Below are 144179 nucleotides of genomic sequence, written 5' to 3' on the forward strand. Positions count from 1 at the left end.
GAAAAAAATAATGAAACTTCCATTTGCTGTGTTAGAAATCATGTTCTTAAAAATGTGATTTATCAAAAATATGATTATGAGAACTTTTAAAATGTTTAGATTTTTTTAAATTAGTTATTCTCCATAACCCCTTTCTAATCACGTTAGTCCTGAATTTTTAGAGCACAGTAGTATAGTACATATTTTTGAAAATGTTCCTTTATTGCCAAAATATACTGGACAATGGAGTTTTCTTCATGCTGTAATATTAATACCTTAATATATATAGAAAATTTGAAAAACTTAATTGAAACCTGAAATGAAAAATTCTCACATCATGTATCAGGTAGTATTCACATAGTTTGTGTTTTGACTCTGGGAGGGAAAAGAAAAGAATGATTCTCTGGGTGTGGAAACAGAATTGAAAATAAGACTGTTCCTAGTTTCAGCTGGAATAGAGTTCATTTCTTCCCAAGAGCTGTTCCAGGCATGTTTGGATTTTGGAATGAGAATAGTGTTGATAACACTTTGATGGTTTGGGTTTTCACTCAGTTGTGTTTATGGGAAGAGGGATGTGGCATCAGTCAGCAGGTGATGAGCAATTGCATTGTGCATCACTGATTTCTCCTCTTTTATCATCTTTATCATTATAATTATTACTGTGTTTTTGTTTTTATTTGCAATTATTAAACTGTTATCTCGTCATACCAGTTCTACTTTGATTCTCCCCCCCATTCCACTAGGATGGGCTGAAAAGAAAGGGTGAGTTGAGCAATTGGCTGTGTGATGTTTTGTCTCCAGCTGAGCTTAAAACCACAACAAACGTTAGAAACATTTTAGAAACTACCCACTAGGAGAATTGCATTACTGTCTCTCCACATTCCCACTGTCGTGGTGCAAAAGAAACCCTGGCTTCCCAAATACCTGGGTTTTTTGGATTGTGGTATAATTCCTTCTCTGTTTTTGAAATGTGTTCATCTCCAACGACCTGGTGATGATGGCATGTATACAGAACCAAAGCTGCCTCCAAAACAATTGTATTGGTGATACCTGTTTCTTCAGCTTTCACTGTCTCTGGAAGATAATACCTGTCATCATCTCTGCAATACCTTACTTCTTCAAGTGTTTTTAATCTGCATTTTAATTGGCAGTGCCACTGCTTCAGACACCACAGAGGCTCACATGCTTCCAGCTCATGGAATCACAGAATCCTGAGGGGTGGAAAGGACCTTTAAGATCCCTGAGTCCAGCTGCTAACCCAGCACTTATTCACTAAGTTCCTAAGCTCAGCATGCAAAGTTTTAGCACGAGAGCTTTGGACAACAACCACCTAATCTAAGTGAAGGACTGTGAAAACTGCCCTGGGTGACAACCTTTTGTCATTAGCCTGAGCAGAGCTCCCCTTGAAGATGACAAACGAATATCTTGGCTGTCAAACCAACCCAATTGTTATGCAAAAGGCATTGGATGGCACTTTAAGGTAAGCATAACACAGAAAATACAGTGTGTAAATGCCCTGCTATCTTTCCCAAAGCTCCGTGAGACTCTCACGTCCTTTAGGGATGTCATTGCGTGTTGGTGATAAAACACCTTCTGCTTCAGAAGGTTGGAGCAGGCTTTGAACACATACAAAATTAAACAAGCAGCTTCTGAGAGCATGACTTACATTGCAGACCATCTGTCTGTCCTGTCCTGCTTTTCCACACGTCCAGTTGTTCCCTCAGCCATTCAATTTAGATTTCACAGCACCACCAGCCCAGGGGAGGTGAGATGGGAATGAACCTCTCTGTTATAAATGTATAATTTGATTATCATATATTATTTTTGGGTTAAAAGTTACAGACCAGCTTTCATTCTAACTCTGCATGCTATTGCTTTAGACTATATTTTTCTTTCCATGTCAAAAAGCAGAGTTGAGACAAAATTTCAAGTATTTAAAAAATTCACCAACCTTCACCAGAGAGATTAAAAATCTATAGAATCTCTGATCATGAGATGATGGAGAAATTAGAATAGACATACAGGACGTCATATGAACATTAACATATTTATCATATTTTACTACTGATAGTTTCTAATTTATGGAACATTGCACTTAAAATTGATGCCACAAACTTAAATAAAATTAATTATTTTTATTTAAAAGCCATGAAAAATATTTCAGTAAAGGACTTCAGTACTTAAACACTTCCAATTACTAAGAAAAAAAGTGTTTGGGAAATATTTTCTCTCCTACCACTACTCTGGAACATTTGAAAATATTACTCTGGATAAAGATGGGGTTTTTTCCACTCCTGTGTGCCAACATGAAGATAAGTGCCATCTGTGAAAGGGATCACTTTATCAGGCTTCAACAGTTGTAGAGAAATGCTAACAGAAGTCATTGTTGCAAGGAATGGGAAATATATCCTAGGGGAAATGGACACTTCAAAAGCACTGAGCACTGGGACACGCAGAAAAGTTCTGTTTCAGTTTATAAAAGTTTCCAAAGGTCACACTCCACTCCCTCCTGTGGCTTTGGCCCAAAACAAGAGTGTCAGAAACATTCACTTCAAAGCTGTAAATGTTTTATTGCTCTCATTTAATTCCAGAAGAAAGCAAGAATGTAGGGAGAGTTTCTGACCATTTTGAAATTGAAGACTGTAAGGAGTGATATGTTTATTTAGATATTATGCATACAGATTTTTTTTTCTTAAATTGGAAAATATGACAAAATTTAAGTGTCTCTCAAAAGGAAATGAAATAACTTGGCACAAAGAAATTGATAATGCCCCTGTAAATTAAAAATAAGGCCCCAAAAGAGCATTTCTGGATGAAACAATTTTTCTTTTTTTTTGAAGAAACACAATTGCAGTCACACAGGGGTCCCTTCTAGATAGCACTAGTTTTATGGTTATAATTTTAAGGTAGCATGGTGTTGATTAATAAATAAAAGAAGTTTTGAAACTTTTCTATACTAAGTGGAGTGATTTGATGCTTATTCATACATAAAATGTGGAGTCCACATGTGACATTTAAATAGGTTAATATTCATCAAGAGCAAATAATCAAATAGGAAAATTGTGAAACTGAAGGAAAAAATCATGAGATGAAAAGAATAATCCTTTACCTTCCTCCTTAATCACTTGAATGCGCCCTGAATAAACCTATTAGCTTTCAACATTATATCTCAGAGAATTTTTGGTCAGATCTGGAGAGCTTCAGACTACTGACCTGCAGATGAATGGCCCAGTGCCCCGAGTGGGTCATGTCCTCTGGAGCATAGGTTTTGGTCATTGTTATACACTAAATATTTGTCTGAAAACATTCATACATTTATGCATTGACATTCCTTGTTTATGCATAAAACAAGAAAATTATTTATTTTTTGTTAAAGCAAGAAGCATTTTAATATAAGAGCAGATAACCCCATTCTGCTTGCATTAATCTTGTGGCTCATATAATTGAGAAAATGGGAAATGCTTGAAAAGAGAATATTTTTTACAAATAGAAAAAAAAACAAAACAAAACAAACAAAAAAAGTGCAGAAATTTGTACAGCGTAAAGATCTTATCTGCAAATTTTAACACTGAAAAAAAATGTAAAAATTAGGATGACGGACTTTTTGGCTAAAATGTGCTACTAATAATTGTGGTTAACATCAAAGCGAAGCAGTCAGTATGTCTATATGCAAAGTTCAATATTGACAAGAGAAAAAAATTATATGTTTTCAGAATATGAACTTCTTCAATATATGCATGAATTTTACCACAAGATTACCACAGAAGAAAGCAGTTTCAGTGGCATAATTGTAAATTCATTTTCTCATAAGGTACTTCAAAGACCTCTACTGCAGTGATATTTGGATGTCTGTCTGAGGAAAATAGTCTCAAAATGTTTTAGAGTCTGTGGTTTAGTAGGTCTGAACATATATTCACCCCAAATGATTTAATAAAGCCATATTTGATACTAATTATTTGTTTATAAGTACAGCTGTTGTATTTAGACATTGGTGCAATATGTCTTGGCTGCTGATGTAGATGATAAAATTCAGTGGAAGACAGTTTTGACAGATAAATAGGAAAATGACTTACTAGAAAGGGAAATGTTCTTGTTAAATGATGCAATATTATATTTCCAGTGGTCAATATAGCATAGAAAATTACACCGGTGTTAGTAGAGGTATTTCTGCATATCTTTGAAACAAAGCTTTTCACTGTCATGGTAAAGAATGAGTAAAAGCAATTTGGAGACTATTGGATGGAAGATGGTGTCCATTATTCTTCCACTTTAACCAGCATGAATCTCTGATGAGTCTTTGGGATCAAAGCTCCAGAAACATGAACACCTCTAGAATCAGAGATTTGAGAGTTGGGATTGTTCAGCCCAGAAAACAGAAGCTTTGGGCTGAGCTCAGGGTGGCGTCGCAGGGCCCGAAGGGGCTGCAGGAAAGATGGACACAGACAATTGCCAAGGCCTGCAGGGACAGCACACAGGGAATGGCTCCCACTGCCAGAGGGCAGCCATGGCTGGGAGCTTGGGAATGGGGAATTGTTCCCTGGCAGGGTGGGCAGGCCCTGGCACAGGGTGCCCAGAGCAGCTGGGGCTGCCCCTGGATCCCTGGCAGTGCCCAAGGCCAGGCTGGACACTGGGGCTGGAGCAGCCTGGGACAGTGGGAGGTGGCACTGGATGGGCTTTAAGGTCCCACCCAGACTTTTTTGTGATTCTATATAAGAAGGTGCTTACAAAAGTATTCCTTGCTGATGACACTGGAAGAGAAACTGCCACTGTAAATGGGTTTTCTGACACATTCCCCCAAGTGTGATCTTTGTCTGAGTGGTCTGCACTGAAATTCTGACTGTGGCCGTGTCAGGGCAGAAGTGATTCAGCTGGATAAAGAAGAGACCTTTCTGAATTGCAAGGTGTTTGGGTTTGTTTATTTCGTTACCTGTGTCATTTGAAAGCATCTGTGACTGTGTTGTCTGTTTTGGATGTTGCAAATTTTCTGTTTGCATTCCTCCAGACAAAACTCAGTGTGATTGCAGATAATTGCAAAAGAACAGCAAAACTACAAAAAGCACGGGGATGCCTAACAAGTGCAGTAAGCAGAGTTACCTATCAGTTTATTTCCTCTCCTTAACTATGTGGCCTGGTTTAGAGGTAAAATGAGGAATGTTAGGAGAGGCAGAAAGAGCTACCTGTCACCAGCTGTGATCACAAAGGCATTTCTGCTGTGCAGAAAGATGATGAGCACGGCCAAGGCCAGGGCGTGGCACAGAAAGTGGTCAGCCCAGAGCAAATCCAAGGATTCAAAGACCTTGCCAGAGAGTTGAAATGTGACTGAGGAAAAAAATCTGAGCTTGGAGGCCATTGCTCCCTGTTCCCATGAAAGGTAGGCGCTTGTAATCACAAGATTAATAGTCTCTCAAATCCATCCTGCTGTTAGACTTCAGTGTTGTAACAGCAACAGCTGAACCTGTGCACTGTAACAGGAAAAACTAATTCTGGGAGATAGATTTCCCCCAACTGCCCCAGATCATTTGTGTGGGAAGCATGTTTATTAGTAAGACAACAGGTTGAACCCTGATCTGTTGATTATAGTTGCAAAATTTTAACACAATATCATAACAAAATTCTCCAAGTTTAGAGGCAAGGATATACCCAAATCAGTCTGGGGTCTCAGTAACCAAATTACCTAGACTGACTAGACAGCAGGGGCTTTTTTTCTCCCCTCTTCCTAAGTTGTTCTTGTTTTAGATTTGACAGAAATTGAGAGCAATAATTAGCTGAAATAGGATTTTTTGAGCTTTGCTGCAAACCTGTGTATATAAAACACATTTAAAGCTGTTGGCAGATAAGCAATACAGATAGCCAAACTTAGATTCACATAAAACTCCATCATATATCCACAAAGTCACCTGAGTGATACTTTCAGTATGCTGGGTACTGATATAGCTGAGGCTGAGTTGGAATCTCTACATCTCAGCTGTCCATTTACTAATGTAGAGAACAGGAGTGCAACTCTATCTAGCAGCGAAGTAGTATGGGATAGATACATTAACAGGGAAAAAAAAGAATAACAGAAGCCATTCCAGTGTGAGATGTGATGGAGCACAGCTCGGCCATATCACCTCTCTCTGTCTCTCTTGGGAAGAGGGCAAGCACAGAGAAATATCCAGACCAGATCAGCAATGCACAACAGCTTCTCCACATACCAAGGGAGTGCTCTACCAGGCACAGGCTGCCAATTTATTGCTCTTTTTGTACTGGATGAAAGATGTGGAAGATAAAATAAATAAATCCACCTGAGAATCTGGCCCTGGAGTATTTAGGGGTTATATCGTGTGCTTGGGATTTTTCATACCTCCGTTGACTTCACAAAGCCAATAGAAAATATATAGAGAGGAAAAAGGAAGTAGAACCTGTCTCTCAGGTCTGGTGTGATATCCTTCATTTTGTCTTTTCAATGCTTTTTCATCTGTCAACAGGAGTTGTAAGTGTATATTAGGGTCTCTGCTTTGCAGTCTAAGTGCAAGTAAAGGCTCCAGTCTGTACATGTCTGGAAAAAAGAGTATTACAGGCTTTTTCTCTACAATTCAATTTTTACTCCAGGTGTTTCTCTAAGAGAGATCATTCACTGTTGCGTAGGCAAAATGCCATATGAAGCAACTCAGGAGGGATCTTTCTTTTTTAATGCCCTCTGTTTCATTACACTCTGGCAAGCAAAGCATGTTTTATGGCTTTTATTTTATTTCCTGCACCATTGTACTGATAGACGTGAGAAAAAACTCACCAGATAAGGAACAATGAATGAAAAAATAAAAAGCAAAGTGACAGTAACTTTTCCACAGGAATAAGAGAAGCAGATACTAAGTTCACAGATAATACTGGTGGGAGCTGTCCCCCTCGAGGGCAGGGAGGCCCTGCGGAGAGGCCGTGGCAAATGAGAGGCCTGGGCCAGCTCCAGCTGTGTGAGGTTCAGCAAGGGAAGGTTTGGGATTGTGCCCCCAGGATGGGCAACCCACGGACAGACTGGGGAATGAGAGCCTGGGAAGCAGTGCCAGGGAAAGGGACGGGGTCCTGGTCAGTGTCAGTGGCCTGGAGCCAGGAGGGACATCCCTGTCCTGGGGGCACAGGCCCGGCATGGCCGGCCGGGCCAGGGAGGGATTGTTCTGCTCTGCGCTGGGCCGGGGCGGCCTCACCTGGAATACTGGGTGCAGTTCTGGCATCACAACATAAAAAAGGCATTAAAGTGTCAGAGAGTGCGCAGAGGAGGCCACGGGGATGGTGCAGGACCTGAGGGGAAGCTGCGTGAGGAGCATCTGAGGGCGCTTGGTTTATTCAGATGGAGGAGAGTGAGGGGAGGCCTCACTGCAGCTCTGCAGCTGCCTCATGAGGGGAAGAGGAGGGGCAGGCACTGATCTCTGCTCCATGCTGACCAGGGACAGCATCCATGGAATGGCCTGAAGTTGCGTCAGAGAGGTTTAGGTTGGATATCAGGAAAAGGCTCCTCCCCCAGAGGGTGGCTGGGTAGTGAACAGGCTCCCCAAGGAGTGGTCACAGCACCAGTCTGAGATCAAGGAGTGTTTGGACAATGTTCTTGGGCACAGGGTGTGACTTTGGGATGGTGCTGTGCATGGCCAGGAGCTGGACTCAATGATCTTTGTGGATCGCTTCCACCTCAGCTTATGCTGTGGTTCTATGAACATCGCTTAAATATGCAAATCTTCTCGCAAAAATTGAAACATTTGCCACTGAATCAGTGCCTCTTCCAGGGGCATCACCCTCTTTCCACACAGGGTGTGCATGTTTCCTTTCCCTACTCATACCAGCAATACCCTTAAAATCCTCAGGAACCAGTGTCTTATGTTATCCTGATCTTCAGTGTTTCTCCAATAGTCCCCAACAGATTATGTTTGCAGTCAGGAAATGTCCTTCATCACAAAAAGAGGACAACACTGACCACCCCTCTACAGCAGAGTGCTTCCAGCTACTGCAAGGTACAACCAGATAAACCTTTTTTTTTTCCACAAAAATAAAAAAGCTCTCATTCTAAACAGTGCTATGCTCTTATTTGGCAATAATCTCATGGGATTTTTTTGCAGCATGACTGGATAATTTGTACCAAAATTGTAATCAAAATTTTTGTACACATCACACATACACACGCACACACACACACACAATGAAAGCCAGAATCCCTCTGTCTGGATCAGTTCTCCTGGGAGCTCCAGCTTGTTGCCTAATGCAGGAGCTCCTTCTATTGGCAGACAAACTGAGTTAGAATGGGAAAAGGTCACCTGACAAAAGGGGAGTAAAGATAGCTTCTGATGTAAATTTTAAGATGAACTCTCATTAAACACAACTATATACATCTACTGTTAAGAACCTAAAGAAAATGCTGCACTGAAAGTAATTTAATTTTGTCACAAAAGGAAAAAAGCGTGAGCCTCACTGTTAAAACATTTGTTTTAAATAAGTGATTAGCAATTCCCCATTAGATCCTCAGCAATTTTGTTCTTAGATCTTCAAGCTGCAAAGCTATGGTTAAATATCATATGAAAACAAAAAGGCCTATTATGGTGGATTATACCTTTTTTTAGTAGCAGTATTTTTTTCATCTAGGCATCTTTTGGTCATTTAAAAATATTTTTCCAGTAATAAAAGAAAACTTTCTGAACATTGTCTCTGTTGTCATCACTGAGAGATTTATTTTGTCAGGGCACTGAAATTCCCAGAGTAATCCCAAAGTAACAACTGCTACTTATTATAAGGTTTAAGAGTTTACCAATGTTAAAGTCAGTTTTAAAGGATATTTAAGGGTCAATATTGTGCAAACTGATGCAGTGCCAAGAGGATTGGCTGTGGGGAGCATGGAGGAATAAATCTAAAGCTAGGCTGTTTTGTCATCTGAAATTGAAAACTATGTTCTCATCAAACTTACAGTAAAAGTTATGGTACTTATTTTTTTTAACAGATTTTGATTGTCATTGAAATCTGCTTTACCATTCATAGCAGTTTGAAAAAGTGGAGAACCACCTCCAGATTTCAGTGCACAAATGGTAAAGACTAATCATGATTTTTTGCTGAGACAAATTTTGAGAACTGACTGCTGCAATAGAACTGAGAAATATGAAACAGAACCTAGAGCTGTTCTCTGCAAGTTGAGCATGGTTATCTGTGTGTTCTGGGAGAATCTTTTAAATCTAGCCTTGCCTCTCCTCACCAGTACTAACAACTGAACAAGCTTTAATAACTACTAAATTTTTTGAGTGCTTGCAAAGGATATTAACTTGTTCCTTGACATCATGAAGACAAGCACTCTGTCAGAGGTTTAAGGAAAATTCATTTACACATTTCTCAAAATCTCAAATCTTCAAATAGAGACTTGATTTCATGCAAGATTTTTGCATGGTATTGAGGAGCTGTCTAGACACCAATTAACTTGCAGGGTTACCCAGGCATGTGAAAAAAGAATACAATAATAGAACTCACAGCTACTAGTGAAGAGATATAAGATTTTAGGCTTGTCACAAAAAATGAGAACAAGTGTGACAAGTCACAGAATGAGTTGTCTCATACATCTGCTGAGTGGGAATGGAGAGCAGCAACACAAACAAATAATATCTTATAGCTCACAGACTGTCTGGTATGTTAATGACCTGAAAAATTAAATACCACGTTAAAATATCATAAAATTACACTGACAAGACTTCTTCTTGGAATGGAAAGGCATTCTGATATACATACATATATATATGTATATATTTGTGATTTAAGGAGAACAGTAACTCAAACATCACAATGATTTTTTGATAAGCAGCCTTGGCCAGTCTATATTAAATCTACACCTTTCTGATGTCCCCTGGAAATTAAAAATAAATTATGAATAAGAGAAATTGTAAGTTAGGCTGGGGATTCAAGAATATCTGGTGCAGGAATTTAATTACCTATTTATAACTGTCATTCGAATCCCAAAGAAAGTTTTCACTGCGTTGAAGAATATGAGTTGAATGTACTTAGAACAGTAAATGCTGGGCTTGAAAAAGACTAATATACAAAATACCCTGCATTTACATTACAGAGCAATATTTGCATTAGTTTTAATAAGAATTTTTAAATCCAGACTCACTGAACCAAATGCGTTCCACTTTCTATTCATGAACATTTTGGCAGTAAATTCAGGCGTGCCAATCCTATTGCACACAGGATGTAATTTGGGATGCAGGCCTGGAGAAACTGGCCTGCAGTGCCCTTACCTTTCCTGCTGCAATGGAAATGGACACATCCACATTGCAAATCCTGCAATCCCTCATCCAGGTAAGGCATCAAAGCCATGAGAAAAAATTTTTGGGTGGAAAGCACCAAGTGCATGAGCCAGGATTTGACCTGACCTACTCCTACACTGCTCCATTAAGGAAATATTCACTGCCATGTTGAGTCTTGCTAAGGAACATCACTGCAGTGAGAAACTCTGCTACTGAAACCTTCAGAAACCTTCAGAGCTGAGCAAAGCCACTTAGAACATGCCCTGTTTTTTTGTGGTTGGGAGTAAGTGCATTGCAGAGAGCATCAGAGATTTTGCCAGTGAGAAACTGTACATTCTCCACTGATAAGCTGGATATGGACTGCTTTCAGGTCCCAGGAAAACTTTGAGAGGAGCAAAAACCCCTCAACAATGGGAGCTGAAGTCTCTTCTGTGTGGCTTAGCCTAGTCCAAATGTGTTATGAGTAGGATTTCCTTTTCCACCTGAAGTCACTCACACCCTAGTTTCCCTCTCCCATAACAGGGCACTTCCATTGCCTCGAAGGTTCTAGGCTAACAAAAAATTCATGGAATGGTTTGGGTTCGAAGAAACCTCAAGGCCCATCCAGGGCAAGCCAAACCACGGCAGGGACACCTCCCACTGTCCCAGGCTGCTCCAGCCCCAGTGTCCAGCCTGGCCTTGGGCACTGCCAGGGATCCAGGGGCAGCCCCAGCTGCTCTGGGCACCCTGTGCCAGGGCCTGCCCACCCTGCCAGGGAACAATTCCCCATTCCCAAGATCCCAGCCAGCCCTGCCCTCTGGCACTGGGAGCCATTCCCCCCTGTCTGGCACTCCATCCCATGGAAATTTTTTCTCTCCATCTTTCCTATTGGCCCCTTCAGACAATGGAAGGCCACAATTAGGTTACCCCAAAGCTTCTACTCTCCAGGCTGAACAATTGTGCCTGTGTTTCATTTTTTGTGGAAGTGTGACTCCACAGCATTTGTCCTTCGCTGACCATAGAACTGAGAGTAAAACAGATCCTCTCTCATGAACCTTGCCCATTAGGCATCACACTTTGTTTCGAAATGCAAGTTTCAATGAGAAAACACACAGAGATCATTTAATAAAGTCTCAGTCATCCCAAAACACCACCTTAGACTAATTCATATCTTCAGTACCAAAATAATTGGAGTGTGAGCCATAGTGGAGTGTGAGGATTCACATGCAAGTGGACAGCCATCCTCAGTAAATAAAATAAGTTTTCTTATGAAATTTTCACTGGTGCCCATATTCCAATTTGGTGATTGCTGAAATTTTTTTTAAAACTCCAGTAACAATGTCACTTTCCACTTGGGCTGTGAATCATCTAGGGAATATTCTAAGGCTGTCAGGGGATGATTGATTGTCTCTCATTCCCTTCCTTAGTCTAACAGAAGTTTCTGTACAGACATTCCCCACCTAAGTCATGCAGGAGTTTCTAGTAGAGACAAAGATGCTCCACTGCTCAACCCACTACTCAGAGTCTGGGTAATAACAGGAATTCCTGGGATCCTACAGCAGCTTGAGGACAGGGCAGTGGGATTCACTACCATGATAATGCAGCAAGTGTGAAGATTGCCTTTCTTAATTCCAAATAAGTTAACATGAGAGTTTCTGTCAATATTTTATTTTGAATAAATCAAAACATTTTCATCTGGCAAGTTACAGCATAAATGCAATAAATAATTAAGTTAATGAACCAGGAATCAAAAACAAAACAAAAAAAACAAAAAAAAAAAAAAACAAAACAAAACAAAAAAAAAAAAACCACCAAACTAAACACAAAGTAAAGATAAAAAGAATCTGCAAGACCACACTGAGACAGCTCTCCTCACCATGTCTTCTTGCCAGGATCTCTCCCCAGTACACTCTTCACTCATATTCTCTGTTCTGCCTCCAGATCACCATAGTTCTTTCATGTAAAAATCAGATTTTTCCAGAGATCCTGGCTGATCTTTCTTTAAATCTCTGTGCAGCTAGCCCAAATGTGCCTGGGGAAAAAAAAAACCTACATCAAGAGCTGTCTTAGGGCATTATGGTGGTAACTCTTTCTCTGGATAAGACCTCAGACAAAACTGCAAGCTTTCTGTCCAGCTCTGTGTGAGATGTTCTCTCAGCTCTTCCAGCTTCTTTTGGGGTTTAGCCAAGAGTTTCTTTTTCTAATCTTGCCATTTTCCCCTGGAACTTTCCCATATTTGGGAGGAAAATGTAGAAATTAAATATACTGCAAATTCTCTCTTAAATGAGCCTGCAATGAAATACGCAGGATTTTTTTTTTTTTAAAGGGAGACAAAAGTATATTATTCTTTCCTAGGTTTAGCATGTGCAAGTCATTCTGAAGCAGCCATTTTTAGTTTGTATCTTTGTGTCCTGCTGTCTAAAATTGCTGAAGAGCTGAACATCCTACTCTTGTGTGGGAAGCCCACCTGCAACATCACACAGGAGTGTGGTGGCCCATCCTCATGGACCTGGAGCTAAAGAAGGTGGCAGTATGAAAGAAAAAGGGGAGGAAGTTGCCATAATTTTGTTCCTTGAATGCATTATAAATGAGTGTTTTTAAGAGCAGGGAGAGTGTTGCTTATCTCTAAGGGGGTATAGCACCATGGGAGAGTATCTGCAGCAGGGGAGACTCCTGAAATAAGCTTTTCCTCTAAAATTAAGGATTTTACTGCAATCAGCAACGGCCTGAGAATTTTCACCTTATGTATCTAACACACATTTTCAAGGCATACTTAAAATCAGAAAGTGGAAACAATGGAAAAGTTGTGAATTAATTTAAATTCCAGCCTTTGATTATGCTTAAGAAATTAGCTGAGCAGCAAACAGTGATTGCAGCATACCTAAAAACTATAGCTGAATTACATTATGAGCATAACACTGCAGTTAAATAATTACTACACAAAACCAATAACTACCAAAACACTGCTACTCTTTTTTCTCTTTCTTTTTAGAAAACTGCACTCAGGGTTTTTTGCATTGAACCACAGGGCTGTTAAACTGTAATAAAATATTGTATCAGAAAAAGCTAGAATGAGCTGCAATAATAAAGCCTTGATTATAGGATGTACAGAGTGATAATATCTATCAGATAACCTTTCTTCACCTAATTTGTGTAGGATTTTTTGCTACATTTGTGCTTGCGAATGGGGAAGTAAAAATTATCTTCATTTTAATCAAGCTTCAGTGATTTTAATTTGCTCAGATTCCCCTTTTTTCTGTAACCATGAAGACATTTCCTTGCAGCCTTACATTTCAGTCATGGAAAAAATCAGTGTGGGAAAAAAGAGATTATATAAAGAATTGCATGTAAGTGATTTGCAGTAAACACTTGCAAAGCTCATGAGTATTCTATGGGAATTCATGTGTTTCAGAAACACAGGAACCAGAGAAGCCATAAGCAAAATAATTTTCTCCTTTATTTCAGCAATTGACTGGAGATTAGAGAAAAATAACCACTAATCTTTCACTCCCCAGGCCAGCAGCAGGAATTTGCCATGTTCTGCCACTGCAGAAGGAAGGACTTAAATTCAGAGGAAAAGTGGCAGATCCTGACCCTCAGCCACATCCTTGTTCCAGCAGGAATTTGAGGTCAATCACATGGAATACATCCTCTCAAAATCTTACCATTCCTTTAGAAGTGAAGTGTAAAATACTGAAAAGGAAATATTTATTTTTGGAGTTGCCATTGTCATTTGGATTGACTTTTACTTTCAATGGCCTTTTCCTGTGCAAACAACCAAAACAACTTCCTCACAGACTTTTCTCACAAATTTTATTACAGTCTGGAATTAAAGCTATAAATCCTCTATTAAACTTGATCAACTTTTCTTCATAAATAAACTCTGAAAAGCTCCTCACCTTCACCTGCTTTTTTTGAATCAAGGGAAGAATGGGAGGGAATAAAAAGATTATTTTTGAAAACTTAAGCTCCAATGGTGTTACTGACTAGTCCAGCAAAAGAACATTAGCCAAGCTTTTCGAGGAAACTGCTTTTGGAAACTAAAAAACAACCAGCATTTTATTAGCACAGTTTTCAGAAAAAAATTACGATATTTCAATTTGCTAAAATGTATGGGAAAAGAATACCTCAGGTCTGCTTTTCTGAACGTTAGTCTGTAATATCTTCAGGTTTGAATAATATACGCAGGCCAATAATAGATATTTCATTGCCTGGTTTTTACTTGGCTTTTGGTTAATGTTAATTCCACTAAAATATAGTTTAGATGAATACCACCATTAGTTGATTATTATTCTTTAGTTGGAAATCAAATATGAAGATTGATTAACAAATGCTGATAATTATCAGGTTGCAAAGATCAGCATATTTTAAGATAAAGACACCATTTTCAGAAACCTTGCAAAAAGTTACTTGTGTACCAAGAGCTCACTTTCCTTTGAAGTATAGTAATTATCTAATTAGATTTTCTGTGTAAATGTAATTCTTTTTTAGTAGACATTTAATACTACTTTCATGACATTTTCAGTTAGTAGAGAGTGTGTTTCTTGTCCTTCCACGTGTGTTTATTTAAAAGCTTTGAATATAGTTTAAGCCTATCCATGTTGGCAGACTTCTTTAAACTTAATTTACTTTATCTTGCTTTATCCATGATTGTTTCCATTTCTGTGCCTAGGTTGTCCCAAGATTCGTGGGCTTTTCTGTGGTGGAGGAAAAGCAGGGGTTATATTTAGTTTTTTTTTTTTTTTTTTTTTTTTTTTTTTTTTTTTTTTTTTTTTTTTTTTTGTTTTTTCTTTTTGTTTTTAACTTACAAGCATTGTAAAGGTTTAGATTTTAATCTGTAGCTGTATTTTCTAGACTTTCACTGTTGCTCACACCTTTTTTTAAAAGAAACTAGAGGGAGATCAAGTGTGCATGACACCTCTGATGTTTCAAAATTCCTAAGTGAATTCAAATAAAATGAGATATAATACATGTTATTAAAAAAAAAAAAATCAGACTACAGCTGAGAAATTTATGTTGTTTTACTGAGCAAATCATGGTTGGGATGATCTGCCAGTGACCCTTCCCAGCACAGTCATGTTTTAATTCCCATGAGCCTAAGCCAGGATACACAGTTGGGTCCATTTTCTTACACACCTGTGCCTCAAAATACAGGAAACTTTTTAGATCCCTCAGACAAAAGTGGTGCTTGGAGCAATATTGTAGATGCACCTACTAAAAAATCCTAGATGGTGGTAGTTAAGTTACACTTGGTAATCATGACATAAATCTTCAGTCCAACATGCAAAATGTAGTCCATTAAATGGTGATATTCTATACCATAAAATATGATATACTTACAAGACTTTCTGGATGGGATTAGTGACATTTTGTGTATAATTTGCATATGCAAATTGCACATTTCAATGGCAGCTGTAAAGTTTAAATTTTTTGCCTATAAAACATGCAATAACACTTTGCTACTTGGTTTTATGGTTAGGTGTGGTATCAAGAGAAAAATGTCTTTACTAAAGCCAGAAGTTAAAACCTCTTACCTGATATAAGATGACACTGTTCAGAGTAGTCCCACTAACTACTACCATCAGCATGAACTCCATATCCCGAACATATTTCATTTCATCTGCCAGTTTCTGTTGATTTTTTTTTGTTTTGTTTTGTTTTTTGTTTTTTGCAGCCATTCTGAATAGTTACCATCAAGCAAGAATCCAAAGAAATGATAAATCACATTATCACATGGTAAATAATCCTAGGGGAAGCCAGGGGCTGGGAACACTTGGGTCTCCAGTGCATCAGGAGGAGTTCCCATAATTAATTCTTCTCAAACAGAGATTCAGTATATAATATTTCAAGGATGGGCTTTTAATTGAACTGGCTGACAGCTACTTTAACTGACTGATGGTATCCGAAGGAAAAACATCACACAGATCTGGCAAAACTGCTCAGACAGGTTTTTTTGGGGGGATTATCTCTGACAAGGTTTCGTACACTTCTTGTCTCAGTGCAGCAGCCACGCACACTGATGCTGACAGCTTGTCACATTTACAGCATAAGTTTCTTGTAGAAAACCTGTGCTCCTCAGCGGGAGCACACTGCTCTGAGAAACACCTGCTTTTTGTGTGTTTATCCCTGACTGTACTCTAAGTGAAAATTAGGAAGCCAAAGCTCTATATTTTTAACAGGAATCTACAGACCTTTGTCTGAAACTAAAAAAAAAAATACTAAAAATTCTAGATTCACAGAAACTGGGGCTAATTCTAGGCAAGATGCACACAGTTTTAGCACCACCTCTTGACAAAAGATTGCACAATGCAATTATGTAGTAAGCACATATTAATTATGCAATAAACAGTAAACATCCTATAGCAATAGTAATAGCAGTAGTAATATGAAGAGTAATTACAAGACTAAGAGCAAGACTAAGAATAGGTAAGTAATAGCAATTAAAACATGAACAGTAAGTGCATTAATTACACAGTAAAACATCCACTATGAAGGCAAGGGTCAAGATTCAATAAACTCCATAAGAGCTTTCTCTCACGCATGGCTGAAGCCCAGATGGCTTTATTGAACTTCTAGAGAGATAAAACTTCTTATCCGTGAAGAGTGTAACATCAAGGTCTTCATGAATTCTACTTTCTTCAGCATTTAGCCCAAAGAATGAGTGGTAAATATTAGTGGCATGTGGATTGTGCTTAGGGTACCCAGATTACACTTAGGTTGTAGGCATTTTTACAGTTCAAAGCAAAAATCATCATTGTGCAATCTCTAGTCTAACTCTTTGTGTATATCACATAAAAATATGCAGAGGTAGATAAGTAAAGGGTGTTGTAAACATTTTTAGTACAGAATGAACCAATTAAGTCTGAGAAAATAATTCAGTTTAAGAAAAGGTAAAGAGAGAAGCAACTGATGTCCGCCCTCTTAAACATTCTCAGTTTCCTTCTCTTTAAATAAAACTTGAGCCCAGACTCTCAGGAGTTTCCCATCTGTGCAAAATGATGGGAGCTATTATTTCCTCATCAGAAATTTTTGAAAGGATTACTCATTTTGTTATAAACCATTGTGATGCCAAGTCGTGGTGCTCAGGAAGCAATGACAGGAAATCATCCTAATGCTCGTGCATAATGCTTGTAAAAAATTCTGCCCATAAAGTCAATCTCCTCTGCCATTTGCTGTAGTTTCCAGCACAATTTAGAGAACACTGGGTCTTTCACTGCTGTTCCTGGTACTGTGAGTAAAGCCACTGGCACAGCTTTCCCAAGGAACATTTGAGATATTCCTTATCTGCTGAAATGTTCAAGTGGAAAATCAACAGGCAGATGGTAGGAGATAATAATATTTTAATGAAAGCAGAAACACAGCCGATATAGTTGCATGCCATTAAATTATTCAATGTTTTTTAGCTAGGCACAATAAAGCAGTAGTTATTTATGCCAGAGATATTAGTTTTGTTTTTTTTTTAAATAGACCTAAGACCAAAAATTCCACTTGTGACTTTTTAGGTGCCAATGAGCAACAACAAACCATAGGACAACCATAAGCAAACACATAAACCTAACTATAAACCACCACCAAAAAAACAACAACAAAAAAGAAATCAAAAAAATCCAAGATGTTTTCTAGAGTAGTTTTACAAGAAACAATGATAATGCAAATGTAGCTGTGAAATGGCATAATGATCTTGCAGCAGCAACCTAGACACCTCAAAATGGCAATCACAGATGCTGGGATGAAAGCTGCAAGATGCCTGCTGGTTACCTGATAATCAGAGAACCATCAATCAAAAGCACACTGCCTTAAGATCTTTAGCATTTTGAGAGAGTAAATGAACACAGACACAAAGGATTCGCTCTCAAGAGAACTAGGACATGTTTCTGCTACAAAATTTTAATTGGGTAGTGAAAACTCTATTTATTATGACAGTTTTGCTGAATATTTTGCCAATATTTTCTTCCTCCAGGTTACACATCAGCTGGAGTCACTTTGTTGTTGTCTTACTGCTCCTCTTGTCTGAGTTACTTCTACCTCTCTTTCACCTTTCTCAGCACATATGAATTACCTGAGTATGTGGATTGTAATACTAGAAAAGGAAGGGGCACAAGGTTCTCATTCACATTTCCTCTCCTCTTTTCAAATAAAATTTTGAGATTCAGAAAATCAGTATTCTGTACAAATCCTTGACTAGTGGAATTTGACATACTCACAGAGAATTTAGCACAAGTTTCATCATGTTATTTCAAAATGATATGACATTATTTCAAAATATGGTGATTGACAAGGCACGGTGGCAGATGAAACAGGTACAAGGTGCAAGGTTCAAAATTGCAGTTAGAGGAAAGGGGAAACTTTCTGACTCTGGGAGTGGTTAAATATTGCTGTCGTTTTCCACAGAGGCTGTGAAACAGTCATCCTTGAAAATACTCAAATCTTGCCTGGGTGAGGCCCAAAGAAATGCGATAAATGTTAGCCCTGCTCTGCTAACAGAGATGAGATGAGTTTAGGGATCACAGTGTCCCTCCAAACACATAAATTTTTTTAATGCCCAGTGGAATTAGTAACATGCTAGACAAATTGCTTCAGTGAACCACAAACCACTAAAAAGCAATGATTTTTTAAATTTTCTTTTTCAGTAAGTTTTCTTCATGTGTGCACACTGCAAGCATGGACAAAACTATGAGGTGTATGAATTCTTTTGCTCCTTCTCAGCAGAATTCTGCACTACTGAACAGAAAGACTTGACCAGCCTTGTGGAAGAAAAAATTAGTTTTATTCAGACAGATGGTGTAATTTTCAGATTATGTTTAAGAGCTGTGCCATTTCACATTCATTTGGTTGCATCCTTCTATATTTTTATTTTTATTTTAACCAAAATAAATTCTTTCATTTTACTTTCTACTGTTGTAAACTGTATGTTTGCCATCATTTCCATTCATTTCTAGAAATCAATTATTTATATTGTTACTTCTCCTACAAAAATAACACTACAAAATTCTTTCAATCTAGGTGGGTTATAAACACAATTATATTGTTCTTATTTTATGAAAAACGTGGTTGAGGCCTTAAGGGCTTGTAATGTTAATGTAATTATTCATTGCTATTTTTTGCTATAAAAATACATCACACCTTTCCTGTCTTTTTTACAAAGCCTTTGCTCCAGTGGAAAGCAAACTTCCTCTGTGGAAATAACCAGTTTCAATGGCCTGATTATTTCAAGTGTAAATCTGAAATTAAAAATTGGTCTCCATAGTACAAAAAAAGTACTGGGAAATGTAAAAACAGAGAAATGCCATGACTCACACAGAGAAAGTTGTTTAAAAGACACCCAGACTAATTTCTTATTTTAGAATTTTTTTTTTTTTTTACTTTTGACTATCATATCTACTGGTAATGAATTATACATTTTTCTAGATTAACTGCTGTGTACATTAATTTCTATTTTTCTGCAGAGCAAAGCAACACAAAAATTAACAGCAAACAAGAATAATAAGAGGGAAGATGATTTATTGGCTTCGGTAGTAATCCTGAGGTTATTCACTCCTCTTGTACCTCATTTCATTTAATAGGAAAAAGTTCCTTATAAGGTCTTTCAGCTCACTATTCTAGAGGGTGCTGGAAAAACAAAAGAACAGCATGTGCCCATAAAGATGTACCAATACTATGAAGAACTATCAGGAAAGTGAAAAAAATCTAGAAAAACCAGCAATTTTTTATATTCAGCAAAAAAACCCCCAAACTCACTATTAATGAGAAAAAATTTTATCAGGAAATAGAAAGTCATCTGTCATGGAGAGGCTGTGGAGCTCTAAAAGATTAAAATTCTCTTAACATCTGCATATGCTACTCTCTAGAATACTGATTCACACGTAGAAAAATGTTTAACAGAAAATAATTCTGGTGATGTTATTCTGATTTCCTTTTCCCCTTTTGTCTAAATGTATGTATGAATCTCTTAAAGGATTGTAGATTGAGCTATTCCTAAAGCTTAATGTCTTCAGACTCATGGAACAGTTTAAAAAGGAGAAAAGAAGCAAAAAGTAAGTGTCACATTTTGAAGGACACCACAAATATTGCACAAACACATATGAGTGAAATTTCCTAACCTGAATGTCATTAACAATCAATAGTAATAACCTTGTGTTATTCTTTATCATTCCTGTCCTTTGTTTTGGAACCACTCAAGAGAAACTCTCATGTTTAGTGAGTCCTCCTTCACATAATTAATTCTAACATTTCAATAAGACTAGTTAAAACTTATTAGCTCTCTTTGCTGGCAGTTCTCTCATGTTTATTTCTCTACTACTCTGTTTGTAATAGAATTTATGATTTTTTTTAACATAAAGATGAAAGTTTATATATAAAGTTTATATATAAATTTTATATATTCAACCCATGATATTAGTCGATTTTTAAATGTAATTGAAAAATATATCTATTCAATGGATTTGAATGCCCATGTAAATATAGAATATAAATATAAATATATAAGATGAAGGAATTTGCAGCATACAGTATGTGTGTCTGTATATATCAAAACACGTTTCCTTTTAAGGTCCTTCCCATGTGTAATATTTCAGTTAGAATCTTCACATTTAGGATTCTTTTTTTTTTCACATATTCTTTTGACCTCTCCTGCACATCCCTCTCCTGGCAACCAGACTATTTGCATGCTACAAAGAGCAAGAGCTCTCTTACAGAGGTCACCCGTGTATCACAGAGAATATCAGGTATTTCTGGATATTGAGCAAGACATCATTTGACATTATTAAAGGCACCCAGCAGTGCAAGATATTTTTATTACTTTACATGGAAACCATTTGAAGAAATGTATGTGCAAGGGCAAATGGAACTGCTTCAGATTGCATCTGACACTAAGCAACCACAGAAACAAAATCTGGGGAAAGAAATTATAAAATAAATTTGACAGAAGATAAACAGTTCCATCAGAAATTCTAGGTCTAGTTGTCCCATGATATTTACCATATCTGAGAATCTGAGTGGTTTTTGCAAGAGACCATTGATAAGGGTACTTCACCAGCTATACAAAGTATTTTAGGTGTCAGTATATGCTCAAAATACTAGTAAAATGGCTGTTGGGAGGAACATGGATCTACACACCATCAGCTAATGAAATAGCAGAAAGCTAAACAAATTTGCCAGAAATATAACTGAGATAAAATAAGCAGAACCATTTACCTTTAGATGTAGTTTTGGGAGCTTTTTCTGCACAAAAAGTCAGGCGTTTATTTATTCTGTTACCTATCCTTTTCTGTTTGTTTTTTGGTAGACCCACTGGCTAATTACAGAAAACTCTGGTATTATTAGATATTTATAATCCCCCTGGTAACACCTTCTAATCTCTCCTTTTCCCTAGATAACCACCTCACAGCTCTGCAGACTTTATTCTTTTAATCACTTCACACGTATTAACACTGCAGTACATGGATAAATACAACCTTTGAGAAATACCTGGATGCAAATATTCCTCACTTACACCTGGTCTATCTTCCACATCCCATTCCCTTCCAGCATTTCCTTTCCAATTCCTCTCCTGTTCTGAGCACACAGGACACTGCAGGCCAGTGGGAGCTTCTCCGTTCTTGAAATATTCTCCAACTTTTAACAATTGTCAAAGAAACAAGAAAATGTGAACTGTTTTCAAAATTTCCACGCATTGCAATCTCTGTGATAAGTCCTGTCTCATTTAAATATTGTCTATGATTTTACTTCTCCGTTCTTGAAATATTCTCCAACTTTTAACAACTGTCAAAGAAACAAGAAAATGTGACCTGTTTTCAAAATTTCCATACATTGCAATCTCTGTGATAAGTTTAAATATTTAAATATTTAAATGTCTCATTTAAATATTTTCTATGATTTTCTTGACCATGAGTAAGCCTTATGAAGCTGCAAAATTACTCACAGTATGCTGATTTTTAACTTTTTTTTCTTACTATTACTATGTTGTTAATGGCTATTCTTCCACTGTCTCAACATGTTCCATTAGCTATCTGCATTTTATTTTTTGCCTGTTTTAATGTCATAGGTATGATAAATCCAAGAAAAAAATAGTGAAAGAAATTAATTATAGAACTACACCTCCTTTAAAAATATCACTTGACCTTGAATTAAAAAAAAAAATTAAAAAAAACCAACAACAAAACACCAGCAATCAGTGCTTTCTAATTTTTGTGCTCCCAGAGGAAAAAAGGGCCTGAGGAAAGTAGCTTTTTACCACCACAGAAATCATTTTGCACACAACAATACCCTTGGCTGATTTTAATCGGGATTTCTCCATGGCCTCCACTAGGAAATTGCTCTCCTCCAATGAGCTAATGACTTCCTCATTTCAGCTGTTAATGGATTTTTCCTCCTCGACCTTGGGGAAGTCCCCAGCTTTGTGGACCTCTCCATCTTCCAGCAGACCACTGCCCCTGTGTTCATGGGATGTTTGGCACAACACAGTCCCAGTATCCTCATTTCATCTCTCTCATGTCACCAGCTCCCTACCAGTATCTCTTCTACTTTACAGACAACTTTTATGTTATTTTTATCACTTTTTACCACTTTTTTTTTAATCACTTACTACTTCTTTCACACTTACTGCTGGGTGTTCACATGCTCTGAGCTTTATCACTGTGTTTTCTTAGATAGATCTTTACATATTACAAGTAAATAAAAATGTTAATATGCCACATATATTTACTGGTAATAAATAAAGAGGGGTCACTTGCACTAAATAATGTGGTTTGTGTTATGTTTTGGGTTTGTTTGGGTTTTGGTTTTTTTCTTTTCAGAAAAATCTAAGCATCACTACAAGTCATTCACTCTAAGCACGTCATGTTAAAATCACAAGTTAAACTCTGTTTAGACAGTTGAGATGTAAGGACTAAATCTCAGCACTGAAATCCCAGAATTAATAGTAAAAAAAGCTACAGTCAGTTCTTGAATATACTTTGTCTTTCAACAGTACTGTGAATGAAAACAGAAAGTACTAATATTTCAGGGTAACAGACAAATTTTAAAGTTGCCAAGCATTTAACAAGAAAGGATAATGACAAAATAATGAGTATAAGGAAATAATTCTGGATTGTGAGCAGCAGACCCACAATAGTTGACCAGTGGAACTGAGAGGGGATTTAGTGGGAGAATTTTAAGAAATAGAGGAGTGTGGCAGTGGGTCAGTCCTAGGAGGGAGGCAGATGATGGCTCAGTGTGTTTGCACTGGTAGGTGCAAAAATATTAATCTCTTTCCTTTTCTGAGTGCTAGTGACACTTTTATTATCAAAATCATGTAACTACTCCCTGGCTGTCAATTTTCTGCATTCACAAAACCCTGTCTGATTAACAATTAGGTGCCACCTTTGGACAGCAGGCCACAGTACTTGGAGAAAAACTCTGCTCACTAAAATGAAGGAGGAGCAGGCTGGCAAAACCTGAATGAACAATTTATGGGGATTATTTGAGTGGATGACAGCCCTGTCTTCAAACGGATGACAGCAGCCTGCTCAGGTGATGTAGGTACCTAATTCCAGTGCAAGAGTCTGCTGAGCCAGAGGAATGTGGGCACCTGCATACAAATCAGAATTCAGCACCTCCAGAGACAGAAAGACTTTTTCTCTGATTCTGTGCCTCACATCACAAAACATTCAGAAACAGGTGCAAGCTGTTCAACTAGTTTTTACTTCAGGTTTTCTTTAGTTAGCAAAAATTACCAAACATGTTTCCGTGGAAAATTCATAATTTGCTTACTTTCCTTGTTATGGTAATAGGTTATACTAATTTTTCTGCTCTGAATAAAGATTTAAGGTCATGTCTGAATAAAAGCAAATAATAAATACTATGATCTCACACACAATTTAGGCAGAATTTCCTATATTAACTTGCCAAAAAATAAAGTAGAACATGTGGCTGGCCTACCCACAATTTTCAATGTCTTCTTGGTTATGTGGTGATTTAGTATTGACTCTCTTTTGAGACTTGGTTATTTTGATAAGAAAGATTTTGCAAAATAATGTAAACTTGTAACTTGTCTTACCAACAATTTGAATGTTTATACTTTTAAAGAAATACTTTTCTGAACATTTCTGCTTAATGAAAGATATACTGAATATGGAAATCTATTCTTAAATGTGTATTTAAAAGTCAATCATAATTAATTTTCAAGAAATAACTTTGCGATCTTTGGACATTTCCTGTTTTAAATGAACCCATGAGTAGTTAAAGGTCATTTACTCTGCATGCAAGGGGAGTGGGATGGGGTGAAGTGGGTGTGTTTGCACCTCTTTGGAGAATCAGAATTCACCACAGCAAGGTATTGTAAAACCAAGTATTCTGAACTAGATCAGTGAGAGCAAAAGGTAAATGCTTTTCTGGGAAGCCTGATTCAATGTAAGCAGGGAGTGCTGTTTTTAACAATCTAGAAGTTAAAAATTAAAATATATGGACTAGCCAAATCCATACACTTCAATTTAGAGACATTCTAAGAATCATAATGTAGAATTTACTTGTGAGATTCATAAGTTAGTTGCAACTTTCTGATTATCAAAATCCATTGATTCCTAGGAAACCAATTAAAACCTCACAATACTTTGAAAATTAACAAGTTTCTTTACTCTGATATTAATTCCAAGTCCATAGGGTAAACAAGTAGCCATTTCAAAGTAGACAGGATACAGACAAAATAGTCTGTGGTGTTTGGTTGTTTTGTTATGCCCAGACAAGTTAAAAATTTAATATATGCTGTTTCCTCCTCACATTTACATCATGTAAATGGCTTAGTCAGCTTCATGAACTATCATTTGATACCATATTCAGGAAAAAAAAATAGAGATAAATGCATGCAGATAAATGAAATGCTTGTATTTCAGTTTATTTATGTGGTCAGTGCTTAGGTTTTTTCAAGGCTGGACAAGACAAATCCAGCTGATCTGATGCAGTGCTGGCAGTGTGACAACTTCTCTGGTGGCTGCTGAACTCAGCGAGGCAAATCAGTCTGAAGGTGGGTTGTTAAGCTGAATCAGGTACTTTAAGTTCTTTTCACAAATAATGGACTTGAGTAATATAAATCCCCTGCATCTTATTTATCTGACTGAAATGAAAGAGATTGTCCTGCAGCAAGGTCTATTCAAATCCATCCCACCAAGCATTAAACTGTATTAATAAATAAAATTAGAATCTTTAAAGTAGTTACTGTACAGCCAGGATATTGTACTAAAATCAGACTTTTGTATGCTATAATGCCTTTATGCCAATAGCTGCATGTGTAGATGAAAAAAAGATTATCAGGAGTAACTAGAATAATATCTCATATATTTACCACTTCTAATATTTTTTACAGATTCTTTGATGAACATTATGTGGGACACATGTCTGAAGAAAATCTTATTTGTGTTAAATTTATAATCTGATTTCATTTGAACCCTTATAGTACCAGTATAATATATTATATATTATATATTATATATTATATATTATATATTATATATTATATATTATATATTATAATATATACTCTTTAATACATATATATATATAATATATATATTTATTTGTACTGAATCAAATTCTTTCCAGCAATCAGAAGGAAACTGAGTTTCCTACACTCTCTTTAGCTTTAAAAGCCCCTCATAAATGCAGATTTGAAAAATAGTTGGTACAAAAAAAGAACTTTCTTGCATGAAATCCTACTGTGCCTTTTTATTCAGCATTCATATAAGTGCTCCAAAGTTTAGAAAGAGCATATTTCTTAACTGGAATCTTTTTGAAAGTGATGATAATTTCCTCCATTAGAAGAAATGAGGCACACAGTATGACAGAGACTGTGTCAGCAGGTAGAGATGACTTGGACACTCTTGTGCAAATTCTTTAAGATTCCTCTCTCCTCACATGGCCGTGACCAAAAGAGGCTGCCACATGCAATTAAAGAGAACAAAAAGGCATTAAATAGTTTTTTATCCACAATGAAAAATACTATCCCCAAAATTACAGAGAATAGGTGTTCACATGAAATGATATGACACTCAAATACTTCTCTCAAAAAGTTTCTGCATTTCTTTATCTAATTAGAATGTCACGCTGCAAAAATCAATGCTTCTCTAATGCTTTCCCTGCTGCAGCCATGACTTTAAAAGGATATTTATTGCATAGGCAGCTGCTAGTGATGACTACCATTATTTCCCCATTTTATAGTTCAATTGCATACCCTCATAAAGCATTGTGACACGAGTCTCGAGCAGCCCTGTAATTTCCCCAAAATTACTTGGAATTTTGGGCAGGGCTGTCTGGAGTGAATTGGTATCATTCACACAAATGCATTATTGATACTCTCTTTGCTCTCCTCTTAGACGTATTAGTTCCAGTAACTTGTTTCTGCCAACTGCAGCCCTTCACAATATCCTTCTCTAAACTGGAGAGAGATGGATTTAATGAACAGGCTGAACAGGTGAGATGGATAAGAAAGTGGCTGGATAGTCACTTAAATAGCATAGGGGTCAACATGTCAGAACCCTGATGGACATCAGAGACCAGTGGTGTCCCTCAGGGTCTGTACTAGGACCGGTGTTATTTAATATCTGAACAATGACACAGAGGGACTGGGGCACCCTCAGCACCCAAACCATCCTGGGATTCTGTGGTTCCACTGCAACTGCTGCTAGCCATGGCTCTGATCCATGGCTTGACATACCATGCTGAGGCCTTAAAGCAAGTACATCTCCTATATTATCCCTCAAACTTCCAAAAGTCTTTTGTAAGAGAGGTTTAGATATCTGTCTTTAAAAAGTAGCAACAAAGAGAGATTTTAAAGTCATACAAAATTGCTCTCACAATGTACAACACTATTAGAGAGATTAGCTTCTCTTGTATTTTCAGATTGTGTGTGAAACCCCTGTGAAAGGAGCAGGAGGCAGGATGTGTGTGCTAGAGGTAAACAATGAAAAAGGATTTAGAATGCTCATTAATTAATTAATGCACATGTTCTCTGCAATTTCTGTAAACTATAGACATGAGCATAGGTCCACTGCAACACAATGTAAAAATAATAAATAACCTACTGCCATCTGCTGCTCATGAGTCTGAGCTATCATGTGGTGTCACTCAGGTTTGACTTACACTTGTTTTGTGTTTGGAGGAAATACACTCCCATTGCAAACATGAAAAAACCCTGCATAAAACTGTTCAGCACCAGAGTTCTTAAAAAATTACTTATCCAAACATCATTTATTATTAAAAATTGATAATTTATTAATTTATTGATGATTTCTTGCTTAAATTTTTTTAGAAAGTTTCTTTTCCCAAAGAATATAATCCATTCTCTAGAAAAAAATTATGATTGCACAACAAATGCTCTTGGTTTAGTTTCCAAGGTTTTGAAAAAACATGTGCTAAACTTTGGTCATCTATTATTTATAAGACCCAAATGCTGGAGTAGCTTTGTAGAAATAAGACTATATTTATTGTGAATTTTACCGGCCCTTTTTTATGCTGTGAAAATCCCTTTATCTGATAATTTTTATCTCCATAACTAAAAAAATTTTTAGCTTAATTAGGGTTTTTTGCCTTAGAGATATATATATATATGGATTATCTGAGGTAAGTATTCAACATATTGTCTATTCATTTGCATGATTAAATGGAGCAATATGACCCAAAAAATGTCCTTGGAAAAATGAAATTATCAATTACTTTACAATTATGGTATAATTAATCCTATTTATCTTTAAAAAAAAAAAAAAAAAAACAAAACTAAAACTCTATGCTCTGCATGGTTCCTATCTGCTATGTTTTAAATTAGGGAGTCCTTCCATAGGAGCACAGATAACCTGTTATTAATTTTTTTTTTTTTTTGCTGACTAATCTTATTAATTATGTTCTTCAGTACATTACTGTGATGAAGCAAGCATTATGATTTTCTTCAGTGACTCTGAACTGCTTCCTGACCACCTGACAGCCTTGTGTAGCCACAGTTTATCCTGGTGTTCTTCTCCATGGTGTTAATTAACAGTGTCACCTTTCTGAAGAGCTGCTATTCAGTGCAGGCTGCCTTTTGCTGAAAGATGATGTCAGCAAAGTCATTGTTCACACAGCTGAGGCTATTATTTGCTCTTGTACAGAATAACTGCACAAGCCATTGAATTATACAGGAAAACAAAATAGAATCATGTAATAGAACAGCCTAGAATAACCCTTACAAACTTCAGGTGTGTACTTCAAATGGACTTTTGAAAGTGTTCAATGTTGGCCAAGCCCTGCTACCATTGGCCTCAATACCTCAATTACAGTGAGAAAAACATTAGATCAGTTACATGTGGTTTTTTATATTCCAGTAAGAGGTTTTCTTTCTGAAACGTGTGAAATACTATTCTTAAAAAAATAGGAAGTCTGCTTTGGAAAAAATGGTCTTTTACACTTATGCTGCTCTAGTTTTCAACGGATGTGTCTGTTGTCTGATAATAAAAGTCAAAGCTGATGGAAAGAATCTTTAAAAAAAAGGTATCGTGAGATTATGAACACCAGAAATGTCTTGAAATGAGATGTTTACCTAAATCATTTGGACCATCTGGGGAAAAAATAAGGCTTTGGTTTCCTGAGTAGGAAATGTTTATAATTTAAAATGGATTATCTAATTATTATGAAGGAATTAGTTATGAAGTACATTATTTTAGGACTAATATTTTGATTTAAAAACAGAAAGTGATAGGCTAATAGCCTTGTCATACCTCTTTGTACCCAGCACTTCTCAAAGAATTCCCAGAACGAAGGGGTTTTATGTGCAGCATGTCTTCATATTTTTTGTATAATATTGTCTAAAAATCTACTCAGTATTTAGATACTCTGTCCCTAAAAAAGAAATCAGAAAATAACAGATTATGAAAAGCACTTTATTTTCTGAATCAACATCAAATACTTCTAAACAGCAGAGCATGAATGGAATAATTTTGGATAAGTATTTTTTGTACAGTCCTCAATACTTCTTGAACCTCCTTCTCTTACTCCAAAACCTGCAATTACTGTGCCATTTGGAAACCAGAAATAAAACCTTAATTACATAGCTTTGTAAATTTTTATTGTTTATGGTCCATACTTTAATGTCGATAGAGCTCTTATCTGGAACATGAAAAATTGGCTCTTCAAGAGGGGCATCACAATCCAACATATACTCACATGCAAAATCAGTAAAGAATGTCACATTTTCTTCAGTCCATAAAGTGGTGTGAGTTATGGACACAAAAAAATTCCCAAAAGACACAGCTAAGCATATATGTAATCTTCACAACAAATATTGGATTATTTGCAACTACAGCTCCTTCTAATACCTCTGGTAAACAATAATGCGTTAAAAAAATCCCATAATACTGAGTTAATGGATTTTCCTCTCATTTTACCAAAAGGTATCACATTCACTCCAAAATGACAAACGTCTTTTATTTCAGAATTTCATAGGAGTTCTTCTCCTATGAAGGAGGAAGAACTAAAGTGGGCAAAGTGTATCCAAAATAAGCAAGATGGCTACTATAATTTTACTGAAAAAAAAAAGAAAATCATGTTCTTCCTAAATCTACCTCAGGTATTTGGAAATTCCTGGATGCTGGATTTTCACATTCTTCATGACCTAACTCTCTTACAAGTGTAAGGAAACTTTTCAACTTCTACAAATATCAAAAGCTAGATTTTGTGAGATTATGAAGACTGCAGTTTCTTGGTGGTTTTATATTCCCAAGTGTCTTTGGCCTCCTGCCAGGGTCTCCAAACCCCTGCCAGGATCTTGAGCCATCCAGGGCATCCAGAGGGATGTCTTGGGTTCTGACAGCAGTCCAGGGAAAACATTAATTCTTGACCACTCTTTTCCAATTTACATTTTAACAACATTGTCATGAATTAGTGCTGTTTAAAAATAAAAATTAAAAACCAAAACAAAACAATAACATAAGCAAAACCACACAATGAACAACTCAACAAGAAAAAATCTGCAAGCCAGACTCCTTAAATAAAACAAGTGAAATAGTTCTGGAAAGCATTTCAACTGGAGAGAAATTTTATGAATGCTTATATCCATTCAGGGAGAGTTTCGTCATATGTTTAAGTACCTAAGATCCTAAGATACCATTTCTTTGTAGGTATATGGATAGAAAATTGCTATCTAAATCAATATCCAAGAGCCTTGGAAACTCTCACTCAGGAAAAATTTGCAAATAAACAAAGTTTCTCAGAAGTTTTCTTTCCCCTTTTTTTTCTCCTGAACCATGATGGCTATGATATAAATGAAGTTTAAAGGGGAGGGAAAAAAAAAAAAAAAAAAAAAAAAAAAACCCCAAAAAAAACCCCAGGATATTGAAAGCAATTAAGTTCTCCTTTTTTTTCTCCTGAACCATGATGGCTATGATATAAATGAAGTTTAAAGGGGAGGGAAGAAAAAAAAAAAAAAAAAAAAAAACCCAGGATATTGAAAGCAATTAATTACTTTATTTGATTTTGCACTACCATTTTGTTTATTCCAAATTCCAAGGTTGTGATTCCAAATTTCTTGTGCTTGGCACTGGATTTCTGCTCATTTTATTAATTGAATTAAGTCATCCTGTCATCAGAATCAATAACTTGAAACAGGATTTTGAAAGGCTGTTGAAGCCTTTGGGAAACCCATCACATACTGAAACATGAGAAGTACTCAGTGCTTTTGAAAACTGAAATTGCTGACTGAAACCTATCAATAAAAATCAATTTATTGGGCGTGTAACAAAAAGAATATATACTACAAAATTTGAAGCAAAAAAAATAGTAGTGGAATATAAAGGTTTGTTCATACAAATTGTGAGCAATTTGTATTTGTTTAAAAAAAAAAAAAAAGAAAAAAAGGAACCAAATCAAAACAAACCCTTGAACACTAGTTTCACTAGTTTACACTAGTTTTGGTTGCAGGTTTATGGAAAAGAAGATCATACTAAAAGGGATGCAAAAATGTAGTTAGGATTCCCAAGGGAATTAGAACACAGGATATAGGAGATGGGTAATAAATTGTCCTCTTGTTCTAAAATGTTGAATAAATATTAAATCAGACAAAAATCCTCTCCACAGGTGACTCAGGAGGCAAAAAGGTAAGAGAAGTTCCGGATAAACTCTAAAGCAATATTTTAACCAATATTTGCCAAGGACAAAGGGAAATCTATTTATGATGGTATTTAAGTTTGGAATTGGTTAACTGTTCCCAAAAAGCAGGTGATTTTAAAGGAAGGCTGGTGGAGAATTCCCCTGTATTCAATTGCAGAAGCAAACTTTTACAGCAGATTATACAGCATGGCAGGAGTTTGAACTGCACACTTCAAGAAACTTTCCAAACTCTATGTTTTTATATTGTATATTTTATAGTTCAGTTTATCAAAATATTTTAGCTTTTACTCGCTGTCCCTCTGTCAAACTCATTGCCATGCTCTTCACTGTCAAACCAAAGACAGATATGAGAGAAACAGAGTCCAAGTCTTGACAACCTAAGTGGGCTTTGCAAGACCTGGCCCTCACTTCATTCTGTTAATTAACCTTGAAAAAAATAATTTAAATTCTTTCTTGGGTACAGGGCAATGTTAATTTATTTCAAAGTGTCTCACTGAGAGAAGTGCTAATGAAACGCACTGGATATAATTTTAACTGCTATTGTTATTGTTATAACGACTCAGCATTTCATCTGAAGGGCATATTTTTATTAAATAACATAGACAGACAGCAAATGTCAAAGTCGTATAAATGTCCATGCAGGGGAAGTCAATCTTTATTCAAGGTTCTACCTTTCAAAATTAGGCAAGTAGATTAAGTCAATTAATTAGCCACCGATTCAACATGAACATGATGAAGTCCTTTGTCAGAGCCATCTGCAGTGCCTAAATTTTAAACATGATGTATAATAAATTGAAACTAATTCAAAACAGCAGGGGTGGAACGTGGGAATTATTAAGTAGGTGTCAAGGGTTTGTCCTGCAGGAATATTCCTCCTACTCCCAGGGAAACAGAGAGTGTCACATGGCTCTGACATCCTGAAGCAGTAGCGCCTAACTTTATTTTGAAAATTTTTAGAGTACTTTTTTTACAGTCCTGTCGTTAAAACAAGCCTAGGAATCTCAGTTGCCTCTTTGCACTACTTCTGGCCTCTGTTTCACTACTTAAAGATTATTGTATCCCAAAGCTGCTTGGATCAGCTACTGGAGGATTTTTTTTTTTTATCTCTTTAAAACTTTGAGGTGCTCTTTTGAAGGCTGTTAGGTTGTCCAAGACTTTAATCTCAATATTGATGACCCATCTGCTTGGAGAGTTTGCAACTGCCTCACAGCACTTTTTCCTACCTCATTAACTCCTGTTCACAGGCATAGCCCAATAAAGATTAGTACCAACATATTAGGTTTCACCTCTTTTTGCCACCCCTACTTCTTGCTTTTCTTTTCGTCCCCAAAAATGCCAAGTCATTAATTCTTTATTTTCATTCTACTTCAAAATATTTTTTCCCCAACACATTTTTATTGTCTGTTGGTCCAGAATGAAGTTCCTGCCACAGATACCTGCTTCTCACTGCTCACTCACAAAAAGGGAAGTGCAATCCATGTCTCATTCAGATTGTCATGATTTATATATGGATATTAATGATTTTGTTTTGTTATTGTAACATTATTGTCCTTGAATATACATTCTTCATTATTTTGGTAATTTGGGAACTGATGTTGGATCACCTGATTTCAGTGGACATGTTAAAGACTTCAGAGATGTATTTATGCTGAGATTAATTCTAGCTGGATCATATAGTTAAATTTTGGAATGGGATTATGACAAAAACTAAATGTGCCTCCATTTTTCCCATGACTTCCTGAAGGAAAAGATGAAGAGCTCATAAAATGGTGTGGTGACCTTGGGAATACATTTCTATTACAGTTCTTGGGGTTGTTTAGGTACAGTTGTGAATTTATGAAGTTATTACAGTGACTTCATGTTTGCCCTGAAGCTGAAATTCTCCAATTGCCAGCAATGACCCCATCCTGGCTCACCCCACAACTCAGTTAAGGCAGGCTCTTCCCTAGGTGGGGAATCTCAGGCACAAAAATGAGCTCTCATTTGCACTGGGACTAAAAGTCAGATCCAGTCTGCTGTGGAGTTAGGGAGGGTTTTTAGCAGAGTGCTCAAATGTGTACATCACCCTTTACAAGAGGCATTTCTAAATGACTTAGGGAAAGGGAGAGACCTTAGAATTTGGGAAATGATGCACAACAGATCATCCATTTCATTGTCTTTGTAGTAAATGATTACAATTCACTTTAAACTCTGAAGAATGAGACTCTTTTTTTTTCTTTTTTTCATTTTTTTTTTTCTTTTTTTTTTTTTTTTTTTTTTTTTTTCCCCCCCAAACGTGGGTTCTGATAAACTACAACAGAAGACCTTCTGGAGAACTTAGCAGCACAGATTTTCCCATCTCACAATCTTTGCCTTGACAGTAATGATGTGCGTAATGTCCAAAGTAATTATAAAATCTCTTCTTAATAGTTACTGCAAAACAAAAAGTATCAAACCAAAATCCAAAAAGAACTGCTGATTTTTCTCAAGTGCTCACTATTAGTCTGTGGGACATTTTTGACCTCTTGAAACTTCAGTTTTTCCATTGTTGATAGGAATTGTCTGAGTGAGCCCTGATTGAAAGGTTAATGCACTAAGCACATGATGCAAAGCAAATTGGGATCACAAAAACAAAAAGAAAAGGATTTTCTGTGCAACATAAAGTGGAAAAGCAGTTAAAGTTCTAACTTTTATTCATCACTCAATTGTGTAATTGTATGATCACTCTCTTGGAATTCAGTATTAATCATTTCCCTGACTGAAGCTCAGAAAACAAGTGACTCTTGTGCACCATACAGTGTGAAGGAGGACAAGATCCTGACACTGGTCACAAATGTAAGTAAAATCATTGTGTTTGAAAACACCAACACCATGAGACAGCTTTTTCTCAGCCACTGATAATCAGTGGCAAGAGGAGGATTTTTTATTTGATTTCATTATGTCTCAAGAGCCTTCCCAGTATAGTGTAGCTACACTAACTACAGTAACTACAGCCTTGTTTGGCTCTCCCTGAAGATGCAGTGATGAGACAATGAGCTCCTACAAAAGGTGATTTTGGGTATTCTGCTCTAAGCAGCCCCCTGGAGCATTTCTGCTCACTGTCTGGTTATTGTGCCAGACACCAGCTGCCATGTGTGCTGCTCTTTTCTCACAGCAGATGACAACATAATCAGTAAAACTTTGCTCGCTGTGGCTCACTGAGATGAAGCATTTGGCAAAACAACATATCTAGAGCAGAATCACATGTTAATGAAACCATTCCGTGTTGCTACCTGTCTGTATTAAAACCCTTTGCATAGGGGAAAATTGCTTTGGACAACCAGAGGAAATAAAGCAGCTTCAGTCTCTCTTCACAAAGTTTGGTTGTGTTATTATCACAACTCCACCAATCACCATCAGTGTCATGCAGCCTTTGTGCTCTGTGTTCTCCACTGGGGTTAAAGACAAGGTGTTGCAATTTTATCTTTTTTTTTCCAGCCTGGAGAGGAGACAATTTTGTGCAGACCCAATAGCAAACTCCCAGCTTCTGAATGGGATCTACAGGGAAGCCAGAGAGGGACCCTTCATCAGGAATTGTAGTGATAGAAAAAGGAGTAATGGGTAAAAATTTAAAAATGGGAACTTTGCATTAGACTTTAGGAAGAAATTCTTTACTGTGAGGGTGGTGAGATACTGGCACAAGTTGCTCAGGGAGGCTGTGAATGCCCCAATCCTGGCAGTGCTCAAAGCCAGGCTGGATAAGGCCTTGAGCAGCTTGGTCTAGTGAGAGGTTTCCTGCCCATGGCAGGGGCTTTGGGACTAGATGATCTTTAAAGTCTATTCCAACCCCTTAACATTCTATGATTCTGTGAGTCACCTCAGGGAAAATTATTATTCTGCCAGGAACTCCTCTTTGTCCTTTTTCCTAAGCAAAGAAAAAAAAAAAAAAAAAAAAAAGGGAAAGGAAATGAAAATACTTCAAAAAGCTCTTAGTAGATCATCACTGTTCTTGGCCTTTTAAAATGTGATTTCTTGACAGTTTGGATTTTATATTTTTTTTGTTTGTTTTGGAGGGGGGAGTTGTTAAAGTTATAAGAACATAAAATTATGATAATATCACTGAATATGAAGATATCCACCCTCTGTGAAGACAACAGCATCATCTTTTCATGTGGGATTCAGAGAGGGAAGGGGAGCAGCAGTGACAGCAGCAGTGACATTCCAGGGTATCCCTGTGTGCATAGCCAGGGCCTGACTTCAGAGCTGGCTCTGCCTCACACAGGTGGTACAGGTCAGAATGAGCAATGCCTTGGTCGTGCTTTAACAAGGGAAAGAGAAAGGAATTCTCTTGGGAATGAAGATGGAAAGCCTCTCTGCTTTCCCTGTTGAATTTATTTTATTATTTTCTTTCAGGATCACTGTGACCTCGAGTATGTGTGGACTTCATAATGATGCTTCAGGTTCAACAGACGTTCCTGGAGGGAAATAAAACTTGCTGCCAGTTGCAGGTGATGCTCAGTTAATGCAGCTGGACTTTCTGTCTTGCAATTTTGCTGTCTGTTTTTTTGCTTCTTTGCACTTCCAGCAATCACTTTCCCATTATGACATGCATTGGGAAGACATGTTCATTTAAATCCTGAATTTTGTATCTTTACTAAACTATTAGCTAGTAAGAAAGCAAAAGTGATTCTACCTTCTCTCTTTAAAGATTTTTCTGGGTCCTCTACCAATATGAAACACTACTGCATTTATTACTGCATTATGCTAATGTTAAAACCAAGAGATAAACCAAACTAATATGGTCTCACTAAATAATATTGCAACTTCTAAAAATGGCATTCTAGGCTAGATGTACCATGGATCTCACCAAGAGAAAGATTTCTTATGTTCTTAAATCCTTTTGATTTTTATTGATTCCAAAGGAGAAGTACTGGGAGTTAGAGTGAAAACACTGCATAAGGGAATTTTTTTATTAGGGTGTTAAGAGTTTTATGAATCTGACAGAATTTAGTGGCTGTAATATATATTCACCTACAAACCACTGACATGCTAATCAAATGTCTTTTTATATGCAGTATTCCTAAACCAAGATAAAACCATGGAGTTATCTGTCTTGGAAAGATAAATAAGTTTACCTCAAACTCCAAAAAGCAAAATTATCAAATTATCCAGGAAAGAGCTTTTTCCCAAACAGAACTATTTTTGCATGTGACAAACCTGACGGGGACACAGTGATTTCTTGCATCCCTGAGTGTCTTCCTGCATGGTTTAATGCTTTATGAAGTACAGCTGCCACATGGTAGTCACCACTACCTTGTTACTCCAGCAAATTACGTGCCCCAAGCTGGGTAAGTCTCATTGTCTGATGTCTCACTTGAAGTTTTTTTTCCTGCTCCTTTGAACAAATTTCTGCAGAATTCAGCTACCACACAGTGCTCGTATTTATGCAATATAATGTGTAATACCATAATGACTATAATGAACCCTCCACTAAACCTAAATGAATAACTGCCTTTGAACCAACTTAATGGTCATTTTGCTTTATCACAATTTGGAGATGATTCTGTTTGGTGCTGTTGATTGTGGCCATCAACAAGAGTCAAACACTAGGAACATTTGGAAATCTGTGTGTACAAACTGTGTGACCATCTGCTTGCTTAACTCATAAGAGAAGACACTAATTGTATGAGAAAAGAGTCAGTTTGCTGCCTGAGAAATCACAAAAATGTGTGCACAGCACAGATACAAAAATGCAGGCTCATGTTTCTGAGCAGCATTTGAGGTAGAATGCTCCTGAAGAGGCAGATATGTCCCAGATCCACTGCAAGCATAGGAGCTCATCAACTATCATTCACCATTCTCACTTCTTAAATTATTTGGGGTTCAAAAACCACTTAGATATATTTATTCAGTTACGTTTTTCTTTATGCAGCAGCAAAAATTAAAACATTGGTTTTCTTGATGCTTTGGTGCTTGACATTAATTTACTGTATATCCTCCCCAAAATCATAGAGAGAAGCACTCACTGGTCCATTCCCTTAGAAGAAAATGTTGTCTTCAGATCCCAGCTGAGGTAGCAGGTATCTCAGATATTTCTGAGTTGGACATGTTTACATGGATTTAATAACCTTTAACAAATGTTTCTTCTCAAATGTTCCCTACCTCCTCTTAAACTCATGAAGTATTTATAAATTCACATGAATCTTTAAATATTTTCAGATTCAAAATCCATAAGTTATTTCCAAGGAGAAGGTGGTTTGCAGAGATCTCTTGCTGCATGTAACCATTAAGACATGTATTGCTTTAGGATAGGCAAAATCAGTGAAGTGCACCTTCACTGTTACTGTGCCAAAAAGATCAAAAGCCTCTCTCCCTTTTCAGACAATAGACTGAAACACCCAACCAACTCCTGGTAGGATTTTGGGAAATCAGCTTTTTCTCTTGGAATAATGATGGAGTTATGTTGTTTTCTTGTGAAGAATGTTAGATTTATAGGACAATTATCGCTGTGATAGGCAGTATCAGTGTTTTGGTTTTACGATTTCCAGATTTGATCATTATAAGGCTAGCATAAGTTGCTGAAGACAGAACTGTTTATAGTGCCTTTTAGGACTGGTTTCTAGAAATCAGCATTTTAATTGATCAATTATCAGCTATTTTTTTGGCAACTGATGCATTTAATGATTTGTCTGTTCTGAATGGACTATTCTTCAGCCCAAAATGGCAGAATTGTAGAACAGATTAAAACCCAGAAATCCTTATTTCTGTAAAACATAGTGAGAACTCAGACTTTATATATACAGTAATTGTGTGTTTACACAGGCACAGCAGCTTCATTAGAGTTTCCATCAGATAAGGAACCAGAAGCTGTGCCTAAGCTGTGCCTACAGCACTGAGCTAAGCGAAGTGGTCATCTCAGTTTGCAAAATGTGCTGCACAAATTCTCTCCTGTAATCCAGTGCAGAAATGAACTTCTGCTTGGCAAATCATCATTGTGTTCCTGGACAAGGAGTTGCTCCCATGTTGGGCAGATGTTGCAGCTTTTATAGCTCTGCTGGTGAGAAACCCACAGGCAGTGTGAGATCAGGAGCAAACTGATCATGTCCTCTCTGTCTGGTCCACCCACTGCATGCTTTTTTTTTTTTTTTTTTTTTTTTTTGAGAAATCCACATTTGTTCATGCAGACTGAGAAAAAATGAAATTGCAGGCATGTTCCAAAACAACAGTGGTGTTTCCTGATCTGTGACTTAGGTGATGACTTGAGAATCAAAGGATGGTTATTGGGGTCACAGGGGTGGCTGCCTAAGATGCCTCCCAGAAAACAAACCTCTCCCCATCCTTCATCCCACAGCCACACCCCTGACAGGGTGATGCTAGAAATCTAAACCTGCCTGCTGTAGTTTCCAGAGTTTCTGATCAGCCAGCAAAGCCATTTGTCAGGCAGTTGTTCATCAGACTGCACTCAGTGGGGAGGATGAAGGACAACCAAGAGTGTGAGAAGGCTGCATGAATTATGCAAGGCCTGTCATGGCATGTGTGTGTCCATGACCTCTCCTTCACTGGTGGGAAGGAAAATGCCACTGAAAATGCTCACTGCTGTGAGCAGGATGTGAGAAGCCAGAGTTCCCAAAGCCTGGCTGCTCTGCCTGTGCTCTGGCTGATGAAGCATAGCCCTGATGCTATAGCACCTGGCAGAAGGACCTTTAATTGCAAGCTAAGCTGCAATTAATTGCGGGATGGTTGTAAAATGTGCATTTGGACAATTACAGGCAACCTGAGGCTGCTCACACAACTGACTGAGCACAGAGAGGGGTAAATGCCATGTGTTGCAGGGGAGTCCTTTGCACTGCAGAACATTTGCAGGGGAGAGGTGGTGAGCTTGTCCCAGAGGGACAATGGTGCCAATACTCATTTACAGAGAAGGAGGAGGCAGACAGAAAATGCACCTGTGATAGCAGGGTCTCACTCTGAGAAGGCAAAACAAGTAGTGGGATGTGGCCTCATGCTTCTTCTGTAGAGCAAATTATCATAACAATGTAAAATGTTGGCTGGGGAAGAGTTGTCATGGTGAATAATACAACTTCAGCAATGTATTTCTGACCTGAAAGTTTGCTTTGGATTTTTTTGTACTGTTTTGTTTTCCTCTGGTTTTGTTGTTATTGTTTTTTTTTTTACCCACCACCTCTTTTCTTTTCTTTTCTTTTCTTTCTTTTCCTTCCTTCCTTCCTTCCTTTTCTTTCTTTTCCTTCCTTCCTTCCTTCCTTCCTTCCTTCCTTCCTTCCCTTCTTTCCCTTCTTTCCTTCTTTCTCCTGAGGTGAAAAATTTTTAAAGGTAGTACTATATTTTAATTAATGTTTCATTAGGACATCTGAGTTATAAAATCCAACAGTACAGCCAACAGTTCACATTCACATGGAGCAAAAAAAGCCACATGGAAATAAAAGAAAAAACAAAAAAGCCTTGGTCATTTCAATCTCTTTGCATCTCAACCTCAAAAATAAAATTAAATAAATGCATAAAATAAACAGGGCAGGAGGGCTCAGTTTTTCACCAGGTGAACAGCAAATGGCAGCAGCAGACTGAGAGGAGGGAAAAACTGCTCTATTAAAAATCATTGTGTCTTGACCAAATGTGAGCCCCACAACAGCTCTCTCCATGCCTCTGTCACCTGCAGTGTCTGTGGTTCTAGGTGTCTTCCTCCTCCATTTCTCATGGTCTTCTCATACCTCTTCCACCACCCCATACTCAATTAGCTGTTTATACTGTACAATAAAATATTGTATATTTCACTCTGCATGCTGCCTTATGGCAACATTTTGGCAGTCATAGTTCACCTGTTTAAACACCTGATGTATCTCAAGAATTTTTTTTGTCTGAGAATCTCCCTCTGACATGGCAGCAGCAGGATTCTGGATGATCTTTCTTGAGTCCTTGTGATTCCCACATCTCTTGCTGGCAGGTGGCAGGGCTCCCCTATGGACAAGACATCCCTAAAAGCAAAGAAATTGTGCTTATTTTTCTGCCTATCAAAATTAAAAATATTCACACACAAAGAGCATCTTTTGTCACTCCCGAAATATCTTCAGAGAATATTTTCTTTTTAGTTTTGGTGCAAAAGAAGACACTGGGGGGAGAGGGGGAATATTTTTATACACCCACCTTTGCAAATATTTTTGTATCCTGATATATTTAGCAACATTCTTTGCTTTGTGAGTTTTCAGGGATGTGTCAAAATGAACTAGGTTTTTCTTCATTATAAGAAGGCCATATGGGTTGCACAATGATATGAGGAAGAAAAAAAAAAAACATTTGGCCTGCACACTGTGGTTCTTACACACTGGAAATAAATATTTGACTTTCAGTCCTTCTCTGTAGCCCATAAGCCTGGGGGTTTTTTTTCCAGTGAAAACAAGGTAACAGAACAAGAATGCACAATGTCCTTTGCCCTTCCCAGCACTGCATCACAGAGGAGCCCCACAGGTCTCTTTACTTTAGGAAATTTAAAATAAATAAATAAATAAAAAAAGCCTGTCTTACCCTGAGTAGAAAAATTCTTGTGTCCTCATTCACGCTTTTAAGACCTTTTACAAGCCATTGGGTTGGTCCAGAAACTCACCAGAGACCTGATAATGAGAACTGGGAATAACCTGCAAATAAGGGATTTCATCTCTTGATGATAAAATTAGCTGTATTCAAACAGAATAAAACAAATTTTATTTTTCAAATAAAATCTTATTTTTCAGAGGAAAAGTAGTTTTCTCTTGAGTAAGACCCACTTACAAAAGCTTTGTAAAGAATAAGGCCCACATCCAAAACTTTTGCTTCTGGGGTAAATATTAATTCTTGCCACAAGGATTATGGTGGCTTTTGTTGGAGCTCTCAGAAAGTTTTTCTACCTTTTACAGAGTATCTTGTGATGAGCATCTTGGTTCGCCACCAGCCTTTCTTTACCTCTTTTTCTGAGTTGTACTCTGCTGCATTTTCTCAGCTGGGGACTGTAACTGCCACAGGAGTACCAGAAGGTGGACATCAATTTTCTGCACACTGGCAGGACTGTATAAGCTACTTTCTTGCTGCGAGAGGAAATTTTCAAGCCATAAAATCTGATTTATTTGCTCCTTCTCAATGAGGAACATTGAGATAAAAATTGCTAAATATGGTTTAAAAACATAAAGGATTTCATTAGACACATTATTTAGAGTTACCTAATTTTATTCTTTTCATATCAAAAAATTGTCTTAAGTATTTTATCTTGATTTAAAAGATGTGCATTCTTTGCTGACAGTAGTCTGATTATCAGATATTCAGACTATCTGATTCAGGAACATCTAGGACATTTCTATTTAGTTCATTTCTGTGCTTTATCTTCTGGAGTTTATTCCAAGTCCTCAAGTAAAATGAACATTTTATTCCATCAGAGTGTTTACTGAACTATAACATGAATAACCACAATCACTATAGCTTTCAATAAATGAATTGCATTTTTTCACGCTCTCTTCTGTATTATTTTTGACAAGAAATCCATTATCTGATCTTCAAGGTAGCTCCTGAATCTATTTTGGTAGAATATCTGTCTTTTTTAAAGCAGAAAATAAATATCACATATAACTTTGAGATGTCCTACTGTTTCTAGATGATTTCCAGATATGAAGGCCATACAGGCTATATTTTTAGGGGGGAAAAAATTAAAATTGACCAGGCAGTTAAGAAAATGTACAATCTGAGTTGCCTGAAGTAGTAAGGACATCTTTTTTTTCCTACTTTACGTAGATATGTACAAGTAAAGACCTTTTTCCACATGGGAAAAAATTAAAATTGACCAGGCAGTTAAGAAAATGTACAATCTGAGTTGCCTGAAGTAGTAAGGACATCCTTTTTTCCTACTTTACATAGATATGTACAAGTAAAGACCTTTTCCACATAAAAAAAAATATTACCTGATATTTATTCTGGGCATTTCCACATTCTAACCAAATTGAATAATCCTTTTTGGAACAAAGTTACTTTTAAAAATATACCATGTGAAAGAAATAAACATTGCCAGAGGAGGACACAGGGAGGATTAAGGCCCAGCATAAATGAATAACAGCATGATCTCCTTGATTCAGAAGGTGAATTTTCCCATTTCAACCCACCATACTGTATTGGCTGTGAAAAGCTTTTCCATGCATCTTTTTATGCTCCTACAACCCTCTCTATTTCCTTTTTCCATGGCATTGTTTGGGATGCGATCAAGACTTGTCCAATTATCCACAAAGAACCCTGCACATCCAAGAATCTCCAAAGCCCTGTGGAGGCAGCTCTTTGATGAAAGGTCTTGCAGCACAAAGGTTTTTCCATGACCAAGGGGAAGCAGTCCTAGAAGTGTATTTGGAAATCTTGCCTAAGTTCACAAGTGGGGATCTGAACTTCAAAGGAATATGTGTTGTTGAGACAAGATAAGGCACATTTTGACTGAAGACACAAATCTCTAAAACAAAATTAAAAAACTAGTAGCTGCAAGATTCACAGTGGACCAGTAAATGAGGAAGGAATCTAACATTTTACTTGTGAAAACCCTACAAAAAGAGAGTTTAAAGCACCAGAGACACTTTCAGGGATTTGGATGTAAATCTCATCAAGAGAGAAAAATCTTTGAGCTTTTTTTATAGATGGACATCCAAATTCCTTTTTCAAGGGGGAAAAAAAAATGCCCTCTCCTTCAGAAGGATGATGTGTAGCCCCTTCAGTATATAATATACCATTTGCACAAGAAGTAAGAAAAAATCTTTCTGTTGAAGAGAGAACTGTGTTACTTTTCTGACTAATATGTTCAGGCTCTAAAATATGGCTGCTCCTTTAGAAGGGAAAAGAGAGTTGTGCTTCCTTAGAAGTGGGATTTAAATCCAAAATGTCTGTACTGGAGTGCTCCAGCACCAGTCTGCAGTATCAGTGGATGGCTCCTCTTCTGCCTTTTGTACAGGACTGGACACTGATGGAACATCTCTATCAGATGAACCTATTCAAATAAAGCAAAAAAAGAAATATTTATTCACAGCTGTTGTTCAAGCATTAATTAAGTGTGCAATTAGCTCCAGGACACAGCATCACTGCAGCAAGAGCAGAGCCAAGTCTAAAACAATTAGTCTTTTTAACAGTGCACTACTTATACAAGCGAAGTCAATGTTGGTGCTTGATATACTTTTACCTTATGGAGATACCAAGTCCCAGAGCTGGCTGAGGTATCAGAAAACACAGGCACATCACAAATTCTGCTGGTGAAATTATCCCGATAAACCTGTCCACTTTACTTAATTAAAATTACCTTTTGTGAGAGAAACAGAGGGAAAAAGTATCTAACAACTCTAGGCAGTCTGCTATTTAAAAAAATCTTTAAAAGTCTGAGTATGGGCCACACCCCACCCATACAAATGATAGATGTGGAACTTTCAACGAGAAGAAAGGGAATATACTGTGGAAGTGGCAGAAAAGAAATCTTAAACCAGCACCAGTGCTCTCAATTTTAGTAAGATAATTAAGCTAAAGTCATATATAGGAAAGAAATCTCCACAGTTATGTGTCAGGCACCATAACAAGACTAATCCGTTTCACCCTGCAGACTCATTGAGAACAACACTTTGGGATGAAATAAAGTTCAACACAGCAAACAAGGGGAGATCTTTCTGAATTATTTTTTTCTGAATATCAGAAAACTATAAGTATCTTATTATCCATGGAGCTCCAAATATGCAAGCCATTTTACTTCACAGATAAGAAGAGTCCCACAATATAGAAATCTTAAAGCCACAGAGAGTGAATTCACTGTGGGAATCACAGAATTGTAGAATATCTCAAGGCAGGGGGGCATAAGATCATCAGGCACAAGATCATCCCATCCAGCTCCCTGCTCCTCACAAAGTTAAACCAAAAGACTAAAACCCTGTCCAGATGCCCCTTGGACAGGTGTGATGTTCCATGAGCCCTTCCCTGCAAAGCCTGTTTCACCTAGTTCCAGGGGCACACCATGCTGAGGATGGAGAACCTTTTCCTGAGCTCTTCCCTGGACTTCCCCTGGTGCCACTTCATTCCATTTCCCGGTGTCCTGTTGCTGCAGAGAGGAGATCAGCACCTTCCCTTCACCTTCCCCCTCGAGGAAGGTGTAGACCATGATGGGGTCATCTCTCCTCCTTCTCTTCTCCAATCTGAAGAAGTCTTTCTTAAATTTCACATGGTTGGTGGTTGCCTAACTCTCTGTCCTATATAATATTTGCACACATTCTTATTTAAAGCTTTTTAAGATTTTATTTCTAAATTTAACTTCTATAGCAGGAAGCATAGTCATTTTGCTTCCAACAGCTCCAAGAAAAACATTTTTGGCTGCAGTCAGAACCTTTCCTGCTACACAAATAAAGACAGATTCTGTGATTTTATTCTCTTCTGCTTCCCAGTGGCTGAGGCTCCTAAAAAGTAATTTTCCTTGTAATGCTATGACAGAAAGATACCTAAACAATGTGAAGGCAGTGCCATCAACTCACCACTGGCAGAGGTGAAGCAGGACATGGGATTGCAAGAAAAGCAGCAGCCAGCTCAGGCAGTGGCCAAAACCACCCTGGGCTCAGGTGTGTCACAGCCTCAACACTGAGCAAGTCTGACACACTCAGGTGTGTCACAGCCTCAACCTGCAGCACAGAGACACAACCTCTGTGGGAAAATGCAGCTGAACACGTGTTAGGACCCTTATTTTAAATTTAATCTGCAGCAGACATATTTTACAAGATGTGCTTAATCTCTTAAAACACTTTATCGACTTCCTGCAAATGGTGAAGAGTTTTTCTTGTGGTGGTTTGCATTGTTGAGGGGTTTAGAAATTATTCTGTCTGTGAGTTCCATCATAAGATGCAACTTATTGTTAACAGAGGTGGCTATAAGTCACAGGATAAAGTTATTCTAAGTCCAGAAATCAGTTTCTATGGTACTGTATAGGTCAGATCTAATAGAATGTAAATAAAGATATCTAATATGTGTCCATATCCTATTATGCTCTCATTTAAAAAAAGATCTTTTCTTTCTGATCCATATGAAGCAACCACTCTCAGCAGGAAGGGTCTGTTGTCAGCCCTGAAGACCATGAAATATGTGTGGATAAGTAAAATCTACTCTAAAATGTAGCCAGAGGCACTTTTCCTTAACACTTTTGTAAAGCATTCTTATTTATCCCGGGGGAAAATAAGGCAGAAAATCAGAAATATCCTTAATTTTTCACAACAACTTCCATTAAATACTAAATGAATACTAACTCTTTCAATAGATGTGAAATCAAAAACTAATAAGTTGTCAGGTTCATGATCTTTAATTCTTTCCCACTGCTGGTAATATTCAGTCTGAAGCTTGTTCTGCCATGGAACAACTTCCCATCCTCATCCTCTTCACAGGAAAGCAGTGTCTGCTTCAGAAGCACAGCCCCCTGGGACAGATCTGCAAAAATGGGACAATTTCTAGTTAATTTCAGAGTTTAGCAGACTACACTCATGAACTTTCTGTGGCTGGAATACCAAGTTCTGCTGGGACTACTTAAAAATAATCAGCTCCTGCCCTGCTGAACTGAAAGAAAAGGTTTTGAAAAGACAGTAGGACAGTATATGCTGAAGGGAAATATTAGAAGAGAAATCTTCCAGAAAAAGTACTTGTGCAAACATTCCAGAAAAGAAGTTCATGCACAAATTAAAAGGTAGGATACAGCTGCTAAATGAGTTCCATTCCATGATAATGGCAATAATACTGTAATCCATTTTAGCTCATTCTGTATTTTGGGTAACAATGAAATGCACTCTGTTTGCTCTTGACAGTGTATAAGTTTGCACTATCAACTGAAATTGTCTTTATATTGAATCAATATATGATAAAATGGGGTGTATTCTACAAATTTCTTTTTCTCTAGCAATGTCTCACTGTAAGGTATCATCTTTCATTACCTTTAGTTTTCCTCAATTTACATACTGTCAATATTCAGTATTTATTGTTGTTTTTTGAAAGAATAGATGTTAGTCTTTCAGTCTGGATGAAGTCAATGTTTTTAGCTTCTACTCCACAGGATATTGCCTTAAGCAGCAGGACAAAGGGTGACGGTTTTCAGCTAAAAAGGCAGATTCAGATGAAATTTAAGGAAAAAAATCATTTTCTGAGGGTATTGCAAGCCTTGCACAGGCTGCTCAGAGAGGTGGTGTCTGCCCCTTCCCTGGGAGCACTCAAGGCCAGGTCAGACAGGTCCCTGAGTAACCTGGTTTAGCTGAAGATGCTCCTGCTCACTGCAGGGAAGACTTTTAGAGGTCCCTTCCAGCCCAAACTATGCTGTGACTGAGACTAAAGTGAAAGCTGACTCATGGCATTTCTGGTCTTCCTTCAACCACCTCTTCCAAAAAGCAACTGTGCCGTGAGACAGTAAAGGTATTTTTGCTGGAATGTATTTCTAGAATTAGGAAATTATCCTGCGGTTCTAACTGCTGGCTATGAAGTGCATGGCTGGGAATTCCTGGGGTATATTGCATTTACCACTCAGAGTGACCATATGTAGGCTACTCAAGTGAGGTTCTAATTGAGGGTTAGAAATAAATGGTTGTATGTTATTCATATTGCAGAGGTCTAGCAGTTCAAACTCTGACATACAACCCCATTATTCTATCAAAAACAAACAAAAAAAATTATATTTCCCACATTATATTATTATTGGCATTTAGTGATGGCATACAGGACTGGTGGTTTGGATGTGGGCTCACTTAGAACAAGGGTCAGCACCCAGGAAGTTTTATAGGTCATTAAAATATATCTGCATGAGCTATTAAATTTCAGTGCCACAAAAGATAGTAAATAGTAGTGCAATTTCCAGTCAAAAATGTAATTTCTCATTCTACTGGTAGGACAAAAAATTAGGTAAATTTTTCCTGAAAGAGTTAATTTAAATATTCAGGTAACTTAACTACTGTAAGTGTTCATTTCAGGTAGAAATGAAACAGAAAAAAATCCACAGGTCTGTATTTAAAGATTTTTTTTGTTGTTGTTGAAAACAGGGAATGTGGTCAATGACATTATCTGAAGAGAAAGATTAAACTCTGTTTTTTCAGGGTTTGGTTTTTTTTATATATATACATATATATATGAGACATAATTTGATGCATAAACCACACAATTTTTCTTTAGTTCTCTTTTCCTACTTTCATTATGTCTCCTACTGTAAACTTTCCAAATCTCTCACCACCTCATAACCATTTTCATATCAGCTGCTAAATGAGTTCCATTCCATGATAATGGCAATAATACTGTAATCCATTTTAGCTCATTCTGTATTTTGGGTAACAATGAAATGCACTCTGTTTGCTCTTGACAGTGTATAAGTTTGCACTATCAACTGAAATTGTCTTTATATTGAATCAATATATGATAAAATGGGGTGTATTCTACAAATTTCTTTTTCTCTAGCAATGTCTCACTGTAAGGTATCATCTTTCATTACCTTTAGCTTTCCTCAATTTACATACTGTCACTATTCAGTATTTATTGTTGTTTTTTGAAAGAATAGATGTTAGTCTTTCAGTCTGGATGAAGTCAGTGTTTTTAGCTTCTTCTCCACAGGACATTGCCTTAAGCAACAGGACAAAGGGTGATGGTTTTCAGCTAAAAAGGCAGATTCAGATGAAATTTAAGGAAAAAAATCATTTTCTGAGGGTATTGCAAGCCTTGCACAGGCTGCTCAGAGAGGTGGTGTCTGCCCCTTCCCTGGGAGCACTCAAGGCCAGGTCAGACAGGTCCCTGAGTAACCTGGTTTAGCTGAAGATGCTCCTGCTCACTGCAGGGAAGACTTTTATAGGTCCCTTCCAGCCCAAACTATGCTGTGACTGAGACTAAAGTGAAAGCTGACTCATGGCATTTCTGGTCTTCCTTCAACCACCTCTTCCAAAAAGCAACTGTGCCGTGAGACAGTAAAGGTATTTTTGCTGGAATGTATTTCTAGAATTAGGAAATTATCCTGCGGTTCTAACTGCTGGCTATGAAGTGCATGGCTGGGAATTCCTGGGGTATATTGCATTTACCACTCAGAGTGACCATATATAGGCTACTCAAGTGAGGTTCTAATTGAGGGTTAGAAATAAATGGTTGTATGTTATTCATATTGCAGAGGTCTAGCAGTTCAAACTCTGACATACAACCCCATTATTCTATCAAAAACAAACAAAAAAAATTATATTTCCCACATTATATTATTATTGGCATTTAGTGATGGCATACAGGACTGGTGGTTTGGATGTGGGCTCACTTAGAACAAGGGTCAGCACCCAGGAAGTTTTATAGGTCATTAAAATATATCTGCATGAGCTATTAAATTTCAGTGCCACAAAAGATAGTAAATAGTAGTGCAATTTCCAGTCAAAAATGTAATTTCTCATTCTACTGGTAGGACAAAAAATTAGGTAAATTTTTCCTGAAAGAGTTAATTTAAATATTCAGGTAACTTAACTACTGTAAGTGTTCATTTCAGGTAGAAATGAAACAGAAAAAAATCCACAGGTCTGTATTTAAAGATTTTTTTTGTTGTTGTTGAAAACAGGGAATGTGGTCAATGACATTATCTGAAGAGAAAGATTAAACTCTGTTTTTTCAGGGTTTGGTTTTTTTTATATATATACATATATATATGAGACATAATTTGATGCATAAACCACACAATTTTTCTTTAGTTCTCTTTTCCTACTTTCATTATGTCTCCTACTGTAAACTTTCCAAATCTCTCACCACCTCATAACCATTTTCATATCAGCTGCTAAATGAGTTCCATTCCATGATAATGGCAATAATACTGTAATCCATTTTAGCTCATTCTGTATTTTGGGTAACAATGAAATGCACTCTGTTTGCTCTTGACAGTGTATAAATTTGCACTATCAACTAAACTTGTCTTTATATTGAGTCAATATATGATAAAATGGGGTATATTCCACAAATTATTTCTTTTTCTCTAGCAATGGCTCACTGTAACATATAATCTTTCATTACCTTTAGTTTTCCTCAATTTACCTACTCAGTATTCAGAGGTTTGTTGTTTTATGAAAGAATAGATGTTAGTCTTTCAGTCTGGATGAAGTCAGTGTTTTTAGCTTCTTCTCCACAGGAAATTTGCAAATGGAAATATATCATGAAAGAAAAGCTTAATGTTGCAAAGTACCCAAAGAATTGTGAAGTCAGAAAACATCAGAAGTTGCCAAATGAGCCTGAAAATATTTGTGAAATAGAGATGTAGACTGATGAACTGATTTGAATCTCTGCTGGCAAATGCTTGATTCAAAATCACAACGGTTTTGCTTCACTAATGTAATGAAATACAATGCCCATTTTTTACTTATTTGATAGGCCAGGAAAAATATTGGTTAGTGGAAAAAATATTGCTTGATGTGTGGCAACACAGAGTTTGTCAAATGATAAAGGAGAATGTGTAAAACAGTATGTTCAATGTTCATGTAGAATGCACATATTTATAAATGATTATATAAAATTCCATGTGATACTAGAGAAACGAAAAATTAAGAGCAATTCTAAACAGGAAATTTTCATTACCTCCATGTGGTAGGGGACATCTCTTTGGACACAGTGGATGGAATGACCCAGTCCCAACTTCCAGCTGGCAGGGCAGTGTGAGAAACAGAGAAGTCCTTGACACTGTGCAGGCTCTATTCATCAGTAGGTAAGAATTCCTACATTGTCAACACTGCTTTGATCACAAATCTGAAACATAGCACCATGGGAAATGCTACCAAAAAAATTATCCCAACAGAAGCCATTCACTCCTTCATGGATGCAAAGCATTCTGTATCTGATGGATTTCAAAATAAATTCAAGGTCCCCTGCCCCCGAAAGAGGAAACTGCCTGTTGTCTTTTTCCAAACCAAACTAATATGGTGCTAAATCATTTGCTGTTTAAAATTTGAAACAGAAAAAGAACGTTTGAACTACTGCAATTATATTCCTAGTAGAAAAATATTTTTACAAGACTGGTGCCAAAGACATGGATACAAGATGTAAGTGTTAGACACATTCCTTTTACAAAAGGAACAAACCCATGGAATCAAGAGTAGTCAGTTCTTCATTTTCCTTGCTTTTACTATTAGGTTGCCACAAATTATCTATCTTTGGTTTGTTATTCATTGAATATGATAAATCAAGGTTGGTTGTTTGACGTCTTTATCTACACAAAAAATAAAGATAATTCAATTCTTAAAACAATCACAAATATGACACTCACTCAATGCCATATTGCCACTCTTATGAAATATGGAGGACATGAAACCAAATTATCAATTTGATACAACTGTACTCAATCCTCAAACTTAGAGTATTCAGTGCTGAATTTCAGTAAATATCTGTAGATAAAGTAGTACCAGAGTCAAAATTAATGTTGTCAGCTAAGGTTCAACCTTAAGTCTGTAAAATGAAATATATGTACCAGTCACACAGCTTTAAACATGTTCCATTTCATTATGATTCTTAGGACAGAAGTAACTGGATAAAATTAAATCATTTCTCAAATGTAGAATGAGAACTGATTACACAGACCTCCAGCCCGGGATGTTAAATTGTACTTAACTAGATTCTTGTGTTGATATTGAAGAAAAATTACCATCACCACTTAAAAATTTAAGTCATATTCTGCTTCAAAAAAAATCTATTTTTCTCTGTTGACTGCAAAAAGAGAGAATTGGTGGCTAAGTTTGTGTTCAGATCTACATCACAGATGAAATAGGTGGGTGAAATAAGCTCTGCCCTGGGGTCCAGGACTGAGAAATCAAATGCACAAAGAAATCTCTGACTTCATTCCTTCCAGAAAACAACCTCTCCTCCGAACACAGCTGAAAACAGGACCTCGATTTGTTGCATGTAGCCAACACTAATAAATACTTTGGAGTTCCCATAGCCTAGGAGTTCATTATCAGATTATAAGCAAAGAAAGCCTCGGGTTATTTAAATAAATGGGCTGCCAAAGGACATTCAGATCAGTCAAGTGGATCCATTGAGTGTAAATCATACCACAGTCCTTCTTCAGAGAGATTTTTCTGTGAACTGTGTTGAGATTTTATTGGAAACATGGATTTACTTAAAAGTGATTACTAATTTGAGGCTAATTATTTTTTTCAGAATATGAAAATTGTAACTATTTCATATGTGTAAATTTACATAGACAAAGCCCCATATCACAACTAGAAGAAAAGGAAGTCTTCTAAAAACTTTTGTCATCTACCTCTGAAACAGCCCTCCAAAACCATAATTTCAGCTGCCATCTAAGTCAGAATCTGGTAAACTCAGATTTGATGGGAAAATGTCTAACTTTCCATTTTTGTTACTTTTTTTTTTCCTTCAGAGAGACACAGAAGTTCTTGCCCAGAACAAAAATTGTTTCTTCCTAAACCTTTCAAGCCATTCCATTAGTGGGGTGAAATAACACAGAAGGGACACTCTTGGAAGCGTCGTTAAAATATATCTCTAAGTATGGATAGTGCCAGGATCCTTGAATTCTTTCCTAAAATATATTGTGATCCTGAAACTGGGCCCAGTCTCAGGATCACAATATATTTCAGGAAAATAAAAAATCATATTTTTATGTTGCCTCAGCCTCGCTCTAGAAATGCCTGTTTCATTTTCCCTTGAAGGTTCAGGTGTTCATATTTCCACCCACCACCCAACACTTTCTTTGAAAGTTCACCTCAGGGAAAAAAATTAAAAATTCCCATTTCAGAAAAAAATTTATCCTTGCTCAACCACATGACTCAAATTTATGGCCAAAATGTAGCTCTGATCTAACTTTTTCTGTGATCATTCACTTCAATTAAGCCATTCTTAATTAACTACCCCACTTCCACAGCAACTTTGCCATGAAGGGGTGGTTTAAACACATCCATCCCCAGGATGGATTATGAAGTAATTTTCATGCATGATCATACCTTGATTTTCTAACTTGTCTTTAATAGGGATTTGAAATATACCACATGTGTTCTTAGGCATTCCCCTGATTAGTACTGGTTAAAAAAACCAAAAACCTCTTGATGAGCACATGACAATGACAGCACATAGTTTATATTTCTGTTAATAGATAAAAAAAATCTATGCAAATAAAAATGAATTTTAAAACTTCTGATTTCAGGTTTTAATACAGAAGAAATATTAACTTGTTAAAAAAATCAAAAACCATACATCCAAGGTAAAATGTTTAAAATTATTGCTGCTGTCCAAAAGATACGCAATTTTTCAGGCTGTTCAGAAAGTGACTTAGAAAAATGACAAGCAGCACTGCTGAAACTGGCTCCACAGACCTCAACAAGTTTGAGGCAGAGTGCTGGATGAAGAAAAAACTAACCCAGCAGCTGTGAAAAACAAGAATTTTGTTTTCCTATACTGCTAAACAACACTGGCTTGGCTTCCTTCCGGCACTGCAAAGGAGATTTAAACCCTGTGAATGAAATCTGGACTGCAAAGTCTTCAAAAGGGATTTCTCATAGTCTTCCTTCTTTTCTTCTTCTTTTTTTTTTTTTTTTTTTTTTTCCCAAGCAAAGGTTACTGTAGAGCTCAGATGTATAAAGTCCCAATATACAACATTAATGTCCTCATTAATTTAGCTGAGGAAGGCATTCAGCACAGGAATATGTTCAATTAATTCTTTTAGAGATATTTACATCCCTCAGAATGCAAGTTCATGGGTGTTTTTCAAAGCACTGTGGATGTCTTTGTAAGCAGAAATTGAGACAGAAGTTGTAAACACCAAAGTTTCTTTGAAATTTTCATAGCTTAAGGGTTTTTTTAAATCTCAGGCTATAATATAGAATAAGACTGTTTAAGGGCACGTGGTATAATTTTTTTTTTTTTTTAATATTAGTTGCAAGTATTCCATCATGCTCTGCTGGCTATGAATTTTTCTTTTATTTAAACTTTGAAGATAATTCCAGAGAGAACTTACCTGCCCTTTTGAATTCTTTTGCAGAGAAACAAGACAGATTTTTTTAGAAAAATAGCTGAAAAAAATTTCTTTCACTACCTTTTATTACAAAAACAAACAAACAAAAAAAAACCAGAGGGAAAAAAATGCCAAAACAAAACCCCCACATATAATCAAGTGACTGAACTGTTTGAGTTATTAAAGGCCTGTGGAGGAACCGTTTCTTCATAAATTGAATACCAGCAGAGAACATCAAATAGAAAATAGAACAAATTCAACTACAGCCTGGAAAGAATAAATGTGGCTTTAGTTATACTAATTTCACTTTTATAAGAAAGGAGAGGCTTTCAAACCTATTTAACTGGTTATAGAAATTTTACAGGTTTTTACTTTCACTGCATACAGTTTTATTCTTGGGTCTTATTATTCTTTTCATATTCTCTGATGTAGTTGTAACAGAGGACAAATCCTTGCTCATGTGGGATAGCCAAAGGTAACAGAAAATTAGTATATTTTGGAATATGTACTTTACAAATGTGACCTTAATAGGTACATTTAGGCCTCTTTTTTAACAACACAATTGACAAATAAGTTTGAAAAATGTACATTCCAGTAAGAGAAAATGTCATATCTACAAAGATAAATAATGAGCAGTGAAACTAAATATTTAGAAAATTGCATTCTTTTTCCACTGTTTCTTCAAAAAAAAAATTGTTTGCTAAATCAATGCCCTCTCTATTAATCTTTTCTTTCACTAAGTTTAAGCAGCCTGGATAGAGCAAATTGGATATTCCAAGTCCATTATGCAAGTTAGCTCAATCAAACCTAAGATGTTGTATGTGCAGACACACTGAGCATGAAATTAGAGAGGCTGAGGGATTTATAATTCTACATATGAATGATTAAATTCCCAAAATGGCAAGATCCTCCAAGATCAATTCTTATAAGGCTGAATTTTCAGATTTAAATTGGAAAAAAAAGAAGACACATGAGAACCTGTTATTACAATGAAGATAGAAACACCCTTGGACACACAGGACACCAGAAAACAGCAATCTTGCCATAAAACCCCATAAAAACAGAACTTCAGGATTTGCAGTTATTTCAATATTGGCAGTACGTCTAGACAGTAACAATCAAATGTTCATTTTTCCTTTTTGTTCCCCTGACCTTTTCAGTGAACTCCACACCTGTAAATGTTTGGGATTGCAGCATGAATTGCAGAGAATATTTGACTTCCATCACTGACAGCAGTCATCTCAAACTCAGATTTGCTGTGCAAATAGTAGGGACTACAAATTCACTTCTATAAACTTTCTGAGTCAGTTGTTTAATATTCTCCTCCAGAGAACTACTCAGAAATAACTTTTTTTTTTAATAACAGAAAACAGGATGGTGACAGATAAAGATCTTTGGAAGCTATTTTATTTTAAAAATAGAACATTGTGGCACATTTCTCAATAGCTGTGTTTTCTCTCACAATGCATGACAATGGCTATACATATAATGAGTTTTTCCTACAGTTAAAGCTGTTAGGCAGACTTTAGACTGCTTTTCCAACTTGAATAGACTTGTTGTAGACAACTATGCAATCTTATGTGAATCAGACCAGAAAAAAAGAGGGACACACTGCATTGATACAATGCAAATCATCCCCAACTAATAGCAAGTAAAATAAATTCATTTTAACACCACATTAATATAGCAAGCAGCAAGTTACTATTAAACATGTAAATATAATGAATTACTGACACGAAGGTGACAAAAACATTAATGACTTTTGAGAGCTCATGGTGTAATTAAAGATGCCATAGGATATATTTGAGTCTGTAAAGTTTCTAACTGAAAGATTAATTTAAAGATTATCATATTAAGGGAGACAATAGATTTTTCAAATCTATATTATTTGGGCCTTTTAGGAAAACATGTTGTTCTCCAGAACAGTTATGTTGTATAGACATAAGCCTTCAGACTTGTTAGTAAGAACAAACTCCCCTTCTTAAATTTGCTGTATAGTCACAAGGAAAAGGAGCAAAAAAATATTTCCAACCTATGGCCAAGAGACTGCAGCCATGAACCAAAGCTGGCCTGGTATGCAGTAAGAAACAGAGGAGTTATCATTAAGTTACAGAGGCTAATTAATCCAACCTGCAGACCAGAAACACATATTTCCATTGGCTTTCAGAGGGAAAGAAAGAATTGCTGGAAAGAGAGTATTTGTTCCTTGTGGTCCTTCAACAAAACTTGATCCTCTCTTCAATTTCTCCTCATTTCAAAAATTCAAATCCCCAGCTTGTGGGAAGACTGAGGAATTCAATGCAGAAATTGGGACAGGCAGCACAGTAGCAAAAACCTGTGTCACATTCAGCTTGTGGGAAGACTGAGGAATTCAATGCAGAAATTGGGACAGTAGCAAAAACCTGTGTCACATCTTTAGCAAAAAAGATCATGCATTAGGAAAGTATTTCCTATTTCCCTGTCAGTAAGAACTATTCTCTCTGAAGTAAGTGTTACTCTGACTGAGAAAAAATAAGAGTTCATATTCCTGTGAAGAGGCACGAGCCAAACATGACTTATTCCCATATAAAATCCAAATTCACACAAGGTAGGGTGCAGCAGCAGATTCTGTAGAACAGACATGTGAATATCAGTGCTTCTGACAACAATGAAATATTTTATGTACCTTCCCAACACAGGAGTTTATAAATATGAGCTCTGTAGGGCACAGCCTTTTCCATGGCAGCCTCTGTCATGACACCCCAATTCCAGGTAACTCTTGCCTCCAAAATGGCCTGGGATAAGATTCCATACAAGAAAATGAAACTTAAAGCCATCCAGCCCCTGCAATACAAATTTCCATATGCCATAGGAAATACCAGTTTTTTTGGACAGGCAACATAGCTTTTCTTTCACAGCCTAATTAATTATACAATAGCAGCAGCAAGGTTATTTTCCCCCATAGAATAACATCCAGTACCAGAACATGAATCTCTGAGAGGTGAAACTCGAGTTTCCAAAGTATACACTGGGTTTGGGAACAGCAAAAACCTCTCCAGGAGAGCTACAAGACAGGAAGAGAAAGTGAGATTTCCTTGTTCCTGTAAACAGTCTTAGCTGCCTAAGAAAGGCAATAGAAAGCTGAGAGTTTTAAATTGAAACTGCCACGCTTGTGCAGTAAATTGGTATGGGTAAAAAAGGGCTCAAAACTGGCTTATGGGCACCATCCATATTGTGGAATTGCTTTCTTCCATCTCTACTGTGTTTCCTCCTTAATAAGCAGATTATTTTTCTCCACAACAATCTTTCTCAAATGGAACCTCAGCTCCTTAGCTTTCCTTCTCAGAGCAGAGAGTTTGTTTCCCTTTCTCTAAGAATACCCTGAGTAAAAGTTTGACTCCTGCAAGACTGTCCTACAGGAATAAGATTTGAAGTCCATGTGAGCCATTCCTAAAAACTGTGTTAGAGAACTGACAGCATGCTTCAATAATCTTTGAAAAAAATCACTGGGAAAAGTAAACACAGTAAATAATATGTGGACAACACAAAGCAGCAATCTTTAGGCAATGTTAGTAAAAATAAGGTATCAAGGGAAAAGTTATTTTAGAATACTCTCCCCTTTTTATCTTTCCTTCCCCCTTGTCCCTCTTTTTATTTTCTTTTTTTTTTCCTTTTTTTTTTTTTTGGGGGGGGGGGGGGAGTGATTTAAAGATTCCACTGTGTGCTATTTTTACATGGAACAGTAAATGACACTCTGACTAAATTCAAGTTTAAGAGGCAAGTAGAATGTGCATGTTTTAAGTGGAACTATTTAAATTTGTCTGTATTACTACCTCACTTCTTACTGCAGTTGGGTATAGAAGTAAGGTTTATTGAAAGAATATAGACTAATATGAAGAAATGTACAGAATAATAGAATGTCAGTGTATAGAGAGATGTGTTAATGTCTCAGTGATCTTCTGCTACTCCCTCACATGTGATTACCAACTTTCAGTCTTTAGATCCTCCAGAGTCCTCCTCATTATTCCAGAAGTACCTGACAATTTAGAAGAAAACCTAGAACACAGCAGCTATGCATCTGTACTGAGAATCAGAGGTTCAGCAGCTGATAGATGTTTAAAACCATCCCACAACATTTGAAATGGCCTAAAAAAATCATAAAATTTTAACATGGATTTCTTCATTTCTGCTGTATAATTTACCATCATCTGTCTACTACCTTAGAGATGCAAGGGCTCCTTTTATGTCTGTTAGGAGTGTGGAATAGCAGGGTTTATTTGAAGTCACCACACATCCTGTGATTTAGAGACTTACCTCAAATTTATTGATGATTTTGTTGTGCAGTCAAGTCCATTACAGGGAACTGAACCTGCAATTCAAAACCCTGCTTGTGCACTCTCCTCATCCTCAAATAATGCCACAGGTTACTTCTCAGCAAACTCCTTATCTTCCAAGACAGATGTGGAATAATTAACTCAGCCCTGTCTCTAAAGCCCAGGTTAAGTGAGAGAAAATGATGAAATGGCGAAGAAAAAGACCCAAACTTTTCTGTCTTGTCACTTTGATAAATAATCCATAAAATAAACATGAGACCTTGTGAGGGCTGTGTGATACAAGAAGCATAAAATCATAACGTTATTAAGGCTGGAATGGACCTTCAAAATCACTGTGTGGGACCATTGACCTCCCCACCACTGTGTTCACCTCTAAACGTTGTCCCCAAAGTGCCACATCCACGTGGGTTTTGGGCAGTTTTGGGGGTGTTGATTCCCTCTCTTCCTGGGCAGCCTATTCCTCTGCCTGACCACTCTTTTAGGGATGAACTTTTTCCCTAATATCAAATCTAGACTGCTCCTGAGCAAATGCAAACTGAGACCATTTTGTCTTGTCCTGTGTGCCATGCTTAAGTTTAAGCCACAAAAAATTGTGAGGGGGGAAAGCAGGAAATAAGAGAGCAAAGTATCTCTCATGGGATTGGTTTTTTACTCTTCCTTTGCAGGAACATTAAATAAATTTTGCCCTATTCCCCAGAACACACTGAGAGAATGCATAGAATCCTTTCTATGCTATAGCCTCTGTCACAGAATATGCCCTTTTAATTTTAATTCATTTGCTCTGTAAATAACTTTGCATAACCTTAATGGAAAAAAAAAAAAGGAAATGCCAATTTGGGAAAAACAAATAATTGTTCTATATGTCAGAGCCTTTACTGCTACAATCTTAGTGCCCCAAAAATTAACTGAGGAGAAAAAATTACACAGATGTAATTATGTGTCTGAAGAGATTAGGTGATTTGAATAATTTTATGACATTTTATTGCAAGACATTTATTCTGGATGACTTAGGATGAATCATTAAAAATCAATGCTGAATTTTGCTCTCCTAATTTCCAGATTACACAGCAGGTGGTGGGGATGGGCAGGAACAAGAAGAATATTACATATGAAATGTACTGTGAAGTTATGCATGCTTATGAAATGAATTGGTGACATTTCCTGCAAGGGTATGGTAGAAAATGTAGATAACACTTTAGCAGTGTTTCTTCAGCACTTGGACAAAAAAAATCCATATAGGTGTAGGTCTATATCTTTATTTTTCTACTTTTTGCAGTTTTACTTGTTTTCAAGACCTGTTAAGTATCTAAAAAACAACAGGAGACTAAGAAAAAGGGGAGCAGACAGGAGTGTTTGACAAACAACTCAGTTCTGAGAGACATTGCTGATGATCACTTCTAGTCATTGGCTCCCTGGCATTTCTAATCTGATTTTTCCTAGAGATGGCATCTCGAGCAGAAATCAGCCCAGCATTGCCTCAGAAGTGAAGCAGCAGCAGAAAGAAACCAAAACTGCATCCAACAGCACGTGTAAATTTCTGTGTATGTGAAAGAAGTGGTTTGCCTTTGCTTTTCTGCTAAATAACAATTTAAAAATGCCATTATCCCAGCAAGTGCATTAAAAGGGCATTTAAGGAATGATGTACATTCTTAGTGGACTCTCAGGAACCACTGGACAGTGAAATAACAATGTGCACAAGATGGCCAGAAACACTCATTTATCTTCTCACTTTTGCACAGCCTTTGAGGTTTTTGCACTACTATTTGCTTCCCAGACAGCATCCCTTGCTCAGATTACATCATCCCTTTGTAATCCCCCCAGTGCAACATGCTCCATTTCCATAATTAATAAGTGACAATTGCTGGACAAACACGGACTCTGGATGGAATAATTATTTCTTTTGGAAATGTGCTGAAGCAATTAGAACTCTCTTTCCCTGGGCAGTGTGATTGTAATAGCATAGTTTGCTGTGGTAAATTAATAGCTAATTATCTTTTTCCTGAAACTTTGTGGGACAGTGCTCTGGATCCATCAAAAAGCCCCTGTGGCATTCCTGATTTATTGCTCCTGAGTAGAATCTAGGCTTATTTTAAGGCTTTTTCCTTATATTTATAGGTTCTTCCCATTGTCTTTAGCTGGGAAGGAGATAAAGACCCAGCTAACAAGGCACAAGGTAGAAAAATAATAAAAATCTGTGATAATGAAAAAAAAAAATATTTCCCAAAAGTCTCTCCTTGTAAATAGTAATTGGTAATGAAAAAGGAAAAGGATACTTTGTTTCAAAAAACAAACTGAGTTGACATTGCTCTGTTAATTTAATAAATTGAAAATGGTCAAATATGCATTCATGGGGTTAACAGGAAGGGGTAAGGGGTTGTATTTCACAGTCAGTTAGGAACCAGCTGTTTGGGCCCAGTTTCTGTGCAGAAATATCTGACACCTAAACCTGAATTTACTTATGAGTCTGCTTTCTCTGGCTAAACTGAGAAAAAAAATTCATTAGTCTGCTAGTAACATAATTGCACTACTTTAACACAAAAACATTTGTAATAAAATAGCAAACATAATGGCACTGCTGCACAGTGACTCTCCATTTCATGTATATTGAAAATATTCAGTTTAGAGAAGACAGTTTCTTACTGCTGACAGAGGAAGATCTATGAACAGTGGAACCCTTTCATCCTTTATTTTCTCCTAATTTTTTTTATTTTTTTGGACAACCTAATTCATATTTTTAACAAATTAAATCAAAGCCCATACATATGAGAAAGGTAAACTCCCATTAGCCACTTTTACTAAATAAATACAATATGGGATTCTTGTTAGTAGAAATTATCAGGTGTTGGATTTTGAAAGTTTCTGAAACAAAATTAATTGGTACCTAGTAAAAAAATTTGTAAATGAAGAGAGGCCTATAACACTTCTATTTTATGTCAACTGGTTAATGACAGTTAATAACTTCTTGCTTCTGAAAATATGGTCTCTGCATTTCAGAAGAGATGCAGCAATGAAAGGCTGTGAGTTGCTCATGGCAATTCCTGTCCCATCTCCAACCAACTTCACAAGTAAACAAAAATTCCCGACAGGGGATGGAAAAAAAGCAGAGTGTGTGTGTTCATATGTTTCTATTATGGATCCTATTACAGTTTCATTATCTGAAATTCACTGTTCTTCTACCTTCTCTCGAAGTGATTCAGAAAGTACAAAGGGAGAATAGCAACCAGCTTACATAACAGCAACAAACAAACTGAATTTCAACAGCTGACTGAAACAGTAATGAAAATCCCGTTAAATGAAAAAAATAATAATAATTATATAAAGCTCAGAAATCCATTTTAATAGTGAATCAGTTGGGATTTACATTAATTTGGTTAAATCTCCTTTAAATCTCTACTTCTTGTTTTGTTGGGGATTTTTGCTTTTTTTTTTTTCCTTTTCAGCTGGATTTCCTACTCTTAATCAAAGAACCAGGAACATCCAAGACATTTCATGAAGTTTCTTCCTAATGTGCCTGTGCATTTTTGTAAATTAAACCTGTCCTGGATTTCTGGAGTAGAGGATGCCCCTGTACTTCTGATCTTCTCCAGCTCAGCTGCTGCCCATCCCAGCTTGGCCCACATGGGAATGTTCTCTCCTAGACCCAGATCACCTCTGATTCACCTTAGCTCTGGAGTAGTTCCATAAAAATCCAATTTTCCCCCTTGAATCTTAATTTATTGTAGCTTTCAAAAGTAACCACCCAACAATATGCAAACCAGACTGTCCAAGACAAAAATGTGGAATGTGACCCTTGTTCAGCCAATTCTGAGAACCAGCTGGGCAAACACCTACAAGCAAATATCACTGATCTCTTGGGAATTCAGATGAGAAATCCGACACCTACAAATGGGATTTCTTTCCTAAGACCCAGCTTATTTTGAGCCACTTCAGAGAAATGCCAAGACAGATGTTCAAGATGCTTATCATCTTTCATAAACAGACTTAAATATAACATGGGAATATCACTGAAGATGTTTAAATGTCTGCATATGTGCACAAAATCACATAAAGATTTCTGTGTTTTATTCAGATGTTTAACTCAAAACTAATTCTTCAGTAATTGCTTCGCACCAAAAGCCGAAGTTAATGAAGTCTGGATGCCACTAATGTACACTGCAAAGCATTTTGAATGCCAGCTCTATAAAATATTTTTAACAAATAGTCAAATATACATTTCATTCATACTTAGTCCTTTCCTGTGTATTGATATAGTTGGATACATGATGGACGATGACAAAATACCTTAAAAACTTCTCTTTGCGACCATGGTATTCACTCTGTATGACTTTAAGAATCACAGAATCCCAGAATATTTGGGGCAGGAAGGGATGTCTGGAGATGATCTGTTCCCTCCCCCTGGCCAGGCAGGGTGCCCTGGGCAGTGGCACAGAACGTGTCCAGCTGGGGCTGGCACGGCTCCACACAGGGACACTCCAGGCCCTCCCTGGGCAGCTGCTCCAGGCCTCTGCCCCTCCATGGACACGAGTTCTCCCTCCTGCTGGCCTGCACCTCGCTGCCCTCCATGGGATGGCCACTGCTGCTCCTGCTGCCACTGGCAGCCCTGAGCAGAGCCCGGCCCATGCTCTGGCAGCCCTGGCAGATGTCTGCATGGATGTTTGGATGGATGGATGGATGGATGGATGGATGGATGGATGGATCCCCCCTCGGCGTTCCCTTCTCCAGCCTGCCCAGCCCAGCTCCCGCAGGCTCTGCCCAGCCCAGAGATGCTGCAGAGCCCAAATCCTCTCTGGGGCTGCCCTGGAGCCTCTGCAGCAGCTCCTGGTGTCTCCTGTGCTGAGGAGCCTCAGCTGGGCAGGGCAGAGGGGCAGCGTCCCCTCCCTGAGCTGCTCCCACTCAGCGTTCAGGAACAAGTAATCACAGAATGATTAAATGCAGGTGCTTTTATTGAAGAGCTCTGGGCGTCGAGGGCACAGACCCAAATCTGACCCCTCCATGGGTTCGGGATGAACGTGTTTTATATTCTATTGTTATGTAACTTACATATTAATTATTAAACTAACATTGTTCTATTGTATACATTGATTTCATCCAAGCATGGGTTTCACATGATCCCCCTCAAACTCTTGAACACAGTTTCTCATGATTCTTCTTACAATTAAACAATAACTGTATCTAATTACTAAACAATCATCACATCTAACAATTATATCATTTACCATATACTGGTTACATAGGTGTAGTTTCACATGATCCAGCAGACACAAGGCCTAGCATTTCCCAGGGCCTACCCTCCACATTTTCCCAGGCCTACTAAGCCTAACTTTCTTTCTAACTCCCTGAATATACCATGATTTTAGAAACATTTTATCCCTATGCTATCACTCCCCAGCATCTTTATTCCACTTTTTGGCACAATGGAAATTTTTTTGAACCACGATCTGCTGAACAAACCTCACCTCCACCAGGAATCTGCTCCTTCCTTTAGCAAATTCCTTCATTCTGTGCTTTTTTCCTACCAGGGTTGCCTAACTCATAGCAAGTTTCTTGTGTGTCCTGGACAGTGCAAGACAAAACAGGCAGTGAGAGGGTTAAGATTGTCCATTCTGAAGAGCATCTTCCTCCCTATCCATTCCTGAAGGAACATCTGTTCCTTAAAAAAAAAAAAAAATATATAATTGTGATAGATTCCACTAAATGTATTTTTAAAATATTTGTAATACCCTGGATTACTTCTGATGAGTTTCACTTATACATGAGTGAATTTGTATGTGGAAAAAACTAAAAAATCACTAAACAAAGACACATTCACCACTAATTCAAATATTTATATTTATATGTCTGTATGAATATTTTTTATTTATAAATCAAATAAGCTACATGTCAGTTATCAATGAAAGCATCCTGTTTATATCAAACTCCTTTCTTATATTTGTTGCCTTTGCCTTTATTGACTGAAATATATATAAATATTTCCTTTAGATCTCTCCTTCCCAGATCCCAAACTTCCTGGATGACCTGCACAGAGAACAATGTGCAGCATTTTATATTTATATTTATATTTATATTTATATCTATATTTATATTTATATTTATATTTATATCTATATTTATATTTATATTTATATTTATATTTATATTTATATTTATATATTATTTGTATTTATATTTCTTGTATCTATTTCATATTTATATGCATATATATGTATAATATATATGGAGATATATATATATAAAAATACATATATATTTATGAATATGAAGGACAAGCTGTAGCACTTCAACAGAAAAGTGGAATCAATGCAACAGCATTTACACATAGTAAAATTTAAATATGAGCCAAATGTTCTTTATAATGGGATTTAAAATGTAATTCAAAATTATATTCTGTGCAAAGGTGAGGACCTTATCTATTTAAAGGCAAATAATAATTTAAGTCACACAACAAAAGTCGTTTTGACATCAGAAAGCAATCTCTACCTCAAGTGTAAAATCTCAAGCTCATCAAGAAGAAAAAACAAAGCAAAAGCAAAGAAAAAGCAAAAATCCTTTGCACTTTTCCAGACTCAAAATTAATTTGAAGGATTTTTTTCATGGCAATGATAATGGTAGATGATTTAATTATTTTATTAAAATCAGAAAATATTAAAAGTAAATGTCCTATCAAATATATATGAAATACTAAACCATGGGACATCCTTAAGATTCCTGTTAGGCAAGAGCCAGCAGCATTCAGGTGTCTCTCCATGCCTCAATCCAAAGGTGTGACTTACAGCTGCCTGCACAAAATAAATTCCCTTGCTCATCTTTGCTTGTGATGAAACAGCCCAGAATGAGCAGAATAATTTGTTCATGAGAAATGAGATTGTCAGGAGCTGGAACCAAAGATGGAGAAAATGCTTCTTGCTAGGGGGAAAAGTAAAATTTATGTTCCTGAGTGAGGAAAATCCCCCAAAGGGCTGTTGAGGGATTATCCCAACTGGAGAGGAGCTGGGTGGGTCCAGGGGCTTCGTGCCAACAACCTCAGGAAGCAAATGGAGCAAAGGAGGAGGAACTCTGCATTTTGTGAGTCAATTTTCCCATTGCAGCCACTCACCCTTAATCTCTTAGAATTCAAACAGCAGGGCTTTTTCATCATTAAATCATATAAACTAACCCCTTCCAAAAAGACATTTGGGGATTAACTGAATTTCATGTTTCATCCTAGACTATGGCAATCAGTCAAAATAAACTGTTGCATATAAATTTTACTTCAGAAAAGCACAAATTTATAGTATCAAGGAAATTCTTAGCATGAGAAATTTTTCTATGCATTCATGCCATGTAAGCTTCAGTTGCTAATGACTTTTTTTATTCCTCATCAGTCAAAAATATATTTTCACACAATAAATATATACCCATATACAATGGGAGAAGTTCATTACACATGACAAGAATTTTATTGCTGTATCACGCATTTTTTTATTTTTTTTTTCAAGATTTATATTGTTGTCATGCTCTGAAACTTACATTGAAATGCAATTTTGTATGGGCTCCTATCATTTATTGCCTAGGACAATTTGATGTCCAGAATGCATAATTTTGTGATCTAGTTATATGTAGAAAACTATTATTTGTGTTTATATAAATTTAATATTATATTATTATTTGCAATTAGTATATCTTCTTAAATAATATTGTACATAATGTAGTAACTTTGTGATAGTGGTGCCAGAATGAGTATTATACATCTATATATAAATATAGATGCATTTATTTTTATAAATATATTATAAATCTATGTTTATATTTATAAATATATGTTATATATACATATTTATTACATATATGCATATATATACATATATATTTATTACTCTAAAAATAATTAATTACTAAATTTAAATTAGTCAGTTTGAAAGCTCTGCTTGCTTGAATTGTTATTAGTTTTAACATATATTTTTGAGCTACACATTCTCTTTACTTTGGAAAAGAACACTCTTGGAAACTTTTGTCCCTTTAGAGACAGAGGGAGTTTCACTGCTGCCTGATTTTGTCCTTCTGTGTCATTTTTTTCCCCTTTTGATGGGAACTGGAATGGACTCCCTAAATATTTATGACCCTGTGATCAGGCCTCCTGCTAGCACTGCCTTTACCCTTTAGCACTTAATCAGGATGGACATATTTAAAGCATCAAGCCTGAATCTTGGCCTTCCTGCAGTCAAAAAGGCATTTTTTCATGGATTTAAACAAGCCCATGGCTCCATCCTCTGGGGAAGGCTCTTTGAAAAGTGTTTTTTTGTGTGTCACTTCTGAGCAGTTGGTTGCTACCCAGCCTTTTGGATTCAAGAGGGTTACAAAGGACAGGGTAAACAACTCCAAAACTCTCCAAAGCGAGGCCAGGGTGACTTTTTTGTTGATTTCCAGATAGTCCTTCATGCTTCTCTGCAACTTTTTAAGTTTTGGTTTATTTTATATCACTTTTCTCAACCTGCAAAAGTATTATCCTTAATTGATTGAACACAATCACTTCCGTATTATTCTGCAATACCCAAACCTTTCTTGGATTTTGATAGTAAGACTGACTCTCCCTTACCTCTTTAATTATTTTCTTGTAATCCCACCTCCACAGTCATAGGCTTTTACACAATTTATGGGAAAATGAGCAATTGAGAAACAGTATTTTTTTTATTAATTCATTGCAAAGTATAATTCTTATGGCTGTTGACAAGTGCCTTCTGATTTTATTAGCATTCTGAATTGTAGCCTTGAAAAATAGTACACACTGATGGAGAGAAGGAAAAAAAGTTGGAATATCCTTTATACGATTTTTTTCATTTCCATTTGGCTTAAATTTTACTTCACATATTAGGTTTTTCACCAAAGAAAGAAAGGTTTCTGGATTTTGGACTAGGTCTTAAACTAAACTCATTCACTATTTCTCTTCAGTGTTTATCAATAGGATTTGATACATACTAGACTAAAAGCAACAGCTGGAATTTTTAAAAATATAACACATTTATCAGTTACTAAGACAAATTCACTTTTTTTTTTCAAATTAGTTATCAATAAATTGTGTGAGCATTTTTTTCTTTATTTTTCTCTGTACAGAATTGTTGGCCAGCTTCGTGTAATCAGATTTGGGGTTTCACTGATTCTAACCTGATATAAGTTAAATTTTAATTTACCTGGTGCAACTCTGTTTTTAAAAGCAAACATGTCATGTTACACAGCTCACTGGCATCAAGTGATTCAGTATATTTAAAATAGGCTGTTACAAACACCTCCAGATACAAAAATATATACAGATGGCTATATATGTGTTCACTCCATGTGAACAGCAACCACATTTTTGGTGCACAAAGATTGGATGCAGCAGTATTTGGCCTATTTTGGCCCAAAGGTGGAAAGAATAAGGCAAAGATATTTATTAATCTTTGTTGTTAGTGCTCTGTGTCAGAGGAAAGTGAGAAAATAAAACCTGTGCCAATTTTAGCGCAGAACACGAATAGTATAGAACATTTTCCATAGAGAAAATCTGCTTCTTGTAGGTCAGCCAGGGGCATGGAGTGGGAGTTTATAAGTTCCAAAATTTGGGCAATGTGAGGTATTGCCCCCAGCCTCTGCACTGCCCTAAGTGAAGATATCTCTCTGCCAGTAACTGAAGAGGCTGACAACTAATTAATCCAAAAAGATGAAAGATTAAAGATCTCTGCAGATATTCATAGTGTTTATTTGGTAAAATAAAGAACAAACAAGAGTCAGCTCAAACAAGGAAGATTAAGTTTCCTACCATTAAATTATCATCCTTTCTGAGCAGAAGACCAAGAGGAATTTTTTTTTTATATTTCTGCTAAATTCTTCAAGGGTGGAAGTATCTTGAAGCCTCATTAAAGTAAGGCTCTTAAAGTAAGCATCATCATCAGATTTATAGTGAAATAAAATTTTACTATTATTTTCACAAGTACAACTTTTATTTACAATATTTATAGGATTTTATATTCAGAACTTTCTCTGGAACTGTTATTAACATCTTCTGCCTAGAGCTTTCTCACAAATATCTTGGTATAGTCCTTTCTTTTAAATTCTGTCTAGACAGCTATTAAATAAATGGAAGCAATGAGTTATACATTATATTACTTCTCTGCATAAAATACTTCCATCTTAAGTCAGTCAGTTACTTCAGGGGACTCAGCAAGGAAATTCTGTGTGATTACTACTCCTGGCCTCTAATTTTTGTCACTTTCTACTTCCAAACTACCCACACAGAGGACTGCCACACCCAGGAGCTCTCAGGTGCTCAGGATGGATGCACCCACAAGGTTTTTATTTTATTTTTGTCAGACAGGAGGGTTGTAGTGTGTCATCCTTGGGGATGTTAAAAATCTGTCTGGGAAGGGTCCTGGGTGTCCCTGCTTGAGCACAGAGCTTGAGGCAGTGACCTCCAGAAGTCCCTTTCACCCTCAGCTATTCTGTGGCATTCCTTGTGACATCAGGGACAGCTTGGATCAAGGCCATACTGTGACATTTTTTCGTGTCCTTAAAGAAAACCTTAACATTTTCCTTAAAGCTTTTTAAATGTAGAGCCTTGACAGAACAGTAGGTTTCTGTGCAGAGGCAGGTTCCTTATTGCAGTTTCATTCCAATAATTTTATCTCTGGCTGTGTATTCTCCATGACTGAATTACAAATGAGTATATTAAAGTATATTCATAATTATCAGTGTAACCAGAGCCTGAAAAAGCCCTATTATACATGCAGAATTTATGGGGGGACAAAACAAAAAAAAAGTATCCTTCCTATCTCAGATTCTTCCTAAGGCCTAAACAAAATGCACCTCAATGAATTCCAAATAGCTCTTCCTGAAAGAAAATAGGAAAACAGTTTCTGAAAATAACCTGGAAAAAAGAAATCTTCTATCTGACACGTGAAGAGGCACATCATCACATTACATCTTACCATTCCCTATATTATCCCTAAATGCATGGCTTTCTCCATATTAATCCACTAGCAGCCTAGAAACATAAAAAGTTTTTAAAGAATTAACAAATTTATGAACTGTATAAGAAGTGACCAACAACTATTTCATAAATTGCTTATTATGACATTATTTAGTATCCTGTAATGTTGTGTTTCCCTCCTGTTTTCCTCTCTATCTTTCTTTACCTGGCAAGAACTACTCCCAGTGACTTTAAGCTACTCAGTTCTGAGGGTCAGAATAATCAGGGGAATGGAAATAAAAACAAAAGATAACTCTCTAATAGGAGACACAAGGAATTGTGAATCAAAATGGGCTCTCAAGTAAAAAGCAAAAACCAGCAGCAAAGCAGAGAGAGTCACTACAATGAGACAGCACAATGAAGAAAGGTAATCTTATTTTTTTGTTTCCTTGCTCCAGGTATAGCTTATGGTAGTGATGATGTCAGAACAAGGGTGAAGGTTGCACAGTTCAAGCAGAAAACTTCATTACTTGAGATGTCAGCTCTACAGAAACTTGAAAATATGAATCAAGGTACAGAACTTGGTCAGCTGAGCTGGCCAGCAGAGTCAATCAAGGGAAAAATATAGAAAATACTCACCTTTTAATGAAAAGTATTATATATCAGCTTTAAGTGGAAAAAGCACTTCCTAGATTGCTTCAGGGGATGGAGGAGGTGCAGAGTTGGTCTTTAATATTCTCTGTGGATCTGTGAAAAGTCTCTCCATCTCACCTTAATGTCAGACATCTATAACACAGGCATTTAGATCCAAACTAGTTATCTGGATGTCTTTTGCAATTGTCTGAGAAAAGCAAGCACAATTTATTTAACCTGTATTAGCACACCTATTTAAGGATAAAGTTAATTGTGCTCCTCAAATGCTCTCCCTTTGGCTGAAGCAGATACATGTGTTATCACACACAGGGTAATATAGTTTTCACAGCATAAATTGATAAATCCCACCTTGCCACCCCTATTTTCTCTCAGCCTTTTTCCACAATTTTCCATCTAAGCTCTAAGGTTTCTATGGCAAGTTCTACATTAATGTGGTGATGTCTTGAATCAATGAACAAACTACCACAACAGCACTTCTGAACAAGCAAGGCCTTCTCCAACTTCTGAAATTGGTAATGTACTTGGAAATGCTTTCCTGGCCTCAGAGTTAGGATAATTTTGTAATTTCTGTGCCGTAAACAAGCTCTGCATCTTGGGTGGTTGCATGGAGAGACACACTTGGTGTCTGGTGCTGTTTGCACACACAGAATCCTCAATTTCCCATTCATCACCGGCAATATCCAGCATTAATCCTTCTTACAGCTCCTGCAACAGGGTTTTGGTTCCTCAGACCACTCTTTTCTAAAAACCTAATAACCAGACTTTGTTATTTTTACCTGGCATAATCTCATTTTTATGTCAGGAAAACACAACCAGGAAAATCCTTGCCTAAATTTTGCTCAGTAAAGTTCCCTGAAAGCAGCAAATTTGTGCCCACTGCTCAGAGATCTGTCTTTGTCTAGAGAAAAACAGTTCAGAAGGTGAGGGAAACATCCCTATGAAAACAATTTGGAAAGCCTAAAAACCAAAGTAACTCTTTCAATTTGCAGTTTTAATTTCAGTGTTTGCTTTTCTTACCTTCTTCTGCTGCAGGGTCTGAGTCAATAGAAACTATTTTGACTTCAGAGAAGCTGCTTTTAAAAGAAAAAAAAAAAAGAAAAGTTGTGAGGGTAGCTCAGGCTGCAGTGACATGAAAGCAAGGTACTGTTTTTATTAGACCCAGGTAAAATCAGAAAAGTAAAATTATTTCCATTTGCCTCAAGGGAGTGTTGACAATAATGACATTTTGCAGTTCTGCAAGAGCAAGGAATTTGCAAACTGTGGCAATGTAAATCACCTTGAGAGTTAGATTTTGGCCTTAAAACATATTTAATCATTTTCTCAGTAACATGATTGTATAAGGACCTTTGTTAGTACTGGAGAAATATGACCAAAATATTTTCTTAATGTCTGCAGTTGTGAAAATATCCTGATATTTGCATTGTACAACAGTCTGGAAGAAATATCTTGCCTTGCAGCTGAGTATCCCCTGCTCAGAGCTCAGTCACATTTATAGTCTTCATGTTTTGCAGAAATTTGTACTGGAATTGTACAACACCAAAGGCACTATTTGTGCTGCCTTCTGTGGGGTTTTTTCCACTTCCCTCTCCTGCCTGTTTATGGAAAGAAACTTAACACTTATCTCCTTGAAATGGCTTTATACTGGAAATAAATAGAGCCTAAATTCTGCCCTCAGATGAACATGAAGTTTTTGCTGCTAGAAATAATAAACTTGACTCACATCCCCTTTATACCTCTACAGAGAGTGCTTAGGAAAAGCAGATGCTATCTGCCTTTCAGAAGTGGTTCTGCCAGGCATAGTCACATTTACTTGTCAAGATGAAAATAATGAAAAATTAATCCAGTTGCCATTAGTGGAAAAAGGATAAAACCTCTTAAACAGATGCATCCTATTAAAAAAAAATTTAAAAAAAAAAAAAAAAAAAAAAAAAAAAAAAAAAAACCAACACAACAAATTGGACTTGTGTTTTGGCAGAGGTAACTCTTCAAATACCAGGAAAAATCCAGCAGTGTCTGCCCAGGTCAGAACGTGGTGTGTTTTCCTCCCTGTTTGTTTTTTCCCCGTTGCTGTCTGTGTTCTGTGAAAAGAGATTTCCATCTGGCCTTTTCAGATGCTAAAGAACAGATAAACATGAAGAAGGATTAGGTGGGAATGAGGAGTATCTGCAGACATTAAGGATAAAGAGATTAAAGATGGTTCATATATGGAAAAAAAAAAACAAACTTCTCATGTATTTAGAAAGGAATTTTTAAAAAAAAATTCAATTTTTCATGATAGACAACCTAGAAAGAAAGTAAAAAAAAATTTGTCTGTTTAAAAAAAAAATTAAAATAGATGTATTATAATTGTATTTGGAAGGTAAATTAATTACAATTAACAAAATTCTCTAAATTTTCCATCAAATGTTGACAAAGTCTCTTTCAGTAAAATGGTGAATTAAAGTGTTCAGTCAAAACAGAAAATTCAGGTTGGCTTGTAATGATGACTGTAACAATACTTTCTGCTAATGATGAGCAGTTTGGGAAACACAGAAGTCAAATGTAGCATTGTACAATTCAGTCCCTAAACAGAAAAAAAGACAAAACCCAGGTGTAAACACACCTGAATTTCTGTCCAGATTTCCTTCCTGCAAGAGTTCTCAACCTGTCTATCAGGAAAAAGCTCATTTATGTCATTTACTCCTGTTACTGTGTAACGTGTCAGAGTGTCTGCCTTATATAAGAGAAGTGGAAATACTGAAAGAGTGTCTGGATTTCTTTATTCTGTTTTGATTTTGGCGGTTTTTTCCTGTTTAAAACTTGAACTTTGCCTTAAGAAGCCCTTAGAGAACAAAGAATTTTTTACAGGCATAAATAAATGTTAGAAAATTAATTTTCATTTTCGTTTTGACAAGGTCTTTACCAAAAAGCAGAGGGAGATGAACTAATACCATCAAAGAGTATTTGATCTCCTTCTTACATATTTTTTTGAGGAGTTTTCTTTAAAGTTAACAGCTGGAGCCACTTAAAGTGACTTGACACTTGTGCAATTATGCATATTTTTGTAAGAAATTCTGAAGCAGTCTATTCTGTTGTCAATTATGAATTTAATATAAATATAAAAGTTGCAACAGGACAACCCCAGCTAAAAGGGAGAAAAGGAAAATGACAATCTTACAGACCTTTACACCTTCTATGACTATTAGTGACAGCAGAAAATTATCATTGTAGTCACTATTAAAGCTGTCCTAAATTTCACATTAGCCTCAGTAAGACCAAGGACTTAATTTGCTGTTTTTAGAAGGAGGAATACCTGAGGTGGGAGCAGAGAGAGGTGAAGTGCAATGAGAAAAGTGTTCAATACTGCAACAGAAGTGCAAATTCTACCTGAACACAGCTCTTCAGGCATGTTTTGTGACTATATGGAGAACACACCAACCCTTATCTTATGTTTATTTTAATAAATTGTCAGACAGATAAAGCACACAGGGAAAATTACCAATATTTATTTAAGAACTTTGCCACCCACCTGTATCCCCCACAAAGCACCCCATTGCACTGCTGGCACGTAAATTTCAGAGTAAATGTCTGCACACAATAGCCTGCAAATGGTGATAACAAAATATTCAATCTGCTCTGAAGGCAGGGGGTTAGCACAGTGGCATCTGCTCTTATATCTGTTCTCACTGTCATCATGCAAAATGCAAAGAAACCAGGAGACTGGGGAAAAAAAAATCTGGTGTGTTTACTACAAACGACAAACACTATAAGGAAACAATGTCTCCTAATTTATTATCATGCTGGGATCTGTTCCCTTTGTGTTTATAAATGAATTTAGTTTATAAGTGAAAACAGATTGCCTGGCTGTTTTGAGATAGAAATAACCAGATGCTGAACTGTTTTGAGTAATAGGGAGAAATTCCTGAGAAATAGCTTGTCTTAGATCAATGACTCACCTTAACATATTCATTTATAATGCCTACATCAGTGAACAAGGGAAGGGCTGCAGATGTCATTTATTTGGATTTCTGTCCCCCAAAACATCCTTTTCTCTAAATTGGAGAGATAGGGGTTTGATGGGTGGGCATTTGTATGGATAAAGAAAGTGGTTGGATGGTCCCACCCATAGGGTTGTAAGAGTATTGATGGATGAGCTCCACAGTCTTATTAGATACCGCATATAAAAAAGAAATAGAAAGATAAATTAAGATTTTTCTTCAGTAATAACAAGAGGGCACTTCAAGAAGGAGCATTTCACTTAAAAACTGAGGGCCATTGCACTCTGCTAGAAAGCTGATGTGCTGTTCAAAGAAAGTTTGCCTGAACAGACCATGCTTTGAGGAAATATTTTTTGTTACGTTTTTCTTGTGAAGTAACATAGCAAAACAACAGGGCATGAGGAAAAACAAACAAACAAAAAAAAGTAAAAAAGAAGTAAAAAACCAAAAGTTGCCTACTAAATACAGAAAAACAAAGATTAAATATATATTTATTATATTTTCCAAGGTAACTATTTTTTTTCCTAACGAGAACACCATTTCCATACATGATCATGCAGTTGTTATGCACTATAAGATTGGTTTTCTTTTAACAAAAAACCCCATTTGTTCAATAAGGAGACAGGAACCTGATGGGGAATGCTAAAATTACAGCAGTTTCACATGAGCCCTTATTAAGAGTTATAAAAGTTTCCGCATGAAGTGATGCTACTGTGCAAAAGATAAGTACCACAAGCTCTTATTCTCATTTAAGAGAACTTGCAGCCAACTTACACAGGGAAAAAAATATTAAAAATAAAAAGAAAAACAAACCAGCACTTAAAACCCAAGAGTATTTGATGGATATATTTTGTGCAGAGTCTTTTTCTCTCTGTATTTCTTCTCTCTATGTATTTTTACCAGTAAGTTAAACTATAAAAATAAATCTCAGCCTGAGCAGAATGAACCTCACATTTCCCCCCGGTCAATCTGACACCTCCAGAGCGAGTGCTAAATATTTTAAGCAGAAATTAATGAATTTTGCCACATTTCCAAGCCCTTCTTCCACTTGGAATCAGCAGAGCAGTTCAGTGTACTGCACTTTCTGCTTCACTGACCCTCTGTGCCCTGTGTTTCAGGCCCTGCTTGAGGCATGGCTTAAATTTTTGATGAGGAGGAGCTGGTGTCTGGATCTCAACAGCTCTGACTTTGGGGTTGAGGCAGTAAGTAATAAAGAAATGAAAATATCTGTATTACACTCAAAAATTAGTCATCCTTGAATTGCTGAATCATGTTTGACTGATTCAGAAACATTAAAGATTCCAGGAACCTCAGTGGGAAGAAAATTATTTGTATTTTTATTTAGCCCTTAATGGTATTACAGGACTTGACTAAAGTGCAAATTTTAAAAGGTATTTTTAAAACCTGGGTATTATTTCAGCTTAGCCATGGAAATTTAGATGTAAGAATGATTAATGGAGAGTGAGAAGTTAATGCTGTTGCACATCAGATGAGAAAATTGTCATCTGGCAACCCAAATAGAAATGGTTCATGGCAGTGAACACCATGGGGGAGAGATTTCTTGAAGAGAAAAAGAAGGAGAAAGGAAATGACTGAACAGAAGGAAAGGAGGTAGCAGAACATTGTCCAAAAAAGACCAATTCAGAAAAACAAGGTGGATTTACAGACAGTTTTGGGGAAATGGCTGCGCCCTTCCTGCCATGTGGGTTGGGATTGTTCCATCTGCCCAGGGCTGGATCCCAAAGAGGTTTTTTGCTGCTTCCTCATGGAGTAATGGTGGAAGTGGGAAAAAGCAAGCCAAAGCAAAAGCAACCAACCAACGCCAAAAAAGAAACAACAACAAAAAAAACCAAAGCAAAACAGAAAAAACCCACCCAAAACAAAAAACAAAAACAAAAAAAAAACACCAAACAAACAAAACAAAACAAAACAAAATAAAACAGGAAAAAAACACCAGGAAAAAAAATCAAAACAACAGCAACAAAAAAAAAAGCTACAGAAAGTGAAAAATTTGTCAGATATTTTGTCCTGATGCCATCCTCATGGAGAACCCAAAGGTGGTTTAGGATCCTTTGCATATTCATTTCCCATAATTTCCAGCCATGTGCAAATGCCATCTTTCCCATAATAGTTTCTTGCACCTTTTTGAAGAAGCCTGCAAAACCACGGGGAGTTTATTTATGTATTTCCTGAATTGGCTTTAATGGTGACGTTAGCACGCATATTGATGTATATAGAGGGCATGTAAAACACAGCAAAACACTTAAATAATTTTAAAACATGACATAACTACATTTTTTCTTAAATTCCCCATTCAGCTGTAGTGAGGAAAATTTAATCAAGCTAAATCTTGCCTCTATTAAAAATGAAGTTCAGATAAAGACATTGCTGAAAGTACAATTAACACTGCTACAGCACAGCAAATTATAGAGGAATAAATACATTTTGATAAATTCACCCTCATGTTATGCAAAAAACACATTTTCTCTCTGGTTAATTATCACCCTTTTCTACAACAAAGATCACTTAGTAATATATTAGAATAGACAGTAAAATATCCTATATTTTTCTTTGTAATTAGAGTTGAATGTTGTTCCTAATTTTTGTGGTAAACTGTTTATATTAGGAATGAACCTATGCAAAATAATATGTATGTGGTGAATGCAGACAGAAGAAAAAAAAGGTTCATGTTGAACTCTTCTCAACCTTTCCAGTGTCAAAGGCTGCTTTAATCTCAGTAAAGTGTGGAAGTGTTTCTTCTTTATTACATTTTTCTCACCAAAGACACTCTGCAAAACAAATTTGATTCTCACAGGAAGGGCTCTGTCTTCACAGAAACTCCACGACTGTCAACTTTTTTTAATCCCATCATTTCTGGATGCAACAGAGAAAAGAAAACAGGGCTTTTCCTTTTTCTGTCACCTTCTCCTGCAAGAAAAGGAAGAACTTTGTCCCACACCCAAGCCTGAAACAAACCTCCACAGGGAAGGTTTCATGGAGACTTTTAAACACAACACACACATGGAAGCATCACCCTCATTTTTATTTTGACATGATTTATCATCAAGCAGGATTTCCTTCTCCCCTCCAGCCTCCACAGAGCTGGTACAATTTTTTCCGCGGCTGCCTTGTGGTAGGGCAAGCAGGAGGATTAATGAGAGAGAACAAAAGTCCTCCTGCTATTTAACTGATAACTCCATCAGAGCAAAGTGTGTGTAAATCAATAACTCTGCCCTGCAGGGCCAGGGAACAGCTTGTCTGTGGGGCTCTGACATGGTTGAAATTCTGGTGGGGCACCAAAGGTGTATTGTTGTATTTCCTCCCAGCTGGCATGAGCACATTTATTCACTGTGGGTCAGTGTGGACAAATATAATGATTACTGTGAGAAAGCAGCCCCTCCTCAGCCACAGCCAACATCCGCTTTTTATTTGCATCAATTTTTCTTTTAGCATCCTATTGAAGTTAGATCAAAGACAAACAATTATTTTCAGGCTTTTTTAACTTTCTTTTTTTCTTTTTTTTTTTCTATTGCTTTCTCAGCTACTTACAGATCATATATTTCAAAATTCTTTCAGATTAAAATGGTAGAGTAATACCTGCACATCTTGTATATGTAGAGTTATCTATGTTTAAATTAGCAATCTGATAAACGCTGGGGTAAAAACTGTGATAAAAGGTAGGTTTCCATACCTGCTTTGTACTGATTCTGTGCATACTTGTAATTATCTGAGCAGTCAATAACATGAAACATCAGCTTTTGACAATCAAGGGACTAAAATGTAATATCCATAGAATTCTTTTTTCTGTCAAAATTAATACACTTGTTTCATTAATCCAAAATGTCCCACCTTAGTTCTAAGAATACTATTTATATTGCTTTAAAAATGAGATAAAGACATCTGAATGTCTTTTGTCTCCTTTTTCTTTTTTTTCCCTGCAATTTCTTCTTTATGGCAAAACATTACAATAATGAAACCCCTACTTGTTCTAAATGCCTTGCTGCATGGGAATTGCAGGTAGAAATAATTTCTTTAGAGACAGAAACATTAACATGTTGTTTCTGGCCCTGGGGCTCTCTTGAACAAGTGTACTACCACTAAACACCTACTAAGCCTGTCCCCTTCTGAGATAAATTTGAGCAGAAATTTAAAATTGGGTAGATGGGCACAGAAAGCTGCTTGGAGCGTGGAGATGGTGAGAAATAATCTTGTCAATCACTCTCATAATTTTCTACTTAACTGACACACATCTGCATTAATACATGGGGTTTAGGGTTTTCTTTTTTTCCCCCAGGTCCCAGTAATCTATCCAAGGGGAATTAAAGATTGAAAGAAAAAAAAGCTAAAAGGTGATTTACTGCCATGTGAACACCAACCCTTCGCTCAGGGCAGAGTCTGGGATTACAGATGCTGCTGATATTTGTCAAAATGCGTTTTTTCACCTGTAGCTTGGCTCAGTCTCTCTCCAAAATAAGGATCCACGTGTTTTCCTGCCAGTGGAACAGTGCTGGGCAGGCTCAAGGTTGCTGGGGAAAGTGTTGCTCACACAGCAGTTCTTTGGGGAAGTCTGCTCCCAAACAGGATATTCCTGCAGCTGGAACCAAAGGCTTGGCTAGGACTCCTTTTTTCACAAACAATTTTTGTGACAGAAAGCAGAAAAGGGCTTTCACAGGGTTAACAAGGTGGCAATGTCCCTCCTGGTGGCTGAAAGATGGGGTGCTTTAATCCCTGTTGATTTGGTGTTTCTCCATTGGCCTGTCTTTATCTCAACCCTAAACTTTTCTCACTTTTGCCTTTCCAGGTCTCTCCCCAGCAAGTGGCTTTGTGGAGCTGAGCTGCCTTCCACGATTAAACCACAACAAACAGAAAATAAATGTAAAAAAATTTGATACAGATCTTAAAAAAGGGGATTTTAGATCAGGAAACCTACACTTTAGCAAAATGGTTTAATGTATTTATTGGTGAAGTGACAGCAGCAAAGACATCCTGCACATTTATATATTATATTATATTAATTATATTATATTATATTATATTATATTATATTATATTATATTATATTATATTATATTATATATTATATTAATATTCATTATATTGCATTGAATTATATTGTATTAATTATATTATATATGATACCTTATCAGGTACCTATATATATACATACATATATATATGCATATATATATAGAGAGATATATATCTACATATATATATATATGTATATATACGTGTAATGTGTGTGTGTACATATATGTGTGTGTGTATATATATGTACCTTATAAGGTATTCACCATGAAATATTCAGCTTTTCAATCTTCAATCTGACAACTGACTTTAGGATTATGGAACAATTTTCCCTTTCCATTTATAAACTCCAGGTATTTTTCACTTCCAAGACCCTACGCAGGCTTTGGGCACATCTTTTATTGGGCTGCTGCAAAATTCCAGCTTGGAAAACTTTTCTTGCCCCTCACAGTTGTGCAATAAGGTTGCTTAAATGGATGATAATTTTCTCTTGTACATCTTCCTATTTCACTGACTCTTTTTTTTTTTCATCCCTCTGTGAATATAAAGAAATGATCAAACACAAAGAAACTCACCCAAAATGCCAAAATGTGTCATTTGAGAGGATAAATTGCATCGAGGCTCTTCATTAAAAAGCTACATAACTGCCAGGTGAGATGAAGAGAAGCCAGAAAAACAGCTCTGATCACCGATGCCATTTAACAAATCTTCCTTTCATCTGTGTGAGTATTTACCTAAGGCTTTGGTGACCTGAGTGTGGTTGAGCAAGATGGGCTAAGAGTAAGGAAAAATAAAAATACAAGATGAAGATACAAAAGTTTGCACTTCTTTCTTGCTCCTCTAAACACTCTTCTGGGTTTTATTTCACTTAGTTTTGCCTTCTGAGCAATAATTTAAAAGATTTATATGTGTAAGCAGAAGACTAAATCACTGTTCCAGCAATATTAATTCCTCAGTTATTAAATGGTAAAACAACAATAACAAAAAGAAAATTTGGGCATTTAATAATGACAGATAGAAGCATCAAGTCAGGAGAATGGTAAATCTGGATACATCAAGAGTAAAAGCTTGGTTTCTTTGTGGAAATATGCTCCCAATTAGCCTATTATTGCAGTTGGAATGATGTTCATGACTAGAATCCCTTTCTTTCCAAACAGGTTTTTATGAAAGGAAATAGAAAATACCTTTCACAGCATTAATAAGATAGCAATATTCTTCTTGGTGACCCATAAATATTCCACTTAATACAGTTAAATTTGACTAAGACTGCGAAGAAATTATATATTACACTTCTGTTTTGAAAAGCAGGTTTTTAAACAGATGTATTTAAAAGAAAAAGGAGTGCTATAACTCAGATTATTCTAAATTTCGGAGCCAAAATGTGGATGTGTTTATCAAAACTGTGCCTCATTCCACAACAAATGCAGAAAAATTAACTGGCATTCGGTTTAAACAGGGACTTTCTTTGGTTGCTTACCCAAAAGCAGTGAATTGTCCTAACTGTGTTGCCAGTAAAATGGAATATTTATGGAATAAATAAAATAAATAAAATCAAATTAATTATAATCAAATGTAAATATAAATAAATAAAATTGAATATTAAGTGGAATATTTATGGGTGATGGAAATAGCCTCAGTGATAAGGACTGCAAATAAAATCAGCGGGGATTTACAGCCTTCCAGCTAAAATTGCAATTTCTCACCAGGCATGCAGTGCATGGTTCCAGGAGCCAGAAGGCTTCCAGGTCAATCTCCTTCAGGCACCTGGTCTGTTCTCTTGTAAAAACACCTTTGAAAATAAAATGCACACAAAAAAACCCTAGAAACAAACCTGAAGAATGAAAAATCACCACCCCCAACAACAACTTGAATAAACAAAGAAAAAAAAACCAAAAGCCAAAATTCACACACAAAAAAAAACCCCAAAACAACAACAAAAACAAACAACACCAAACAACCCAAACAAACAAAACCAACAAAAAAACCCACTCACAAAGCAACCCAGGTACGCCCATATTGGCCAAAATTCAAGAAAATAATCAGCTTGTAATACACAGAAAAAAGACAGAAAATTCAAAAAGAATGCATGAGCTTCAAAGCCGGAGCAAGTAGAAATATCTGTCCAAGGATGACCATTCTCTAAGCAATGAATTTTTAACACAATTTATATATGTGTGTATATATATAGGTATATATACATATATATGTATATATACAGACACATGTATATATGTGTGTATATATATAAATGTATTTGTTACATTTAATGTATTTATCACATATGTATTATATATCTATTATATTATAATACACATATTATATGTACTATTACATGTAATATATATCTATAATATTAGCTATATAATAAATATTACCAAATACACTGAAACCCTCACCTATATTTCAATATTTTTAAACAAGCCAATTTTGTCATAATATTTAAGATCTCACTGCTGTGAGTTCTGATGTTTTTCCTTTTAAGTCCTTGGCACCTGCTGATTTCAGAATTGAAGGTACTGTAGAGGGAAGGGAACTGTCAACCACATTAAAATTACGTTAAGCAAGGAGGACAATAATTTTTTTGGGAGAGCTTTGCTCTCATAAAATGAGACAAGCATAGTTTTAAAGGATCTTGTGCATCCTGGAAGTTAAGTACTATTTCTGGATTAACTCTGTGACCAACTGATATTTCTGAAGTTTAGAAATTATTAGTTTTAGGTGTCACTTATGAGCCGAGATAAAAAGCAGAATAGATGAAATACAGATGTAAATAATTTACCTCAGTTCAAGTTTCTGGAAATTCCTTATTCTATTAGGATGCTCAGAGCTTACAGCAAGCATGCAGAGTCAGTGCACACCGGAATTTGGACTGATCAGAGCTTAGAAGAAAGTAAAGAACTTATTTGATAGTAATAGGCCAAATGTACCATGAAAGTAAACAAATTAAATTCAATTAATTATCCATTAGTGGGCACAATTCTTTGCAGTTTCATATTTAAGGGATTTGGTGTTATAAAACTAACAATTTATGAGCCACTATGTGAAATAAATAAAACAACAATTAAGCTGAAATGTCACCCATTACATAATAAATATATCAAAAGCTATTATTGATATATATATATATATCAATATTGATAAATATTTCAAATAATAAATACTATCAAATACCAATAACTCATCTATAGGGAGAAAATATCACTTTCTCAGCTGCAGGGGGAATTTGTTGCACTTCCCACACAGTTTCTTCATTTTGTTTAGGCAATTTTTTTTTTTTTTTTAGTAGGACCCCATACGAAAACATTAATGAAGGTCTGTAATGAAAATGACAGTATTTCTTATCAATTATTAACAGGATTCTAACAGTCAAGATTAATTACAAATCATGGTCTAAATTATCAGCCTTCCAAGAATTCCCCCACCCCAACATGCCAGAGCTGGAGCTAGTCAAAGAAACTTCAGGAGAACTTAATCCCATCAAAGATCCCTCTTTTAAAAACTTGAAGTGTGCTTTAGGCTCTTAGGTGATTTCAGGACAATTTTAGTTTAGACTACTTTTAGGAAGTGAAATTGAGGAAATATGAAATCCTTTACACAGAAATATTTTCATATTGCCTCTCCTATTTGAGACACCTCTTTTGGAACAAGTTCCCCTTTTTTATCTTTTAATGGCATGTAGATCAAAAAGGAAACTTAAATTAGAAAGAAGATTATTTGGACTGAACGTTTCTGAAGAAAAAAAAAAAAATTCCCGTTGGAAAGTTAAGAAAGGTGTTGTATGACAAATGGGTTTAGACTAGAAGAAAGCATTTGTCATGCACAATTTCTTCCATAAATTTAATTCCTATGCCTCCAAAGAAATCACCCATCCATGAAGGGAAGGTTTCCTATCCCAAGGGAAAGTTTAGGGGACAGCCATGCAGCAACCTCCTATCCCACCTCCTATCACTACAGAGATTATTGGGTTTCCCTGGAAGCTGTCTGCTCAATTTTAATAAATCCAGTATTAAGCATTAAGCTGCCAAAGCCACTGTAGTGCTACATTAAATTAGCTCTGCATTACAGTGGAACTTTTATGGCTGTTCCTGTGATGCTTTAAAATTAACTTTATATATTTTAACTATTTTATAATTTTATATTGTTTTATTAATTAGCTCATTGGTATTGGTGCAGCCAATACCTGGAGTGAATTGAGGAGTCAGAAAAATAAAAAATTTCCATTGAATGTGGAGTACAGTTAGTATATTGTGTTTTCAAGCTATTTTTCCATTTGTGTAGATTTTTGTAAACCTACATCACTCAGACACTTGAACATTTGAACAAGAGCCTTTGCACAAATCCTTAACAATGGTTTGACCTGCTCTTTTTTTCTTTTATTTACCTTCCAAGAGTTACTTCAAATTATCTTTTCACTGGTTTGTGGCTCTCCTCCTACAACAGCTGTCCTGTTTGAATTTATGAAGTGCAGTCAACAAAATCTGCTTTCCCTGACGTGTCTAGCAGAAAAACATTTCCACATCCAAGATGCCACTCTGATAAAGAGAAAAGCAGGAGAATCAGAATTTTATAAGGGTTATTCTACCTCTGTTGTACATAATGCCTTAAATGCTGCATTTCAGACCTGAATGACACAACACAATTATCTTTCTTTTGTCTCCTCAGTGTGCATGTGAATCAGATTTTATTTCAAAGAAGGGATATACTTGAGATTCATGCACATAAGTACAGAGTTCCTATGAATTGTATGAGAAATTTCTCTGCAGTGTCAACGTGGTTTTCAAAAAGGGCAGGAACTTTTTCCTGGAGATTCCCTGGAAGAGCTGAGCACACTTTAAATGAGAAATCCGTGCCACGTGTCTAAAATTAATATTGTCCTGTCCCAGGAGCAGCCTCACTCCACCCACAATTCAGAGTTAAATCTGAATTATTCAGATGATAAGGACCAAACACAATGATGCTTTTTCTTCCTTTTCTGTGTATCCTTCAATGGCAACACAAACAAAAAAGATCTTTCAATTCCTTGTTCTAAGTATCTCCAATCTTGGCAATTCAGAGCATGATGAGTTTCCTAAAGTAGAAGTTTAGGGTAGTTTTAATCTATTAAAATATGTTGGTGTAAATGCTGCATGTCTACAATATAAATAACCTTTATTTTTAGATGCTTACATGAAAAAAATTAACCTTTTTCTTTCAAATTTGAACGGGATTATTTTAAAAACACTGAAAAGTTTGCCATTTTTAAATAGCAAATTATTTTTAAATTACCCTTTTTCATGGGCATTTCTTAGTTTAGTTAAAAGACAAAGTGAAAAGATTTTGCTAGAAACTCATAAGTATCATATTCAAGTATTTTCATATTCAAATTAGGTAAGTAGGCTGCATAAATTACAGAGATAAAGGGGATAAGTAGTTTTCCACCTCGTTTTCTAGGTAAAGCACTTCCACAGAGATGGTGTTTCTCACAGCTCTGATTCAGAAGTCTGAGTTGTGTGAAGTTACCCAATCCTTTTTGTTCTTAACCTGTTGCTTCATATAGGTGCAATAGCCAGGCTGGAGAATTTTGGACTTTAATTCCTTAAAATAGAAAATGCAAAAATTTACTTGAACTACTATTGTACATATTAAGAAACAAACTATTTTTTCCAGACCTCATTAAATAATCTAGCAGAAGGCCCACCAATTTTTCTCCATTTTCTTGTCATTTACTCTCTAACACTCTTTAAAGTAAACCTGCAAACATATTTTTGCCGAACTCCTGCCATAAAAATTTCTCAGCAAACACAGCATAATTCTCAGTATTCCCACCTGTTTCTTTTACAGACTTACCATTAACTGGGCCATGAGCGTTAAAAGTGAGCAACAGTTCAAAGCCAAAATATAATCCCTGCTCCAGCCTGCAATAAGTTGATAGTCACAAATTTTTTTTAATCTTGACCTTAAAATAAATAAATAAATAAATAAATAGAATACTAATAACAATACTACTAATAATACTACTAATAATACTAATATCATTAATGAATTATTATTATTGGCTTACTATTATTATCATCGTCATCATCATCATTATTATTGTTGTTGGTTGTTGTTGTTTTGTTGTCATTATTTTTATTTTTATTTTTATTTTTATGTTTTTGTTTTTATTTTTATTTTTGTGGTTGTGTTGTTGTTGCTGTTGTTGTTGTTGTTGTTAGTCCACTACTCAAAGACATGCTTCCCTTTAAAAAGAACTTAATTATTCTGGATCCACATTTTGATGGGTTTCTTGACTCTAGACTCACACAGCCTTTTCATCTCTCTCTGTGGTCCTATCCTCAATCACAAAATGCTAAATATTACCTTGTTTATTTTTAATGGATGGAGAAAACTCTTAGATTTTCCAGGCAGTATGACTGGTACACATATTTAAGATGTCTCCTGGTGGCTGCAGTCATGATTCAACACAAATAGTGAAAAAAACACTTCAGACTGTTCCACTTCCAAGACTTGAAAGTTGTTGGATGTCTCACAACAAAAATTTACTTTCAAAAGAGCTCTTCTGGAGCTTCAACCTGTATCCTCCTGTGCTGAAGAGATTAAATATTGCCTTGAAAGGGAAACAGGAGTCTTCAGTTAAATTTAAAAAAAAAGTGCAAATGAAAAGAACTTTGCAAGGATAAAAAAATATTAACCAAAAAAAAAATTTAAGCAAATACTTTTGATGTTATTTGTTGTCTTCCTCAGGTAAGAAAGTTTTATTTGTGTCTGTTACAGGCAAACCTGTTTCTTTGGCTTGGTATATTTGGGATTAGAATATGGCTTTTATTATTTAAGAAGTGGGTGGGGCAGCAATAAAATAAAACAAATCTTTTCCTTATTTTACTGTAGGGTAGTACCAGTATCACCTTACACTTCTGTAAATGCTCCCTTAAGCACTCTTTCACAGATTCTCTTTATAAAAATTAAGGTACTTTAATCAGCCATTGCTATGCTTTCTTCAAGACAGAGATGTAGAATTCTTTGCACTAGAATTTCTAAAATTCTTGGGTACCAAAACCAAAAATATATCACTTTTATGCTGCCTATTGCTATTTTTATGCTGTTTGTCAATATCCACTTGGCTTCCTAATTTTGGTTTAAGTACTCACTATGTAAATCAGTTATTCAGCAGCAGAAACTATTAACTGTGATTATTCTGGTTTTCTGTCCTTTACAATAATAGGCCACACAAAGTAGTTAGCACACAGTCATTAAAAAAAGATAAAATAAAGTAGAGTTTCCAAGGGAAGTTTTCAGTGTTTGGAACCTCTGAGAGATTTACAGACTATGCTCTAAAATTATAGAGATAATTCTACTTCACAAGATCTATGTCAAAAACAAAATGAACAGGACTGATGATGAATCAAAGCAAGAGATAAAACATCTCTCATTGACTCTGATTTTTTTTTCCTTTTTATGCAAATCTCTCTTTTTTACTTTCTTTTCTGCAAATCACTTATGAAGTGGGCAAAATCAGAGGATCAAAATCACAAATGATAGTAAATTATATGACAGAAGACACAGAATTTTATTTGGACTCCTTATGTAGAGCCTTTGCTGCTTCTGATCTCGTTGAGCTGTCAATATCATCAAATATTTTATTCACTTAGTTTAAAAAGTCTTTTCCTATGTCTCTAAAAAAACCAAAACCTTCAATCAACCAAAGAAACCCAGCCAAAAACAAAACAAAACAAACCCAGAAAAAATCCTAATCAACAAACCAAAGCAATTAAGCAAACTAAAAAAACCTGCAATAAACAAAAGTTTAACTATGGAACTGATATTATGGATTTACTGAACCAAAACTATATAATATTATCTATAAGATATAGATTTGCAATATTTTCCAATTACAAGAATCAAATAAAAATAAAATAAACCTTTTCTTGCTTAACTCTGGTTGTTAAATTTCACATTAGTCTGCATTCTCTCTAGTTTTGCTTCACCATTAAATATACCAAACTTAGGTAGTTAAATTTTGAGCCTTATTTGACTCAGAATCTCTCATTTCTCAAAAAAAATTTGGAGTTATTTAGTATCTTTAAATAAGCATTTATGAATAGAAATGCATTTTGGGGGGGAAAGGCCCACTTCATTTCTGTAAGAAATGTAATGCACCTTATCACATCTCAGATTTCTTTTTTAATCACATCTTAGATTTTTACTATTTAACTATAAAAGTGTTTTTCATATCAGGTCAGAGGTGGAACTACATCTGATGGCAGCACTCAGCCAACCATACAGCTAATGTTCTCAGAGCAAATACAAAATAAATAATACTCTGTGTCCTTTAATCATCTTCCTCATGTGTTGAGCCATTGTTGAACTGATGGAGGTGAATGGGATAAATACATTTCAAACACGAATAAACACATTCATGGAAAGCATGTTCATTTTTAAAAAGTATCCAGGTGAAATATTCCTCTCGGGAAACCCTTAAACAATATATGATTGACAAAGAACAGAATCTTTTTCTCCCATTTCATTCTTTTCTTCCTCTGAGATAGAAAGAGCCTCTGATGAATATATGTCCTGAAGGCAAATCATATGTTTCACCAACAAGATATTTCCTTTATTCTTAATTTTTTTTTTAATTCTTTTTTCTCATACTTTATCCACAAGACTGGGAGAGGGAGGCAAGAGTGGCAACAAAGGCTGAGCACTACAAGTTCAGAGAAAAACATAAAAATGGAGAAAATTGCTTCTTACATGTGTGTCATTACTACACCTTTGCTAAAAGCTGTCTGTATATATAATTATAGAGACAATAATAAGAGCAAGCAGAAGGCTATTTCAGTCCTCTCAGTAAATATCTGTTTCCTTAAAAAAAAAAAAAAAAAAAATCTCCTCTAGATCTAAGCTTTTTTTATTTATCTAGGTTGTTATTTCAATGGACTGCCATGTCTTATGTCCCCCTTCCCAATGCCCCCTTAAAGAAGGAACAAAAGACATATTTTCAGGAAGTGTTGGCAGTGGCATTCATTAACAATTACATAAGGAGAAAAAGGAATGATGTGGCATACTCCTCAGTAAATTATTTTCAGTAAAATTATTTTCAGTACTTAATACATAGTATCTTTTTTTCTGCCAAATCTGGAATTGTGCTACATTAAAGACAACAAACAGAAATCACAGTTGTTGCCAAAGAACATAAACTTCATAACTACATCTTGAAAATATTGAAGCATTGGAAAAAAAAATAAAATTAACACATTGAAATAATATGCCAGTTAGCCTTGTTTTGGATATATTCTTTTTATTTTAGTTGACTTGGAAAATCTCATTATCCAAAATATATTAAAAGATAACAAATTTACCCAAGTTACTTAAGAAATTTTTCTACAAATTAGAATACTTTTATTATTGGTTGCCTTTGGAATTTTTCCAATACAAGGTGAACTGGGAAATCTAATTGTAAATGTAAAATTTAATGAGTCTAGTCTTCTTATTTTACGCCGTTCCATACCATTATAACCTAGTAGTCTTAAAACTACTTCCAAAATCTGTGTATTGATTTCCTACTCAAGAGTTTTTACTTCTTGCTCAGGTTTTCTCAAATTCAAACTGGTCTGCATCAAACAAAGTATTAGAGTACATTAGGTAACTTTTTTATTTTTAACTTTCATATGTAGCCCTTTTAACACACAGCAATATGGAAGATTTTCATTCTTCATTATTTTGTTTATTTAGATTTAATTTAAAATAGCACAGGAGGGACATTTGCCATTCTATGGCATTGTAATATGTTCTGCAACATGAGCCAGTCCTTGACAGATTTATTAAATGGCTTCATTTTGTAAAGTCCATTCTGACTCTGAGAATATTTTTACTGCATTCTCCTCAAGCTCCTCAAAACAAATAATACATATTTATAGAGTTTGAATATTTACAATTATTTCACTTGATTAAGCATGCTGGTATTTATAATTTTACACATAACTTATGATTATTTCTTTATCTGATTTTGTGTTTTCTATTTAATTAATGAGAGATATGTGTCCTGCTTTTAACACAAAGCTGTAACAAACATTCTCATTATTTACAGACCTTTCCCTGACACAAGCTGCACAACTGAGCAACCCACTTTGCAATTATTGAACATTTTCTACAAGTCAATTCATATTTATTTTGTATTTTCATGGTAATGGATTTAGAATCCTAAAACATGAGTGGCTTGCATGCTATTGACAATTATTGTTATTATAATTTATAAGCCAAATAAATTTATAATATCTTGGCTCATCTTATGGGTATATTTCAACATGTGCAACTGGTTTTTACTTATGTTCTTGCATTGGTTTGGACTTTCACAGCTGGGGTTTTTTGGGGTTTTTTTTGGAGGGGGTTTGTTTTGGTTTGGTTTTTTGTTTGTTTTTGGTTTTGTTTTTGGTTTTTTTTGTTGTCTATATATTTTGAATAATGTTCTTTTCTTCATTTAACTTTTACAAAAATTTGAAAAATACATCATGACTTGTCTTTGTTAGGACTTGCATGTGTCATGAGGTGATTCTATCTTTTGAGAGACAACCTCACCGGTAATATTTTAACATTCTATTGTATCTTCACACATAATGACAATATTTTTCTATATCTCTTCCTTCACATATAATGTCAAAACCAGATGCCAATCTCATTTCTTCTGCCTGCCAGAAACGTAATAATGTGCTTAAAAAAGATAAAATACCAGAACTAGTGTCCAAGTTTATTCTAATCAAGTTAATGGCTCTTTGCAAAAGACAATAATGACAGATTCATGCACTAGAAGGAAACTGTAAATACCCTCAGAAAGTTATTTTACAAATTAGATCTCAAAACAAAGAGGATGAAAACACATAATTCACATGAGAGTGTGAATTTAGGAGTCAAGGACTAGACCTCAGTAAATCTTGGGGATTTGCAATCATTCAAAAATGTGAGAATTATATTTTTAGACTTCCCAGTATATACCATAAAGAGCTGTGTGTAAACTTTCACATAAATACCTTCAAGTTTTGTGGATGAAAGTACTTAGATCTTCAACTACAGCTGCAAATTTATTTTAATTACCTGATATTTGGCATACAAAAAAAAGTTGGGCAGTAAAAATATACTTAAGATACACCTCAAATTTACACAAGAATTTCACAAAACATTAAAGATCTGCCCATCAACTTTTTATTTATTGTAATTCCTAATAAGATGACAATAAACACAGTTCTATGAACAGCAAAGAAATGTCATGCCACAAATAGAAAGCTTCAAGGTTCTTGGTATGTCGAGTGATGCTATGAGGTATTCTATTTTTGTTTCTTACCATCTCAAGGCAGTGGTGGCTTGGGACCTGTTTTCCACAGTTATTCTGGGAAATTTGGGTTATTCTCCCAAGCAAAGGGAATATTAAACATGGCAGATGTGAAGCCAGTGTTGAACAGGCCAGTTCTTTGTCACACATATTTAATCTCAGATCTTGTCCAGCTCATAAACTCATGTGATCAAATCCATGAGAAATAGAAAACAGAGGCACCATTTGTCTCTGCTTTTGGCATGTCACATACAGACAATCAGCCTTTTGTATTTTACCTTTCCTCAGGAAGAACTGTGTCCATTCTCTGGTTAGAGTTTTAGGAGTCCAGTAGGAAGAGACTACATACGTTAGACTTGTTTACAGGCAAAGTGAAAATGTGGAATTTTTTTGTTGACATGTAGCCAGGCTGGGTGGTTCCATCTACTTTTTTCATTTATCCGGTTTGAAATATCTTTATCAAAGAGAATAAAATTGAATCCCTAAAAGCCGGCTTCTCCTTTGTTACATCCTTGTCCATAAAGTGTTCATATTTTATTCACCAGATTTATCCCTAAAATCAACAAAACACGAAAGCTGGATGTGTTATTCTAATTTTTTTTAATATTCTGGGGCAAAGGGCTCAGCATTACTTTGTAAGATTTGGTTCTAATCCTTACTCTGCCTGACAATTCCTACATCTGTGATATTTATTTGTTTCCTTGGCTGTACCAATGTTGTCCTGCAAGAGAGGACAAACACTTCTGTATTTTATTACTTACTTCCCTGTGTGAATATTTTACATTTACTTAAATTTACAGTATTGATAGGATTTGAATAGTGAGACACAAATACATCCAGGCCTTGCCAAGAGCTATTTTGAGCTTTTCCTCCACTCTCAATTTCCTGCTAGGTGTATGTGACTGGAATTTAGCCAAAGCATGACTTATGCTGCAAATAGCAGCTATGATTTAGGAATGATGACCCCATTATTCTGGTATCAGTGATGGGCTCTACAGTCATATCAATCTCCCCACAAGAGCAACAGAAGACATAATGGGAATATGGCTGTCCTAACTATTATGTCATTAAAATATAGAAGGAGAGGATGCCTAGTGAAGAGGTGTTTTCTTTTGTGGAGATAGCATGAATCAAATCCATCTTTTACAGGTAAAAAAAAAAAAAACCAAAAAAAACCAACAAACTCACCTAACCCAAAGGTCAATAGGACTAGAATTTCAGTAATGAAATTATCTTAGAGCTCTCTCCTGGCAGTTGTAACATGTAAATAATTTACACAGATGTTAATAAAATCTGCCTGGGTGGGACTTTTGGTGAGGAAGTCCAAGAGAACTGGTACTATCAAAAGGTTCAGCAAACTTTTCGGTTTGAGGAATGAGAATAACTTTATTATCTAGTACAAAATTGACCAAAAAGACATTTGGCACTTCTTTGATGTATCAAGAGCTGCAACAGTGGGTTGTTTTATTACTAGAATGTAAAAATTGTTTACTAGTGTGTGCCTGCAAATTGTCTCAAAGTTCACCCACCCATTCTTCTGCCATAGGATAAAAAAAACTGTGTTGGTCTCTTTCATCCTTTTCCCTTTTGTCTTTTCTTTACAGCAGAAAAAAAAATTAATTCAGTAACAGAATTTACCTGCCTCTCCTTTCAGTCCTCCTCTAATACATCAACAGCAGAAATTTCACATGCACAGCCTGGTAATTTTCAGCTTTCTGGCACTGTGAAAATAAGACAGCTCTATACCCTGCTGCTGCTGATTTATACAGCAAACGCTACACATTGCCTCAAAACAGATTAAAGGGTCTGCAAGCCTCTTTGATGGGCAAGTTCAAAAGAAAAATAGGCTTAGTATATCTTCTTCACCTGATAGACTAGTATACTTACTCAGGCTAAATGGTTTAAATATGCTGATTTGTCAGAAGCTTTAAAGTTGAAAAGAAGCCATGTTCAGCCATATTATGAGACTATAAACAGGGTTTATATATAGGATATTCCAACATGTTAGGCAGCTGTGAACTCATGAATCATCTCTGGTGCTATACAACTAATTAGCAGCCAGCAGGAGTGAGGTTTTTTGCAAATCAGGAAGGTCCTTGTGTCATTTTTCAAGAAAATACACAAGTAAAACTTATAAATCTTTTAGGTCTATTTAGATAACATTGAACTGTGCATAAACCAGAGGCTTCCCTGTTTCTTAACTTCTCCTGCTTTCAACACTCTTTGAAGTGAATGCCCTAAGCAAACACTTTAAAAGCTTATTTGACTCATTTTGCTGTTATTAAATGTGATGTTACACAATTTGTTTAAGCAGCAGTTAAATTAATATGGAAGGTATCTGCAAGTTTTCACAAGACACTTAAAAGTCTGTCACCACCTCTCCTAGTTTATAAATTAATGTCATTTTCAGTACTCCCAGATTATGGTCATTTTGACATTTCTTATCCAGATGATCATAAATTCTATTTCTAAAGTGCAGTCCTTATGACTCCATTAAAATGCAGACGTGTCAAATGGATAGTTACTGATAATAAAGAACAGACAATCACAGAATTATTTAGGGTTGGAAGGAACCTTAAAGATCAGCTAAAGGTTCCCTCTTGGCAGAGACAACACCTTTCCCAGGTGAACAGGCCACATATCATCAGATAATAGAGGATGCCATATGTTATATTTTTAATGTTTGAATTAATCTTGTGCTATTCTGATTTATTTCAAAGAAATATACAAGACAAGTGAGATCAATCATTGAGATTTTAAAAGCACTTGATCTGCTGTTAAATAATTTTGAGCTGGATATTTTCAAAATATTGCTCCTTCACAACTCTCTAGTTTTTAAGCCTTTGTGAGAAAAGTCAGAAATACAGTAGCATAGGTAAAATCTTGCAATTTTGATGTATTTTACCCAAAGACAAAGCTCTTTAGCACTTTAAATAAATTACTGAGACACTTTCCTGCTGTCCCAATTAATATATTTGGTCAAGTGGTAGACAGAGAGGAGAATGAGCTGAGCATTTCAGTGGAACTCCTTTTGATGACCAATAAAACCTGGAGAAATATTTCATTTCCTGCAGCTTGCCTTTAGGAATGGAGTTTCCCAGTCTCATGTGCATGGGAACTTCCTGCCATCCATAGCTCTTTCATCCCACCTAAACTCTGGAACTGAAACAGCTGAGAGACACAAGAAGAGGTTTGTCCTGCCAACAGGGTGGTGCAGGAATGTCTAAAATTCTTTGGGCTCTTCAGGGTCTACTTGTCTCTTAAAAGTTTCAGCTCCTGGGTCATTCCCCAGTTGAACAGGTGAGAGCAGTTGACATTCATGCTTGGAAACATGGTTAGAAAAATTATATTTAGACCATTATTGCACACCCTGTCAGAACAAATTGACCCAAAGGTCACAGGTTTACCCAGGAAGTGAGAAAACAATTTGTGTAAGACTTTAATGGAAGGATAAATTTTGTTTCCAGAAAGAAATTGTTGGGAAAAAACCCACATAACTGGTATGCCAATTTGTGTAAGACATGGTCCTAATTAATGAGGGCTTTGCTGTGGGACTTCAGCTCAGCTGGAATGAAATGCTTTTTTCATGGAAATCAAATGCAAGAATAATGATTCAACCCTGAAAAATAAAGTATGGGGTTTGCCAGCAAGATAGCAGGATATGTAATGGTGCTCAGAAAAAATAAACCTACTGTAACCCTGTTCTTAGTAAGGATCAATAATTTCATACTTGCTTTATATATCCTGTAGAAATTAATATCTTGCACAAAGCACTGGACTTCTTGACTCCATTCTATTAGTAGCCACTTATTCATTATGAGGCAATTCATTGTGGTATGGAAATAAGTCATCAAAATGGCCTAAGAACAGAAATTAATTTCCTTCAACTTTTTGTTTTCCATATCTTTGGAAATGGAAGAGTTTGCATCTGCTGTATGTTTGATACTGATCTTGTGATGCTTCTCTACATAATGCCTGAAGAGAAAAATCAATATTCAATGAAACCAGGGAAGAAACATGCAATAATAAAAAAAGATTTTAAAAAAAAATCCTTAAAAATTAACAGTTTAATTGGGGGATAAGGTACATGCAAAGGTCAAGATATGGAAGTCTATTAAAAACTTTTAAGACACTCTTTTGTGAGTCAACAGCTGTGAAATACAAGACATAAATCCATATAATCCACATATCAGCACATTGCAGCAACATTATTGTAAAAGTGGAATAAACAAGACTCAGGAGCCTGTTTAAAATTACAAAGCATCACCTTGAACATAAGGGTGGTCTAAATATTCTTCCCTTTCCTCCACCACAAAGTACAGAGAATGAAGTAATGAAACGAGATATATGGTACTGAACATAAAAACTGAGACATGACTTCCTTCCAAATGTAATTTATCACACTACCACAGTAAGAACAAATCTATGTATCATGAGAGATAAATAAAAGAACAGCAACAATAAAATGAGTCTTAGATCTCAATTTATTTCTGGCTTGCAGTTAAAGTTTATGAAATAGAGTTCCAGGCTTTCTTGGGTAAATTGTGGAGAAATGTTATTAAGCCACTGAAATTGTTCAAGGGCTGGGGAATAGACTGAAATCCACACATGGGATCACATTTGCATTCAAAGTTTGAACATCCAGACACCAGGTACCTCATCTTCCAGAAATATTACCCTGTTTTCCTCCTTTGAAATGGTCTCAAAGGTTTCTGCAACCACTGCTGCTCCCAAACCCATTTGATGATTTACTTGGTCCTGCACAATTTCTGACATGTGAGGGAAGGCCAGGACACCATGACTTTTGCTAAGTGAAAGTTCTCCAAGGGATTTTGTTGCAGAGCAGAGAAAAAGTTGAAAAAAGCACTTCACAACAGAGGATACAAAGAGAATTTGTATGCAGAGAGTCCCCTTTGTATGGGAAAACCTCCCTGCCTCTCAGAAATATTAACACATTCTGGGTGAAGACCTAAATCTGCTCTTATGCAGAGGGAAATTCAGTAAGGAAATTTTTCCAGAAGGGCATCCTGGAAGTGCCTGGCTGCAACTTGAAGTGGCCTTCAGGTCCTGTCTGGGAGCCTGGAAACCACTGAGCAGTGAGAAATTGCCTACACTGATCCTCCTTCCAGGGCCATCCCCTGATGCCAATGGCCAGAGCATCTCCATTAGCCCAATCCCTCAGGCAAGCAGGAAAAATGCAAAGCTTTATTTTAAGGAGAAATTACTTTCTCCTTTTTTTTACTGTTGTTCTTCTTCTTCATATATTCCTTCTTCTATCTGTTTTTGCCACTCCTGTATCATCTAATTATTTTTAACACATCATTTTCATACCCAAATCGAAAAGCAAATATGCATTATATTGCTATGCCTTAACTCAAATGAAATCTGAAATATTAAGATTTTTGTTGGCAATAAAACATTGTGGAAATCTTATAATAAAACCTTAAGGAAATTGTACAGGGAAACTGTTTGTTCTAGTGACTCTCAGACCACTGTAATTCTGCTACATTAAGATAAATATCCATCTAAATGTCACTTCTGGATGGTTTAAAATTATTCCCATCCATCATTTCTTGTATACTTACAGCAATTTCAAGTAAGTGTTTTCATAGCAAACATTTTCTTGTATCATAAAAAATGCCCACATTTCTATGTATTATATGATATTGTGAAATAAAACTTGCTGCTATGTTATGGACTGCTTAAAAAATTCTTTTTGCCACCTGCAATGAAACACTTTCCTTAAAACACCATTTTTTAATAATATTTGTCTCTTTGCATTTTAATTTTTCCACTGATTCCTGCCAGGCCAAATATAAATTATAGTGAACCTAAGATAGTGAAGTCACAGATTCATGCACTTCATGGTTTTTTTGGTGGTTTTTTTCATGCAAAAGGCAATATTAAGTTTACATTTGATTGTTAAACAATGCTGGGTTTTTATTGCACTCAAAGCACAAAGGGAGAGAAAACTCAGGGCCTTCTGAGAATGCTGGTGTTTTGGTTCAGGCACAGATTTATCTGTTATTGGTGAAGAACAGAATATGTAGGGGTTTTTTTTTCTTTCTTTAGCAAAAGAATCAGGCATTTATCCACCACTGTAATTATCCCCAAGTCCTTGACACCATATTTATTTTACAGAGCAAAAATCAGCAGAGTGGAAATGACCCTGTATGCTAGTGTTCGCAGTTTCTTAAAAACTCATTTTTCAGGAAAATGTGAAAGGAATTGTAGATTGCACAATTCTACATGGGAATCTGTAGATGATAAAACCTCTAGCATTTTATACAAATTTTGTCAAAACTAGCGTATTAACCATTGATTTTTTTAATCATTTTTCCCCAAACTTTTACCAAGGTGCATAAACCCACCCTTAGAGAACACTGTACATTCACTTTGAAATATCCTGAGAAATATTTTAAATATATATTCTAACAAATTTTAATTTTCCACACATACTTAACAACAGATTATTCTCACCTCAGTCCAGACATCTTGGTGAAGGCACCTCTGCCTCATCTAGAGTCAAGATAAAACTATAGTTTTACTCACCTGAGGTCTGACTGAGAATATTTTTACCTGTACTGCCTTCTTATAATGAGATAACTGTGCAGTTAACTTCACAGGTAAGGAGAGAGTAAAAAATAATAGAGTTACGACAATGACAGATTCCACCACTTAACTTTCTAATAGCTCTACAGTAAAAACAATTTACTTTTCTATTAAGAGACATCCATATTACATATCCTGAAAAGTAAATTAGGAGGGAAAAGCTGAAGGGTCCCTCAGAAAACTCTGACTTGAAATTACATTTTGGATTGCATTAAACAATTTCTTAAAATTTCAATTTTAACAAATAATATGATATATTATTTGTTAAAATATTCTAATATATGTTATAATAATGTTTATTATGTTTTATATTATAATATATTGCTTGTTAAAATTGAATTTTTTATTTTGAAAATTGAAACTGAAAATTTTTTAAATGAAATTGTTATTTTATTATTAATATAATATGCTACCCTTAAAAATAAAGAGGTAAAAAGGGACCTTTCAATGGCAGGTGACCATACCCAAACATGCTCAGAAATATTTAGACACCCTTATTCCTCTTTACTAGTTTTCAAAACAGCAAAAATGGGTAAGCTAAGCATCTGTCTTCCATCTGTTTTCACACTTTTGGCAAAAAATCACAACTTTATACGTGCAGAATATTAGAAGAACTTTTTAAATGGGATCAGAAAGCATCAAAGGGTAACCAGTAATGGTTGAAGGGCAAAAAGCCTTTGGAGATGGGCTGGGATGAAGTCAGAAGAAGCTGCTTATAGGATCATAGAATCCCAGGATGGTTTGGGACAGAAGGGACATAAATCCCATCCAGTGCCAGTCCAGCCATGGCAGGGACACCTCCCACTGTCCCAGGCTGCTCCAGCCCCAGTGTCCAGCCTGGCCTTGGGCACTGCCAGGGATCCAGGGGCAGCCCCAGCTGCTCTGGGCACCCTGTGCCAGGGCCTGCCCCCCCTGCCAGGGAACAATTCCCCATTCCCAAGCCCCCAACCATGGCTGCCCTCTGGCACTGGGAGCCATTCCCTGTGTGCTGTCCCTGCAGGCCTTGGCAATTGTTTGTGTCCATCTTTCCTGCAGCCCCTTCGGGCCCTGCGAGGCCACCCTGAGCTTAGCGCAAAGCTTCTCCTGCCCAGCTGAGCCATGGCAGCTGTGCCAGCCTTTCCTGCCAGCAGAGCTGCTCCATCCTCTGCCCATCCTGGAGCCTCCTCTGGCCTGGCTGCAGCAGCTCCAGCTCCTTCCTGGGCTGGCCCAGGGCTGGGGCAGCTCTGCAGGTGGGCTCTGACTGAGGGGAGAGGGGCAGAATCCCCCCTGCCCTGCTGCCCACGCTGGGCCCGGCCCAGCACAGGGCTTTGGGCTCTGGGCCCGGCCCAGCACAGGCTTTGGGCTCTGGGCCCGGCCCAGCACAGGCTTTGGGCTCTGGGCCCGGCCCAGCACAGGCTTTGGGCTCTGGGCCCGGCCCAGCACAGGCTTTGGGCTCTGGGCCCGGCCCAGCACAGGCTTTGGGCTCTGGGCCCGGCCCAGCACAGGCTTTGGGGTCCCAGCTCTGTCCCACTCTGTCCTTTCTGATGGGCTCTCACTGCGCTTCTGGGTCCTCAATGCAGAATTTGGATGGAAAGTTCTGGCAAACAGACAAAATAAACAGATCTGCCCTGGAGGGATGTGGTTTAGACCCAAATCCAGAGTACAGAGTGGCTCTGCACCATCCCTACACGCTGTTTGGTGTCATGAGCTGTGAAGATTTATTGAATGTGTCCAATGTACTGTTATTGGTGATTCCATTAGTTAGCATATATATTCTGTGACTTCAGTGGTAGAAATGTAGAAATGTCTTTCTTCATTGATAATTGCAAGCAATTATACAGTAATAAGCAATTAAGTAAGCAATCTATAATAGTGCACATTAATTTGTACTAATTGATGCACTTGCCCACATATCCACAAAGATTTATTATTAAATCTAAGATTCACTTATGTATTATTTATTACCACTACATCAATTTGAAAATATGGAAATTGAGAAAAAATATTTGAAACAGAAGCTTTGCAAAGGTTTTCAAATACTTATATAGGAATAAAACAATTTGAATAGGAAAATATTCTTTTTAAAGTTGGGAATATTCAAATTTTTAAGTCGAGCATTGCAGTTTCAGGAATATTCCTCTTCTTCTTACAACTACTGAAATAAATAATCCTAACCTTCTTTAATTAATCTGATAATTATGAAGATTTAGTGGTTTATCTATCACTAAATCCTTATTACTTATCTCCCATATAATCATTCTATTTCCCAGAACTGCCCTTCTTGGTTAATAAAACTGAGGTTATTATCTTTATGATTCTCACATTATTTTAAGCAGCACCTCTATTGTCATTAACTCTTTCACTCACCTTCAGTAAATATATTGTTTTTAAAAAAACTTCTGTAGACATTTCATAATCTTTTCAGGTTTTATTGAAAATGTCTCAGAGCGCTTTTTTTATTTACAGTTTAATCTTCAGGTATTAAAAATATGTCAATCTTCACTTGTTTTATGCTGAAAAGGTGTGAAACATTGATTTGTGTTTTCCACTTTTTAAATCTGCCAGCTTTTATTTTAAGGGTGTTAAACAGCTGCCAGTCCTATCTAAACTGTTTGATGGGATTACCTAAACCAATATTATTGCTCAAATGTCTTTCCAGGGTATTCTCAATATCTGTGTTTTAGTTGGGTTGAAGGTTACAGAAGGGAAAACTGCTTTATATTTTTCTTTACAAGTATCCATTGTTCTCCTTTTTTGGTCCCCATGAACCTTTCCACTTTAATTTTGCTGAAGTTTAGGGTTCAGAAGAAAACAAGTAAGAATTTATTGTCTTTCACTGAACATTACAGTCCAGGTTATAAACACAGTAGGTTATCGTGGCTGCAATGGTGAATTAAAAAATACAGGCAAAGGCTAAAATAAATTGGAAATTATTAACAGATTACTTGAACAAAGAAACAAAGAAAAAGGAACCATTTGAAGTATCTTATTAACTTTTGATGTTTTGTCCTTTAAGAAAATTTAGCATTCAATTAAAACATCTTAATGAAGATGGCTTCCAATCCATTCTGTTTCAATAAGTAAAATAACCTTTGCTCACAGGGGAAAAATTAAGAAATTTTTCAAGTTAGCTAATATTTTCTTGCCACCATTTCAAGACTAAGAAAGGAAACTTCATATTCTCTGTTTCGTGGTGCAGAGCAGTCATGGCTACATCAAATAGGCAAGCAAGTTCTTGGCTAGTGCAAAATAGATAAGCGAGCACTGAAAACAGCTTTTCTTTTCAAGTTACAGGTGCTTTAATGTTTCAAATTTTCTCCACATAAAGCAAAAGAAGGTTTGCATTGATTTTGAATACTCAAAGCTGGGGTTAAAAGTAAGCCACTACAAAAGTTTGGATCTGGGAGTCTCAGCAGCCTCCATTTCCATGAATAATGTCCCTGGTGATAGCAAATAACAATATTTTAAGCAGAAAGCTGCAATATTTGACATTGCCTATCTACACAGACATATTCATCTGAAATAATTCTACAGGCAATCTGGGAAATGCCACCACACTAAAGGTTAATTAAGCAGTAAGACATGACAAATCTAGACACAGTGCAAATTTGTACATACCTCAGGAAGACAATAAGGCAGAAGGTAAAGCAAAATTACTCTGGTGCACCAGAGCTATTTATTTATGAGAATTAATGCCTATATATTTTTTTTTATTTTTTATTTTTGAGAAAAGGCTTTAAATTATCCACTTGAGGTATGTAAGTACATAGGTAAAAAGTTTGGAGGAAAATTTGAGCAAACATCTCAAGAGGGTTAGAGTACAATTCTGAAATGATACCACCATGGGCTATAGAAGCAACAGGATTTTGGGCCAAAGGACAAAATATCAGAGTGCAGAAATGCTTCAGCTGGTGGAAAATCTACTACAAATTAATGACAAATTGCACTGGTTTTCCTTTCTCTTAAAGCGCAGGAAGATACCCTGTGCCCTTATAGCTAAAATCTAGTGTAGAAGCATTCACTGGAGTAACACTGGCCCAAGTGCTGGACCATGGCACAGAAATATTGTCAGATATTTCTGCAGGAGGAAGGAAAACATCAAACCAGTTTCCTGGTTTCAGACTGCAAATGAAATTTTCCAGCACTCAGTTGCTTGTGACATAATGATTTGATTTTTTTCTTAATACAGATTTTGATTGCAACGCCATTCTCCACCTCTAAACAACCTCATGTGATGTTTTAATTTTAATTAAAAGGCACTCAATTACAATCATAATCCACCACCCAAGGCTTCCTGCTAAGAAAAAAGAATTTGTCAGTCAGAAAGAGCAGGCTAAACCAGAAATCCTGTGGTGAAGCTGGTACAGCAAAACTTAGCCAGATGCAGTTATTTTAAATGATTCTAAATTATTTCAATTTGTTTATAACTAATTTAAAACTCATTCTCAGTGGTAATTGCATTTTATATGATTATACCACAGCAAATTAGTATGTATTAAATCTCTCTCAATTCGAAAACAGCTGAGCTGTTGTTTGATCACTACTGTAACGATGTGTAGAAAGGAATTTGTTCTTTTAAGCTGTGAAAAAAGAGAGAACCAAAGCGTCTTTGGAAGGATGGGCAAGTGATGAAAACCAAAGGTAGGGAACTCCTGCCAACAGTTTTTTTGTGAACTCTGACCAAATAATATCAGTGCTTATTCTCTCACCTGTGCGTCATGAAAAATATCTTTTTTCCACTCCCTTTAATTTTTTATTTATTTGGAAACTACTCAGTGTTTCAAAATCTTTCCACCCTCAATCTGACAAAAATATAGCAAAACAGGAGGTTTTCTTGCCAGAATAAAATTATTTTTATATTTACTGAATATTTGTGTTTCTGTAAAAACAACAGATTTTGTTTCAATACCTTCCTTTTTTTAATACCAATGTATGTTTTGAGGATTAAAAATTATTTAAAACAAATCATAGATCTTCATACTAAAAATATCACCTGTGAGGATATATCAAAATATAAACTAAAAAATATAAAATGTATAATCAAAAAATATAAACTATATAACAAAAACTCTTCCATTAAAGGCATGGAGATTATACCCAAACAGAATGTAATCAAAAGAGATACTTTCTGAATTATATATATTTACAGGAAGCTTAAACACAATGTAATATGCTTGTTTAAAGTGCATCTTCCAATAAAAATCTTTGTCTTTCTCTCACCTAAAATAACAATGAGGTTTTGAGAAGGTAAATTAATTTTTCTTCAGAGACGGAGTCATGTTTTATGCTGTACTCTTGTCTGAAGAATATTTGAACCACTTTTGTTGGACAAGGAGCATTGTTTGCAGCCTGTGTCATGTTGGGAGAGAAAAAATAAGTTGACTATGGGTAAAATTTGGACTTTGTAAGAAAAGCATGATGAAACTGCATTGATGTTGCAAAGATATTTTTAAAAGCCATTGGCACAGGATGTCCAGAGCAGCTGGGGCTGCCCCTGGATCCCTGGCAGTGCCCAAGGCCAGGCTGGACACTGGGGCTGGAGCAGCCTGGGACAGTGGGAGGTGTCCCTGCCATGGCTGGGGTGGCACTGGGTGAGATTTGAAATCCCTCCCCATCCCAAACTGTTAGCATTCAGGAACACATAATCACGGAATCATTGTATGCAGGTGCTTTTATTGAGGAGCTCTGGGTGTCAGGGGTGTACAGACCCAAATCTGACTCTGACATGGTTTTGAGCTGAATGTGTTTTATATTCTATCGTTATGTAACTTACATATTAATTATTAAACTAACATTGTATTGTATACATTGTTCTATTGTATACATTGATTTCATCCAAGCATAGGTTTCTCATGATCTCCCCTCAAACCCTTGAACATAGTTTCTCATGATCCTTCTTACGATTAAATAATTATATCTAATTACTAAACAATCATCATATCTAACAATTAAATCATTTATCACATACTGGTTACACACGTGCAGTTTCACATGATCCAGCAAATGCAAGGCCTAGCATTTCCCAGGCCCTACCCTTCACATTTTCACAGGGCCTATTATGCCTAACTTTTTTTCTTACTCTCCAAATTTTCTATGATTTTAAAAACTTTTACTACGAAAACCAGTCTGTGATTCTGTACTTTTATAATAACTGAGTTACGGGGTCTTGTGTGAACATACCACATGTAGATTCCTAAAATCTAAAAGTCTGTGTTAAACCTGTGTCTCCTTGGACATTCACTGTTTTGAAAGGCCTGGCAATTTCCTGCCATGCATGATATCAGCTTTTTAAAGGTGTGAATTTTCAGGGGTTTTCTTTAAATGAATGCCTCCTTGTAGGGCTGTCTCTTCCTGCCTTTTGCTAGTTTGTCTTACAATTATTTGCTTTTCTGTTGGTGAATTTAGGAATTTTCACGAGCTACCCTGGCCTTTTCCAAAAGTGATATTTCTGCTGATTTCAGCAGGGCCTCAGTAGCTGCTGAAGACAGTCACAGACTCACTGGAATGTCTTTTCCACCCTCTGTCATTTGTAATTTCAAGGGTTTAGTGTTTCCGTGAAGAAAAATGTCTTCTACCAAGTCCTGCACTTTGAAACCATTTTTTGTTGCGTAGATCATCCTCGATTCCCTCTAAGCTTTCAAAAAATCTGCATCCATTCTGACAGATATAACTGCACTTTTTAACCACTGCTGTCCATTCCTCAGCAAAAGCTTTGGAGAACCTGATGAAGCACAGGGCAAGAATCATCTTCCTTCCCAATCCATCCTTAACACATATTTATATCCAAAAAAGCAGTGATGTGTTCAGTAGCAAAGGGCATTCCCACCAGGAGGATTTAGAACAAGAGAAAGATGATCCCTTTCCTGCTTTTTATCAGAATAAATAACTACCTGCAGGAGAGGGAACACTTCCTCCAATCCAAATTATTTTAAAAAGTAAGCATTCATATTCAAACATTCTGCCTGACATTCACTGATGTTGTTGCACAGATTTCTACACCATCAGAAATCAGAATGGCTTCAGTTTCAGGGACTGAATTCTGCATTTTAGAAAATCTGTGATTAACAAAAAAAATACTAAAGCACTTAAAAAAAAAAAACTAAAAATAAAATAAAATAAAATAAAATAAAATAAAATAAAATAAAATAAAATAAAATAAAATAAAATAAAATAAAATAAAATAAAATAAAATAAAATAAAATAAAATAAAATAAAATAAAATAAAATAAAATAAAATAAAATAAAATAAAATAAAATAAAATAAAATAAAATAAAATAAAATAAAATAAAATAAAATAAAATAAAATAAAATAAAATAAAATAAAATAAAATAACTAAAAATAAAATAAAATAAAATAAAATAAAATAAAATAAAATAAAATAAAATAAAATAAAATAAAATAAAATAAATAAATATTAAAAAAAAGAAAAAGGTGTGAGAAATTGTTTGCTAAAGGGTTAATACACTTTTTTAATACACTTTTTTAATACACTTTTAAGGAATGTCAGGCAGGAGATGCCTGAAAAGGAAGGAATCATTGTTGTCAAAATAAACAGGTCAGAAAAAATAATATCACTGAATCTGACACTGCACAGATACGTGCAATAACTCAGCTGTCACCATTTATTTCAAAATATATTAACTCTCTGTATTTACTCTATGTACTGTGTAGTCTGGTACCAAACTTTAGAAACACTGCTTTATGTTTTTATTATACAAATATTGCTTCCTTACTGACAGGTAAATTTGATCACAGGACTGTGACAGGTGGGTGACATTGCCATTCTTGTCCCTCAGAGCAGAAATTGGCTCATGCACAAGAGATAAATGAAAGGTTAGCACAGAAAGACCTGCTCTTTGTGCAAATTTGAGAAAAACAGACCAATTTTCCTACTATTTCTTTCTTTGCCTGATAGACCAAAAAAAAAAAAAAAAATTCAATCCTTTGAGTCTCCTCCATTGTATGTTTTGTGCTGTGATGATTCCAGCTGTCTCTAATTATTCTCCTCTGAGTTTCATTTCTTGGCTGTGCCATAAGAATTTTCTAATCTGTTGCTTTGCAACACAAATTTAAAGTCAGTTTTAGCTATTGCCACGGTGCCAATAAACCTAAGGCAGATGATACATTTCTATAGCCAGACAACCATCCAAAAACAACAAGAAAAGAGTGAAAAAAAAAATAAGCAGAAGAAGACAGATCCCAAGCAAAAAATTAACTGTTGGGAGATTTAAGGCAATAAAATAAATAACTCTTATGAAAATTGAACTTCAGCTTTTTCTGGAAACTTCTACACAAAAGTGATTTGGAGAAGAAATTTTTAGTCACCACCATCAGCAAAATAAAATTTGGCTACAAAGTAATTACAGAGGGATTTTAAGATTCTGATTGAATTAAATCTGACTAAGTTCTGTGCTGATAATTTAAAATTATTTACATAGGGAAAACCCAAACTTCTAGGTAGTTAAGGGATCTGAGTGACCCATTTCTCCTAATGAAATATAAAGTAGAGTTTAAGTAGGTAATCCTATGAAAATGTCACCTGAATGTAAATATATATAAAACCTATTAAGAATTTAAGGAGAGAGAGCATTACATGAGGTAATTTATCTGCATCTTGGGCCTCATCATGAACTTCACTGCTTGAAATTAACAAATACCCACTAAACTTGGTTTATTTCCAAACACATCTTTGCATAATTACCTGTTTTCATGGTGCTATCCTCCTCCTCCTCCTCCCAAGTTATTTATGGAAAACTAAATCTAACCAACTGGAGAGCTTCTCCCTTCCTTTCACCATTAAGAAATATATACTTACTTTTCAGTGGGGGGAAAAACCCAACTCTCTCTTGCAGTTAAAAAGAGTAATTCCTCTTTTCATGTCTGTGTTTTGTCCCCAGACCAGGCTTTCCAGCTCAGAGATTTTGCTTGTTTGTGACATAAGTGTAAAAAACCAGGCTCTTTGGACCACATCTGGCCTTTTAATTACATCTATGAAGATAATTTTATACTCTAACCAGCTAAGTGACTAAGTGAACAAACATTTCAGGTTGTTAAGAGTTACGTAGTTAATAGTTGTTAATAGTTGTTAATATAATAATATACACTAGCTACTGATGACTGGCAAATTAATAGGTAAAAATCTCATTAAAGAGAAGTCATTTTTATTTACATAGCAAACATAAAGAACAAATATTAATTGTCTACTTGAGATCATAAAGAACTTTCCCAGGTTTTCCTCCATAGCAAGCTGTCCTGAAGTTTTCATTAAAAGAAATTATAAATGGAGGGCAAAAAAAAAAGGTTCCAGATTTAGTGCTACAAAAAAAACATACCCCAGGAAAATAATAAAATGGATAATTCAGAAAGAAAAATACAGAATGTCTCATATATTCTTGTTCATTGCAAAATGAGCAGCATTTTGATCTGTAGCCAAAATGAGTTTACAGGCAGGACATCTTGTCTGTTTCATATAATCTGTGACATTCTTATGGAAAATTGTCTCCTGCTCTGGAACTGAAGGCTGAAATAAACTGCTTTTGTATTTAAAATAAAAAATATTTGCTGCTGCACTTCCTGCACTGTGCACTGGCTACTGGAGAATGTACAAGTGTTGTGTAAATTTAATTTTTCAAAATGTTCTGATCAGAACAAGATATTCCTTTTCTTGTGGAGTTTAATGTTCCTTAAGTTCTAGAGTGGCTGGGTCTGGAGAGCTGTCAAAACATAAACACAGCAGAGAAAGACATAGCTTTTTTTCTTGGAAATTCTGGGATTTTAGGCAATTTCACCTTCTGGAGTCAAGGAGTTAAAGATGTTTCCAATATTCCAACTAAAGGCAAGCATTTGAGTTTGATACTGACTTTTCTTCTCCTAAGAAAAATAAATGTTACATTTGCTGCTGCTTGATCTGCTAAGAACTGCAAGTACTTGTTCAAGACTACATTTTAAGCTTTGCTGCCTGAATAGCCCATGGTTTTCCCTTCATGATCCAGGTCAAATTCAGCCAAAGATTCCTCAAGGTTTTTTCACAAGATCTCTCACAGAGCACAGTGAAGAATTAGAGACTTTTTTTTTTTTTTCCCTGTAAGCTTGGGGTTATATCCCATAAAAGGGGAGGAAGTTGTGTTTTGTCTTTTACCTTGAAATAAAGTCATGCTGCAAGTCCAGAAAAAAAAAATAAAATCAGTGCATAGTTAAAAGTAATTTGCTTTTCAAGATTTAGCTCTTTCGTGCTTACATTAAAAGATAAATTCTTCATTTCCATCCAATGCATTTATACAGGAAATCTAAATTAAAAAAAAAAAAAAAAAGCCTCCACATTCAGACCCTATTTCTGATGTGAATTTTATGTCTCTAACTAACATTTACTTTCTGCAAAATGTGTCCTGCTTTTGACAGATATCTGACAGGAATATAAATGTAACATTTAAACCTATTATTACTATTTAAACCACTGTGATAGTGTTTGTGGAATCACTGCAGGGAAAAACTGCCTTAATTACATTATTGTGATGCAATTACAAAAACATAATTAGTGATGAATGCATTAAGACTTCAAAAAGTAGACACAATGACATTGGGCAACCAACAGCTGTGAAAGATGTCCAAGAAAAAAGAATTACATATTTTTGGGTTTAGAAACTTAGGAAAGATCCTCCTGAAACTTTCTGGAGGTATTGGAGCATCTTCCTCCATCTGGTCCCCACTGTGACGCTTTTAAAACTTCACTGACTGACCCTTAAAAGTTTCTGTAATTTCTTTAATCTGTTTTTTACTCTTCATTAAGGAGGCACAAACTCAGCCATGGTTAAAGCAATAATACCTAACCATGCAAAGGAAGATTTCAGTGCCTATCTGAGATTTTTTTGTGAATTCTCCTGCTCCTGCAGGGCTAAATTTTCTTCAGGATGTTTGGTTCATTATCTTTCATAAGTCTCACTAGAACTCAAATTTTCTGACAAATTTTCTGGTTTTATCTCTGTGAAGATTTATGTACCTAAGCTTTGAACTAGTCACTTAATTTAGGAAAAAAAAGGTTTGAAATCAACATTATTAAAATAAACTAATTTATTTGCAAAAAATCCAACCAATACGTTGTGTATAACAAAACAAAACAAAAAAAACCAAAAAACAAACAAACAAAAAAAACAAAAATGTAAAATTAAGAGCCAGATCTAATGAATACTGAGTGCTAAAAGAAAATCTTAAAAATTGTAAATCTAATCTAATTACAAATCTAATCTAATTTTGGTTTTCTGGTCAGATTTTCAACCATACCTTCTGCACAAAACTTGTATTTTTTGTGTTGTCAAAATGACTTCCCAGGTGCTATGTAAATATTGTTACAATCCTTGCACATGGTATGACTTTTGGAAAAGAGTTGGGTTATTACTTGATCTTGCTGTCCTTTCATGTCCTAACAGCTGACAGAAATGACAGTGATATTATAAATTAGATCAAAAATCCCAGAGGAGGGGACTACCTAGAACCCACAGTTAGTTCCAGCCTTTCTTCTGCCTCACTGCTACCTAAAAATATTCTGTGGCAATTTAAGCACCATTTCTTGTGGTAAAAAAAAAAAAAGGCTGAATTAAGGATAAGTGTTTTTAATATCATTATTTACTTTGCAATCCTTACTGAAAAGCAAAAAAATTTCATTACAAAACGGTTATTAGCATGGAACATAAATGCAGAGAAGATGGAGGAGCATTCTGTTCAATAAAAGAGAAATATGGCCCTGCACTTTAGCATTCAAAGTCCAATAGTTTTGCTGCCTCTAAGTCAGATCAGTAGATTGATTTATTTAGATTACATTTTAGTTTCCTCTAAATTTCTGCTCTTCTTGTTCCTGGTCCTCTGAAGGCTCCAGGGGTCAAGACCTGGAGAACAGATAAAAAGAAAAAACTCAAAAAATTTAGGCATGGAATAAAACTCTATTTTAACCTCAGTAATATCATAGTACACAATGTCAGACATCAATCATGAAGGCATTATATTAAGAAAGCCACTGCATATGAAAATACCAAGGTCTGTATCACATAATCACTTACCCAGCTGCCATGCAAATGAGCAATTTGTTTAATTTCCTCTTGCTGGTGAGCGAAACAAAAATGCTCTCCTAATGACAAACATAATTCAAAACCCTAACTTTCATTTTATTCCAGTCTGTTTTCCTTTCCTTCTTTTGAGTACAAGCCCCGCTCCCAAAGCCCAAATATTCTCATTAATCACACAATATTGCCATGTGGTAGATGTAACCGCCTAGCTCCTCATTTTCTCAGCTCTGGAGGAGAAATTTACTCCTTTGAGAGGAGGACAAACATGTAGAAAGAACTTCACCACCTAAACTAGATTTTTTTTAAGGTGGGTTTGGATATTTAGGATCAGGGTCACCATTTTCTGAGGTTTGCTCAGTTTACCTCTAGCTGTCTTTACTACTGATGTGTAATTCCACAAGTGAAGTGCACTTAGAAACAATCCGCCCTTCAGAATGTGCACAGCTCCTGTCCAGAAAGCAGACAGCACCTTGTTGAATATGCAGCACACAATTGATCTCAAAATGCAATTATCTGTGACCTGGCCTTGCCAAAAAATTACTGTGGTGATGTCTGCATGATAGTTTCAGGAGCAGAACTCTTCCTTGCACGATAAACCTTGATTCCAGCCCTGAAAAAGCCTGGCAGTACCCATTTCCTACCACTCAGAAAAGATTTTTAGCACTCCAGATGTTAGAAATAACATTTAACAGAGCACTGTGTGGACTGCACAAGGCTGAGCCAGCTCAGCGCTGCTTTCAGTAACACAGATGCGTCCTGAGGTTTCTGTAGGATTTCTTTATTAGGTATATAAGGCCTAAAGTCAGGCATTTACTAATAATGGGGCTTTAACACCTACAAATCTGCTTGAGCAGTAGCAGAACATAGCCAATATGGAATAATTTATACCATACCCACAAACATTTCATTACTCTTCCTTTTCTGTAATTATTTCCCTCTCAGGGCCAAGCCACATCAACTGAACAAACAGCTTTGGAGGGTTGATTTTTCTGAGCTGAGCTTTCAGAATTCCTGAGAATTCCAGAGGAGGACAGACTGAGATTAGAAGGTAAATGTTCTATGCTCCATTAACCTTTCACAGAGAGAAAGGTTTGCATTCTTCCGTCAGCACACCCCCCACCCCGACACTGCCTCCCTACAACTCTCACATAATTCATAATTTTATCAAGTCAAGATTCTTCCCTCTGCATTATTTATACCATTTTATTAATTATTTATTTATTTGTGTTATTTATTTCTATTACTTAATGCAGGCATTGTTACACATGGGTACCTTCAGGCACCAACCATGGAAGAATATCACCTCACACAGCCATGGAATTTTATCCTAATTTTAGGAAAGAAAGATGGAAAAGCAGAGAAATTAATCACTTGTCTGAGTCAGACAGAAAATCTATGAATGGCAGAGATTTGAAGCTGCATTTCTGGAGTTATAAGAACATCTTTTATATTTATCTAGTGGGCCCACACTGAGGCTTTACATGAGGCTATGAGAAGCTGACACACACTTCCTTGGATGTTGAGTCTAAATCTTCTCTGGAGACCACAAACATCAAAACCTCATTAGCTATGCCTTGCATTTACAACTTTAAAAAAAATACAAATTTAAAAATAATAATTAACAGACTTTGTAAAAGTCAGCTGACAGAAGCATACTGTACAGTAATTAAAATTGACTTTATTTCTGCCTTGTCAGGTTTCAAAATTAATTGCCTGTCCAAAGGTGTCTGCAAGACAGCTATTGTGTTATGGAGATCGATTTAAGAATAGCCACTATCTGAAATGGGAGACAGCTTAACACACAGCACTTCAATACATGCCAAAACTAAAATCAGAGAGATTTATGGTTTTATTTTTAAAGCATTGCAAAGTTTTCACTGTTGGGTCTCCTAGGAGTGATTTCCTGCACTAAAGAGACCCCACAACCTGGTTATCTGCACCATGGGATTTATGAGAACACACTGTGGTTTCCTTTCAGGAAAACTTTGAAAATCCCCATGTAATCTGTTTGGTTGCAAGAAATGCTTCTCATCTCTTTCAGTAATAATTTACATTAATGTAAATAATAGGTGCAGTATTTTAATATCCTAATTAATCCTAAGAACAGAGGCATGTACAACTGTTCTGAGCAACAACTCTAGAGGAGATCTCAGTTTTACTGGACAACTTTTGTCTGTTTCCAACTTCCCCACAGTCCTGAAATATAACAAAACCAGGGGGGGAAAAATAAAAGGGATGTCAAGGTAGAAAGAGCCTAATATGTTGTGAAAGCAGCAAATTAAATGTAAATTCAAGGATGTAAGTGCTGCTCTTGACCTAAGATCTCTGTGACTGGGAAGGTGAACAAAACAGAAACAGAAAACTGGTGTGAGTTTATAAAGGGAAACCTTGCTTAAGAGGCTTGATGAAAATCACTGGAGAATAATGAGAGCTGACAGCAGTCACACTGAGGAGTTTGCTTAAATTTCAGGAAGGCTCCCCCTGAAAGAATGTTAGACGTGGTTAACAAGTGCTGGGTGGCTTGTGACATGCAAAAGAGGTAGAGAGGAAAAAACCAAAACCAAAAATGATAAAGGAAAAAAAAGGAGAAAGGAAAATACGTTAAAATCTGAATAATTCTGTTATTCAGTGAAAGAAGTGATCACCTCTGAGACACACTAAATGAGGGGACACTGAGGGACTCCATTTTGCATCTTTTTTTCAAAAGATGTGACTTTGCAAGAGCATGTAACAGGTTTCTTCTAAAGCACAAGTCCTCAGAGACCTCAAAAATATTTCAGAGAATTAGTAAAGGTAAAAATACTTCTTCAAAAATCAGTTCTTCTCTTCAGCATAATTATCCAGTTCATCCAACGTTTCCTCGTTCACAGAGGTGGTGTTTAATATTTACCATTATACATTTCTCAAGTGCAGCACTGTCATTCTTTATGTCAGCATAAATGACAGCACTTTATCTTCTCTAAAATAAAGTAATTCTGAAATACAAAATTCTAAATCTGAATATAAATTCTAAAATAATTCTATAATAAATGTCATAATTTTATTTTCTATAAACCCATTTCCTACACAGCACTGTTTCTGAAGAGTTCAGGTTTTAGCTTAATTCTCCTCAGCAAGTCACTTCTCCCTGAATTTTTTTAAGTGATCACAATATTCTGTCCAAAATACAGTATAATGTTGCAATGTGGTATTACAATAAAATATTTTGGGGACAAAGACTCCCCATTTTGGTTGCACTAGTCTCTGCATCCAGTTTATAAAATTCTGAGGGCCTTTTATCAATGTAGAAGCTATATATATGTAAATCACTTTAATCATTTTTGCTACGACATGAGCATCTCACAATGCTCATAAAACACGTTTCAGAATTATTTGGGTGTTGTTTTCAACTTTCTTCAGCAAAAAACTTTCCTAGTATAACTTCAGGGTCAGAGCCTATCAAGCAAACATGATGCAAGTACCTGATAAATTTCACCATATCATTTGCAAGACATTTTTCATCCATATTCAGGTGAGAAATTGTTTTCATTTCCAAGCATTTATTCATCTCATCACACATAGATTCATTGTCCTCTTTCCATTTCCTGGAAGAAACTCACATTTTAACGGCATTAATTCTAGAAAACTTCATTTGTAAAAACCGTACACTCAGGTTAAGACAAATGGCCTAGAGCTTGAATCTCCATCTCAAATGCAAATACAAATGGGTGGTTTTTTGGTTTTTTTAAGAGCAGTGGTTTCCACCAGATTCTTTATGTTCCTTTATCTACAAAGCTCATTTAAAAAAAAAAAAAAAAAATTTCAAAACCAGAGCTTTGATGCTGAAGGAATCATCAGCCTCATTAAAAAATGCAGACACATGTCCTGAACTCTGCTTTGCTATTTTTCTGCATAACCTAACATCTGAGAGAGTAAGACAAGCTTAAATTGCTCGTGTATCAAAGTAAGCATTAAGTACAAAACTTGCACACTGCAATGGGTTGCCTCATAAATGTAGCACTGAATTCAAATATGGCATGCATGTGTGATTACCATTTTGTAGGGTTTCAGCTGGGCCCATGAATTTAATGAATTGCTCCTTAGAAATCTACAACAAAAAGGCTTTTAGATGGAATATAGGAAATTGGAACTACGGGCAGAGTTACAGAGCCACTGACTGGTTGTGGCTGGAAGGGACCTGAAATAACATCTCCTTCCCCCACCACCACCCTGCCAAGGATTGATTCTGTTTCTGAGAAATATTCACATATGTCAGAGAAAAGAGAGGAAGTTGTTACTAACATAAACACTGCAGGGCAAGTAACATTATTTACAGCTGTTTACTGAATCTTTCTGAATAATGGCAAAAAAATATCTGCAGCCCTGAAGACTAAGCAGGGTATGAAATATAATATTTAACAGCAAATTCAATGAACTATTAGCAATTTGATTAAGGAAATAACATTGCTGTAAGTCAAAAAGGAAATCCATTACTGTAAGAAAGCATCTGACTCATATTCAACAGTGAAGTTTGATACACTGACTTTTTTTTTTTTTTTTTTTTTTTTAAGGTCCTACAGGTCTGTAATTAAATTACACAATAAAATCACCAATATAACCACGCTGAGTTTGTGTGGGCAGCTTTTGTTATTGAGGGGGCTACAGGAGTGGTTTTCACAGCAACAGATCAGAAACTGTGGCTGATTGATCAGGATAATTAATCAGAATTTATGTATTCATGATGTGAATCTTCCCCTGATAGATAAGCAAGGGCAGGCAGCACTCTTCCCTTATATGGGGATTTTCCAGGAGCCACATGCATGGTAATTAATCACCAGAGTGACCCAGTTTGTGTTTATGCTATCCCATTGATTGAGCAGACAAGGATAAATTGGATATCAAGAAACTGGAAGGACACTGTTGGTATCAGAACCACAGTATCCATCATGTGATTATTAGCACTCAGTAAAAAAAATTAAAAAAAAACAAAAAAAACCCAACAAACTTGTCTGATAAGATGTACAGGATCTGAAACTCTGCTCAGAAATTTTTTCACTCATTTTCCATGTTTATGACCCCCTATGGAAGGCTTCTTTTGCCATTCCACCAAGTTTCTCTCATGTGAAAACAAATTTTTCCAAATCGCACAGCAGACTCCAGTATCAGCCCACAAGAAATAAATCAGATTCATTATTTTTACCAGAAAAGTGCAACACCTAAAAAGCAAAAAAAAAAAAAAAAGAATTGAAACAATAAGCTATACTGTTCTGTCAGCTCAGACCTGTGGGCATTTTGCCACTTGAACACAATTAATGAAAAAGTGAGTACTGACTCTCTGTACATTAATTCTCTAATTTAATATGGGCTGCTAACAGCCCTGGCACACATATTTTAGACAGGTTTTAACCCCCACATTTTGCTAATCCTCTTTTATTCTGTAAAAAGTGCTATAAGAAGGTTGTAAGTGAAGGAAATTGGACCCTGTACAGAGTAATTTTAGAATAATTGAAATGTTGAGCTCATTTAGTAAAAGCTCAATACTTTTTCCTCCGTTCCCTCTACAGTCATAGCTATTTTAGTAATTAGTATGCATTCTATAATTAGTACAGTATTCAGTATTCATTTCAGTTCCATTTGTTTTTTCCCAAATGCAGTTTTAAACATTCTTTACAGTTTTTTAAAACAGTATTTGATGGACACTTGATTCTTATCATTACACTGCTGTTGCAGTAGCTGGACCAAACCATATGCTCACTTTCAATTGCTTAATAATATTGATTTACAATCATTACTGATTATAATTATTACAATCATTATTGATGATAATAATATTATAATATTATTATTATTATCATGCATCCATTTGAGGAATATATTACAATACAAAGTAGCATCAAAAAAATTAAATGGGTTTGGGGTTTTTTTTTTTCAAATATTATGGTTATCACTTTATCAAGCATAGGCTTCATATTTTGCCCAGTGTCACCAAAAGAGGGGATGGATTTTCTGGTGAGGTAAATTGTCACAGGACCAATGAAGTCATGTAAACATCTGCCTCCAGATGCCAAAGGTGAGTTACTTAAATCTGGGTTTGTGCCACAGGAATCAAAGTGTTTCGTCCACAACTTTGTATAATAAATCAGTAGGAAATTTGTGGCCATGAAGAAATTTAGGAAAGTGCAATCAGAGGTATAGCTGGTTGCTAAACATTTTCACACTCATGGAAAATCCCCATAACTGAAATAAAATGTGTAAAGTCTGATTTGCACACAACTTTCTCTGTCCTTTGGCTTAATGAGCTGTCCTACTGAATACTTCTCTCTGTTGCTAAAGTCAATAATCACCCAAAAATAGTAATAACATGTTTCACAAATGAGGATAGAAAAAAAACATTTGACAGAAAGCAACATCGGAAAAGATAATTTTCTGATCTCTCCTGTTAAAAACATTTTGTTCTAGAGCCTTCTGCAAAATACATTTTTTTCTTTTTTTTTTTTTTTTTTCCCCTCAAGAATGCCAGAGGCAAAGCATCCAGGCTCCCTGTAGTAGAGTCAATACAAATGTCTTGCTGGAAATAATGAATAACACTACTGTACATTCTGATTCTGCAATCAGAAAGCATTGTGCCATAAATAATTAATGGCATGCTTTGCAGAAGAAAACCCATGCTGCTGTTATTTCTGCTGTATCCCATCAGGGCAAGGAAAGACCCTTGGACAGTCTCATGCTCCCACAGGACACCCAGTTCAGCTGCATGTTCAAAGGTGATGTTTTGGGGATGCTTTTTCTGGTCACATTCCTGCAGGCCTGCTTCTTGGAAAGGGAGATAAAAATTTCTCTTCAATGTATAATTCCATTGCATTGTATTTTGCTCCAGATAGAATAAGTTTAACAAGAATTTAGTATATAAAACACAGGATTGCCACGGTTCTTTGTGTGAATTCATGATTAATTCTGCTCCAGAGCACAGGACAGTCCTTACATTAGGAGAGTTTCAGTGTTGAGAAACTAAGATTTCCTAGTCCTGGTAAAGCACGTGGTGACATATTTAAATTTTAAAAAATAAAGCTTACTACATTCTAATTCCATTTCTAATATGCTTATCATAAAGGTTCCTAGTTAAAAAAAAAAAAAAATCAACATCCCCCAAACAATCCTAAAAGCTGTTAGACACTTAAGAAGGAGAAGGTAATTAGGCTGTTAAGGAATCATAAATTTTGGCTGCTTGTGCATCAGCCACAATCTGGTAATTATCAAACGCTTTGTAGGCACTTTGCAAACAGAAACCCAAAAACATCTTGGGGTAGCTGCAAAAGTGTAAAACTCCAGAGAGATGTGGGAGAGAATGGAAAGGTGTCTCTTGAGAGTTTGATAAATGGACCATGAGGATTTGGATATTTAAGGAAAGAAGCAGAATCTCTGCAGCATGAAGTGGTACAGGTAGGTCTCACTCATGCTTAGCAAAACTCTCTATGATAATTTTAATAAATGAGGCCCAATGTTCATATATTAAGCAGTGTGATTTTTTTTGATCAGCTGATTTTATAGATGATTATAGCAAAAACCTGAAATGTCATTTTACCTTACACTAGATGAACATAATACACTTGAATCTTAAATTGGGGGGGGGGGGGAAAGGCATTCCAAAAGGAGCAATTCCACTCTGGAAGCACTTGTGGTACATAAATTCTAAAAATCTCTATGATTTTGGCCTTTACTGTAAGTCCTTCTGTTTGTTTACCTATTTAAGCCTTTATACCAAGTTTATGTCTGCATTAATAGACAGAGAATCACACTTTCCACCTGATCAGCAAAGCTGCTCATATTTACAGCATGATGGATGTTCACATTTGCCAGTAAAAATGCACAGCCTGCCTTGTGTAAATTTCAGTTATTCATATGGTTTATGGAAATAACTCTGTGATTATACAAACAGCAGGCTTCCACAGGTAAAGACAGAGCAGCAGAGACAAAATTGGGAGAATAAAAACACAGCAGTGAGGGAAGAAAAACCCCAGGCCAAAGCCAAAGCCATTCCAAGTGACCATGAGCAAATTACTTGAATAATAAATAATAAAATAAATCTAATTTACCACAATTTTGGGGGGGCCTTTTGGATTGTTTTTGTTTTTTGTGGGTTTTTTGGGAAGTGGTTTTTATGGGTTGTTTTTGTTTTTTGTGGGTTTTTTGGGCAGTGGCTTTTTTTTTTTTTTTCCTTGTTGTTGTTTTTTTTGTTTTGTTTGGTTTGGTTTGGGTTTTTTTGTGGTTTTTTTTTGTTGTTGTTTTTTATGTTTTTTTGGTTTTTTTTCTTTGGGGAGTTTTTTTGGGTTTTTTTTTGTTTTGGTTTTTTTGGGGTTTTTTTTGTTTTTTTTTTTTTTTTTGGTTTTTGTTTTTTTGGGGGTTTTTTGTTTTTCTTTTGTTTTGTTTTGTTTTTTGTTTTTTGTTTCTTTGGAGTTTTTTTTTGTTTGTTTGGTTTTTTTTTTTTTTGGTTTTTGTTTCTTTGGAGGTTTTTTGTTTTTGTTTTGTTTTGTTTTGTTTTTTGTTTTTTGTTTCTTTGGAGTTTTTTTTTGTTTGTTTGGGGTTTTTTGTTTGTTTGTTTTGGGGTTTTTTTGTTTCTTTTTTTTGGTTTTTTTTTGTTTTGTTTTGTTTTGTTTTTTGTTGTTGTTGTTGTTTTGATTTGGTTTGGTTTGGTTTGGTTTGGGTTTTGTTGGTTTTTTTTGGGTTTTTTTTTGCCCAAACTGTTCTGTCCCTCAGAATTTGTATCTGAGGTCTTCCTGAAACTGAGGAAATGTCATGTATTTAATATTTTTCTATTCTTTGGTAGAATTTTTATCTGTTAATTCTCCTGTTCTAACCTTGAACACAACAACTAGGCCACTGCTGTTCTGCAACAAGTTTTGCTGATTAAACTGCATAAAAATTATGTGTTTGAAGCTGCCTGCTGATAGCTCTGATGCCCTTTAGGTCTTCTATCAGAGGAAAGAGTGAAAAAGTGATGCCTTCTCCACGCTGCTTCTGCTTTCATATATGTCTACCAGAACTCTTATTCATTTGTTTTTTAAACTAAAGAGTCCTAGTCTGCTTAATCATTCCAAATAAAAAGGCCCCTATATAATTTTTATCATGCATGTCTCTGCTGTTGCTAAATCAGTGGATTCCTTCCAAGCCTTGAGAAAATATTTTGGTTTATGAGCTATGAGCAATCACACTGTTTCAATAAGAACCCTCACTAGGGCTCTGGAGATAAAGATAATGATGATGAGGAGAAAAACTTTCAGAACTGAAGCAAATCAATTGTTTTTCTGCAGGATGAACGGGAAGGGCATGCAAGGGATGAACAGAAAGGCCACATTCATTATGAAGAAATTAATTTTCTCACCCTTAACTGTAGCTGTTTATCATATAAAATAGAATTATGACATTGCTGGTGGCTGCTGGCTTGAAAAGTTCATTGTTGTACAGATAAACAGCCCTATGAGAGCTTTTTATTGTTATTATTTTGGTTGATTGGTTCGTTGGTTCGTTGGTTTTTTGGGTATTTTTGTTTGGGTTTTTTTGTTTGCTTTTTGGGTTTTTCCCACTTGTACTTCTCTTGAGTATTTGGGTTTTGGGTTTTCTGGAAGAGGAGTTTCAGTTTCATCAACATTGTCTGATACTCTACCTTCTTTTCCAGCCTGGGGACAATCTGATTCCCTGAATACAGAAAATGAAGAGTTGTGGGTCAAATTACTGTCAAATAATAATTATTATCATCATCATCATCATCATCATCATCATCATCATCAAAAACCTGATTTATTCTTACTTAACTTGCTTTGGTACCTGCCTTATCTCACTTCACTGTTTTATTCGAGAATTCATTTTCTGATTCTCCATGAACATGTCATATTTCTTATTTCTCTGCATTTTTCCTTGGCCACTTATGGCTTTTAATTTTGCACTCTGAATTCATTTTAATTTCTTTATCTTTTTTTTTTCTTCTTTTTTTTTTTTATACAAAAGCAAAAAGTATGCTCATATTCTGATAAAGCATCTGCATAGTGCCAAATGGTCTTTTTAAAAAGTCAGAAATATGTCTTTTGGAGTAGGGTCATAAACCTTGGAGCCTCTAAAAGACAAAATCATATAATCACGTCCCCATAGAGGGAAGTTTTAAAGATGAGATTGGAAAGAGGGCTAGAAAATCCCACCTGGGCTGCTTTTTTGTGAAATGTTGGATGAGGTGATCTTTCAAGATTCTTTCCAGACTGGGCTGTTCTGTGGTTTTATTTTCTTGTCTGGGTTCTTTTAGCCCAGGACAGCTGCAGTCAGGTTTCACCTGCCCTTCTGAGATATTTCAGTGGGGCTTTTTTCTTATCTCACAGCATAAGGCTGAGATAAAATCACAAATGGGAAAAAAAAAAGTTGAGGCCTATGTTGTCTCAATACTGTCCATTTGTGTTTTTAATGTTTTCAGATTTATTTTTTAGACTTTTCCTAAAATCATTCCGAATTTTAGAGGCAAGGGCAAATTAATTTGGTTTTATTTAGAAACCCTGAAAACAGTTTAACAAGGTCAACACAATTTTGTAATGTTTTCGAAATATGCACAGGCATATAAAATACTGGGGAAAACAATTTTCATAAAGTCAGAGAGGCAGAGAAAAAAAAAAAACCAGAAAATAACCCTGATTTTCTCTGGATTCCAGGAAAACTCTGTCTCAGTGAGAATGCACTTCTTACAGTGGGAAAAGGATTCAGAGGTGTTCTGTTAGCTGAAAAAAAAGTTCACAGTGCATTACAACATCATTGAGTGAGAGAGTTAATTGAAACTCCCAGCAGTTTGTGTAAAAGAGACAGCACTACAGAAAAGAAAACTAATTCTTTTCATTTGGTTCTGAGTCCAAACAGATTATAACCAAAGCCAAGAACAAGGGGGTTTTTTTTATGATTAATTAATGATGGGCTACTTTGCTTTAGGCCAGCAATCCTTCCCAGCCTCTCATTAATCTGAGAAAATGCCACAGGCTACAGTTGTTACTGTTTAATTAAAAAGTATGTCACAGTTGCAAAGCTTTAGAAAGCTGTAAATATTTTCTTTTGCCAAGCATTTACATATCCAGGATAATCTGCAGTCAAAGGGAGAAGTGGAAGAGGAAGGCAGAGCCCAGCACCAGATGCTTCAGGCTGAGGTAACCTATTTTCTGTCTCTGTGATTAGACAGCTCTGAATTTATACATTTTTGCAGCCTCTTTCAGCAACAGTTTTTCATCTCTGCGGCTGATTCTTTATGATTCTATGGGCCTCAAGTAAAGCCAAAAGAAAGATTTCTGTTACCTTTCATGAGGGATTGGTTCTGCCCAGACAGCCACGAAGTTAAGGCACAATTTACCCTCTAAACTTCAGGAGAGGAAGATGTCAGAATGTAAATGAAGTATTTTAAAAATATTTCTGCAACATTTAGGACTCTGAAAAGCTTCTTTCTGAATACAAGATAATGCAGTCCTGGAACTATAAAGTAGCATATCTGTGATCTTTATAAGAAAAAGAGAGACAGAATCATGCTCTTAAAATATAGCGATTTTTTTTTAACTTATAAATCTGCAAGAAAATTCATTTTTTTTTCTTTTTTTCTTTTTTCTTGTTTTTTCTTTTTTTTCTTATTTTTTTAATTTGTTCTTTTTTTCCCTTTTTTTTTTTTTTGTTTTTTTTTGTGAGGGGCATGACTGTAAAGACACAAAACTGCAGAAATCTGAAAGCTGAAGTGACTTTTTGTTACCAGACTGGAAGGTTTCTTACATTAAACCATTACCAAGTGAAGAAATGTGACAGTTCTACATCCCAGTTGCTAAAAATTCACTTAGAAATAAGATTTAAACCTGAAGAAAAATCTATGGTTTCATTTACATCTGTATCTTTGATGAATGAAAATTCAGAGACAATTGAAATGAATCCTGTATTTCACTTCAATCTTGTTATTAGAACGGAGATCTAATAATATTAAAACAAAAGGTGTTGGAAAAGCAAATATGTTTTGTATAAAAGTAAAAAAATCATGCAAAATGTGTATAAAATTGTACACTCTGTTTTCTAAAACAGCAAGCACACACAGCCTGGCACTTCACCACAAAAACCATCACCACCACCACCCTGAGGACCACCTGTCCTGATCCTCCTTTTGTGCCTGCAGAATTGAAGGTCTTGCAGCATCCTTCTCAGAGATCACATCCTCCTCATGGAATTAATTTGGGAGATGAAAAGTTGGGATATGGTTGACCCCACCAGCCCCAGGCTGCTGCAAGTGGGAGCTCCTGTCTGGGATCAGAGGGACACAGGGATTTGCCAGAGTTGTGTGGATGGAGGCAATGAAAACAGGAAATTTCTGTTAAAATAGAGAATTTTTTTTTTCCCTTGAAAATAGACCAAGACCTTCTGCTAAGGGCCCCTCAGTCTGCACTTGGATGGACCATGACTCTGCAAGGGTTTTCCTGCTGCAAATTCTGAATCTGCTACCACATGGAAAAAAAATAAAAATAAAATTTTTAAATAAATAAGTAAATAAATAAATAAATAAATAAAAAAGGCAAGTTGGATAGGCAACTGTGGAAAAACTTAGCAAAACTTCACACTTCTCCTCTTTTTAATGATTTTTATACAGAATTAACCATGTTATAGACTATAACAATCTTTTTTAGCCTCTGTTTCTTGCCTTTGGTGTCATCCTCATTGAGGTATAAAGCAAACAGGTATCACAGGCATCTAAAGCTCCTGGTGGATAAATTGCAGTGAAGTGTTTCTTGACTCACACAGGGGCATCTTTAGATCTGACTCTTGAAGTTCTTCCTAAAGCCTAGGCAGGCAGTTTGGACAGACTGTTTTGTCTTTTTGTTTACTGCAATTTCTTTTTTTTTGTTCTGTTGGTTGTTTTTTTTTTCCTTAAAACCTCCTCTCACACTGATTACTTGTTTGTGTAGTGATCTCCAGCACTCCATTTCTTATGTTTTTTCTGTGCTGACTTTTCCTTATCTCTGTTTTTGTTTTTTTGGTTTTTTTGTCATTTTTTACTTTGGTCAGGTTGCTGTATCCTTATCTTCAGCAAGCCATTTTTTCTTTTAATCTCTTTTGATCTTTCTTTTCTGTATATTGGGCTGTCATTTTCTGTGCTCTTCCTTTCTGTCTGTGTTTATGTCTGTGTGTTTGTGACTAGCTTATGATATTTTCTGATCCCTATGAAGATATTTCCTTTGTGTTCTTCCCTTTATTTTTAATGTTTCTGTGGTTACTCTTGTTCTAATGTGTTTCTGTCTGTGCCATTTTATTTACTTCTTCCCAAAACCTAGCACCTTCTTTTCCCCCTTCTGGGTAATCTCATGGTATTTTTTATTTTATTTTTCTTTATGTGTTTTTTGTGCTGACTTCTTCATTTAAGTGTTCTTAGAGACCAACTTCACTTCTGATTCTGTTCCTAAAGTAACAATATATATATATAAACACACAAACTTTTTCTTTAATTTCACTGTGCTGCACGAATAGCAGGAAAGAATTTAAACATCTTTTCGTGCCAAATTCTTCACTTTTCTTTTTAGCCTTGACTTTATTTTGGAAGAAAACAAGTGTACCACAGAGAACAGCAACATATTTTTATTTTTCTGGCCACTCACCTGACACTAAAGCCCCTTTCTTCTGCTGTGGCAGCAAACAAGGTGGTCAAGGAAAATGAAAACCACGTTTGGCCTGTCTCAGCCTTGACCTCAACGTCTCAACAATTAGTGATGAAGCGGATATCACTGGCAGATTTTCACTTTTCTGATTAAATTGCTGACAAGGAGAACACTGTGCTTTGAGGAAATAAGGAACGTCAGTGGTGGAAATGGATTTCAGGTCATTGCACACTTAGTGTGAAACTCTTGGATATTTTGGAATAATACTGATGGTGACGTGAATATGGCTGGTGCCTCAGTCATGTGCAGAAACTGATTTTATTTTCTGCATTAGGGATTTTTTAGCATTTTTGAAAACCTCTGCAGGGAAGCCTTTCCTGCTTTTCAGGCTTACACCCCAGAATTATTTTCAAGAGGGAAGAGGAGGATGGCTGCATACCTATAAAACCAAGTGCATTCATCTCTTATTCTCGAGGGCTACCTCTGCATTTCATGTCTGATGTTAAACACTAAGCACATAATCACTCCTTGAAATTAAAACATGAAATGCTCTTTCCCAAGGGAAGGTGCTAAAATCCATCTCACAAGCTCTTACTCCCTCTGCTCCATTTTTGCCCTTTGCTGTTGAATTAGAACCTTTACCAGGCTTTGAGTGTGGTGGTTTCTTTTTGTTGTTGGGTTTTTTTTGTGGTGGTTGTTGTTTGTTTGTTTGGGGTTTTTTTTGTTTTTTGGGGTTTTTTGGGTTTTTTGGATTTTTTTGGGGGGGTTTGTTTTGTTTTGTTTTTTGTTTTGATTTTTTGGTTTTTGGTTTTTTGGTTTTTGTTTTTGGGGTTTTTTTATTATTATTACATCCCCAGCTTCAGACTGTTAACAGCAGAGACTCACAGCCTGGTGCTCTGCAGAATCCTGGGAGCAAGAGTTATGGATTCAATAACCTAAGGACAGGAAGATAATTGTGTCTGATCCCACTGTTCCTTGAGTCAGGGTTTGACACTGTGGCCAAGGTGGCAGCATTTTCCTGCTGCACTTGGGAAGGGAACTGAAAAATTGTTATCTCCCCTCTTCCTTTGCAGTGAATACTCTCCCAAAATGGCTCCAAATCATGTTCCACTGGACCTGATGGAGGCAGAAGGAGTAAATTCTCCCTCTTCCCCACAGCTCACCATTTTTTCTATAAATACTGCGGACAGATCCCATTAAGGCCTTTCACGTGAGACAGAAAAAGGGGCCTCCACACCACGGATTTTGACAGTGAGTGGAAATACAGGAGGCACTAAACTAACCAAAGGTGAAAAGGCTATCTCTGGGTAAGCACAGAGATGCCAAAACACTGAAAAGCACATGCATTTGAGGGAATCCATTTTCTCTCTTTATATCCATTTTCTCTCTTTTTCCATAGCTTATTCTGTTCCTCACTTTTCCTACTACTAGCCCTCACTACCCCGTTTGATTCTGTCGGTCACTCACTAGTCCTTCATATTTTGGTGTTTTTCTGATCTGTTATAAACAACCCAGCTGTGTTGTCAATTGCAAAATTACTTTAGTCATTCTATACAAATAATACTCATTGGAGATAATTGACCTTGACACACTGGAGTCAAATTATGCTACAAAAAAGTATGTATAAAGAAAATCTATTCACAAGTTAACAGTCTAAAGCAATGTGGATTTGTTTGTTTTTTTTTTTTTTATCTCTCCACTGTCCAGCAATCATTTAAAAATTAGATTGACTAGGATCTATCCTGGTTTTTTCAGATTTTTTGAAGGTAGCAGGGTGGGAGTCCTGCTGGAACAAACCTCATGATATTGCTACTACAAAGCCCCACTCCTCTTTGGAAAAGTTTGAGAAAAGTAGATTTTTGTGAAGAGCTAATTGACCTATAGTGAACTATTATTATTATTATTATTGTTATTGTTATTGTTATTGTTGTTATTGCTACTACAAAAAGAATAATTTTTCTACTTACCAGGATGCTTTGAAACAATAATCAGTTTACATACTGTCCCTTTTCAGTTCAGATATTTCCATGATGGTTAGTACAAAATCTGTTTTTAATAGCTTGCTGCAAATCTGGTAAAGAAGTCTACAGATCTGACCAAAATGAAACACTGGATTAGGAACTGTGCTGGTTTTGCCTGGGTGGAGTTAACTTTCTTCCTAGTGGCTATTAAGATGTTCTGTTTTGGATTTGTGATGAACACAGAGTTGGAAATTTGGAAATGTTTCTGTTGCTGCTGAGCAGGGATTGCACAGAGCCAAAGCCTTTTCTGCTCCTCTTTCTGGTGGTACCAAATCCTCCAAAATCACTGAGTTAAACAAATCCCTTTAACACTGCCTTTTTAGTGTCAGCAAGTCAGACATTACTTTTTTCCTGGTCAGGGTCTGTGTGTGTGGCTGACAAAATTCTGGCCTCCACAGACACAGACACAAAACTTTGTCACTTATTTATACATTTTTCTCAAACCAATTAATTAATGTTTGGTGGTTGCAAATTACATAATCCTCTCTCATTAATCAGTATTCTCTCCTCTACCAGTTATTGATTTCTCACCTCTCATGCTAATGAGTCCATATTTTTAGTCTTTTTAGCATCTTTTTCTTCTGGTTGGGGTTTTCCAATGCATATATTGAGTCTTTTTTGGTCTCTTCTTTATCTTCTAGTTTCTGTGAAACGCCTTTGTGGCCCACAAATTCTGCATTCCAGATGTCCAATCTCAACAATACATTTCTCTCTCCCAGGCTTTGCTCATTGAAGCACATCAGAGTTAGTTTATCAAAACTTAAAGTTTCAGTAATTTTCACAAGCTGTGCTCCTACAAAAGCAGCTCATGACAACTTTGATAAATGCTGGCTAAGAATAACACACGAGTCGTAATTAGTATATATACATTGGTTATGATTCATTAAAAATATTAATTTAGGAGTTAATTAAAACCATTAACTGAAATTATTAAAAAGTTCTATCATTTCCAACACTGCCACACTGGTGAGGAGGCTGGGGGTGCCTGAGAGGTTTGGAGGGGACACAGCCAAGACAGGTGACCCAGACTGACCCAAGGGATGCTCCAGGCCATGTGACATCATGCTCAGTATGGAAACTGGGGGCAGAAGAAGGAAGGGGACGTTTGGAATGGTGGTGTTTGTTGTCCAGGTCATTGCCCTGCAGGATGTGACCCCGCTGTCCTGCAGGTGCTGAAGACCTGCTTGTCCGTGGGAAACAGGGAATTGATTCCTTGGGGTTTTATTGCTGGTGCTGTCTTGGTTTGAACAGACAGGTGTCTGCTAAGGAAGGCAGGAGCCTCCCCTGAAATGGAAAATGTAAACCCCCTCCCTCCAAATTATTTTTAAATTAATAATTAGTAATTTTGAAATTAAAAGGCTCTCGGGCAAAGTTTTGGGAGCAGGAATAACAGTATTTTATTAGGAAAAATAACATAAAAATGCAGTGATTCAAAACAACCCTGCCAGAGTCAGTTTAGGAGCTGAGCCCTGTGGTCAGGGCGGTGGCACAGTCCCATCCCATGGGGGCTCAGCCCTCCTGCAGTGCCAGCTGTGCTTCTGCTGGAGCAGGGATCCTGCACAAGGGGGGAGTGTTCCTCTGGAGCTCCAGGGCTGCTGGAGATGGGCCTGCTCTTCCTCTGGGAATGCAGGGGGCAAAGGCTGCTGTGCTGTTCCAGGCTCAGATTGTATCCAGGTAGGAATGCTTGGCTCCTCCCCTGGCAGAGCATCTCCCCATGGATGATGGAATTTGATCAGCCATGCCGGGACAGTCACGGGCCATGAACAGAAGATAATTAATAATTAATGGCCCGTGAAGAGCAGAGATCTCCTGGAGGGAGGATTGGCTGTCGGAGAGATGAACAAAACTGCCCCATGAACAGAGATAACTGCCCCACCTCTGACAGACGGCAATAGAATACACACATGTTTTACAACACAGGACAGATGCACAGGCTTTTTCTTTCCCTGTTAAACTGTCCAGGTCTCAATCCATGAATTCTCCAGCTTTTACCCTCCCAATTCTCTCCCCAGCCCCTCTGGTGGGGCAGTGAGTGAGGAGCTGCCTGGGGCTGGATGCTGGCTGGAGTTTGAATCAAGACAGATACCAAATTTGGGGATTCATCACTGAATTCAGTGTGTGGAACGCTGAGTGGTACAGATTGGCAAATCACGAAAGCAGAAACCTAAATCTCACAAAATAAAGACAGATGTTATTTGCACAAATGCATTTTGTAACCAGGAGTGATCATAGAGGTGCAGGGGAAAAATTTAAGGGCCAGATTACCAGCTGATATAAAACTGCACTTCCCTAAATAAGTTCTCCAATGTTCAAAAGCATTCCTAGGTTTTTCATGGTTTAAACCACCATCAGACTGGAAGATTAGACAATATTTCTGAGCAAATATCAGCAAAGCATTATCATTTACAGATTAGTAGTGAAAGAAAAACATAAGGAGCGACATTGTGAAGGGATAATTCTGCTCAAGTTATTACACAAGGAGATGTCACTTTAAAATACACATTTTGAATACATGAATTCTAAGGAACATCATTACTGAACAAAGCCACATCAGCATTTAAATTAAAGTTCTAGGTCCTGAGAAAAGAAGGATAACAATGAGAGGAGGATCCAATGCAATTTCACATTTCTGTTGAGGTTGTTTGTTGTAGAAAATGTACAGGAAAAACTTTCACATTCCCAGTGGGTCTCAAAAGTTTGAAATTAATGTTACTTTAATTCCATCACCACATGCTCAGGGAAGAGTCTGGGTAATAGCCCTTTCCAACCAATTCCTTCTTACTTATGTTTAAAGGATGAAAGTGGCAGAGCTATGAGGGAGAAGTAAATGGCAGGAAAATTACAGAACTAGAGACACACAGGATAAAACAGAAAATAAAAAAAAAAAAAAAAAAGCATCAGAAATGGGAAAAGGTGAGGAGGAAAAACAAATCCACAACCTTTTAACAAACCAGAGCTTTTGAAGTATTTTAGGGGCCTCTCTGAGATGTGATGTGAAAGTGCTGGAGAGAGCTGAACCCAGCCTGTGCTGAACAAAGCTCCTGATAAATATTGTAACAAGGGCTATTTATGCAATCAGAGGACAGCAAGGGAAGGATGCTGCTGTATTAGGAGAACTCCATAAAGTTCAGGAAGGTCTGCAGCTGCCATCAAACTCTGCAGGCGGGAGGAATATTTATTTACATAAAAGTCAGACGATACATTAGACTGTGCCTGCCTAGACTCAGATAGATGAAAGGAGTCACAGCTCCAAATGAATATTAATCCACTGCTATGGCTAATTTTAACAGCCTGAAAGTCAACAAACACATTTGTCTTGGGTCCGAAAGGAATAGATGTGCTTTTGAAGTGCAGTGATGAAATTATTGCAGGAAATAAAAAGCTAACTATTGTAGCAAGTGTTAGGAAGATGAAACAGTGTCTTGTCAGGTATCTAAAGAGAAATGAATGCAGATAAATTATAATTAAATGTGAGCATTACAACAATTTTTTATGCTTCAAAGCTGTGCATTACACCTCATTTATCTTCACTTGTTCACTGTTATTAATGGGCAAAATTGGCTTTTACTAGCTGTGACTCTCTATGTTATGAAGATGTTCTTTTTTTCCTCTGTGTGTCAAAGCTCATCTCACAAAAAAGTTGTCACTGACCGAGTGTCATTAGTGCCTGAATGGCTGATGGAACTCAACAGGAAGCAGTAAAGAGGGACTGAGTTTCCTCTTCCATTCCTGCTAAAGTCAGTGGAAGCTGAAATTGGCTCCTAAACCAGTTTTATAATGGCATTGTTGGACTCACTACTTTCTTCCTGCTTTTTGGCCACTAAAGGAGAGATTGGTGAAACTTTCTTAATTTCTTATAATTAATTTTAATTTTTTCTTGTCCCCAGCAGCTTTTCAAACAGAATTTAAATGTGCATGACAGAAACCTGATAAATAAGGGAGGAAAACATTCCATACTTAAAAAAGAAAGTAGAGTAAAATACACAAAATTATGAAATAAAAACTTCAGAGGAACAATCAGGAGAGAAGTTGTGAGAGCAGAGCTAAGGTTTGAAGTCAGGTTCAGATCACCACTTACAGAGGCCACAACACCAATGACATCAGATTGGAGCACTGTTATTATTATTATGGCATGAGATGGTGTCAAAGGTAGACTTAAACACCTTGAATTTCCTGTAGAATGGTAATACAGTCTAGAATTCATTATAGCATACCAAAGATCTATGGATTTCTTAGATATCATATATTTCCACGAAAACATATGGTTTCTGGGAGCCAAAAATGCACCCTGGGGGATTCTGTGTATGAACTCCGTATGACCAGCGTGATAACATCTTCCATGAACCATCTGAAATGTGATAATTATCAAAGAAAATAATATATTTCAAATGTGTATTTAAAATGAAAAAAAAACCAACTGTGACTACGATATTTTTCAAATAATGGGCAAGAAGAGTCTTCAACCTAGTCACTTACAGATATTTAACACCCACATTTGTACATTTTTAATGTTAACCTCATTCTGTTGCAAGAGTGTGTACCTCTGTTTTGTTAAAAATAAATGTGTGCATTCTACATAACTAACCGTGATACCTCCAGACCAACTTTTACAAAGGTCAGAAGGTCATCTCCATTGATGAGATGGATTATTTTTTTGTTTGTTTGTTTGGGGTTTTTTTGTTTTGGTTTGGTTTGGGATTTTTGTTTTTCAAGACCTGAAGCTAAGGTTTGCAATACTCCAGTAGCTCCTCCTTGGTTCACATCCTTTAAGGAAACTGAACACAATTCACCCACAAGGCATCTGTCATTATTTGGTTCCAAAGACGTTGCATTTTTAATGAGCTCTCATGTCCTTTTCTGATTCAGTGGAGTCCATTCTGCACAGCCTTATCTGACCCTTTAGGACTCTACCCAGGCAGACCATGGAGGAGATCATTTTTATGTTGAAAATGGGAACAAGTTAAGAATCATATTTCTTTTTAGTCCTTGGTCTTAGTTCCTGCTTCCTCCACTTCCAGAACTGAGTTTTCCAAGGACACTCTTCACACACCACCTTTACTCCTTCAACTTTGGGCTCCCCACTGAGTGGCAATATTTCCATAAGACATTTTGGACTCTCTTTTCTGACCATGGATTCTTCATACTTAGGTTAAACCTGCACTGTGCTCACACCCTGACTCTCAGCCCCTGGAAAGAACTGCCAGACACTGAAGAAAATGTGTTTTCATTATCCCTCTGTAACCCCCGTCTTCCCAGCATGACAACATCAAAGTGGCATATAAATTTTTCAAAACTGGATATCACCTTTCAGGATGTAGCCATCAAAGTGAGCTAACACAATTTCTCAACTTTGCTTGAACTTAAATTTCCCCTGCATGTTACAGGGAGTTACATCAGCTTTGTTCACTTTTAAGAGTTGCTCAGGGTCAGCAGCAGCTCAGAAGCAGATTTCACCTGAAAAAAAAAAAAATAGATGCATGTTCTTTCTGACATTTCTCTTTTCAGAACAACTTTTTAATGTTGTGAATGAAAAGCCTGGTGAAAAACAGACTTTGATTAAAAAAAAAAAATAAAAAAAATAAAAAAGAGCAAGATTTATTGGGCAAACAAAATGCCAAAACTGCACAGAATCAGTTAAGGAATGATGGAATCAGAGAATCTTGGAATCATAGATTCAGGATCTATAAGAGTCACAGAAACATGAAACCATAAATTCAAGCAATAGTAAAATCATGGTAACAAAGGATTGTGCAATCATTTAGTCAAATAATGATAAAATCATGGAGTCACTGAGCCACATATTCATGAATCATAGAACCATGGAATATTTGCATCATTACATCAGGGAATCAAAGAATCATTGCATCACAATAATGGAGTAATGGAATTAAGGAACAGTGGGATCATTACAATTGCAGCACAAGAGTCATGGAATCACACAACCACAAAATTAGAAAATAATCCAACATAGAATCAGGGAATTGTGGAGTCATAAAAACATAGAATCATTGCATCATAGACATGGAGAATTATGGAATAATGGATGCAAGGAATCAAAGGATTTACAGGGTCATAGAGTCATGGATTCATTATAGAGATGGATTCACATAATCATAGAGCTAATGCATCATGCAGTTATGAAATCATGGAATCATGGAATCATGGAATCATGCATCATAAAGACAACCATAGAAACATGACGTCATAGAGCCATAGGATTGTGAAGTCACAGAACCATTGCATCATAGAGTAATGGAATCAAAGAATGAGGAAATCACGGAAAAATTGCGTCATAGAAGCATGGAACCTACACTCAGATAAACAGAACAATTCAACAATAAATGAAAGTCAGGGAGTCATGGAGTCATGGAATCAATGCATCACACACACAAAAAAAATTACATAATTACAGAATCATAGCATAATTGAATAATTAAATCATAGAATCAGGGAATCATAGAATTAGCAGTATCTCAGAATCATGGAGTCATGTACTCAGAAGCATTGAATCACAGGATCATAGGATCATAGAATAATAATATCAGAGAATGGTAAGATAATTGAATAATTAAACCAGAATGAGGAAGTCATAGTGTCATAGACTAATAGAGGCATATAATAAGAGAATTGTGGAATGATGGAATCATTAAATGATAGAGTAATGACATCATAGAATTCTAGAAGAAAGAATCATGAAGGCACAATTGGAGAATTGTGGAATCCTTGTGACCTGCATTGTATTCCCAGTGCTCCCATGGACAAGGCTGACCACGTTCACTTAAAGCTGCCATAACTAAGAAGGAAAATGAGTCACTTACATTTTTTAAAACCTGCAGAGAATTCTCTTTTATCATAAAGAAAATAAAAATACACATTTTATCTCTGAGTTTATCGAAGTGATGTTGTGAACCCCAAAACACTCCATTTTTTAGCTATGCAACTTCTTTTCCCACAAAGGCATTTGCCTTTTTCTAAGAGTTCATGTGTTTAAATCTATCATCCAAAAATGAAAAAAAAAAAAATCCAAAAACCCCATAGAATTCTCTCTGAGACTTTTCAGGGAAATGTAGACATTCTTTCTAGTAATCATGGTTACTTAGAAGAGCAAGAATATCATTTCACATTGAATTTTCAAACATACCTTTTCACTCTGCACAAAAGTAAAACATGTTTGGAGTTTTTTCCTTTTTTTTTTTTATTAACAGTTTCTAATACCACCACAAGTGACACAACTAGATTCTAGTTTGGTTTTTTCCCTAATTTTTTCTCAGTAATTTAGAAATGCCCTGGAACAATAGGAATAAAGTGAAGGACTTGAGAATGAGAATGGAACTAGAAAGAGATAATGAGAATGACACCACCCTGCCAGCATTCAAGTGCAAGGTGGTGACAGAGCAGCATGAGGAAGATATGAGAGGAAAAAACATGACAAAGGAAAAAAATTTAAAAAGTATTTTTATAGAGTCATAAAAACATGGAATCCTTGTGTCATAGACTTCTCAGATATTTTCTCGCTGTCATTTGACATTGTCTCTCGTCACTAACTCCTATTGACTAATTTCTGTTGACTTCAAGGGGGCTTGTACTTTTTTGGTGGGAGTTTTTGGATTTGTTTGTTTTGGGGTTTTTTTTGTTTCTTATCAAGGTATAAGCAGCTTTTTTTCAGAAATTGCTAAATTAAATGACAACACAAGTATTTATCTCATATACACATATATTGTGGACTTAACACTTTCAGTATGGTTAGCCCCAAGTCATACTCTTCCCTGCTGCTTTTAGGCAGGGAAATTTGAACTGGGATTCTATTAATCAGATTCAGCTTTCATTTGTCCCCACATAAGTCTGAACCTAAAACTCTTTCTCAGGCCTTGCATTTACAGCCAGTGCAGCATTGACAGCTCTTTTTGAGTTCCATCTCATTTTCAACAGCCTCAAAAGGCAAGGGCCTTTCCCAACAGAATGTGTGGGGTTCCCCAGATCCTCAGGAAGCCCTGGCTATTTATTGTGCCCATAGTTCAAATTATTACACCTCTTAATAGTCCATGTTTGGATGGTCAAGAAGCTTCCAATCCCCTGAATTCCAATCCAAGAAAACTATGCTTTACTTTTATGCCCCTTAAACCATAACTTGGAGTCTAAGTGCAATTAAATTTATTTGTTTTCTACAAATTTCAGCCAGGGTAGTATTTCTTGCTTTTAGTCTGTGCAAATCCTAAATGATTACAAGAAGTTTTATTTCCACATGTTCAGGTTAAGTGGCATGGGACCGGAAAAGTTATATATCCGCATGATTTAATGAAAAAATACACAGATGACAGATTAGGATTACTGCATTTTAAACCACAGCACTTTTGGGGAGTTTTGGATTTTCCAGAATGTTTTCATTAGGAAGAGGCAGCATTCCTGGATTCAGGACAGTAGCAGCTGTAAAGATGAGGATAAGCCTCAGGGTGAGAATCAGCACAGACAGGGAGGTAGCAATCCAGCTCTCCAATCCCAGTCCTAGATCTCAGAGGGAAGAAGTGTCACTTATCACCTGTGCCCCATGTGGACTAAAACCACAAAACATATACACAGTGGAGCACTACTGAGATGAAAATGTCAGGGAGGGAACAGAAGAAATAAAGCTGACAAATAAATTAGAGGCTAAATCAAATATTTAAAAAAAAAAAATAAAAGAAGAAGTAGCTTAATAGATTGCAATTAATTATAGTAAGAAACAAACGCTTATTTGGCAATATACTTCAGTAATTCTGATGCTTGTAGATCAAATGTTTACACAAATAACAGCAACAGACTAGGTCATGAACATGTCACCTTCTGCACAGAGTATGAACATGTATAACCACAGCAGAAAGAAAAATTCCATTAAAAATACACAACAGAACAACATTTTTGGAAGATAAGAGCTTGAATTATGTGTTAGTCTTCAAAACTACAGTATTAGCTGTCTGTAAATCACCTTTAATTAGTACAGTTATTCAATTTTAGAAGCATTTTGTGCTTGTAAAAGTACATGGTCATGTACATGGTATCAGTTTTCCTCTGATAACTTGAATTCCATGTAAGTGTTTGAAAGTATTTTTGGTTTTGTTTGGTTTTTTATCACTTTTGGGTTTTTTGGAGGGGGATAGTGGTGGCAGGGGACAGGAATGAAAATAAAACACAGATTCAAGACACTCTCTGGTTACCTAGAACAGAAGTACAGGAGGAAAAAAAAAGGAAAATGCTATACTTTCACATATTGATGTTTTTTCTATTTTCTTTCCCCTTCCTATTTAGAAAATGAGAAAGGGATGAGCAAAGAGGTTCCTCTTTTCCTGCTGGAAAGCTGTAAATAGTCAGTCTCTCTGACTTGGTATCCAGCTTCATCCATTAACAGATAGCAAAGGGTTGCCAGAATTTCAGGCACAATCTGAGTCAAGAAAACAGCCCTTCAGATTCTTGCAATATTTTCCGTAATAGAATGGTAAATCTGAAGTGCATTAATATTGTCTACAAACTGCTGTTACTACATTCATTATAAATTTTTTGAAAAACCCCTTCTAAAAAATTTCTTCACCAAGTCAAGGATCCTTACATCATCACGTGAACATTACACAATTCTGATTTCTTTGCTTAAAACAGAGGGCAAAAAGATTTTTATTTCCCTGGGCATAGGAAACAAAATAAATCTATAAGACTGGTTCAAATAAAATGGAGAAAACAAACTTGAAGACACCAGAAAAGGCCTTGTGTCCAAAAATTTACTCATATTTGAATAACTGCAAAATGTTTCAAAAGAAATGTTGCTTAACATTCAAGCTTGTACCAACAGATTCTACTTTACAGGTCTTTTTCCTTTCCCTGCAGTTTATGTCAAGACCTTTAACATGACATTTCCAGACTGTGCTTTACTAGAGAAAACTAATCAAAATAATTCAGTCACTTCTGAAATAAAGGCTGGCAAATAATATGCTGCTTTCCCTAGTACATTGTAATAGCTGACCTCTAACATTTCCCTGGAAGATCTAATTTATCGTGGATTATAGCACAAAGAGCTTTCCCTTGATTTTCAGTGTTCCTCTTTAGTAAAAGTGATTACCTTATGTGTGTGAAAATCACAGGGGTTTAACAAGATAGAATTAAAGTGAAAGCAGTTTCATCACGTAAACAGCCAGGATCTCGATGAAAGACTGGAAGCAGAGCTGGTAAAAAGAGAAAGCTTGAAGTGTAAAATAAGCAAATGGCCATTTTAAAGAGACCTGAAAATCCTTCCCCAAGCTGTTGTTCACGTGTTGGCTGCCAGGCTAACTGAGGGGGCTGGGAACTGGCACACACATGGGAAATTTTCCAAGGTTTGCCTCAGTCTTCTGTTAAAACTGATCTCCCCCTCCTTCCAGTTTCAGTGCTCACTATTTAGCCCCAAATGGAAGTACAAGCTTATGCCAGACATGACCAAAAAGAGACAAAGCCTTTTGCCACCCTTTTAATTCTAACTGATGTCAGAATTAAAAAAAAAAAATATGCTGGAAATGGGATAGGAACTCAAAACCCATTGTCTTATTTTTCCTGTTTTCTTGTTTTTGAAGGTAAAAATTGTCAGCAGGTGCAGTTGGTGCTACTGATGACATTGAAAATCTGACAAAAACTATGTTTCAGGGAAGATAGTGCCCTCTGGATATAGGGATGAAATTTTATTTTGTATTATGTACCATGTCTTCTTGAACTTCACCTTCTGCTCCTCAGTGGCATGGTTTGCCTGAGGTTTTCCCTCTGCTCCTTCCTGTGAAAGGTACCTGATATTTCAGAATAATTAAAAAAGCTTAGGTACTTGGATCTCTCCACTGAATTCCTTCTTAAAAATAAAATAATTTTTTAATCAAATTAAATTAAATTAAAAATGACATTTCACACAGCTGCAGAGAAAAGAAAAAAATCTGTTCTACAAGTGGTGAAGAGTCAAATAAGGTTTTCCTCTCAAATGAAGCTGGAAGCTTTTGTGGAGCATGCAGTTTGTAGGCAAAGGCACTGGGGATAAGAAGAGAAGAGCTGCTCTCTGCGTGCCTGAGAAACCTGGATGATTTGAATGCAAAGATAACAAACATTTATCTTGGTAAGTGGCATGGGACAGAATTAAGCGCTGTTGGATAACTACCTTTGAGAATAAAGAGCATGTAGAGATGCTCCTTTATTTTTTTTTCCTTTTAATTATATGCTGTAGGTCATTAAATCTTCTTATCATACTCCTACACATTCAGTTCTTAATGTAACTTGAATGTAATTGCGTGTTTTACCAAACCAGATTGGAAGTTAGTCTTTCTTTAGCAAATTTTTATTGCAGGAGCAGAGGAACCAGACAATATGGTTTGGGGGTATAATTTGCATGCATTATATCAGATGCCACATTCTGTTTCCTAAGGGGGGGAAAAAATGAATAAAAAAAAAGACAGAAATTGGACGCAGACACTGCTACTGCTTTGTGTCACTATCATATTTCTTCACTGTATTCTGCCATGAGCATACATAAGGCAAAATTCATCATATGCTGTACACATAAACTTGTAATGGTGTTCTTGTAATGCACTTCAGCTATTGACAAATTTTTGGATCCTAGGGCTAGAACTGATTTAATTTCCTGCATCAGATGAATGTTGGCATCAGCTTTTGACCAAAAAAAAAAAAAAAAGAAAAAAAGGAGTTCTGAATTTTCATCTTTGAAAGCAATAATCATTTAGTGATAAGGCATGTGGCTGCCTAGCCTGGAAAATTTGGAAAATTCAGTCCGCATAGCTCAGAATCTTCTGGATATGATTTATTCCAAGTTATCCTAAAATTGTAAAAGGGCACTAACTCCAGATTTTAGTCTGCTGTTTGAAATTCCTCTTCCCACTCCTAGCCTGGCTAATGTGCAGTTAGATTAAAATGAAGGGAAAGGCATCTCTCAGCTGCTATCTCATTAAAAATAAAATTGCAACAAAGATGCTTCAGATAAAAGAAGAAGAAGAATAAAAAATAGGTGTACCAGATGGTTCTGTGTGTTTTTATATATATATATATATATATATATATATATATATATATATGTGAAAATATTCAGGCAGTCTACAAGGTTCATACTCATGGTCCACAAATGATACCATGTAAGGATATAATTAGAAATTACTCTTGTAGGAATTTGTAGACAGAAATACAGTATTTTGGAATTTCAGGTTGTTCTTGGGGAATGAAGGTGAAGGTTTATGATTCATGCAGGAGGAGAGGGATTATAGTTTTCCTGGCCAGGGAATAGTGGCTGCTCTAAGTGAAACTCCAACTCAGCCATCCAGGTTTTAGTCATCCAGTTTGAAGAGTTGCTCAGGATACAAAACTGGAAAGGGAAAAACAGAAAAGAAGGAGTAATGTTTAGAAGAGTTTGTCGGGCCTTAAATGCACTGAGAGAACAAAAGCAGATAGATTTGAAGGAAAAAATGAACTGCCAAATATGATAGTCCAGGCAACAAAATCTGGATGGTTTTAAATCAGGAATACAGTCCATAAGTGGGATAATAAAATAAATAAAATTTGGGTTGCATCTTAGCTGTTTTTGTTTTCTCTCTACACTGAAGATAGATGATAAAGAGATATATAGTAAGGGGGGAAAAAAGAGCTGTACAATAAAAATTGTTCATTTTTGTCCCTCCGAAATCTAAAGGGGATCTTAAAAAGGCAAAGAATGAAAACTAAAATTACAGCACAGTCACACTGGGTTTAATCTGAAAGACTATGATGAAATGGAGAGAAGGCACAAAAAATCAAGGACAAGAACTAAGTAACAACAGAGGGAGCAAGAAAAGGAAAGGAAAACACAGGTGAACTGCTTGGGAAAAGGAGAAAAAAAAGAGGACACTGAAAAAAGCCAAGTGTATTCAAGACCCTCTTAGTAGCTTAGGGGTTTTTTTTTAAATCAGAAAAAGGAAAACACAGATCAAAGGATATGTGGTTAGATAAAACTCATTCCGGTCAGAGGATCTGGTATATTTATTTTGATACAATTTCTGAATTATTGATGATCGTATGTGAGAAGTAATGGGAAATGAATGACCCTGGAGAATTGAAAAAGGGCACAGACACTTTTTGTCTTCTAAAATAGTTAAAGAGAGGACAAACTGTCCTAAGTCTAATACCCAGGGAGATATCTCAGCAAATGACTACAAATTGATGTGTAAATACTTTGGGGATTAGAATATGGATCTGTCCATGCCATGTAATATCAAACCAATTTCATCTCTTTCTTTGAAAAGGTCGTTTAATCTACCATAAAAGTAACACAACAATTGTAATGTAATTTGAATTTTGTTGGGCTCCCACATGAGATTTAAATAAAGTGGTTGTAAATAAACCCACTTTGAATTCATAGCTAAGGTAGTTGAAAAATCTTTCAGGGAACAAAAAAACCAACAACACAAAAAAAAACCCTGTTGTAAATATTAGCAATTCAACTTTGGAGAATTTTTCACAATTTAGGCAAATCCAAAGTGTTTGGGAGGTTATAAAAGAATGTCAATATAGTTCTTTCCTTAATATATATATAAATATATTATTCTATTCTTGAATGTCCTCTTTACTTAAAATTTGGGTTGTATCTTAGTTATTTTTGTTTTCTCTCTACACATTTACAGTGCGTAGATGTAAAATAAGATCTGTTTGCCCTGGGGAAAGTGTTACTTTTCTGCATTGTCTCTTTCTGGCCTTCACTAAAGCAATCTCAATGCAGCCAGGATGTTAATGCAACTTAATTTTCAATTTTACAGGGAAATTTTGAAATTGTGCATATTGCAAATATCGTCCATTTCATCTGAAATACCACAATTTCACTATTTTCTCATGAGATATCTCCTACTAATTCCTCAGTTGCACTGAATGCCATTTATCCTCTATCCTACTGTAATCACAAGTACCTTTATTGAAAATAAATGAGTGCGTACATTTCATCCTCACTCCCACACAAATTCCCCTTACTCTTTCCCATTCCCCATCAGCTCTGATCTGACAGGTGGGTGTCCCTCAGCCACATTCCCCCATCCTCTGAAACACAGAGTTGCCTCCATCCAGATGCATTGCCTGAGATTTTTCAGGATTGTTTTGTTTTCCAGTGGGGCATTGGTAAACTGGTAACTTTCAAGACTAATTCATTCTTACTAATCTCATTCTTGGACATTTCCAGTCCCTGCTGAGTTAGCTCAGTTATCTTTTGCTTCCTAGACAGCAAACCTAAGAATGAAACATCACCTTTCATCTCTTCTGCTCCATCATCTTCTCCATTGAAAGGGATTCAAAACCTTGAGTCTAACATCTTTGAAGCTAAATATAGTTTGTTTCTAAAATAGCAAGCAATTCATGCAACAGGACCAGATATAAAGAGCACATCAGCTCATTTCAGGATTTAGAGAGGTGGCACTGGATTGTCTTTAATTCCAACCCAAACCATTCTGTGGTTCTCTGTTTCTTGTTATTTATTCTACTATTTCATCATTCCTATATTAACAAAGTTTGTTCTTCTCAAAAATGCATTTGCTTTTTGATCAGTATACACTCAGCTTTGAGGTTGAAGCCTCAAAAAATCACATTTTCAGTGTCTAAGGAAAGCTTTCTTCTTGAAAAAAAGGTAAAGGACATGAAGCAGCAAAATAATTTTCTTTTGGAAATTTCTACTTGGAAACTATTTTACACACCAAAATAATGCTCTGCACCAAAATTCAATTTTTATTTTCTTTCTCTTTTAGCCCTGCATTGAAACTAGGAGCTGACAGATGGGTATTAAAAACATGTATCATTTGGACCATCATTAGTGCTCATGTCTGCATGATGAGAACCTCAGATCCTTTCCTTAGCAAGCCAAACATTTTGAACATAAATTTTAACGCTTGCACTCTAATATTTGCTTTGAATATTAGCATCACTAAGATCCCAGAGATGTTATTAATAAAGAACTGCTCATGAATAATTTTTCCCCCCCAATTATTGCACTCTGCTTGAGAAACATCAAAGTAGATTTGAGCCAGAATTTTCATTTACAGGGGCTCAAAACATGTTAAAAATATTCATGCATCTTGGTAAGTGGTTCTTCCTCTGACAAGTGGACTATTTCCAGTAACAAGAAGTCTGATTTTGTCACATAAATATATAATAAAGCAAGGATGAAGCAAAGGTGTTGGCAATAGCAATATTTAATCAGCAAATAGTTCAACTCCAGCTGAAGATGTAAAATGCATAGCAGTCTCTCCAATATAAATTTCCTGCTTGTCTATGCCTATAAGACTGTCTTGGAGGCCAGCTCCGTATTTGTTTTTCTATTAGTTTTGCCAAAATTTTATTTTCAGCACAGTCTTTCTCCTCCATTCTTGAGCCTTCCCCTCCTGCCACAGAAATGATTCTCCACCAAAAAGAAAGAAAACCAAAATATAAATAAAATTTTCTCCTGATTTTCTTTGCAGAGCCGAAAAAGTAAGTGAATAGTCCTTGCTCCTCTCCATATTATACATTAAATTGTAAAATGCTTTTATTTTTACAGTGAATGTTGGTTTTCACCCTAGAGATTACAGCTATTCATGTTCCAATTTCTGTTCACAAAAGAATACATCTATTGATTTCATTTTTGAAAATTTTTGGGTTTTTCTTTCTCTGGCTTCTAAGACAGTTTTAAAGAACAATTAAAAAGAAATGCATCTGGGGAAAGAGCAGCTGGCAAATATCCCTGGCTGAAGATAATCAAATGCCTGTTACTCTGACAGAAGAATTTTCATTTATTCTTGAAAAGTTAAAACAGTACCACAAATCTGGAGGGAAGACCTGTTTATGTCTTAGTACTCCCTGGAGTTGTTAAAAATGTGTTGCTAGCTAACAATTGTCTGTAAATTAATTGCTATATAATTTCATTGAATATTCTGTGTACTGATTGTAGAAAATGGCTAGAAGAGAGGCAAACTTTCCTCTTCTCTCACTCCTAGAAAAAATATTCTTTTAGTAGTGGTATTTATTATAGACACCACAGCAATAAATAGTTTTGAATTCCACTTTAAAAATCATAATCACTTGTACCTACTCTGAACACTCACAGATTGAAAAGAAATAGTATCCCTTTCAAATTCAATAGATATTTCAGCCTAAAATGAATGATACAGTGGGGTATATTGTTACTGGACAATATTTTCATTAAGAAGCTTTCTATAGTCAACAAATATCATGCAGCAAATATTTCTAATACTTTTACTTGCACTGTTCCTATGAGTAAGGATTAAGAGAGTGTTAAACAGCAGCAAAACAAATCTAAATACAGATCACCTTTCTCTTCACTTTCATCCTGTTATCACAACTACCCAGCTCACAAACTTCTCCCATCTTTGTTATGTCAGCAGCTACAAACTGCCCAGAGACTGCAGGGCACTGTAGGGTAAAAAACCGTATCACCAGAAATACAGAAACACTCCAAACGCATTCCATAGGCAGGATAATAGGGATTTGAAAGCCCTTTGTGCTTGCCTCCTGCATATCCTCCCTAAATAGCTCCTGTGCATGGAACCTCTCTGCAAAACCACAACAAAGCCTGATCTCACAGGGTTCAATTAACTCTTAAAAATAACCATTGTGGAGAATATGAGAGGAAAACATCTGGCTTCTGTAGGCGCACACAAGTCTGTGAGCAAGCTGGAGGACAATGGGGAATGATGGAGGGAGTATTCTGGAAAATAAAAGTTGAGAAAGTAAACAAGTGTGAAGCTCTGCTCTCTGAAAGAAATACATTTCTTATCTACGGGAACAGATAACAACAAAACTTCCATCAGATTGTTTTTCAGGTGATTATGTCACATAATCAAGGGAACCAATTTTCCTGGGTTGATGACTGATGTAACAGTAGATTGCTGGTGGCCACTTGATTAGCAATTTGTTTATATTAATGAAGGGGAAAATATCCAAAAAGACAGAGTGGTGGAAGAGGAGACAATTACAATAAAAGAAATTAGCCTCCTTGCAAAAGCTGCATTTAGATGTTTCGAGGCACACATGGAAATAAAAACTGGCATTTAATTTCTCCCTTTTACATTGCAATTATTTCAGTCCTAACAAGTTTTCAGCATTTCCTTTAAATTCACCTCCCTCATGTCAGCAGGGGCTCTTCTTTCTAAATTCTTCTGGACAATTAATGGCATTAGAATCCTAAACCACAGAGAGAAGCTGAAGAAATAACCCAGTCTGGGTGCAGAGCAGTGAGAGAAAAAGGGATAAGGGAGCTCTAAAAAATGAATTTTCTTCCCAGGAAAGATCTTAATTCCATGGCCATTGCTTTGATCTTGTAGTGGTAACAGAACGGGTTCAGAAATGCTCCAAAATTCCATGTTCCAGAAAAGTGACTTGCTGAACTAAGTCAGGTTTGCTGCTGCTTTGCTCAAAATCAGTTTTCCTTCTCTGCGTGGATGTCAAGCCTTATGGAAATTGTAATTTGCAAATCTCACCTCTCCTTCTTTTAATAAGTCTCAACTTTGCAATAAAACCCACACCATTTTCTCTAATACTTTTTGCTGGTTAATTGAAGAATTTAAAATGTGCTTTGTAAGTCCAACAAAACTTCCACAGAAATCAGCAGAAGTTAAATATATCCTTAAATTGCATCCTTACTACATACCATAGGGTCTTGCAAGAATAATAAACACTGATAAAAATATACTCAATTCTCCTAAAGCAAATTATTTAAGCTTTTCTAATGGGAAATTTGAACCCTGGAGCAAAACTGAAATTTTATTACAGCAAGTTTTAAACATGGGAGTTTTCTAACTACCTCTAGGGGATACTACTTCACAGGAGATTTTAATTCTTAAGGAAATGGTGGCAGTAATGTCATTTCTTTGTTAATAGTCCTGTTAGCCCATGTTATTTACTCTTAATTTATTTCTTTCTGAAGCCAAACTTAAGGATTTGAGTAAATTTCTTTCTGTTTACCACCAATGTTGGTTTAGAGGAGGTTAATTTTAGAGGATAAGCATTTTTAAAAGTCAGCACACTAGTGACATTATTTTTGGAGGTTGTAAAGAATTCTGTCTAAATTAGAAAGTGGTTCCACATTTCTGGAAGTTTCTTATGATGCTCTTTGTAAGTAACAATTCAGATTGGGCAATCTGTTCAGTGGAAATAAACTTTTTTGTTATGATTTTTTGAGTGCCAGATAATGTCAGCCACAGATTAAGTTTATAAAGATTTGTACATCACATTTCCAAATAAATTTTTAGTACTTTAGAGATAAAAGGAAAATAGATTATATACCGCAACTACTTCAGAGCTTTAGGTAATATCCAACACAATGGAAATAAAATATAATGTTCTGTGTTTGGATATTAACACAGTGATCACCTGAACATAATTCACTGTGTCTTCTCCCTGTACTCTCACTTCATTTTGGAGAAACAAGAGTCAGTGATTTGAAGGGATGTGGATGACAAATATGGAATAAGTTTCTTATTTCCAAGTGCCCCGGGAATCCTTGACACAACCATTTGTTTCCTGGAACGGGTGTTAAATTCCTTTCAGCTTGACAAAATGCAACCAACAAATCTTGAAGTTTATAAGGATCTTTATTTTTTGAAGCACACTGGGAAGCCAAGAAATAAACATACCATTCTGAGAGTAAAGGTTTGCTGTTATTGTTAAAATACTTGTCAGCACTGAGTTGATTATGGAACATCTAAAATGAAACTGAGAAAAGTATTGATGGCAGCAAATTTTTTGCTCATTCTCCTCCTTTTTTAAAGTTTCAGCTTTGGAGTACTGCTATTAGAAATAAGCTTTGCCTGCCAGGTCATATTTTATTAAATTATTTGCTTTTATGGATAAATATCTAAAAAAATATTCAAAGATCAGTAGTTCTAAATTATATTAAACAAAAAAATCTTATTTCCTTGAAACATTATTCACATATCAGTAGTGCTTTCCTTATTTTTACATAAAGGGTGGCTAGTAATGGTATGAAGATGAAATACAACCTCTATGTCCAAGATGAAAACCAAATAGGATTCTTTGAAGAATCTGATGCAAGACTAAATCACCTAGAAATGGAAATTACGCATGCTTAAAGCATTAGAGATCTAACCAGGACTGTTTTGCAATCCCATATTTGTCTCTCAGGGCATCTGAATTGGTTCTTCCAGAAATAATCAACAAACTTTTAATGAGAAAAATCAGAAGTACAGAGCTCTTCAACTTAGAAAACTGAAAAGCTCACTGGAAACAGACCTGAAGGACTTGACCTAATTAGTCTGGATTCCTTCCTTTAAAAAAAAAATTAAAAATGAGGTTATAAGAGGTCTGGAATACAGCTCAGCTAAAAACAAACCAAGCTTAACTATTTCAGACCAGCCTTAACTAAATCAATGAAGCACGTTTACCCTGTGGAGCAACAGGCAGTTTGACAAAGGGCTAGGAAGACTTTAGGCTGTCACGAAAGGTGAAAAACCAGAAGGAAATGATGCAGCATAACCTGAGAGCAAGACAGAAAGAGGTAGCACACACCTTGGGGAGGTTGTGCAGAACACCCACTTCCCCTCAGTTATTGCTCAGCCTAATGTGTAATTAAAGACCTTTGAAACTGAAACATAAACAACAGTCCCTAATCAGTCTGATGAAGTTTTTCATGGTTTTTTTTTTAATATCTGTATTAAACTTCCCTTCTCCAGCTCACACATCCTTCTCCCTGTCTAACCAGGAACAGGAAACATAACACATTTCTATCTCCTCCTTCTGACACATGTGAAATTCTTTATGTCTCACCTCCACCATATATGAAAATTCATTTTTCAGTAGTCTGAACCTTTCATTTGTTCCTTCCAAAGTTTCGGTATTTGGTTTCACCTTATCCCTAAGGGCGGCACCCAAGACTGGATATATATTCCATGTTACAGTCTTCACAGTTACTGGTAAAACAGACAGATATATTTGAGTGATCTATACACCAAACTTAGAAAAAAAATCACAGTTTTACATCTTTTCCTTAATAATACCACTAGAAATAAAGGAAATCAGTGAAGATTTCAAAACATTTTACAGAAATAGCACTGCTGAGCTGTATCAAGAAGATATAGATACGGTTATTCCAATAGTATATTATCTCTACAGTGCTCGTTGGACATTATGGGGGCCTGTCCTAAAATTAGCTGCACAATGGAATTGTGGGTCTTTCACTTCCAGTAAAAACTAATCTGCCCAGAGTAAGTAGTGACTAAACATCCTCATCTTTCTCTCTTTTCTTTGTTTCTTTCTCTCTCTCCCTCCCTCCCCTTGTGTCTGCCATGCCCATTTCAATAAGCCCCACACCACTGGTTTGACACAAGGTCTCCTTTGCCCCTTCCCTCGGGCCCAGGCCGAGAGGGGCTCGGTGGGGCCAAGGACAGAGAGGAGGGGGGCCCTGCATGGGGAGCTTCTCTTTGTCCAGTTCTCCATGGAGGAGGAGCCAGAGCTCACCCGAGG

The sequence above is a fragment of the Onychostruthus taczanowskii genome, unplaced genomic scaffold (assembly GCF_017590055.1).
Source record: "Onychostruthus taczanowskii isolate IOZ18803 unplaced genomic scaffold, ASM1759005v1 scaffold92, whole genome shotgun sequence".
In the NCBI taxonomy this organism is placed as follows: domain Eukaryota; kingdom Metazoa; phylum Chordata; class Aves; order Passeriformes; family Passeridae; genus Onychostruthus; species Onychostruthus taczanowskii.